A 111152-nucleotide genomic window follows, 5' to 3' on the forward strand; every position below is an offset into this window, starting at 1 on the left:
ACCTCGTCCACCCCCTCCTTCTTAATTCAGATTCAAAGAAAGGATATTTCACTAGCTTTGTGAAATCAAACTTCCTCTCCCCTATTACTTCGAAACCCTTCATAGATTGATGGAACTCTTGGGCTTGGTCATTGATGAAATGGATGGCGTTTTCGGGTGGTTCGGATGCGGCACGAGGACGTTTGGATTTGCTTGTGGATGGCTTGGGGTTTGTGGCTTTCTTTGAGCGAGTGTTTCTTTGGTTGGAGGCCATTTGTGGTTTGGGAAGATGGTGAATGGAAAGTTTTGTGAAGTTTGGGAAAGTTTTGAATGATTGTGGTTTGATGGTGGTTTGGATTGATGAATTTGTGATTGGAATGTTGGTTTGATGATGGTTAAGAAGTGAATAAGATGGTGAAAATGAGGAGAATTTGTGAATGGAAGTTTAGGGAAGTTTTGGTAGAGAAAGGTAGGAAGAATGGAATGAAAATGATGATGAACAGTTAGGTTTTTATAGGCCTGTTTGGGCAAAATCGCGGCACGCCAAAATGCAAGGCGCGGCACGATTTTGCGTTGTAACGGCTAGAAACGGCTAGTTTTGCAACGGTTGGTAAGTAGTGGGTTTACAACGGCTAGTTTTTGCAATGGTTGGGAAGCTTTTAAGCAAAATCGCGCTGCGGCCAAATACAAGGCGCGGCGCGATTTCATTAAAATAGGGGGTTAGGCTATCTGCTCTTGAAAATCGCGCTGCGGCCATATATAGGCGCGGCGCGATTTTGGTCAAACAGGGAGCATTCGTTGCTTCCTCAGGCCAAAAAAAAATTTTGTTTTCTTGAAAAATGCCTGAGTTCCTTGAATTTTTGAAAAACTTTTGAGGAGAGAATCATGCAAGACATCAGTACCTTGCATGATTTTCTTGGCAAGAGGTATCTTTGAACAAATTTTTAAAACTTTCCTGCCTTGTATCAAAAGAAAAGAAAAATATTTTTGTGTTTTTATTTTTGAAAGCAATAAAATCATACCTGAAAAATAAATAGTGGGTTGCCTCCCACTCAGCGCTTCTTTACCGTCACTAGCTTGACTGATGACTATCCCTAAGGATCAGTTGATGTGGCTCCCTCTTCATTGTTTGGGAGTCCTCCTTTACGGTACCGTTTCAGCTTTTGTTCCTTACCCTTGAAAGTTCCTTGTGCACCAGACTTCCTCAGGTCCACAGCTTCATCAATAGGCTTGTTTCTTGCCAACCCTTCGTCACAGTACCTCCTAACTCTTTCTAAAGTATCAGAGAGAGTTGAAAGCATACACCATTGAAAAGCAGCCGGCCCATTACGCATCCCATAGGGAATCCTCTTATAAGACAATTTACCACCTGGACCAGTGGTAGTAGTCTTTATTTCATTGTTACCAGTTGTCAATCCCCCATACTTGTTGTCACGGATGTCTCCTGATGATTGTTGTTTCATCTGTTCTTTGCTTACTTCCAGTTGCTTAACACCCTCTATTATTCCAACATCTTCAATTACTTCTTGTCTGTCTATAGATTCCACACTTTCCACCTCCGTAGATTGAATAGGTTGAGATTCAAGGGATTTATCTTCGACTGTTTCTTCCACAACGTCAATTCGGTAACACTTGGGATTCTCATCTTGGTGCTTCATTGCCTCAAAGATATTGAAGACTACCTGCTCCTTATGGAACCTCAACATTAGCTCTCCACGTTCAACATCAATCAAAGCACGACCAGTTGCAAGGAAAGGTCTTCCTAGAATGAGTGGCATGTCTTCATCTTCAGCCATATCTAGGACCACAAAATCTGCTGGGAACACCAAGTCATTAACCTTGACTAGCACATCTTCAAGCACACCGAAAGGATAAGAGATTGACCGATCAGCTAAAGTAATGGTCATTCTTGTTGGTTTTGGTTCCCCACACTTAAGCTTCTTCATCATTGAAAGAGGCATCAGATTTATACTTGCTCCCAAGTCACATAAAGCTCTTCCAATGTCTACCGGTCCAATTGAACAAGGGATAGTAAAAGCACCAGGATCCTTCAGCTTAGGTGGCAGCTTCTTTTGAAGAATAGCACTACAGTTTTCAGAAAGTGCAATGTTCTCATCATCCTTAGGCTTCCGTCGTTTAGTCAACAAGTCTTTCATGAACTTAGCATACAACGGCATTTGATCAAGAGCTTCGCCGAAAGGAATGTTCACCTGAAGTTGTGAGAAAAGTTGCATGAACTTCTTGAATTGACCTTCATCCTTTTCTTTCTTCTTTGAAAGGTGAGGGTATGGAAGCTTCACATATGATGGAATAACCTGTGGTTTGTCTCCATCTTTCAAAATTTGACTCTTCAACTTCCTCAAGATTGAATCTTCATCAATTAACTTCTCACTTTTTTCTCCCTCTATTTTTTTCTTCCTTTCATTTCCAACTACTCCATTATCATTTTCTTTTTCAACTACACCCTCATCATTTTTTTCAACTACACCGTTCTCCTCCATCTCAACTACTTCATCAACCTTCTTTTGAGCTTTTGGAACTAAAGGTGTCAAAACCTTTTTGCTCCTCAATTCAATAGCATTACAAGACTCATTCTTAGGGTTATCTTTAGTGTTACCTGAGAATCCGCCTTTGTTTTGTTCAGCCAACTGCTTAGCCAATTGCCCCAGTTGAGTTTCAAGCATCTTCCTAGAAGCTTCATTGTTCTTTCTTTCAGCTTCTTGACTCTTCTTCATCTCTTCAAAGTTGCCTTGAGTCATCTTCATGAAGTTCATCATAGTTTCCTCAAGAGCTGATGGCTTCCTTTGTTGTTGTTGAGGAGGAGTGAGCATTTGAGAGTTCAAAGCATTGTTATTTGAGTAGCTTAAATTTGGATGCTTATTGATGCCTGAATTGTAGTATTGATTCTGCCTTTGATAACCTCCCATGAAGTTAGCTTCTTCACTTGATCCTTCTAGAACACACTCACCGTTGGGATGTTCTTCACCACATAAGTCACATTTGATTGCAGCTACTTGTTGTTGCTTATGAGCCAAAGTGAAGCCTTGAAACTCCTTAGTTAGAGCTTCGATTTGTTTGTTCATAGCTGCTTGGTTCGCAAGGATAGCAGTTTGTTCACTCACCCCAAACACTCCTCTTTCTTTCTTTTTAGCTTGATCACGATACTCATTGCCAGCCATGTTTTCAATTAGAGCTTGTACTTCATGATCAGTTTTGCTTTTGAGACTACCTCCCGCGGAAGCATCTAAGAACATTCTAGTGTTTGGAGTCACCCCCTCAGTGAAGATTTGGAGGTATTGTTTCTCGGTGAACTCATGATTTGGGCATCTCTTAAGAAGTAAGTTAAATCGCTCCCAAGCATCATATAATGATTCACCTTCTCCTTGCTTGAAGTTAGAGATCTCCATCTTCTTTTCCCAATATTTAGACATAGGGAAATATTTCTCCAAGAACTTCAGCTCTAACTCTTCCCATGTTTGGACAGTCCCGTTTGGTATTGTCAGCAACCAATCTTTTGCTCTTCCCGTCAAGGTGAAAGGAAACAGCCTTAGCTTCTTTTGTGCTTCAGTCACGGTGGCTGGTTGCACACAAAACTCGCAGGTTTCAGCAAAGCGGCTCAAGTGTTCATGAGGACTCATAGCTTCAGTCCCATCGAATTGCTTGTCCCTCAAACCGTTGAGGACAGTTGTCTTGATGTCGAAAGCTACAGGGTTAGCTGGTTGAAAAGTGTGGGTCAGTTGACCGCGATGAGTGGCTAACCCGTAGTCTCCTAGCTTAGGTCTCGGTGGTACAACTCCTTCTCCTTCCATAGTTGCAGATTTAGGAGAAGAGATTGTTTCAGATTCAGTTGAGAGTGGCTCCGGTATTTGTTCTCGAACACCCGGTGGAACGGACTGAGCTAACCTTTGCGATCGGACAGCTTTCCGAAGTGCTCTAGCAGTCCTTTCAATTTCCGGATCGTATTCTAGGTCGTCTGAGCTCTGTTTACCTCGCATAAACAGCAAAATACCTTAGTAGCACTGCACAACGCAAAGTAATCAAGTGAATATGAAAACAGAAAAGTAAATTGCAAAAACCCTAAATTATAACGTAATTGCCTTGTTGAAATAATTCAACAGTCCCCGGCAACGGCGCCAAAAACTTGATAGGCGTTTGGCAAGTGCACCAAATACTATCGAAGTAGTAAAAATATCGATCCCACGAGGACTGTGTTAATCTCAATTCAGCAATAAGGTTAATATTTAGGATGTGTAAAAGTTATTTTGTTTGCCACTAGGCAGTAGATTTGATTTGCGTAAAAAGTAAATAAACATAAAATAAAGATTTGGTTAGAAAATAAGAGAGAAAGATGAGATCAGATCCGTCGAATCCTCTAAGTTCCCCTAATTGGTCTACTGCACCTATTTGTTATGAATCCTTTTCTAATTTACGATGATTAACAAAATAGCCCTAATCAATCCCTTGAGTTAGGACCCTCTTCTTAAACTACAGCCCCTAATTCCTTAGGTGGTCTAATAATTCTTGAAGGTTTTACCGAACGTTAACCTATTATCACTAACAAACGATTATCTATTCCTAGACTAACCCTGTTTATTAGAACAATTCAATTAGGTATAAGTTGAAAGCCATGGTCAGTGGTCATTCATTCTCACGAAATCAAGTTATATGTGATCAAGATATAAAAAGCATTAAGAACAATTGAATTGAATAAACTAGAATTGAATTCATAAACAAAATAGAGTTTCACAGCAACATGTGTCAATTAGGGTTACAAAGATTCATCTCGGATCTAATCTCTAAGAGATTTAGCTACTCATAATCGAGTTTACAAATAGCATAATCAATGAAATAATTAAAACATACATGAATTGGTAAAAGGATGAAGAAATCGCCCTTCTAGCCGTCTCTGATGTCTCAAAATCGCACTTTGCTCTCCAAAATCGTAACCCCTGTTCTTCAGATTGAGTGCAGTATTTATAGAAGTCATGGGCCTGACCCGTCAAAATCGCGCCGCGCCATGTATATAGGCGTGCCGCGATTTCCCTCAAACAGGGAGGATGTAATTTTGCTTCAAAAATCGCAGCACGGCTTGAAATTGGCGTGGCGCGATTTCCTTCGAACAGACTTCAATATTTAAGCTTTTTGCACTCCAGAACAGTATAAATTGCATCAGAACTCTATCAAAATGTCACAATAAGTCCCTAATATTACGTAATGACAGGATGTCATCAGTTATATTTGTAAAAGCAAATATCTTAATACAACTATATAATACTTTTTTTTACAAAAAAGTATACAATATTACGAGTCATAATTTTTGTCAGAAAAAACTTTATAATTTATACTAAAGTTACTTTAAATTTATATTGATTTATATATTAAAAAACTTAAATATTCACTAACTTTAAATTTTTATGATACATTAAAAAAGTACTTCACACTTGCATCACAAAATTTTATGATACATTAAAAAAGTACTTCGCACTTGCACTCGACGCTAACAGTCCCTATTAAGATTAATGAGGCATTATCGCTTACGATGGAAAAGGATTGTCCTAGGGCAGACCTGGTGCGTGCTGTAAAGTTGATAATTTGGGATGAGGCTCCAATGATGCACCGATGATGTTTTGAGGCAGTTGACCGATCAATGCGTGATATCGTGTCCAAGAATGATCCCCTAAACGAGTTTATACCTTTTGGTGGAATGACACTAGTTTTAGGTGGTGATTTCAGGCAGATATTACCTGGTGTCCGAAAAGGAACGAGGCAGGATATTGTTGATGCCTCAATCAATTCATCAAAGATATGGGTTTATTGTAATGTGTTGAGGCTTACTGTTAATATGAGATTGTGTGCATATTCGGTACCTGCAGAGCAGGAAGAAATTGCTAATTTTGGCAAGTGGATACTCTCAATTGGAGATGGCAACGACGCTTCGGATGAGAATGGTGAAATGAAGGTAGAAATTCCTGAAGATTTGCTCATATCGGACACAACAAATCCGTTTATGTCACTTATAGACTTTGTGTATCCTAATTTGTATGATAACCTTGGTGACCCACTATTTTTCCAAGAAAGGGGAATACTCGCACCAACGCTTGATTCAATTGAGCATGTTAACGAATATATGATGTCACTGATTCCAGGTGAAGAGAAAGAGTATTTAAGCTCTGATTCTGTTTGTCGATCGGATGAAAATTCTGATGTCCAAAGCGAGTGGTTCACAACAAAATTTCTTAATGGTATTAAGAGCTCTGAAATTCCAAATCGCCAGTTGAAACTAAGGGTGGGATGTCCAGTTATGCTGATGAGAAACATCTATCAGGCCAATGGACTATGTAATGGTACGAGGCTGACAGTTACACATCTAGGGAAGAACACGATAGTTGCTACCGTAATTAAAGGAAAAAGTGCAGGTACCAGGGTATTCATTCCCAGGATGAATCTTACTCAGAGTGATCTAGGACTACCCTTCAAATTCAGGCGCATGCAATTTCCATTGACGCTTTGTTTTGCAATGACAATAAATAAAAGTCAGGGTCAATCTTTATCTCAAGTGGGAGTTTATCTTCTTAAGCCCGTGTTCACGCATGGATAACTCTATGTCGCTGTCTCTTGACTTACTTCTAGAAAAAGTCTGAAGCTGCTCATCTTGGATGAAGATAATAATGTTTGCAAGGAGACCACACATGTTGTGTATCGTGAAGTTTTTCGAAAAGTATGATCATTGGTTATGTTTTAGAATTGTTGTTGCTATAATTTAGAAAACTAAAGTTGTATATTGTTTGGAAGTCGTTTTATTTTTAATTTCTTTGTAAGGCGTACTGGTCATTACAGGACATGCAATTTCTATATAAGCAGATCATCCTGCCATTGACTTTTAATTGATGCACTTTTCAGGTATAACAATACGCGGAACCTTTTTTTTTACATCGTTGTTACCCTAAAATACAATATTTACATTAGACCATTGGTGTTGTAAAAAATAAAAGCAAATAACAATCGGCGTTTCTGTAGCCCAAACTATATTTATACACACCCGTAAAAAATTCAACGTTTGCATTCACATACTATGTGTATACATCTGACACTGACTATTATATTATATAAAAAAATTTAACGTTTGCTAAGTTTAAGAATGACTACATCTTAAACTACAAATAATTAGTATAAGTATAACTCCAAATACTTTAATCATTATGTACAATGTTTAGATATTTCAAAATATATACAAAATAAACGAAATTAAGATGATTTTTTTTCAATATCAAATTTAAATTATAACCACACTTATAACTTTAAGATAACATAATATAAAATCTATACATTGATAAAAAAGTTTTTTATTTCCCCGTGCTTGGCACGGGTCACTATACTAGTTCATAACACATTTACCTTCAATTCCTTAATGGTGATCATCATTTACCTTCAATTCCTTTTTCCTCTAAAAAAATAATTCGTTCAATTCCTTCAACATGATAAATGGATGATTTGCGTTTTTAATGCTTTGTTTAATGTTCAATAATCTGCTAGCATTTTTCTCTATATATAGTCGATCCATCTTACATCATTTTCACTTGCTTATTCATTTTGTACAATCTTATTACCTTTAAAAAAATTGCAATGGTATCATACACATGCTCCATTTCCGTTGTTTCTAAATATGAATCAACCATTAACGTTAGAAAAAAATTAATCAACAACATGTTTGACTTCTCTTGCTTGAAACGTAAATTTTATAACATCAAATAAAATGTATAATTAAATTAAATGAAGGATTAAATGATAATGAAAATTCATGAATGAGTTTGAATGAAAAATAACCGTTAAAATAAAGCTTATAAAAAAAATATCCAAATATGAACATTTACATTGGACAAATCCTTTTGCTTAGTAATATTTGATTTTTGGTACATTTTACTTAGTATTTTAATCTCAACAAGAGTGCACCAAATATCCTATTCAAATCTTCTTTCATTTTTAATTTCACTAACAATCACATTTGGATTGAATCCGTGTGAGATGCACCAAAATATAAAGTTTTTTTTTAGTTGTTTTTCTTTAAAAAATTGTAAACAAATAAAAAAAAAAGCTTCATTTTTTTCAATTAAATCTCTAGATTAAATTAGGAAAGTGTCTTAATGATTTTTTTTTTTAAAAACTCGGTATCCGACTCAATGATCGATTAATCCCGGTAACCACTCTCATATCCACTAGAGGGGGCCATTTAAAGGCAAAGCAAACTTTCCACACGCTAGCCTACTCAAATTTGCATAAGTGGATTCGAATTTGATACCTTGACATGATTGCATTTCAAGGTGTAAAGCATACATCACTGGTTCGACAAAATTGTTTAAAATGTTCTTGCTAAATTGTGCCTTGAAGACATAAGTTAAGAAGGTATAATCAAACAAATTAACTTTGTATTGAAAAATAAAATTTCGAACTTTCAAACTAAAAAAAATACACAACTTCCAAGATTTCATTTCTATGTTTAATTTCTTTATTTGTACTATAAGGACATCTCTATCCCTATCTCTATCTCTATTATATACAAATCTCTTCTTAAAAATCAATTGTACACATTGCATCTTCATATTCTAATGACCATTAAAATCTAATTCGCCCCCGTAAAAAATTTACACATGAGATTTATTTGACAAGGCAATGTGTCTATGTAAACATGCATTAATATTTTTTATTAGTTACCTTATTTATAAGCGGAAAGTTGTAAAAGTCATATAATGACAAAAAACTAATTGAATTTTTTTATCACTTATTAATCATGTTTTAAAGACAACCATCAAATTGTCTTCATTGTTTGATTTCTTAACCAATCAAATTTATATGCGGAAAGTTGTAAAAGTCTTATAATGACAAAAAAACTAACTGAATTTTTGATCACTTATTAATCATGTTTCAAAGGCAACCATCAAATTATCATCATTGTTTGATTTCTCAACCAATCAAATGAAGTCATGTACTCTTTGCCTTAATTTTCTACCAATTAGAGTAACTAAATCATCATAAGTTTCAATCATACACGTATTTGTTAACAAGTAAGTCAAATATATATATATATGGTACAACAAATACAACTGTTTTTCCGCTCAACTTTCAACTAGCATGTTGACGTGACATTTTTTCTTGAGCTTTAATTTTTATTTTTTTCGTTTCTCAAATCTAAAACATACCATTGATTTCATTACAAGGACCATTGAATTGCTTCTAAAATGGAAGGGCCATTGAATACAAGTATATGATATAACATAATGAGTATGTGTAACATCCCAATTTGTGTATTAAGAATTTAAAACTTTTTCAACTCAAATGGAGTTTTACTTTAAGATTGCAACTTAAAACTTCATATAAATAACTTTGAATAACTTTATTTATAAGAAAGATTTACAAAATATTTACATTTACATAAAAGACGCCTTTAAAAATACAGCGCGGATAATGAGACCTCAAACTAGACTCTACTGTGATCTGGCCTCTGATCATACTTTGAAAATTACTTATACCTGAAAAATAGAAAGAAACACGGGGTGAGAGTATGAGTATATGTCATTGAAAGGACCTTTGAATTGCTTCTAAATTTGAATTAATTCAAATTATTTCTGGTCAATTTGTTTTGATAAAAGAAAATAGATTCTAAAAATATGTCAGATTATATAGTTGATTTAATTATAATGCTATGAATAGTATCATTTTATTTTTCTACAAAAGAGGCAAGAATTTAATGAAATATCAATTGTCTAATTCAATGTATTTATTGGTTTTCTTTGATTGTGTTTTTCCAATGATGTTAAAGGTTCTTGGTACAAACTCGAATGATGAAGAAAAAAATTAATTTTGTTTTGAGAAAGAAAGAAAAATTAATCTAACAACTAATTACTAAAATTTGCCATTAAAAAAGTCTTTGTTTAATAGGATATCTTTTTTCTTAATTAAATATGATCAATAAAATCTTATGTCTTTCATTTTAAACAGTATTCTAGCCATTTTTTAAATTAAAAATAGAAAATAATTGATATTTTAAGGATCTTTTCTAACAAGTTTTCTTAAGATAAAAATTTATGGAGAAAAAACGTAAAAAAAAACTAGGAGACGTAAACCTAATATGATAAAAAAATTATAGGGACATAAATCGAATCCAAGAAAAGAGTTAACATGAACTAAGTTGTATAATCACAGTAGGTTAAGAACAACCACATTATTTGATACTACATCTTCGTCCAAATCCTTAAGACATCGAATCCAAGAAAAGAGCTAATTAACATGAACTAAGTTGTATAATCACAGTAGGTTAAGAACAACCACATTCAATATGGAACTTTAACTCACATATGATACATTAACATCACTCTATTTAGTGTGATTTAATGGATGAAGGTTTATGTTCATTTCTTTCATGAGAAAGGAGAAGTAAATTAGGAAATGAAATATGATAAAAAAAAAATTGAACATGAGAGAAATGATAATGGATATCTCCACAATCAAAACAATACATCATAGGGTTCAAAGCTATGAGAAAGCCTACAATGAGTTGGATCATTACATTTGTCTAGGAGAAATCCCACAAATGAGATTGACACCACGTCTTCGTTCAAAACCTTAAGACATCAGGTATATTGGACATCTCACTTATATGTTGCTCAATATTTGCTTTTGCGTCTAATGTAAAAGGTTGACTCACACATGTCACATTAACTTCTTCTCTCTAAGTGTGGGAATCTTGATGTCTATGATTTGACGAAATATCCAAATAAGGTTGAAGACACAACCTGTAAAAAGGTGGCACTTTTATAGAGGGACTTTTTTACTCATTTCTTTCATGAATGGAGCATAGGTAAAATAGAAAAAACAGATGAAAAAGAAATTTAAACATGAGAGAAATGATAAAGAAAAATAACGAGTTTTTGATAATTTATGGGTTTGTTGATGGAGTTAGAAATTATTGGGTAATTTTTCTACCTAATATTAGAATCATTAAGAAAATGTCACACAAATTTAAAATGTCTAATATAATAAACATGTATTTTGTCAACTCAGCATAACACATCCACATTTTTTCTTTTGCAGATCCTCCAAAGACCTAAAGTGAAGGAATTTAAAATATTGCTTTCACCAAAAAATAATTCCATGAAAGTGAATGACATCAGAAGTTTAAAATGTAATATAATTTTTTTTAACATAAATGACACCTAAAAATTAACAAAAACAAATCATCGTAATGTTCAGACTAAAAGAAATCACACAAATGAGATTGTCACCGCATTTTTATCCAAAATCTTTAGATGCATGTATATAAGTCATTTCACTTATATGTTATTCATCATCTACTCTTCCATCTATTGTAAAATTTTAACTCATGTTAAACACATTAACATCTCTCTCTCTCTCTCTCTCTCTCTCTCTCTCTCTCTCTCTCTCTCTCTCTCTCTCTCTCTCTCTCTCTCTCTCTCTCTCTCTCTCTCCCCCTCCCTCCCTCCCTCTCCAGTGTGCGACTCTGTGTCCGTGATTATGTGACATACTACATAGTCAAATAAGGTCACACGGAGGCACACCATGGTAAAAAAAAAGGTGAATTGATGTAATTTAATGGATTGGGGTTTATGTTCCTATCTTTCATGAGAATGGAGATAGAAAAATTAGAAAAGAAAGAAGATCATGAAAAATAAATTTGAGATTAAGAGATATGATAGTGCTAAAAAAATAAGAATTGTGTGTTTTGTCCATGAGGTTATAACAAATAGAGTGAGTTTATAGTAATGTTATTGGTTTGTTGAAGGAGTTTGAGATATTTGAGTAATTAATTTACCAAAAAATTAAACTCAATTAAAAATACGCCACAACATTTAAAAATGTCCAATAAACACATATTTTGTCAACTCAGCATAACACATCAACGTTTTTCAATCGTGTAATCCCAACGAAGACCAAAACTGAAGGAAGTTGAAATAATAGAGATTGATTATAAAATACTACACGAAAGCGAACAATATAAAAAACTTCAATTTAATATAAAAATTATACAAACAACGTTGAAAAAACTAACAAAATAATTCATCAAAATGTTTAGAGTTTCAAGGCCTCCTACAATGAGTTAGATCATCACAAAGCACACAACTGAGATTGACACCACGTCATCACCCAAAACCTTAAAGTATTATGTATATTGGACATCTCACTTATATGTTTTTCAAGATCTACTTGCATCTATTGTGGAACTTTAAGTCACAATTGGCACTTTAACATATCTCCCATAAGTGTGAGACTCTTGCGTATGAGTTCTGGTGACATAGCCAAATAAAGTCAACCAGAGACACAACATGGTAAAAAATGTGGGTTGATAGTGGTTTGATGGATATGGAGGTTTATGACCCTCTTTCATAAAAAAGAGAAAGAAAATTAAAAAAAGAAAGAATATAAAAAAGAAATTTAAAGATAATAGAAATGATAAGGGAAAAAAGTAGTGTGTGTTTTGTCCATTGAAGTGTTAGGAATAGAGCGAGTTACTGATAATTTCATGGGATAGTTGAAGGAGTTGAAGATTTATCAGTAATTATTTCACGCATGTAATTTTTTAACTTGACATAACACGTCTACATTTTTCTATTACCAGATTCCACCAAAGACCAAAAGTGAAGGTATTTAAAATAGTAGAAATTGGATAATTTTTTTTTCTTTCATGAAAGTGAACATCTAAAAACTTATATTTAATATAATAAAATTAAACTAATGACAACCAAAAACTAAAGAGGAATGCTAGCAACACTCTCTTTTGAGTACTCTCTTTAGCACTCACTCTTTTATTGGATGAAATAAATGTGTGTCCCACCACTTTATGTGGGTTCCATTTTCAAAGTGTAGGTCCTATATTGATTTCACCCAATAAAAGAGAGAGTGGTAGAGAGAGTGCTTAAAAGAGAGTGTTGCTAGCATCCCTCAAAACTAAAAAAATAGTGCATCATAGTGTTTGGAGTTTTGAGTGAGCTTATAATGGATTGATCATCACATTTGACCAAGAGAAACCCCAAAAATAAGATTGACACCACATCTTCACCAAAAACCTGAAAGACATTATGTATATTGGTCATCACACATTCATGTTTCTCAATATATGCTTTTGCTTTCAATGTAGAAGTTTAACTTACACATGACACATCAACATATCTCTATTATGTGTGAGACAATCCGTATTTCTGATCTGGTGAGAGAGCCAAATAAGATCAGAGGCATACCATGTTAAAAAATGTGGGTTGGTTGTGGTTTTATAGAGAAATGTCTATGTTCCTTTTTTTTTCTTGAGAAAGGAGAAAGTATATTAGAAAAAGAAAGAAGACGAAAAAGGAATTTGAACATGAGGGAAATGAAAAGGGAAACAAGTAAGGAGTGATTGTTTTTCTCTAAGAGTATAAAGTATATAACGAGTTACCGGTAATTCTATACATTTAATGAAGGAGATAAGAATTGATGTATAATGAACATGTATGTATTTTTTATCTCACCAGAACACATCTACATTTTACTATTGTAAGATCTTACCAAAGATCAAAAAGTGAATGAATCGGATATAACAAATGTTGAATAATTTTTTGACATGAAAACTAAAATTTAAGATAAAAAATTAAACAAAACGATATTAAAAAACTAACAAATAAAATTATCACAACGATGGAACTTTTGTGAGAGTCTAAATTGAGTTGTATGATCACATTAGGCTAAGAGCAATCACACGAGTGAGATTAACATCACACCTTCATCCAAAGTCTCAAGGCATTACGACATCGATCATATTAATTTATATGTTGCTCACATCTACTCTTTCATACAATGTGAAATTTTAACTTACACTTAACACATTAACATCTCTCCATTAAGTGTCAGACTCTCCGTGTTCGTGATCCACCACCTTGAACACTCCCGTTCCCCTACAACGTTGAACCAGGATATCATACCACAATTGGACTTTTTGGATGAGTCAACACTAATGTGGATCGACACATCGGAGAAAGGGCAACCACACAGCGAAAATGAGACTACAATTTCATCAAAAAATTTAAGGCTTAAGTATGAGTTTTTCACTCTGTTGATGTTCAACCTGCACTCTTTCATCTAATGTTGAACTTTAACCGACTTTTGCTACATCACAATATTATCTCCCTTAAGTTTGACGAAATTCTAGCCCGTGCTTGGCACGGGTGTCCATGCTAGTATAGTACTAACTGTCAAGTAAGTCTTTGTTTTCTTCTTTCATTTTGTGTGACATGCGGAATGGGAAGTTCCTTTTTTTTTTTCAATAGTGGAGGAAACTATTCAATTTCATAATTAATTAATTCTTTAATTCTTCAAAGATAATTGGAAAGTCAAGTTGTTAATTAATAGTGTAAATTTTTTTTAGATGTACAAATTCAAAGATATATAAATATATAGAAGATAGAGAGATAGATGTGTAACTTGGATCATATCCTTTAACCTTCTCTATATATTGTTTTTAGAGGCACTATTCTTTATTCATCTCAATTTTATCTATCTTTATCTTAATTACACATACACAATGTTTATCTCTATCATTATACTTGGAGTAATATGTTTATTATTATTTTTGTACGAAAAAATGGTAGACACTTGTCTTCACCTTTATAAAAAAATAGTATTATTTATAAATATACCCCTTATTTATATTATCAATTTGTATTAATTAATAGCCAAAAAATAAAGAGTAAAAAAGAGAAGAAAAACTATAACACCAAATTGAAGAGGAATCATCCAATAGTTTCATGGAGAAAGTGACGATAAACAACCATTTTTAATAAGCTTCTTCCTCACCATCAATGATGCAACAAAATAAAAAATAGAAGCATCATTTATCCTAATTCACAAAAAAAATCAAAAATCCACATACACATTAAGGAATAAAAAAATATATAAAAGAAAGTTCGAAAAATAGACTAATAAACATTTGAAGCTTAACTATTTGATCAATCTAAGAGTAACTTGACTCCCTATCAATTATCATATCATAGAAACCAGTTAATAATCAAGAGATAAGAGAAAAATTGTACTTACACTAATGAATAAATCGTCATATAATTAATACCAAGAAATATTGAAAAATGGATTCAAATCCAAATCTAACACCAAAACTCACTGGTTTCTAGCTTTCATCTTTTGCAGCGAATCAAGACTACTACCACCACATAGTATTATTAGAATTGTGAATATTGTTATTTCCTTTCATATTTGAAGCTCTATGTCTCCTCATGTAGCCACCTAAAACTTGTCCTATTGCAAACTCCAATCCACAAATAGAACACTCTTGTTTTAGACTTTGATAATCAAAAGATGAAGAGTAAAAGTGAGTGGAAAAACAACAATACAAAATTGAAGATAAACTATCCAATTGTTACTTGAAAGTGATGATGAACAAAACCCAAAATATGATGCACAAAATCACATATTTATACACAATGTTTTCAATGTAGAAACTAAAAATATTGAGATCATATTAGTGGTTGTATATATAATGAGTGAGTGTATGGTCATAATTAAAAAATGAGTTACGGAATAAAAAAAAAAGCAGTTCAAAGGTTGTGATAGAAATGAATCCATCCATCCATAATCCATAATAAACATGTAAAGAATGTGTGAAGGAGGTATAACGTAAAATGAAACAAAAAGCATACATCAAATTAAAAGTTAATTGTGCCTTGTATTACTTGACCTTGTGTATTCTTTTTAATTGTTGATATCAACTGCTGTATTAATTCATTGTTGGTTTGTTCATGATATGCTATTCATTCATTTCAATCATAATGTATTAATGGAAGCGATATTATAACACTAAAACAGCTACTGGTCAAGTGGTTAAAGTGCTTGGATAGAGGCTATGAGTTGCGAGTTCAACTCCCTGCAGAGACTCTTTTCAGAAAGATTTTTTAAACCTCTCAAAAAAGGCAGATTAGGTTTAGGTTTAGGGTTTCATAATGAGCATGCATTGGGAACCTTAGTATTATATATTAAGATATATAAGAAGATGTATGGGGTCTCAAAATAGGTCAGGGTCAGGGGTAATACAGTAAAAGTTAGCTTAGGTTTTAGGTTAAAATTAGGGCTAAAATAATCACCCGTGTTAACTTTTATATATAAGAAGATTGTATGGGGTCTCAAAATAGGTCAGGGGTAATACAGTAAAAGTTAGTTTATGTTTTAGGTTAAAATTAGGGCTTAAATAATCACCCGGGTTAACTTTTACTAGACCATCGACCCGTGCTCCGCACGGGTCCTACCTACTAAAATATGTACGAACTAGCATGGACACCTGTGCCAAGCACGGGCTAGAATGTCGTTATATTTGATGGAGGGAATATTGTGATGTATCAGGTGTTACTTAAAATTTTAGATGGAGTTTTGGTTGTATCATTATCACTTGTGTGGTTTCTCTTTATCCAAATTGTCGATCTACATCAACGTAGACTCCCACAAAAAGCCCAACGGTGGTATCACATCCGGGTTCGACGTTGTGGGGGATCGAGAGTTGTTCTTGGTGGTGGACTACAGACACAAAGATCCTAACACTTAATGGAGAGATGTTAATGTCTCAAGTGTGAGTTCAAATTCCGTATTGTATGCAAGAGTAGATGTGAGAAACATATAAGTGAAATGACTCATATACATAATGCCTTAAGACTTTGAAAGAAGATAGGATGTGAATCTCACTTCTGTGATTGATCTTAGCTTAATGTGATAATACAATCCATTGTAGGATCCTAGCCTAATGTGATGATTTGTTCCGTTATTTTTTGAGTGTCATTTGTTTAATTTTTCATCTTAAATTTTAGTTTTTGAATGTGATTAGCTTTCATGCATAAAAAAAAAAAACAACCTTTGTCATTTCAAGTTCCTTCACTTATGGTATTTCATGGGATCTTGCAATGGAAAAATGTATATGTATGATGAGTTGACAAAATACATATTCGTTAGACATTTTAAATAGATGTACATATTTTCAATAAATCTAATATCTTGGTAGCATAATTGCCCAGTAATATTCAACTTCTTCAACAAATCCATAAAATCACCAGCAATTCATTATGTTTCCTATGCTCTCATGAATAAAACGCACACTCCTTATTTTTTTTTTCTCTTTTCATTTCTATCAAGTTCAAATTCATTTTTAATCTTCTTTTCTTTTATAATTTGCTTTATCTCTTCTCATGAAAGAAAGAAACAAACACCCCTCTATGAAACTGCCGCCAACCCACTTTTTTTTACCATGTCGTGTCTCTGACCTTATGTGATATCTCACCAGATCACATACATAATAGTCTCACGCTTAAGGGAGAGATGTTTATGTTTCATATGTGAGTTAAACTTGTGTGCAATAATATACATTGAGTAACATATAAGCAAGAAGAACAATATACCTAATGTCTTAAGATTTTACGCAAAGATGTGATGTCCATATCACTTGTGGAGTTTCTCATAGTCAAATGTGATGGTCCAACCCATTGTAGACTCCCTCAGAACTCTAAACATTAAATTATTTTTTATTTTAGTTTTTGAATTTCATTTGTTTAACTTTTTATATCAAGTATAAGTTTTTGGATGTCATTTACTTTCATACAATTTTTTTATCCAATCAATATTATATCAAATACCTCCATATTTGGTCTTTGGGTGAACGAACATGCGAATGGAAAAATACAAATGTGTTATGCTGAATTGAAAAAGTACATGATTATTAAACATTTTATAAAGATGTGGCGTTTTTTTAACCGAGTCTATTTTTTGGTGAAATATTTACTCTTAAATTTCCAACACTTTTTAACTGACCCATAAAATTGTCAGTAACTCACTATATTTTCGATACTTCCATGGACAAAACACGCACTATTTTTTTCCCTTATCATTTCTTTCATGTTCAAATTTATTTTCATATTCTAATTTAATTTTATTGTTGCTAAATTTATTTCTCTGGTTTCATGAAAGATGGGAACACAAACTTCCCTCCGCAAAAACACCATTAATCCATTTTTTTTAACCATGTTGTGCCTTCGCCTAACCTTATTTGACTATCAACAAATTACAGACGCATTGAGTCTCACACTTTAGAGATATATGTTCATGTGTAAATTGTGACTTAAAGTTCCACATTATTGGATGCCAAATTAGACGTTGAGAAACATATAAGTAAGATGACCAATACACCTAATGCCTTAAGGTTTTGGATAATGATGTGATGTCAATCACAATTGTGTGGTTTCACTTAGCCTAATGTGATAGTCCAACCTACTGTAGACACCCTTAGAACTCTCAACATTACAATAAACGGTTTTGTTAGTTTTGGGATGCCAATTATTTAATTTTTATATCAAATTTATGTTTTTGGGTGTTGTTCACTTTCATGCAATATTTTTTAATCAATCTCTAAGATATTAAATTCCTTATCCTTTGATCTTTGGTGGAATTTAACCATAGATAAACACTTAAGTGTTATGCTGAGTTAACAAAATATGTGCTTAGTAAATTCTTTATATGTTGTTGCGTTTTTTTACCCGAATCTAACTTTTTGGTAAATTAGTTTTTTTAACGCAATCTAACTTTTTGGTAAATTAATTACACAAAAATCCTCAACTCCTTCAACAATTTCATAAAATCACTTGCAACTTACTTCGTTCTTTATAACCTCATGAACAAAATACACAATTCTTATTTTTTTTAACCTGTATCAGTTCTCTCAATCTCAAATTTATTTTTCATCTTCTAATTTCTTTGATCTCTTCTCATGAAATAAAGGAACAAAAACACACTTTTAGTAAATTACCATTAATCTACCTTTTTGATCATGTTGTACATCGGTTTGACCTTATTTGGCTATGTCACGTAATTACGGACAAAGAGAATGTCACACTTGAGGGAGATATGTTATCGTGTAAAATAAGAGTTAAAGTTCTACAATGAAAGGAATAGTAGATATTGAATAAGATATAAGTGAGATGACTCACAAACGTGTGCCTAAATAATTTGGGAGAAATTGTGGTGTCGATATCATTTGTCTAGTTTCTTTTAGCCTAATGCAAAGATACAACCCAATGTAGGTTACACTTGCAGTCCCGAAATTATGATGATTTGTTTTGTTAGCTTTTGAATGTCATTTGTTTAATTTTTTTATGTTAAATATTATATTTTGGAAGTCGTTCGCTTTCATGCAATTTTTATTTGTCAAGGCGATAACTTTTTTTTATTTAACCTCTATTATTTTAAGTTCCTTCACTTTTAGTCTTTAGTGGGATATGACAAAGGAAAAACGTTTATGTGTTATGCTGAGTTGAAAAATACATGTTTATTGTACATTTTAAATTGATGTGACATTTATAATGAGTCTAATATTTTTGGTAGAATAATTACTCAATAATATCCAACTCCTTCAACAAACTCATAAAACTACCCACAACTCACTCGTTTTCCTTGTCATTTCTTTCTAGTTCGAATAATTTTTCTAATTTAATTTCTCTCTTCTCATAAAATAAATGAGAAAAAAAAAACACATCTCTATGAAACCACCACCAAGCCACCTTTTTTACCATGTTGTGCCTCTGGCCTTATTTGACTATTTCATCATATCATAGACATAGAGAGTCTCACGTTTAAGGGAGAAATGCTAATTTGTCATGTGTGAGTAAAAATTCTATATTGCCAGCAAGATTTGATATTTATGAACATATAAATGAGATGAGTAATATACATATTGTCTTAAGGTTTTGGATGAAGATGTGGGGTTTCTCATTTTGAAACACAATACCTTGGTATATGTTCCTCATCAATATTATTGGACATCCAACTTTAAATCTTAATTTGTGGTTTGAAATATGCAACTGTTAATATCATTCAAGAACTCAATTGAATACCATTTGCTTTGTAGCTTTTTATTTTGGTCAGATTGACAAACCAAATCAAAGCTAATATTTTCCTTCTCGTTTTCTGGAAACAACGATAGAATAATATTGTTAAAGTACTCAAATGGGTCCAAAGTTTGAGCAAGTATCCCTCGCTCTTGATTTTTTTGGAGATCTATATATTTTCCAAATTATTTGGATAAACAATGTCAATAAGGGAACACAATGAATAAGCTTGATCTAACCCACTTGTTTTGGCCTGGGACTACTTTTAAGGTCTCGTGTTTGATTCTCTCTGCTGCCTTCATATCAATTTTAAGGTCTCGTATTTTCTTTTCAAATCCATGTATCAATGCTTCATTGATTTTCAATGGAATATTGAAGGATGAACCGGTTGTACGAACACCTGGAATTAACATGTAAGCTATGACCCTAGGAAAAAATGGTCAAATTGATAATAGATTAGAGCCTCGTAAGTATGTGGATAGCAGTTCAATTTCTGCCTCATGTGTATGGAAAATATTCGGCTGAGATGAGAGAACTCGTCTTATGTATCCCACAGGTTTTCCAACTAAGATTAGTCGCTGCTAAGCGGTGATGTAAGCTTTATACCAATTTCATGATAACTCGAAAAAATATCAAATATAAAATTAGTTACCAAACTTAATTGATACATTTAATTTGTATATCTAATAAACATTAAAAATCAATATTTATTATTATTAATAATAATAACAATAATATTTAAAAATTGATAATTTCAGCAAGCATTTATTTTGTATTATTTTCGACCAAAAATTTTCATCAATAAGTTAATCGATTGTTAGAGTATCCACAATGGACCTCTCCTTTTGGTTGCTTAAATGAGTCTCTATGTACATGTCACTTGCTCTTGTAATTAATACTTAATAAGATTTAATCTTTCAAACTCTAGGAGTATATATGTTACCAGAATAACTCAAGGACTTTCTCTTAGTTCGTTCCTTTTATTTTTCTTTTGGTTTTCTTTACTTTTTATTTTCTTGTTATTTACTTTTTTCTTGGTTTGGTGTTTGCCCCTCAGCTTTTTGCTTAGCTTTATTGAGAAGGTTTTGGTCCATCCCCCAACTCCTTTTGTTCTTGTTTCCTTTTATTTATGCATTTATAAAGTGATGCAACTGGTTCATAATTGAACCCCATTTAACTAAAAAAATAAAAAATCTCTCAAACTCAACACTTCAAAAAATATTAAATGGGTCTTAGTAATAAATAATTGTTGTGCATTTTATATTAAATGTGTAGTTTTTTAATAAATAATAGTTGTTTTCAATAAGAAGTTATTACTTTCAGTTGCTTTAACATATGCAATATTGCATCTAAAAACCCATAGGTCTAACCACTGTATATGTTCTACACCTAATTTTCTAGTTCTATCTAGTGGAGGTTCGGTTTAAAATTAAGATAAAAAAAATACACATTTGTTGGCTAGTGCCCCTTTTAAAATAGATATATTTTGATTAATGTGTATATACACTCTTTACAACTTTGTTTGTATGAGAGGTAGTACAATACTTATATTATTGAGTAAACGTGTTTTATTCAAAATATTGATTGTTATAATGATTTTTTTAAATTACCATTTACATGCTCTTCAAAGTCAAATGAGGTTTGGGTTTTATCATTTTTTAAAAGTGAAAACGAACCAAACTGAATCGATGGTGTACGGTTTGGTTCGACCAAAACTGCATTTAAATAAAAGAGGAATTCCCTCAAAATAAATAAAAGAGGAATTTTTTTTTCTTCAAATGTTTGTATTTATTTAATACTGAAAATAAAATATATGAAATTCCGTGAGAACACATAATTCAGAAATAAAGTTGCAATAAAAATTTAGATTTTTTTTTTAGCAAAATTCAGAAATAATCATAGTAATAAAATTCAGAAAAACTTTTGCAACGTAAGAATCTAGAATATGTCAAAAAAGAAACTTAAGAATCCAGAAGAGAAGCTGCAACAAAGAAAAATGAAACCCTAATTCAAAATTCTTATAATGTAACACTAATCCAAACAACACAAAGAAGAAAAATAAACAAAAGCCTTAAAAAGACTAAAATACACACTTATTACATATGATTCGTGGTATAAAATAAGTAAATGACAAATTACCAAAAAAACTAAAGTTTGGCCCTGACAATTAATATAGGATGCGCGACCTTGAACTGAATATATAGATAGGAAACTACTTTGTTCTCAATATTATAAAGGTCTCTGCAAAATAATGAACACATTGTAAACAAAACTGATAAAAGAAATTTCAATAATGTTGAGTTTCCTCCCAATTAGAAGAAACACAACCAAACTGGAAGGAATTAAAGTCGATTAAACTGAGATATACTTTAGTTATAAATCCGATAAGTTCTTTGTAAATTTGAGGAACATTGAGTAGCAATATGGTCATCCGCAAACAAATATATGGGAAAATAAATATGTTACATTAATAGCAAAAGAAATTTAATGAATAAGATCATATCGTTATATAATGAAAATAATGTCTCAAATGAAGCATTTTCAAAAATGATATATAGTAGACAATTATTTGAAACAAAATATAAATCATGAGAGAATTGGAACAAAATATAAATCATGAGAGAAGATTCAAGATCCCTTTCGTTTATGCCTTTCTTCAGCTTCAAAATCAATTTCTCAACAAATTATTTGATAACTAACATTCTCCCTCTTATTTTCTCCTGTACAGCTAAAAATCCAACTATTAGCAATAAAATCCTAAACCATGGTCACAAACCATGATGAAGGGGAACAATCTGATGCAATCAACAATAAAATTTGATGAAATTGTAGGAACTAAAGGTGTTCTTGATCTTCTTACCGTTCTCAAAACCATTTTTGAAAAATAGTAATAGTGATGAGAATAGGATGGGAGATAAAGATCTGAGCTATTTTATTTCCTTTTTGTGACAAAAAGAATCATTACCTTTCACTATTTTATTTTGGTTTTAATTTGATTTTAATAGGTGAGAAACAATTCAACGATAGTCTTGAATTAGACCAATTGTCAACATTCTTTTTTAGGACTGTTATAAGTGTTGAATAATTTGAATTTAATTTCATTAATTGGCAGTTGATAGTTTCTTGTTTTATTTTTTTATGGGCAGTTTCTTGTTTGATTTGATATCAGGCAATTAAATTTCTAGATATCATTTTGATCATAATAATAAATCGAATGATTTCTTAAAATAGAGGCAGTATATGGAAGTATGTGTTGAGACTGAAATACCAAGTGCTAAGCATATACCATATAATGGAAATTTGAATTTTTCTAGCATTAATTAGCCTGACATTAATTAGAATGAGACTATAACATGCCACATGTACTTTTGAATGAAAATGGTTTCACTTGTTTATATTGTAGATGTAGATGTAGATTGTAGATGTAGATAAGGATACGGATAGAGATATTGATAGTTTAGCCGAGATTGTTGTCTTTTTTTTAATATAATTTTAAAATAAATAAAAAAATATGGGTATGAAATAAAGGCAAATAAATATTATCGATGTTGATGAGTGACTCAAACAACCATAAGTATGTGTTTTATCATGCAATTTGTCAAAAAATTAACAAAGAAGTTTGAGTATGTGTTGATGGCAGAAATAAATAAATATCGGGAGATAAAAATGGAATGCTTGATTAGGTGATAAAGAGTATTTGATGCATGTGAACTAATTTATCAAATGAAATGAATGGATGAGATTTGATGTTAAAATAATTTATGTGAAATAATATATATCAACGCCATGTTTAGTGAAAATGAGTGATTGACAATAGAAACGAAAAAACTTAATAAATTAAATCAGTTCTTTTGAATAGGAGCAAATGAAAATAATAAAGAAAATAGTGAGGTTTAGATAAAATTCATTAAAAAAAATAACTAAAATAAATTTTCTACATTTTCGCAGGGGTCTGTCTTGTTCTACAACATACATGAATAGTTTGCACCACAAAAATGTAAGATAAAAATATAATATCTTGAGAACTATCAACTAATATGTAACCCAAAAATACTTGAGAATTCTCTGTTTTTTTTAAGGAAGAATTCTCTTTTATATGCACAACTTCAACGTTGGAAGAACAAAACATTGACATGCCTTTCACATATCTCTCATTATTAATAGTTGCAAAAAAAAATAGTTTTGGAATGAAGAAATCTGATTCAAAACGTCTTTCAATTACGTCGCTTCAAATTAATAGAAAAATAATGAAATTCATTAAAACGTGAAGCAAACTTTTTCAAAAGGTGTAAATATATATATGGGGATGAAAACCCTAAAATTAACAGAGCCGACAGCTAAACCTATAAAAGGGAATCAAAATTCGGAAGGAAAAAAAAAGGTGCCTAAATCAATTTGATAATAATGAAATCAATAAAATTGAATTGGTCAGGAGGTAGAAATATTTGCATTTCAAATAAATGATATTATAAACAATTTGTACGAAAGGAAGATGCATATACAAATGATGAAAGACAAATTGACTATATATAGAAAAAAAACTCAAGACTGGCTAACTTAATATGATGATGTGTCGATTACAATTTGATTGGATGATAATTAAGAATTATGTACCAACATGTAATTGGTACATATCTTGTCATGAGCCCTTAGAACTCGAGGGTATCATAGGATGAATATGTGAATTTGAACAAAATACATGGATATATACAACATGTAGTGGAGTAATATCATAAATTGAATCAATTTTTGAAATTAGAGTGATGAAAAAAATATGTTAAGAAGAAAAGTGTTTCACTAAAATAAAAGAGAGATTTTGAGAATAATTTTAAAATTTTAGTATGAATTCTAAATGATGTGAAGATGTTTGAGACGGACAAACAATATTTATAGGAAAAAAGAAGCAAGTAAGTCACATCAATTATGCCATTAATTTAGTAATGAAATTAGTAACACATTAAATAGCAAAAATAATTTGAATAAAATATTCCATTTATTTTTTTGTCATTATAAGCCTTTTAGTCAACTTGCATAATCATGTTAATTACATAAGTCTTGCACAAATCACATAATATGTACCAATTACACAAAACATTAAATGCACCTTTCAATATAAGGATGTCATGTGTACTATCAAAATAAAATAGTGCAAATATATATAATAGAGATAAGTTATATCATAATAAAAAAAAAATATGAAATATTCACATGATAAAAATGTATTACATTAATCATATCATCTTGACATTAATATAGTTTGAAAACCGTACATTTTACATTAGTTATCATACATTACGAAATACTATAAAAACGACATTTGAAGTGACATTAGTATTTTCACATTCATCATTGGTTATCATCAACTTTTTTTTTTTACGTATTCAATCCATCTCTTAAAGTAATTCTTGTTAATAGTCATTACAAATAAAACAAACAAAAATTGACTTCTCTGAAACTTGATCCAAGCCTTACACCAATTCCATATTAGTTTGTGCTTGTGTGGCAAGAGTTTGTAATTCCCCTCATTAAATCCTACCATGACATTCTCTAGCTTATATGTTCCTCCTTCTTCAACCATTCCTTGAATCGTTGGCACCGGGAACTTATGAACAGTGACATGGATCCGTCCTCGCTAAACAAAAAATAACATGTCATTAACATAAACCATAGTATATGTTATCGTAGTGGCAACTTGAAAAAATGATCATTTATTTATACAATCGATTTATATAATATACATTCTCATCAACCAATATCATGTTCATGAAGATGATATCGTCTGGATTTTCCTTATCAGGGATCAGCCATATATGGGCCACACAGACAATCAACTTCAAATCTTTCTTTCCACCTGTCACAGCTGAAATGGGGGTGAAAATGTTTGCCATATTAGCAAGTGCAAGAAAGAGTTATATTTGCTTAAATTTGCTTAAAGTCAAGAATGATTGTATTAGCACAACTAAGTGGTATTTAAATAGGTAATTGACAATTCTCTTCGTTAGTTTCAAATGTGATTAATCATAGTCTTCTATTGGTAATAATTACTATTCAAAAGTTTTTAATTGCCATTAACACTACGTCATAATTACTATTCAAAATCGAATCAACCTTGATACGTGTTATTTTTTGAAATAAGTACGTCACAATTGCTTTTAATAGGTAGTAATTGGTAGAGTGGTTAGTGCATAATGCATAAAAGTAATTAAAAGTAATTCCTATACGAAAATATGCGACTTTCAAGTTTTTAATTGTCATTAACGACGTTTTCAAGCCATTAACTACGTTCTTAATTGCCTTTAACAGTACGTAATAATTACTATTCAAAATTGAATCAACCTTCATACGTGTTAATTTTTGAAATAAGTACGTAGTTAATTGCTTTTAATAGGTAGTAATTGGTAGAGTGATTGGTGCATAATGCATAAAAGCAATTAAAAGTAATTCCAATACAAAAATATGCGACTTAAAAGTTTTTAATTGTCATTAACGACGTTTTCAAGCCATTAGCTACGTTTTTCCTTTAACAGTACATAATAATTACTATTCAAAATCGAATCAACCTTGATACGTGTTAATTTTTGAAATAAGTACGTAGTTAATTGCTTTTAATAGGTAGTAATTGGTAGAGTGATTGGTGCATAATGCATAAAAGCAATTAAAAGTAATTCCTATACAAAAATATGCGACTTAAAAGTTTTTAATTGCCATTAACGACGTTTTCAAGCCATCAACTACGTTCTTAATTGCCATTAATAGTACATAATAATTAATATTCAAAATCGAATCAACCTTGATACGTGTTAATATTTGAAATAAGTAGGTCATAATTGTTTTTAATAGGTAGTAATTGGTAGAGTGATTAGTGCATACTTTAGTGGTAAAATTCGAGGGAAATTTCACCTTGAAACACATATCTTCCTATCACTCTATATCGGATAGCACATTATTGTGTAAAAAATGCATGCGTGAAACATTGAAATGTCAGTACAATAATGTGATAGGAATTAGTGTATGCGTGAAACAGTAAAAAATGTATGCGTGAAACATTTTCAATTGTCACTTTCTAAGGGATGTTTATGTTATTTCTGATTAGCAATTAGTGTAGGGGAATTAGTTATTTCTGATTAGCAATTAGTGTAGGGGAATGTTGATCGACTTGATTATGCTTTAATACGTATTCAATTGCATTAACGAAGTGAGAGAACTTTTTTCAAGTTTGAATAAACGGATGTGATCAAGTGCTTGAACGGATGAGATTACTCGAGCAATTAGTACATGTTTAGGAGGAAAAAAAGCTAGGGAATTAGGGCAAAGTAGGGAGGATTAGGGCAAACATGATAGCCAAGCAAGTCTAGGTTTTATAATAAAGGATATATAAGAAGATGGCCAAGCCCATTTAGTTACACAACCCTAATAAATCAAATGCATGCTTCAAAATGCCATTGCACTCGTGAGAGGCAGCGTGTTCACATCAAATTAGGTTTACAGCGTGCTTACAAAGGTATTCCCCCCTCGTTCTATATGTTTGTTTGTTAGGGTTACATTTCTTGATTCTTAAAAAACAAAAAATTTACACACAATTTGGGGCAGACTAATATTTCTATGTTTTATTTAATAGTTAGTTTTTTCCCTAATCAATTTAATTTCTCAGACAACAATGGTGAGACGCAACAGGCAACTTAAGAACGACAACAAAAATGAAGAGGACTTTATCAGCTATTTATCCGATTGTGTTCTCCTTCACATACTCTCCTTTTTGAATGCCAAAGAGGCAGTTCAAACTTGTATTTTATCCAAAAGATGGATCAATCTCTGGAAGACTCTTCCAACCCTTGCGTTAAGTTGGTCAAACTTTAGAAGCTGCACAAATTTCGATCAATTTCTGTCTCAGATTTTCTCTCTTCGTGATCACTCAACAGCTATTCGTGCTCTCTGTTTGCACTACAATTATTATACAGGGATTAGCCTATACCAAAAGATTATAGAATATGCTTTTTCCCACAATGTCCAACACTTTGAAATTAATTATGTTACTATTCAACACCTTCCATTGTGCTTCTTTTCATCGCACACTTTAACGTCCCTTCATCTTTCTTGTAGTTCGCTTAACATTGCCTCGACACAAATATTTCCAAATTCTCTCAATTTCCCAGCATTAACCACTTTGTCTCTAAAGTACCTTACCTTTCGTAGCAGCACAAGTGATGGTTGTGTCGACCCCTTTTCCGCATTTAACATGTTGAGTACTTTGATCGTTGACCAATGTGCACTTCTGGATGCACAAAACCTTCGCATTTCAAGTACTAAGCTTGTCAACTTAACTATATGTATGCATGATTCTGATTCTACGACCGGTTTCAGAACCTCTTTTGGAATCGAGTTATATGCTCCAACTATTCATACCTTTGATTATAGTGGTGGTGATTATAGTTTAAAACTTTTTGGAAGCAAGAGTCTTCTCTCTTCTATCAAACGTGTAAATATTCATTTAAGGAGTTCTGTGGGATTTTGGAAGAAACCCCCAATTCTAGTCAACTGGCTGGTTGAATTTGCTAATATCGAATCATTGACCATCAATTTAAAACTTCTTACGGTACTTTATATTTTAACATTGCTGCTGCTTTTTAGATTGTATTTATAAATTTTATCAAAAATATGACTTGCAACTAATCCTAATACTTCTTGTTTGCCTATAGGATCTTTTATTATTTCCTGATTTATTGAAGGTTAAGCTCCCTTCTTTGTTGTGTAACTTGAAGTCACTGAAAATAAAAGCATTCCGACCTTCATCGATACCTGCCAAATTGGTGGACTTTTTACTTCAAAACTCACCCTCAGCAAAGGTTGAGTTATTATAAGGTGAAGGGGCATCCAACCACTTTTTAAAGATAGATTGTTTCGTTTAGTAATTTCCTTTTTTCGTCCTTTCTCTATTTCTATTTCACATTATGCGTTTGGTTATAATATCTTACCTTCAATGGATAAATTACAAAACCCTTATTTAGAGAAACAAATGTTGATGTGTGCATTTAGTTTGAGAATTAACTTCTAGCTCACAGAAACAACAAACTTTAATCTTTTTGATTCTCTATGGCCCTTTTCTTTATACCATTCCACAACTATACATGTTTGTTTGTGTAAATTGATTTGACTTCATTGGATATAATAAGATTGTTCTAGAAAATAAATGATACAAATATGAAGAACTAATACCTATCTGTTGAGGAAACAGAGAAACTAGAATGTGCATAATGGTAATGAAATTGATTTTCCAAGAATATGTGTTCATGCATGCTCATGTTATTTTACAGGTTAAGTTGTATATCCAAACAGAGCCACATATGATTGGAAAGATATGATTGCAGAAACAAATTGTTATTTTATATATGATAATTGATCAAGATATGATTGCAGAAGTAAATATGTACAGCATTATTTTTCTTAGTTGGAACTTTTGATGAATTCTTGCTTAGCTAAACAGTTACACTAAATATTTCATTTCAGGTAGCACTTCTGGTGAATTTTGCTAGATCCATGGCTAAGGTTTATGTGGTTCTGTAAAAACTATCTTTCCCTATGCAGAAATTGCTTTTGCACATTTAGCTTTTTTAAAATCATTAATTTTGATGAAAAATAGAGCACAAATACTGCGAAATCTGATACTTTTCTTCCCTGCGAAACTTCAACTTCATGCTGGCCTTCCATGGCAACAAGATTGAATCATGAGCCTCTATGGTATTGTTTGAAGTATGTAATCTATGAGTCCTCTTTAATTATATTCAATATAAGACTTGTGTTTATTCATTGTATATTTTGTTTAATTCTTTTCATTGCTTGATCATGTTGGAAATTGATTTTAAGGAACAATTCACTATCAACACTAAATTTTGTAACCGGAGAACTTGGTGTAGTGTTCTATTAATGTTTTTTTCAAGGCTAAAAATGTTTTTTTAACAAAATAAATTTTCAAAAAATCTAAAACAAACACTACTAAAATAAAAAAAAATGATTTTTTTTCAAAAAAATTCAAAACAAACTGGCCCAAAAGAGACCTTAAGCTAAAAGTAGATTTTGATCTATTTTTTAAACTGCAGTGAACATAGGAACTCGATTGTAATTGTTCAGGACCTCAAATTACCAAATAGGAACATAGAGGGGATTCATACAAATCCTAATCACCATCAACATTCTAAGTCCAATCTTTTTTTTGAAAAATCTATATTGGGCCACTTAAATTGACACCAGAAAGAATCAAATCTGAGACTCGAGGAGTAGGCGAGGAGCACACTCTTAGATCCTAAGTCAATACCAGCAGCAAACCCAAGTGGGAATCTAAATCCAATCTTAATTTACTTTAATTTTCAAAACAACTCTGAATGAATCCCCTCAATCTTATATTTTTAACAAGTATTGATTTATCGCTAAGTAGAAATTAGACAGTCCCATTGGAGACGAACTAATAAGTTTACTACTTTGAAGATGTTTTGGTACACTTGCCAAACGTTCGTCACTTATGTTGTTGACTCAATGATGGACGGTGCACAAAGCATTGGACTTATCTAAGGTTTTTTGTTCCACATGATGTTATGTCGTCTTTGTATGCCACATTTTGTTATGTGGGATTTAGGGCTTGATAAACAGAGTCTAATGCTCAGATTGTCCTTGTTTTGCTTTAAGTACTTGTTACTTGAAACATACATAGATCTACTTGATCTTTTACTCTAAGCCAGAATGTATTTGTTATGATGAGTAGAGAATGCATAAATTGTATTGGTGCATGATTGAAAGTGCATGAATATTCAAACACACACAAAAAAAAATGAATACACCTTATTGTAGTTTCTCTGAGGGATGTAGAGTATGTATATCGATGTTAAAATCGGGATTATGTGTTCCCATCCCGGATACGTGATACGATACGGATACTGTAACACCCACAACATGGCCCAGTAACAGTGTCGGGTAGCCCATAGTGGAAGTCGGCCAAGGCCGGGTAGCCCATAGTGGAAGTCGGCCAAGGCCGGGTAGCCCAGGGAAGTCGGGCTATTACAAGGTACACGTTGATAGGAGGAACCGAATCACATCGGAATGAGAGGGATCCGGAGGCCGTGTAGGTATGGGACTACATGGTTGAAGGAAGGCTTATAAGAATTGTTAGGTACTACCAATATCAACAAGATGCATCTTCTTTTCGGGAGCTCAATCCATAGGAACTCCACAGTTAAGCGTGCTTGGCTTGGAGTAGTACTACGATGGGTGACCTACCGGGAAGTTTCCCGGTAAGCATGTGAGTGAGGACAAAGCATGCTGAAAAGACTCGTGTTGGTTTGTGGGGTTAGTCGGCAGTCCTGTAAGCAGTCTGGGATGTTACACTTGGTATCAGAGCAGACCTCTCCCAGTACGGTGTGGTTCGGGGACGAACCAGGCGGAAGCTGGTGGGCATGTAACACCCACAACATGGCCCAGTAACAGTGCCGGGTAGCCCATAGTGGAAGTCGGCCAAGGCCGGGTAGCCCATAGTGGAAGTCGGCCAAGGCCGGGTAGCCCAGGGAAGTCGGGCTGTTACAAGGCACACGTTGATAGGAGGAACCGAATCACATCGGAATGAGAGGGATCCGGAGGCCGTGTAGGTATGGGACTACATGGTTGAAGGAAGGCTTATAAGAATTGTTAGGTACTACCCATATCAACAAGATACATCTTCTTTTCGGGAACTCAATCCATAGGAACTCCACAGTTAAGCGTGCTTGGCTTGGAGTAGTACTAGGATGGGTGACCTACCGGGAAGTTTCCCGGTAAGCATGTGAGTGAGGACAAAGCATGCTGAAAAGACTCGTGTTGGTTTGTGGGGTTAGTCGGCAGTCCTGTAAGCAGTCTGGGATGTTACAGATACGATACTGCACCGATACGTCGATACGAGAAAATTTCAAAAATCAAGATACGATACGGCTGGGATACGTTAATAAAAAAAATTATATAAGTCGATACGAGAAAATTTCAAAAATCAAGATACGATACAGCTGGGATACGTTAATAAAAAAAATTATATAATTAAATGTACAATATAATTATAACCATTTTTTTAATATGCAAATATATTAACAAACAAAAGAAACCAGTCATAGGCTCGTAACATATCAACATAAATATAAATAATATTGACGATTAAGAGAGTGATGATTAGTCAATTACATACACAATATATCCCAAAAAGAGCACCATAAGTGCTATACTATATCTAAAATTCAAAAATCAAGATACGATACGGCTGGGATATGTTAATAAAAAAAATTATATAATTAAATGTACAATATAATTATAACCATTTTTTTAATATGCAAATATATTAACAAACAAAAGAAACCAGTCATAGGCTCGTAACATATCAACATAAATATAAATAATATTGACGATTAAGAGAGTGATGATTAGTCAATTACATACACAATATATCCCAAAAAGAGCACCATAAGTGCTATACTATATCTAAAAAAAATTGTTAGTGCTATACTATATCGATCCTAAAAAGAAGCGATGTACTCAAGAGTTAAGTTATTTTAGTTAACATTAATTGGGAAGTATTGGGGCAGGTATCAATGCAAGATAATTATCAGATACTTTCCTGATACGTACCGGGAAGTATCGAATAATTATTTTTTAAAAAAATAAAATTTAATCTTCGGATACTCTCTTGATACGGGAAGTATCATGCAGGTATCGGTGCAGGATACGCAAGGGATACGATACGTCATCCATTTTGAAGTATCGGGGCTTCACAGGTTCCCATTGATATCGAGTGTGTTTGTTTATATTAGTAGATTCTTGTGAATAAAACGACAGAAATATACTCTTACATGCCTTTTTTTTTTTTTTTACAAGTTTACTAAATTTTATTAATCCGTGAGTATAATTAAATGTTTTTGGGAATAGAAAAAATTTCCCAACGAAAAAAGTGGAAATAAAGTTTTCATAAAGATGAGAATAAATACATCTGAAAATAGTATAATATTTGTTAACCAGAGCAGAGTTCTTTGCAAGGTCATCTCAAAATGATGTTGATATCAATTCGACATGTCTCATTGCATATAATTCATAGATAAGCTTGCATGGGGTTTCCCATGTTGAGGATTACAACGTAGTGTGGTAGGTCAATATAACTCCTATTACAATGATCCTTTTCTCATTTTTCTTGATCCAACCTTTTTTAGAGTCCATTAAGAATACCTGGTTTTCTAATTCATCATGCCTATTCGTAAGTCGGTGTTCAATCGATGAGAGTTTTATCTTGATTCCGAGTCGTTACAAAAATCTTGGAACATTTGGCTTAAAAATTGGGTTATGTTGTGTGTGATAATTGCATGGGAAGTCCATGTCGACACATGACATTTTTCAAGGATGTCAAGTCTGTAAGTGTTGAAGGCCATGTTATAACCACATGATATGTTTGGTTGGTGAACCTTTGGATAATAGTATCTGAATCTCAAGAATTTCGAAGCTATGGTCCTAGATCCGGCCCCTCTAGTTATTAGTGATGATGGTGTAATCTGTCTCATTAGAGATATAATTAGTCATTAAATTTATTGCTAACATATTAATATAGATAGTCATTAACATATTTATTTTCCTAAAAAAAAAATTAACATATTTATTGTTTTGTTGATGAAAACTGAATTTAGTCGAGGTCGGCTGAGATTCCTCAACTTTAACATTTAGTCCAGCAACTTACAAAACTTGTATACTGGAGAAATTCTTGTGATAGGGTAGACAATTAATTTAATAATGACTAGATTGTTCTGGATAGGATAATGATATATATTTGGCAATTAAATTAACAAGGACCAGATTGTTCTAGATTGTATAATGATAAATATTAGACAATTAAATCAATAAGAACTAGATAATTCGGGATAGTATAATGATAAATATTAGGCATTTAAATTAATAAGGACCAGTTTGTTCTGTATAGTATAACGACAAATATTACCCAAACATTTTACAAAGGACCAGACTATACTGAATCGATGTTATGCAATTAATTAAATAAGGATCATATTGTTTTGGATAATGTAATGATAATTTTATGAATGTGATTGTGTCTGATTTGTGTTTAAGACGGATAATAAAACATAAAGGTAAGAGAATCACACAAGAGAATTATTCTTGTTCACCCAATGTGGGATTTTCCACCATAGTACAACTACCAGAATGTTCTGAGCAACACTATAATTCTTGATCACACTAGATCGGTTTCTTACACTATGTATTATCAACCTCAACAGACTTTACAATTATTTTGCTTTCGCACTAGAAAGGCTCCTACAGATTATATAATATGAACCGGTAAAGCGGGAAATATAGAGGGTGCGCGAGAAGCAAAGAAAGTGTGAAAATAATCTGCCTAAAAATAAATATAAGGCCCAAGCCCACTAATCAGTTACAGAACCCTAATAAACTCAATTGCATGCTTCAAAATACCATCGCAAACGCATTGTCCTCCGACCAATATCATCCTCCCACTCGTGAGAGGCAGGTGCTTGCAAGGTATCCCCTCTTCTTTCTATATGTTTGTTAATTGTTATTGTGTTATATTTCTTCATTCTTAAACTAAAAACTTATCAACCAATTTTGAATACTAATATTTTTTCGTTATTTCGAAGGCAACAATGGAAAGACACAAGAGACAACGTAAGGAAGACAGCCAAGACAAAGACGACCATATCAGTGATTTATCCGATTGCGTTCTCCATCACATACTCTCCTTTTTAAACGCCAAAGAGGCCATTCAAACTTGTATTTTATCTAAAAGATGGATCAATCTCTGGAAGACTCTTCCAACCCATGCGTTAAGTTGCTCAAACTTTAGGACCAAAAGAAGTTTTAAACAATTCCTGTCTCAAATTTTCTCTCTTCGTGATGACTCAACAGCTATCCATGCTTTCTGTTTGCAGAACAATCATTTTTATATGGGGATTAACCTACACCAAAAGATTATAGAATATGTTTTTTCACACAATGTCCAAGAGTTTCAAATCAATTATGCTATTATTCAACACCTTCCACCATGCTTCTTTTCATCTCATACTTTAACCTCCCTTCATCTTTCCAGTTATTCTTTGGTTCGCTCTGGCTCGACACAATTATTTCCAAATTCTCTCAATTTCCCAGCATTAACCACTCTGTCTCTAAGGCACCTTGCCTTTCGTTGCAGCACAAGTGATGAAGATGGTTGAGTCGACCCCTTTTCCACATTTAACATGTTAAATACTTTGATCATTGACCGCTGTGTACTTAGGGGTAATGCGCAAAACCTTCGCATTTCAAGTACCAAGCTTCTCGATTTAACTATATGCATGTATGATAGCAATCCTAGGAACAATTTGAGATCCTCTTTCGGAATCGAGTTATATGCTCCAACTGTCCATACCTTTGATTATAGTGGTGGTGAATATATTCCAAAACTTTTTGGGAGCAAGAGCGTTCTCTCTTCAATCAAACATGTAAATATTCATTTATTGAGTTTTCGAAGGAACAAAGCATCAATTCTACTCAGCTGGCTGGTTGAACTTGCTAATATCGAATCATTGACCGCCAATTCCTCTGCACTTATGGTACTTTATATTTTAACATTAATGCTGCATTTTAGATTGTATTTATAAATTTTATAAAAAATATGACTTACAACTGATCCTAATACTTCTTGTTTGTTTAGGATCTTTTATTGTTTCCTGATTTATTGAAGGTTATGCTCCCTTCCTTGTTGTGTAACTTGAAGTCACTAAAATTAAAATTGGTCCAACCATGGAAACTTGCCAAATTGGTGGACTTTTTGCTTCAAAACTCACCCTCAGCAAAGGTTGAGTTCATCAAGTCATTATAAGGTGAAAGGTGTATCCAACAACTTTTTAAAGATAGTTTTTTTGGTTTAGTAATTTCATTTTTTCATCCTTCTATGTTTCTATTTCCCGCAATGTCTTTAGGTATAATAACTTTAAATGGATAAATTACAAAACCCTTATTAGAGAAACAAATGTGTGTGTGCAGTGTATGCATGTTGATATGTGCATCTTGAATCAACAAGCTTTAATCTTTTTTATTATCTATATGGCCCTTTTGTTTATACAATTCCACAAGATAGAGAGGTAAACTAAACACATCATGTTATAAATCACCTTTTTTCTTTCAATTAGTTCTGGTGTAATTCATACCAACTATACATATTTGTTTGTGTAAATTGAATTTGGCTTCATAGGATATAATACGATTCGTCTCGAAAATAAATGATAGAAATATGAAGGACTAATACCTATATGTGGAAGAAAGCTTTATTTTGCAGAAGTAAATATCTAAAGCTTTATTTTGCTGGTTAGTTGTAACTTTTGATGAATTCTTGTCTAGTTAAACAGTTATACTAAATATTTCAGGGTGCACTTCTGGTGAATTTTGCTAGAGGTCGTCTTTTAAACTACAGAGCCATTTGATCAGATATTGTAGGCGTTACAGAAACATTCCTCTATGCAGAAATTTCTTTTGTATTCCACTTATTCCAGAAATTGCTTTTGTACGTTTTAAGTTTTTGACATCATTGATTTCGATGAAAAATAGAGCAAAAATACTGTGAAATCTGATACTTTTCTTCCCTGGGCTTCCTTTGACATGGATTGAGTTATTGCAAAAAGTTTATGATCATTTTTAGTTGATGATGGTTTTGTATTGAGCATTTTGCTCTTTATCGAAGGTGTCAGGTGCTCGACATCAACGCGACACCAAAACATAATTTCATTTAATTAATTTATTTTCTCAAATTATTATTAGATTTCATAAATTGTCATGAACCGCTTGTTCTTTAATATTGTTTGTGAAAACCAAATAAAAGGAATGATGTTTGTCTTATTAACCAACATGTTCCTAATCAACTTATGGCGTAACAAAATTGAGATGAGGCGTTTGGTTTACTGTGTTCTAAAATTGATCAAGGGTTCTATACTAGCACTCTAAACACCGGTACAAATGGACTCCAAATCATGTTCTTATAAGGTGGGATGATCCAATGTTTTCAGATTTTATGTAAAAACTAGTAATAGACCCGTGCTTCCGCACGGGTCGTATAACATTGCGGTAATTATATAAAAAATAATTATATTGTTAATATTGCCAAATATTTTAAGATATTAAAAATAAATTATCAACATTAATATAATGTTTCTATTGAATATTTTTTCTTATATATAGAAAAATATGTTAAATATTTTAATCTTGTATGTTCTAGATTTCATTTTCTTATGTACGCGAAAACAAACTTTTATATACATATATGAGAAAGTCAATAAAATAATTTTTTAAAACTCATGATTATTTTCAAAATATCAAAATTAATGTAATGTTTCTATTAAATGACTTTTTATTTTATATGCAAAATACCGTTCAATGTTTGCATCGCACCCGTTGCAGATTTTATGCGTTTTATCCGCAGAAACAAATTTTTATGTAAATATATGAGAAAGATGATATTATAAAATTGTGGAAACTCATTATTATTGCCAAAATATAAACATTAATATAGTGTCTCTATTAAATAACTTTTTATTTTATATGCAAAACACCATTCAATGTTTACATTGCACCCATTGTAGATTTTATGTGCTTATATATGCATAAATAAATTGTTTATGTATATACATGAGAAAATCGATACGATAAAATTTTGGAAACTCATGATTATTTTCAAATAATTAGCATCAATATTGTGTTTTTATTAAATAATTTTTTATTTTATATGCAAAACATTGTTCAATGTTTGCACCGCACTCGTTGCAGATTTTATGTGGTTTATATGCAGAAACAAATTTTTATGTAAATATATGAGAAAGTTGATATGATAAAATTTTGGAAACTCAATAATATTGTCAAAATATAAACATTGATAATGTTTCTATTGAATAACTTTTTATTTTATATGCAAAACATCATTCAATATTTTATGTACATATATGCAAAACATCGTTCAATATAAGCATAAATAAAATTTTATGTACATATATGTGAAAATCGATATGATAAAATTTTGGAAACCCGCTTATTTTCAAAATATCATCAATGTAATGTTTCTATTAAATAACTTTTTATTTTATATTTAAAACACCATTAAATATTTGCACCGCACTTGTTGAAGATTTTATATGCTTATAAATGCAAAAGAAATTTTTTATTTAACGATAGGTGATAGTCAATAAGATAAAATTTGGAAAACTTGTGACTATTTTCAAAATATCAACATCACTGTAATGTTTCCCTAAAATACAATTAAATATTTACAATGCACTCATTGTAGAATTTATATGTTTATATCTCCAAAATAAAATTTTATGTATACCGATATGAGAAAGTTGATATGCTTAAATTTTGAAAACTAATGATTATTTAAAAAATATTAACATTAATATAGTATTTATTTTGAAAAAATTTTATATGCAAATTAGTAAAATTAAGGATTAAAAGAGATGAGAATAAACTATTTTCGTATATTTATGTTGTACTACACTGTTTTTTCTTATTATTTAATAGCAAAATTGACCACGAAACACACTAAATTTGTGATATTAGAAGTCTAACCGAGAATTTTTTTGGGCAATTTATTTAAAAATTAGAGAATCAAATTATAAGGAGAAGAAAGAAGGAACAAATTGACTTTTTTGTTTGCAAAATATAGGGAATTAGTTGTAAGCTTCGTATTGATAAACCAAAAAAATTATATATATATATATATATATATATATATATGACAATTGAACGCATAAAATTAAGAAGATTATGAGTTTAATCGATGATAATTATGAAATTATACTGGAGTAAGATTTTGTTATTTTCGTATATTAGTAGTAGTAGTAGTAGGAGATTAGCAGTAGAAGTAGATATTTAAATTTGTTGTGTGGACTTGTAAAGATACTTGTTCGTAATTATCATGATAGTATATTGGCTTTTAAAAAGGGCAATTATGAAATTTTGTTGTATTTCTATTTTTATATATTGTTTTTTTAAATAATGTTTTATATATTGTTGGTAGATCAAAAAAATATTTTAAAATTAAAACTATTCCAAAGACTTATTAATTTTGATAAAAAAATAAATATCGGTGGAAATTTATTAGATCCACCTATATCATGTGGAAGTGCAAATTAGCTACAATTCTTTTTGTATAGAAAATATTGGCTATACCTTATTTTTTTTATTGAAAACCTTAGTTTTTTATTGAAAACTTTTTTTTAATGGGGTGGCATGCCTTTTCATTCGTGGAAATTTATTTACACCTTTTTTCTTTAATTGAAAACCTTAGGTTTTTATTGAAACATTTTTTATTACGTGGCAACTAATTTTAAGGATGTTAGTTACTTTAAAAAAAAAATCGTTACAGCCCTTTTTCTTGGTGGAAATTTATTTACACATTTTTTTTTTGATTTTGAAAAACTTTGGATAAAGCCTGTAATTAGTTATAATTTACTTCATAGTTATCATAAAATTTGTTACAAAACATTATCTGCAATGATTTATTTAAAAAACAAATAAATTAAATTTTGCGAAATGACTGTTATGCACATAAAATTAAGGAGATTATGATTTTTAATAAGGACGATTATGAAATTTTGATGTACTTCGATTTTTATATATTTTTAAATGCGGTCAAAGCTTAAGTATTGACCCGGCTGATTTTAAAACCTGCAAGGTCACTGGTTTTTACTAGGTTTAGCTAGTTCGCACTAATTTGATAGCATAGACGATTTATTATGCAACTCGAACGGGTGACTTAATGTAAATTATTGTTAAGATCAAAACGATGATGTGGCAGAAAGACTAAATTGAAAGCTTTTGTGTGTGAGCAAAATAACTTAAAGGATCAATCTGTTACAAACCTCAAACTTAAAGAACTTATGTGTGACCAAAATAACTTAAAGACCAATCTGTTACAAACCTCAAACTTAAAGGACCTCCGGTAAATGTTATTAAATTTGAATTTTAGTGTAAATTATTGTTAAGATTAGAAGTGCACCTCTCATAATCTAAATTTGCATTTTATGAAAAATATTATGAGAAGGCATGCCCACTTGGTAAATGTTTAATTTAATTGATTATTAAGAAACATGAGAATTCAATGTTATATGGTAATATTTTAGAAATATAGTTTCCTAGAATATTTATTAACATTTTTGCTTTTCGTAGATTCATTTCACATAAAATAATCTTATTTGAGGCATGTCACACATTGAATACCTTTAATTGAAGATACAAAATTTCGTTTGTCTCGTTGAAAAAGAATTAGATTCCATTTAAAATTGATTTTTTTTTTCCAATTCCAGTGTGAAGAATAATCTTTTTAACAAGGATTATAGAATGACTTACAAGGAATATTTTCGATACAAAAAAAATTATACTAGTTCATCTCATAAAACGAGAGTAGTCTAGTCTCATTACACTTCTAAGGGATTTTCACTGCAATCACAAAGATTACAATTTACAAATGCTCAAGCACACAAGCAAGTTGTCAAGCACACACACGAGACTTCTATTGCTCAATCACACAAGAAAGAAACTTTCTCTGCTCAATCACAACTAAAAGAGGCTTCTACAGTCTAACTTAATCAAATAAAAGATTGTTTGAGTTTTCAAATCAGAGGTGTAATCAATGCAATTCATTTCAAACTCTAGGACTAAAGAATTTCTAAATTACGAAAGTTCCGAAGATATTCTCTAAGTGTTTGTGCGTTATTGATTTTGACAGAGTAATGAAAATTGTAAATATTCAGAGTATTATATATTTCTTCAAGTCTTCAACTCCTTATATAGAAGAAGAACTGAGAGACAAAAAAAAAAAGAACCGAGAGACGTTGGAGAGTGTCAGCGCATTAAATTGAGTCCTTGAGAAGCTTGATCCAAGACGTTGGAATGTTACTTGATTTGGATAATGTCGTTCAGTAGTCATTCGAAATTCTTTTGCTTTAGTTGAAATTATACGTATCATTCCCTTTTTCCTTGAATTCCTTTGATTGTTTCTGCACTTGGTCAGAAGAAAACAAACTGTACTATTAGAGTCTAATAGCGTCCTTCCTTTAGAAGACTACAAAATCAGTTAGAGTCTTTTGATGTTGACGTGTCCTTAAGAGTCCGAGTACCTCAAGATGCTTTTGACCTTCAAATCAGTCTGATCTAAATCATCAGCTTCTCATAAGTCGCACATGCTCTTGTAGATGTCCATAATCTTGTTTTCTTAGAACCAAAACTTGATTTAGCAGTTTAAATTTAATTATATGGTCTTGCACACTTGAAAATACATTAACATATCGAATTGTTCTTTTATACTTTGTTATCATCAAAACTTCAGAAGCATTATATAAAACTTATTTTGGTGCAGATGCTACTGTAGGCTATAGCTAACCAAAGAGCTAAGGAAGCAAACCAAAAAGTTGTTGAGGCTTATCAACGTACCAAATAGCCAGAGAACAAATTCCATACTGAAATGGAAGAATTTAGGCAACGGATGGCAGCATTAGAGAATCAATTAGGTGATGGTTCTTGCAGTCTGATTCAACCTCGTCATACTCCTGAACATCCACATTATGATGTTGCACTCGATGATCAATCAGAGGATGACCTCACCTAATGATTATCGATGTTGTATTTTTTGTTGGATTTAACAAAATTGTTTTTTTTTGGATGACCTCACCTAGTCTCTTGAATTACCGTCACCTTATATCTTGGCTTTAGGATTATTTTTAGTTTCTACTAATTTTATATTTAAGACTTCACCAAGCTTTTTTAGAAGACCTCACCTAGTTCTCTTTGAACTTGTGACACATTATGTTTTGGCTTTAGGATTACATTTAGTTTCTACTAAATTTATGGTTAAGACTTCATTATATTTAGGCTAAATACCTCATTTGATTCTTTAAGTTTGACAAAAATATTAGGTTAGTCGTTTAAGTTTTTTAAGTTTGAAAAAGTTCCTTTAAAGTTTTTTAATTTTAAGTTTCGAATAGGTCCTTTAAGCACCTTTTAGAAGTTTTTTAAGTTTTTAAATTTTAAATAGGTTCCTTAAAAGGGTAACGGTGCATTAAATTAGCAACTGAAAAGAGGTATTTGGCCTTACATTTATGGTTTTTTTTATTATTGGATGCCTCAATTTCAAGTCCTTTTTTAATTTCTATAATATTATATTTTTAAACTTGACAAAATTTAGTTTTTAAAATTTTCATCTTAGCATTCATAGTTAATGACGTCAAGTTTAGCCCAACTTTTAGCGTCCATTTTTAAAGATGCTAAGTAGCGTCTGCATTACATACACTTTTAATATGTATTTAGCTTCAATTTTAGCGTCCATTTTGTAGATGATATTTTAGCATCAGTTGGAAGCTAGTGTTTAGCATCCAAGCTTTTATCGTTGTCAATTTTCTGGACTCTATAGCTAAAAGATTGTTAGCATCTACAGTTTGCCTTTTAGCATCTATTTTTCTGCTGACTCTAAAACACCCTTTTTTTGTAGTGAATTAATTTTATAAGGATTGTATCGTTATAGATAATGTAATGACAATATTAAAAACATGATTGTTTGTGATTTGTGTTTAAGACACATAATAAAAAATAAGGGTAAGAGAATCACACAAGATAATCACCTTGGTCACCTGGATAGTCCAGTTCTTACACTTCGTGTGAGATTTTCCAAGATTGTATTTAGCTACCAAAACGTTCGCAACACCATTCTTTTTTACCGCACTATATCAGTTTCTTACACTTTGTATTATCAAACTCAACAGAATTTACAATTCACTTGCTTCCGCACTAGAAAAACTGATATGTATTATATAATATGAATATGATAAAGTGGGAAATATAAAGGGAAAAAGAAAGTACAGTGGAAAAATCCCTCAAAAAAAAAAGTACAGTGGAAAAAGAAATTCTAAAAAAAAATATCTAAATTATTTAATTTTATATGTACAAGGCCCAAACCCACTAACATTGATTAGTATACAGAACCCTAATAAATTCATACGCTGCTTCAAAATGCCATTGCAATTTGCAAACGCGAGAGGCAGATGCTCACAACATCATTTTAGGCTTACATCGTGCTTGCAAGGTAACCCTCTCTTCTCTCTATTTTTTTATATTTTCTTGGACAATTCATGTTTTGTTTCTTTCTGAGACAGACAACAATGGTGGAGACACGAAGCCATAGTAAGAGGGGACGTAAGGAAAAAGACAGGATCAGCGACTTGTCAGATTGTGTTCTCCTTCACATACTCTCCTTTTTGAACGCCAAACAAGCCGTTCAAACTTGTATTTTATCAAAAAGATGGATCAATCTCTGGAAGACTCTTTCCACCCTTACACTAAGTTCTACAGACTTTAAGACCTGCACAAGTTTCGATCAATTTCTATCTCAGATTTTCTCTCTTCCTGATCCTTCAACAGCTATCAGTGCTCTCTGTTTGCACTACAGTCATTTTATGGGGATTAGCCTATACCAAAAGATTATAGAATATGCTTTTTCACACAATGTCCAACACTTCCGAATCAATTATGCTATTATTCAACACCTTCCACCATGCTTCTTTTCATCTCATACTTTAACGTCCCTTCATCTTTCAACTAATTATTTGTTTCACTCTGACTCTGACTTGATACAAATATTTCCAAATTCTCTGAAATTCCCAGCATTAACGACTTTGTCTCTAAAGTACCTTGGCTTTCGTCGCAGCACAAGTGATGGTTGTGTCGACCCCTTTTCCGCATTTAACATGTTGAATACTTTGATCATTGACAGTTGTGCACTTCTGGATGCACAAAACCTTCGCATTTCAAGTACCAAACTTGTCAATTTAACTATATACATAAATGATTATCATGCTTCGTCCAATTTCAGAACCTCTTTCGGAATTGAGTTATATGCTCCAACTGTTCATACCTTTGTTTATAGTGGCAGTGATTATATTCCAAAACTTTTTGGAAGCAAGAGTGTTCTCTCTTCTATCAAACATGTAAACATTCATTTATTAAGTTTTCTAATGATCAAACCATCAATTCTATTCAGTTGGCTGGTTGAACTTGCTAATATCTAATGATCAAACCGTTAATGCTGCTTTTTAGTTTGTATTTATAAATTTTATTAAAAATATGACTTGCAACTGATCCTAATACTTTCTTGTTTGCTTAAAATCTTTCCTTATTTCGAGATTTATTGAAGGTTAAGCTCCCTTGTTGTATAATTTGAAGTCACTAAAAATAAAAGTGTTCCAACCTTCAAATATACCTGCCGAAACAGTGGACTTTTTTCTTCAAAACTCACCATCGGCAAAGGTTGACTTCATCAAGCCGTGATAAGGTGAAGGGTACATCCAACAACTCTTTAAAGATAGATTTTTTGGTTTAGTAATTTCAATGGATAAATTACACAACCCTTACTTAGATAAACAAATGTGTGTGTGTGTGTGTGCAGTGTATGCATGTCGATGTATGCATCTTTAATCGCACGCACAAACTTCTAGCTCATAGAATGTTCGCAGTTGATATAAACTTTACTAGTTGCTTACTTGTGAAAAAAGGCTGATTGTATATCTTCAATCTTTTGACAAGAAAGCTTTAATCTTTTTGCTTCTTTTTGGACCTTTTCTTTATACAATTCTAATTATTCTTTCATACCATTCCACATGATAGAGAGGTATAGTAACACTTGATCTTTTTCCATATTACTTCCTTCTGGTTTAATTCATACTACCTATACATCAAGATAAATTTTCTATTTGTTTGTGTAAATTAAATTTAGAAAAACCCTTATATGATGAGCTAAATAATTGAAGTGAGAGAAGATTGGAATAGACAACTAATACCTATATATATGTTGAGAGAACTGAAAAACTAGAATGTGCATAATGGTAATAAAATTGATTTTCCATGAATGTGTGTGTGTGTTTGCATCTTGAGTCACATGTATGAGTAGTTTGAATTAACTTATAACTCGTAGAAATCCACTTGGGTTGGTACGGTAGTGTTGGCTTGGGACCATGGTGCCAATTTCGATGGACCATTATGGCTTCTTGAAAAGAAGCATATAGCTCGTAGCTGCTTCAAAACTTTAGAACAAATTTACTTCCTAACTTGTGAAAAAGCTTCTAGCTCATTGAAAATCTATGCATCTTGAATAACATGATAAAGTATTTGTGCAGAAAATAAATCATATTCATATGTGCTAAATTTACCCAAATGTAAAACAACATTGCATTTTAATAATTGACTTATTTGTTTTAATCTTCTGGCACAATCACTTGTTGGGAGAGCTTAGGATAACAACTTATGACATGCTCATATGATATTTTCAGCTTATTTCCATTAACTCTTCAAGATAGTTTATGAAAAGAAAACTATATATAAATTAAAGAAGGGAAATGTTAACCAATGCCCCCGAGGCACTGGTTAAGGGAGCAAATATAGTAATTTTTTCATTGAAAGTTGTGTAATCAATGCAATAAAAACTTAAAAAGTGTCTTTTTTGACTTACAATTTCTTCTTTTGGCTTCTTTAACCAGTGCCCCGGGGGCACTGGTTAACATGACCCATTAAAGAAAAATGAGCGACGAGTGATTCAACATGTATTAAAAACCTAAAGAATTGCTAGATATGACGAAAATCACTTCAAAACGTATAGTTCTTCATCTTCATATCTGTAAACATTAAAGTGTGAGTAAAGATAGATATATAGAGCAGACAACTATCCAAACTATCCCTTATAAGTGATCCACATTTTATTATGTTGAACAAGTTGTTAAAGATAGATATATTTTTCACTCCTAGATGTAATGCAGAACCCAAAAAGTAACAAAAGAAATGTTAACTAAAAGCATTGTTCAATTGTTTTCCAATATTAGCACCCGTTACAAATGTATCCAAGGACATTGTAATCTTTATTTTTTTTTAGGCAACAAAGATACCATAATAGAGAATGTAATCAACTAATTTTTTATCTCAATACTTCTCTAAGATTGGAACTATAAACAGTGACGGATCCGGGAATTTTGGAAAGTAGGGGCACCACGTATATATAAATTTGAAACATTAAATAAACATATATATATATATATATATATATATATATATATATATATTATATTTCATTTTTAATAGCATAAATATACATCATAAAGTGTGGGAACTGAGCGGACGAGAGAGAGAGAAGACAGAAGAGGTTTTTGGATTTGTTTTGTTTTGTGTGTTTGTATAAAGTGTGGGTGTGGGTCTCACTTCTCTCTACCCTCACGTTTCCACTCCTTTCTTTTATTTAATTATACTATTTTTTTAATTGGAAATGGTTGTGTATGTGATGTTGTGTTAAAGTGTGTGTTTATGTTGTAACCAAAAAAAAAAGTGTGTGTTTATGTGTGGGTCAATAGAAAAGTGTTGTGTATTTTTGTGTGGGTCATTTAGTCAACATTTCAACTATAACTATATATTACTATATTACTACAACCAAAAAAAAAATTCTCAAAATTTAGCGCAGGCACAAGCCTACACACTCTTGTGCTTGCATCCGTCCCTGACTATAAACCATGACAAGTTTTTCTCAATCCAGTCAAATCATTGACAAACAAAAGGGAAAATAAGGTCCAAACAAGAAATTCATAAACTACTCTGTGTACAATAATCATGTTACTCAACTAGAGAATAATCCACCTCATAGTGTAGATGTTTAAAGCACCAATCCAAGAAGTAGGGTCATCCTATAGGAGGAGATTGAAGTCTATCATGGCTAATGTAATCAGGAAGTTCATTGTCAGTCCTTAAACACACTATGCATTCTCCGGATGAAAGATTGATGACATGCAAAGAGATGCTTTCATAACCCCACCTTCTCGGGTTATACTCAATGCATAGAAATATTCCCCTGAAGCATAAAATAATGCAATGTCACCCAAAATTTTCAGCTTAACAAAATTCTTGGTGGAGAAGTCTATATTGTACACATTCAATATTTCCCCGGACGTAACATGAATCACTAGAAGTTTTCCATCACAACTAACCAGCCTTAGACGTGAGTAAGAAGTTACACCGGGAGTATTCTTCAGTTCTAAAAATTTTATACTTGCAGAATTCAAGCTGAGTACACCTATGTTGGCATTGTTAGTAGCAACATATATAGTATTATGCAAAACAACAAAGTCAACAACCTTCCATGGATTTCCCTTTATCGAATAAGTATAACCCAACCAAAATTTCGTGATTGATAGACATGCAAACTTCTAAACCTATTACATAAAGCCACTAAGACAAATTCCTCTGAGCCTTTTCCAAAAGCAATTAAGACATGGTAAGAAAAATAAGAATAACTGACTTTAAAGGTTGATGAATAAATTTCCATCTTTTTTCTTGTAAATTGATTTATTAGGAGAAATGAATTATTGGCCGTTGTCATGATCAAATATCTGCTAGAACATTCTGAATAGGCTAATTGCTTGAAGTGGTCAATCACCTTTGAGTGACAAATTTTGTGGTTAGTTATGTTGATGAAGGAAAAAAAATTCTTACTATTAAGAGTCCCACATCGGTTAGGAGATGGCCTGACAATGTGTTTATAAGTGGGGGCAATCTTCCCCTCATAAGCCAGTTTTTGTAGGATTGTGTTAGGCCCAACCATGATTTCTAAGATGGTATCAGAGCCTCCTCCACGATCCGTTGGGCCACCTGCTATCAGGTTTCAGTTATCGGGCCACCTACCATTTATGTCCACGCTTCAGATGTCTAGTCATGAGCGTGAGGGGGTGTGTTAAGAGTCCCACATCGGTTAGGAGATGGCCTGACAATGTGTTTATAAGTGGGGAGCAATTCTCACATCACAAGCCGGTTTTGTGGGGTTGTGTTAGGCCCAACCATGATTTCTAAGACTTGCCATGGCGCAAGACTTTTGAACAAGTAAAGTTTATGAAATTCCCTCAAGTTTATGAAATTCCCTCAAATTCTTGCACACACAAGCAAATTAGAAGATGTCATCAAAATCAAGCTAGCTCTCTGAAAATGTTATCAAATAAATTCCAAGGAACTTCACAGTTCTTCATTTCTTTCCCTTTGTATCATAACAATAACAATGTCAGATGATTTATAAACATTTCATATGCTTTTAACATGTGAGGAGATAAAGAAAGATATATTTCACCAAATAAAAATAAAGACCAACATTTAATACAATCATGTAACTTATTTATTTAATTTTTTTTAATTTTATGAGTAGTTTACTTTCCCATAGCGATCATTGAAACAATGGATATTTATTTTCATTCTCTCATGGAAATTAACAGATACTATCAATGAGCTTCCAAAGCTCAGGAACTTTGAAATATATGGATCCAAGAGCTGATTATGTGAAGACATCCAAGTATGACTGTACTCCTTAAAAACCTTTAGAAATAAACCTTATGCTGTAATTGCTTGATTTAGGGGATGCCAGATAGGCCACTGGCATGGCATGTGGCTCCAAAGACAAGTGAGAAGCAAAGGGAAAGATATTGTTGTATGTAGCAGAAATGTTTATACTATAGAAAGATAACATTTTTTGGTTGAAAGGAGATTTGGCTCTATTTTCTCTAAATCAAGACAATTCTTAGTAGTGAAAATTAGTTTCCCATGGACATAAAGTGCATGAACCCCTAGTCCCTATTTTAATACTCCAAGGCTTTGTTTGCGAGTTTTGAGGGGAAGGAAAGGAAAGGCTAAGGAGGGCAAGGGAAGGAAAGGGAGGGAAGAGAGAAAGGGGCTTATGTGATAATTTTACTATTTTACCATTTTTTCTCTTAAAATCAATACATTATGTTATACTTGGTAATTTATCTTGTAAATTATAATTGGAATTTTGAATTATTATGAGGAAAAAATTGTCAATTTGTATGTTTAACCCCCCAAAACCCCCCCAATTTGGGGAAACTTTAAAATTGGACAAATGAAACCCTTCAAAACCCCCCAAAACATTTCCATTATTTTTTTTTAAAACTCCCAAACAAGGGTTTACCTCTCCACAAGCCTTTCCTTTCCCTCCCCTCCCCTCCAAAACCCAACTCGCAAACAAAGCCCAAAGATATAGATAAACTCCATCAGTTTCTTACATGAAAAATTTCTATCAACAATTTAGTTCTTATGTTATTAGAACAGAAGCCCTGTGCAAAAGAAAATAAATACGAAAAAGGCAAATAAAGAACACAAGATATTTGCTGCCGGAGTTTGGACAATTATGCATATGTTTCTGACTGCATAGTGGCTGCAGTACCTTTCTAATATTCAAGCTTGGGTTTACCAGTTACAACTTGCGGTCCACTTATGGGTAGACTATGAACCATACCCAACAAATGCAAACTGTCAACTCAATCCCTTAAGGCTTTGTTTGCGAGTTTTAAGGGGAAGGAAAGGAAAGGCTAAGGAGGGGAAGGAAAGGAAAGGGAGGGAAGGGAGAAAGGAGGGAAAACCTTCCCCTTGTTTGGGAGTTAAAAAACCAACAAGGAAAGGAAATGGAGGGCTTATGTTATAATTTTACTATTTTACCCTTTTTTCTCTTAAAAAAACAATAGATTGTGTTATACTTTGTAATTTATCTTGAAATTTATTCAAAGCAACTTATCTCATAAAAAGTAAATTATTACGATCTATTTTTAAAAAACAGCTTATTTATAAAAAAAAAAAAAAAAGCTTATTACGATCTCTTTTTTAAAAAACAGCTTATTCAAAACAACTTATTAATACAAAACAACTTATTATGATATCTTTTTCAAAAAACAACTTATTTGTCCAAAACAACTTATTACGATCTCTTTTCAATAAACAACTTATTCAAAACAACTTATTTATGCAAAACAACTTATTACGACCTCTTTTTCAAAAACAAATTATTCAAAACAACTTATTTATCCAAAACATGTTATTACGATCTCTTTTTTTAAAAACAACTTATTTAAAACAGCTTATTTAAACAAATCAGCTTAATACGATCTGTTTTTCAAAAACAACTTATTCAAAACAGCTTATTTATACAAATATGCATAGTATGATCTCTTTTTCAAAAACAACTTATTCAAAACAGCTTATTTATCCAAAACAGCTTACTACAACCTCTTTTCAAAAAACAGCTTATTCAAAACAGCTTATTTATGCAAAACAGCTTATTACCACGTCTTTATCAAAAACAGCTTATTTATCCAAAACAGTTTATTACAACCTCTTATCAAAAAACAACTTATTCAAAATAACTTATTTATGCAAAACAGCTTATTACGATCTCTTTTTCAAAAACAATTTATTCAAAACAGCTTATTTATACAAAACAGCTTATTACAACATCTTTTCAAAAAAACAGCTTATTTATGCAAAACAACTTATTACCACGTCTTTATCAAAAACAACTTATTCAAAACAACTTATTTATCAAAACAGCTTATTACAACATCTTTTCAAAAAAACAGCTTATTTATGCAAAACAACTTATTACCACGTCTTTATCAAAAACAACTTATTCAAAACAACTTATTTATCAAAATCAGTTTATTACAACCTCTTTTCAAAAAACAGCTTATTCAAAACAACTTATTTATACAAAACAGCTTATTACGATCCCTTTTTCAAAAACAATTTATTCAAAACAGCTTATTTATACAAAACAGCTTATTACCACGTCTTTTTCAAAAAACAACTTATTCAAAACAGCTTATTTATCAAAATCAGTTTATTACAACCTCTTTTCAAAAAACAGCTTATTCAAAACAACTTATTTATACAAAACAGCTTATTACGATCTCTTTTTCAAAAACAATTTCTTCAAAACAGCTTATTTATACAAAACATCTTAATACGACCTCTTTTTCAAAAACAGTTTATTGAAACACAACTTATTCATCCAATAAGCTGCTTTGCATAAATAAGTTATTTTGAATAAGTTGTTTTTGAAAAAGAGATTGTAATAAGCTGTTTTGGATGAATAAGCTGTTTTTGAAAAAGAGGTCGTCATAAGCTGTTTTGGATGAATAAGCTGTTTTGAACAAGCTGATTTTGAAAGAGGTCGTTAAAAGTTGATTTGCATAAATAAGCGGTTTTGAATAAGCTATTTTTTTGAAAAGAGATCGTATTAAGCTAATTTGCATAAATAAGTTTTTTGGAATAAGTTGTTTTTGAAAAATAGATCGTATTAAGCTGTTTTGTTTAAATAAGCTGTTTTGAATAAGTTGTTTTTGAGAAAGAGATTATAATAAGCTGTTTTGGATGAATAAGCTGTTTTCAATAAGTTGTTTTTGAAAAAAAGGTCGTAATAAGCTGTTTTTGATGAATAAGCTGTTTTGAATAAGCTGATTTTGAAAAAGAGGTCGTTAAAAGCTGATTTGCATAAATAAGCTGTTTTGAATAAGTTGTTTTTGAAAAAGACGTGGTAATAAGATATTTTGCATAAATAAGCTGTTTTGAATAAGCTGTTTTTTGAAAAGAGGTCGTAATAAGTTGTTGTGGATAAATAAGCTGTTTTGAATAAGTTGTTTTTGAAAAAGAGATTGTAATAAGCTGTTTTAGATGAATAAGCTGATTTTGAAAAAGAGGTCGTTAAAAGCTGATTTGCATAAATAAGCTATTTTGAATAAGCTGTTTTTTGAAAAGAGGTTGTAATAAGCTGTTTTTGTTGAATAAGCTGTTTTATATAAGCTGTTTTTTGAAAAGAGGTCGTAATAAGTTGTTTTGGATAAATAAGCTGTTTTGAATAAGTTGTTTTTGAAAAAGAGATTGTAATAAGCTGTTTTGGATGAATAAGCTGTTTTCAATAAGTCGTTTTTGAGAAAGAGGTCTTAATAAGCTGTTTTTGATAAGCTGATTTTGAAAACGAGGTCGTTAAAAGCTAATTTGCATAAATAAGTTTGTTTTTGAAAAGATGTTGTAATAAGTTGTTTTTGATAAATAAGCTGTTTAGAAAAAGTTGTTTTGAAAAGAGATCGTAATTATTAGGTTATATCTAAAATTGTCAATTTGAATTATTATGAGGGCAAAATTGTCAATTTGTATGCTTAACCCCCCAAAACCCCCCAATTTGGGGGGACTTTAAAATTGAACAATTGAAGCCCTTCTAAACCCCCCAAAACCTTTCCCTTGTTTTTTAAAACTCGCAAACAAGGGTTTACCTCTCCATAAGTCTTTCCTTCCCCTCTCTTCCCCTCCAAAACCCAACTCGCAAACAAAACCTAAGAGTGCAAAACACCACAAATGAGTCCCTAAATTAGAATTCTTTTACAATCAATTATCTCAATACAACAAAGATGGACCAATTTAAAGAAACTTTTTATAACCAGATAACTAATTTTATGGTAGATTATAGCAAAATACTACATAAAAAAAAATGTATAAATTATCAATGTATGTCAAGAACTAACCGGTGTCAATTTGAAGTGGAAGTGTTATTCGATATTTCTTTGTCAAGAAGTCGTTGAACTCCAAAATTAAATTTGTATGCCCTTGAAACAGCTCATTTAATTTGCTCTTGCAGCGACAACATTTCTATCAATTCCAGCAGCCAAGAAATCCTTAACAATTTCTAAAAACTCGTCATACTTTTCCCTATCCTTATCTTGAAACTCATCTTTTACTGTCTTGAGAAACTCTGATGCATCTTTTGTTAAAAAGGATTCATACTTTTCTCTATTGTCATCTTGAAATTCATCTATTATTGTGATTAATGCTAATGCATTCTCAAAGGAGTTCATCATCTTGAAGGGAATACTTATTATCAACAAAATAAAGCAAACTAAATATAATTCAGTACAAAACAAATTGATAAAATGAAGATTTGAGTGAAGCGAAGCTTGTGTCAAGTGTTAAACCTTAAACCCTAAGGATATGTTTGCAAATTGGATTTTGGAGGGTTTAGTGGGGAAGGTCTTTGGAGGGCTAAACCATAAACAACTTGATATCATATACTCACATATTTTTAAAAAAGTTAAATATATATAAAAATATAAGATTAGTCCTCCAATGTTTTTCCTTCAAAACTCTCTAAAATCTAACCCACAAATAAACCCTAAATAAATAAGAGGGACAAAAACCCTAATCCATCACCCATTGAGAACTAATAAGTTTTACCTTATTCGTTCTTTTTAACGTCGAGGTTCACAAAATGAAGCACCTGTAGCGTCGGTCACATGGAGAGAAACAAAGGAGGAGAAAACGTAAGAGCGTGAGAAGTTTGGCTTTTGCAAAGTTGTGTTTTCCTACAGTTCCTGAAGTTTACTCACAAAGTTCCCCTTCTTTATTTTTTTGTTGGAAATATGTATTCTCTTTCTCTCGTACCAAAAAACACATGACTGCACCTAACTCAGTTAGGCTAACTGTAGGGAATTCAACTGCAATGAATCCAAATTCGGCTTTTATAGCAGTGTTGTACAAGCTCTGAGGTGCGTAAGATTAATACTTTTTTTTTCTTTTTACTCTGTAATTTGAGATTCTTTCTAATTGTTTACTCTGTAATTTGAGATTCTTTCTATTTTTTACACTCTAATATACATGATGTCCAAAAAAAAAAAAAAACAATCTGGAAGTTGAATTTTTTCGCAGGCAGATTTAGAACTTTAAATTACGGTTTTCAACAACAACAAAAAAAAAAGATATTTTCCACAAAAGAATGATTAATTATCAACAAAATCACAAGGAAATCACAAGAAGAAAATAAAAGGAAATGTTAAATTTTATGCTTTCAAACCAAAACAAAACCACAAAAGATGGTACAGTGGTTTTAACAATATCAGCATCCATTTCAAAACTATTTGTCTCAATAGTTCTCTAATATTGAAACCATACACCTTGACATGTTTTTTTAGTCTAGTCAAATTATTGGAAAACAAAAGGGAAACATAAAAAACATGATCCAAACTTAAATATCACAAGCTACATTGTGTACAATAACCATGTTACTCATTTGGAGAAAAATCCACCTCATATCGTTGATGTCTAAAGCACCAATCCAGCAAGTAGGCATTCTCCTTTGGAGGAACTCCAGTTCTATCATGCTTAATGTATTTTGGCAGTCTGTTATCATCCCCTAAACACACTTTACATGTTGTGGATGAAAGATTGATGGCATGCAAAGAGTTGCTTTCAAAACCCCACCTCCTCAGGTTGCTCAATGCATAGAAGTATTCCCCCGAAGCATAAAATAAGGCAATGTCACCCAAAGTTTCCAGCTTGACATAATTCATGGTTGAGAAGTCTACCTTGTAAACATTCAATATTTCCTCGGACTCAATATGAACCACTAAAAGTTGTCCATCACAGCAAACTAACCTTAGGTGTGAAGTAGATGTTACATCGGGCATACTCTTCATTTCTAAAAAATTTATATTTGAGGAATTCAAGTCGAGTACACCTATGATGGCCTCGTTGGTGACAACATATATAGTATTATGCAACACAACAAAGTCAACAACCTTCCATGGATTTCCCACTGTTAAATATGTAACCCAACCCAAATTTCGAGACTGATAGACATACAAACTGCCAGAACTTTTACATGAAGCGACTAAGACAAATTCCTCCGAGCCTTTGCCAAAAGCAAGTAAGACATGGTAAGCAAAATATGTAGAATTGACTTTAAAGGTTGATGTATTGATTACCTTCTTTCTTCTTGTAAATGGATTTAATAGCAGAAAAGAATTATTGTCCCCTTTCATGATCAAATATCCGCTAGAACATCCAAAATAGGCTAAGTACCAGAATTGATTGATGGTCTTCGAGTGATAAACTTTTCGGTCAGCTATGCTGATGAAGGAAAAGAATTTCTTATCATGGTAAGACTTTTTAATAACTAATGGTTCTTGGGATGCCAAGAATTTTTTCCAGTAAGTTTTATGAAACTCCCTCCAATTCTTGCACACGCAAGAAAATTGAAAGAGGTCATCGAAATCTAGATCTCTGGAAATGACATCAAGAATATCCCAGGAAAATGGACAATTATCTTCTATGTTATTCATGGCTTCCCCTGTGTATCACAACAATGACAAGGTTAGGTGATTTAAAAACATATGCTTTTTTCATATTTCCAAAATATATGTTTTTTTATTTCTCATCTTGTATACTGTCATTAAAAATAGGCTTAAATATGAAAATAGCCCCTGCAAATACTCCCTCCGTTCCTTTTTAAGTGTCTCTTTTGGAGAAATTTTTTGTTCCTATTTAACTGTCACTTTCAAAGTTATCATTAAATGTTGTTTTACCAATATTATCCTTTGTTATTTATTGCGGAGAGATAAATATATGAAATGAGAGATGTTAAATTAATAAGGTCATTATAGTAAAAGTATGACTTATTGCATCAAAAGTAGAAACAATTATCACTACTAGAAAAACACGATTTAGGGACGGATTTTAGGGAGGGAAAACAATCCCTCACTAATAGTGACGGATTTAGGGACGGATTTCCGTAATTTCCACGAAAGTTGAGCTGCCAAACATTAGCAACGGAATTGTCTAGATATCCGTCACAAAAAGTCCCTCACTAAACTTCCGTGACTAAATCCCTCACTAAATTCTTTAGCTGAATGTTTGTGACGGAATTTGACATGGATTTTATCCCTATCTAATGTATCCCTCACTAAAATCCTCACTAATATCAATTGCATATCTCTATCTAATGTATCCCTCACTAAAAACCTCACTAAATTCATTAGCCAAAACTGAATTACTTCCCCCTCATTTATTTTCACGTTTTGGTTTCCCTCCTCTCATACCAAAATATTCCCCCTCTTTTTTTTGGCTCACAAACCTCAAAATAATTATCCCCAAAATTTTCCATTAAAAAAAAAAATTATCCCCCAAATTTTATACTCACAAACCCAAATATTCATCTTCAAAACTTCTCACTCCTAAAAATTCAAGATGAACCCAAACCCTAAAATAAAATTAACCCAAAATTTTCCCCAAACTCTCAATCACTCTCTCAATCGCAAGCTTCTCATCTTTAAAACATATCGGTCCTTCACAATCACTCTCTCAATCGCAAGCTTCTCATTCACTCTCTCGGAATCGCAAGCTTCTCACTGAACAACTCTTTCCTTCTTAGTCCCTGAATCGCTCTCTCAACCTCTCTCATCTTCTCAGTTGGAACCCTTCTTTCCTTCTCAGTTGGAATCGCAAGCTCTTCTCAGTTGGAATCGGTCAGTTTCAGATTTCTTCTTTGTTAATTGAAATTTCTTCCCATTCTTTACTAATTTATGTGTTTAATTTGTAGATTCTTCTTAATTTGAAGCTGAATTTCTCCTAAAATCTGAAGCTGAATTTGAACCCAAATTTACGGTGCTCATGCTCTCACAGCACAGATCTTCACTGAATCTCACTCCCAAAATCGAATCTTCTTCCTTCTCCCAAAATCCTTTGTCAAATCTTCAGTGAATCTCAGACTGACGGTAACATCTCTCTCAATCTCAGAATTTATTTATTATTTATTTTATTTTTAATAGTTTTTTTATAGTTTTTCTCTTTAGTGAAGTTGATGTTGGTGATACTTGTATTTCTGATGTTGTTTTAATTTATATATTTATTGTTATTTTCATCATGACCTTACTTGAAGTGGCACTTGGATTTTGGGTTCGAAATTTGTTGTTATGTGATATGGTGTTGATACAATTTAGAGCAGGGTGCTGTACATGATCTAGGCAATTTAATTTGAAGAAATCGTCAAATTTGTACTTGGTTAAGCTTTTATGACTTACCTGATTTTCTGTTTTTCTATTTTATGACTTACCTGATCTGTTTTATGACTTACCTGATTTTTCTCTGCCTGATCTAGACAATTTAATTTGAAGAAATCGTCAAATTTTTTGTTATGGTGTTGTACCTGATTTTCTGTTTGCATATATATATATATATATATATATATATATATATATATATATATATATATGGCATATATGATGACTACAATACCAATTTATTAGTGAAGAAAACATTTGTTAGTGAAGATGATGTTCTTCAAGGCATAGATCATTTTTCTTCGTTATAATGTAAATAAGCATCCATTTGTTGACAGGACAAAATTGGTGCATGGTTTACTTTCTGGGAAATACTCTGTTCCGGCATTCAAGGTATGTATGTCTCCATAGCGTAGTAAATTCATCTGAAAATTTATATTGTGCCTTTGCAAAATTTAATGTACTTCATGCTTCTGCATATATTTATTCTCTAATTTCCCTTATGACAGTCATTACGAAAAATGAATCACTCAAATGTCGTGAAGCTGAAGGAAGTTATTCGAGAAAGTGACATTCTGTACCTTGTTTTTGAGTACATGGTGAGCGACTGGATTTTATGGCATACTGGTGGCTGTTTTGAAGTCTAATACTAACTGTTTTAGGTCAATTTTGGATATGCAGGAATACAATCTCTACCAACTTATGAAAAAAAGGGAAAAGCTGTTTTCTGATGATGAAGTTAGAAATTTGTGTAGGGCACCGTGTGATGTATATTAATGACATGTATTAATGACCCATGGTCAGGTATCGTGCTCCTAAAGTCCTGCTTCAGTCCTCCCTTTATAGTTCCAAAGTTGGTAAGTGTCTGATAATGAATAATTGCACATAAAAAATTATGATCTTGATTATCGCATTGCTTATAGTGATGATGAGTACCATACTAAAAAGAAAATTTGGCTACATCAACTACGACTGCTGTAAGATTTCTGCCTCTTTGATGACTGTTGAATTTGTATATATTGATTAAGCTGATCTGGAAGAAACGTGTTTCTTATGCATTTTATTTGCCCAACTTATAGGGCTATTATGAAGTAGGAAAATTGCATGTATTACACTTGAATAAATGCTTTTTACCTTATTGAGAAAATGAATTGACCCCTCTTAATCATCTTTCGATGAAACGAGGCTGCTGTGTTTTTTCTGCTGCTGGTGTGAGTGTTTTCTCTGTGCAGGGAGGTGCTGACAGCATTTGGGGCCTGTTTTCCATGACTGTTTTTTAAGCCTAGTGGACTGTGTGTTGGACTGTGTGTGTTGTGTGTGTTTTTGTGCTGTTTTTAGGACATTGAGGTGTTTGAATAGCAGCAGTTTCAGACCTGTTATTTATCATTCAAATTTTACATGATATGGAGGATATTGCTGTAAGTTATTACTTCATGACCTTATTGAACTTGATGAATATTTAGTCTATTTTTAAAGTAGTTGAACTATGATATGGAGGTTCTGCACTGATGCTAATTGTTAAGAACTGATACTATTTTTAATTGTTTTAATAGTTCTGCACTGAAATAATTGTTCACTGATGCTATTTTTATGGAGGTTATGCACTAGTGCTAATTGTTAAGCACATATTAAGAAATAATATAAATGTACCTATGACTTAGACAGAGCACTACCATTTCAATTTTTTTCTTTTTCTTCCATACCAATCCTAACTCCACTTGATTATTTTTTTGACATAAAGAACTACATATGAAACCATGTCCATATTTAAGAAGCAGATTGAGAAAAATAATGAATTGTCTTGACAGGAAGATATATTAGAATGTTAGTTTGTTTGATGCTTCTAGAAAACTGATATAGGCAAGCAGTGAACACATCATAAGTTTTTAGGACAGCATACCGGGTAAAAATCAACAACATTGTTTTTAGATAAGGTTTTAGGCAAACATTTCATATAGTTATCAGGTGACAAAGTACTGTGTTTAAGACCAGGGGAGAATAGTTATCAAAATATTTCATATACTTACTTCGAATTATTCATGTATTGAAGGCTCATGAGGAGTTGATTTGTGCATCGCAGGAAGATTCACGTTTTCTTAGGGAGCAAATGACTAAATTGATGGAAATGGTTTCTCAAGGTCATCTACATCCACCTCCACCTCCATCTACTTGATATATAGATATATAATATGTATAATATATGGTTATTTTGATAGCTTGGTTGCAAACTTAGTTAATGTGCTACTTCTAGTATCGTTAAAAATGTTTAGCGTTTATTATGAAACTGATTTTTGAGAGTTTCCTTGTGACTCTATGTATTTTGAGAGTTGAACAATGGTTGTAAACTTATTGAGATTTTCCTTATGACTTTTATGGTGATGAATGTATGTGTTGGGTATGAAGACAATTTATCAAGTGTTTTTTGTTGTATATTTATAATGTCCAACAAGTTCAATATGGTTTAATATAGTAAATGCATATACAATATTAATATAATTAATTAATGAAATATGGTTTGAAATGGAACATTTATATTTTGATGTAAATTTCTCTTTGAATTAGTGAGGGAATTCAATTTCCTCACAATTTGTGCCTTCAAAATTTGAAAGGGAAAACCAATCCGTCATTAATTAGTGACGGAAATAATGGTAAAAAATGATGGAATAGTCCCTCACTATTAGAGAGGGAACAAGAATCCCTCACTAATTACTGACGGATTTGTCCAATTTTTAGGATATTTCTGGTTCATATTTAGTGACGGATTTAAATAATTAGTGAGGGATTGTATCCGTGTCAATTAGGGACGGAAACCAAAATCCCTCACTAATATTTAGCAAGGCCAATATTCTTAAGGGATTACCGGTCGTCACTAAATCCGTCCCTAAATTAGCTTGTGAGGGAATTATGGCAGTTTAGTGACGGATTTCTACCCTCTCTAAAATTGATTTTTCTAGTAGTGTATTGATTGTCTTGGTTTGTGTAAAATGTCAAAAAGTGACAATTAAAAAGGAACGGAGGTAGTATCTGACATTTTGGTTTTAGTCCCTGTAAAAATATTTTTTTTGGTTTTAGTCCCTGCAAATATACAAAATTTGGTTTTGGTCCTTGGTATTTTGTTTTAGTCCTTGTAAAATTGATTCATATTGGATTTGGTCCTTATAATATATAGAATATTTGATTTTAGTCCCTCAAAACAAGGACTAAAATGAATATTATAGGGACCAATTTCAATATGAAATGATTTTACAAGGATTAAAACAAAATACGAAGGACCAAAACCAATTATTCTATATTTGCATGGCCTAAAACCAAAAAAATATTTTTACAGGGACTAAAACCAAAACACCAGATATTTGCAGGGATCATTTCCATATTTAAGCCTTAAAAATAATAAGATAAAGAAATATTTATTTCCCATTATATTCCCAAACAAAAATGGTGACCAACATTTTAATGTGAATAGTTTATTATCCCATTTTCGGGATCATGCCAATGTATAGCAATTGAAACATTAGATAGCAATTTTCATCCTCAGAGGGAAATTAACATTCTAACTGATAGCAAAAATTATTAATTAATATTCTATCAAGAATGAGTCGTCTTCTTACCTTCCGAATAGGTGGAAAGAAAAAAAAATTATCGTGTCTAAACACGTGACCTAATGCGAATGTTCATACACTTTCAATAGCAATATAGGATAAAAATAAATAGCATATGAGTATGAGCTGGATGAGAAGTGTGCTGAGTTGGAAAACAATAGAAGAGGGAATCCAAAGGATGAGACTAACAATGATAATTTCTAATTTAATTCCAAAGTTTCAGAGGAAACTATCAAGACAGTTTTTATCAGTAAACCTTAGTTAGAACAATAAAATGCATGAACCCCTAATCATTTTTTTAGTACTCCAAAGATATACCTTCCATATCTTTGTTACATCAACTAAAAAACACACAGTGGATGCTTTCTATTATTTGATTTCTTGCTTAGAGTTACAGATTACAAGATAAATGAATGAGAAGTATTCTGAGTTGGAAACAAGATAAAATAGAGAATCCTATGGTTGAACAATGTCATATGATAATTTCTTCTTGAAGTACTTTTATTTTTTTCGATTGAATGTTTACAAAATATTTTCTGGATGCAAAGAGCTTCTGCTATATTTTCTTTTAATCAAGACAGTTTTTACAAGTAAACATTAGTTTCCTATAGACATAAAATGCATGAACTCCAAACCCCTACTTTTAATTCTCCAAAGATATAACATCAACTTGTAAAAAAGAAAACAAATACAAAAACGCAAACAAAGAACACCCGAGATTCGATCACAAAGTTTGGCCAATCGTGTACCTTTCTATTATTAAATTTCAATCTTAGGGTTAAAGATTACGATTTTTGTTTAAATACTATAGCCAATTTACAAGATTTCCCCTAAACCTTGAGGGACCCTACCAACTTATCGTTAAACTATGAGCCATACTCAACAAATGCAAAGTGTAACAAACTTAATCCCTTAATCTTACACTCACTTCTCTCAATACAATAACGATGGACCAATTTATTGACACTTTATATAGCTATATAGCTAAGGTTATGATAGATTACAGCAAAAAGCGGCATAAATAAAAAGATATATATATATAAATATATAAAATAATCAACACATGTCAAGTAGAATAATGGTAGGCTACTAACCAGTGTCCAGCTGAACTGAAGGTGTGATTCGATATTTCTTTAGCACTTTGATATTTGTCTTTGTCATTCGACCATCTTGTTCTTCATCATCGTCATCACGATCCAATGGAAGTTTGATTTCATATTTAGTTGGCAAGAAGGTGTTGAATCTCAAAATTAAATCTTCATGGCCGTCCAACAACTCGTACACTCTTAATTTGACAACCCTAGCATCAATTCTTTCAGCCTTGTAATCCTTCATAATTTGTAGAAAAGATTCATATTTTTCCCTTTTCTCATATCCAAACTTACATTTTAATGCTGAGATTAACCCTAATGCATCGTCAAGGGAGAGATTCTTCATCTTGAAAGGTATTATGAATAAGAAAATAAGAAAAATTCAGTTTAATTCAAAACAAACTGAAAAATAAAATACATGAAAGAAGATTACAGTGAAGGAAGAGAAGGAGGAGCATACCGTTGTATCTGCGGCGACAGAGCTGAAGTGAGGGTTTCGAAGTTTAATTAACTTGAGTCGGGTTCATCACCGAGCCGGCCCAACAAATCTATAGGCCTTAAAAGAAATTTGGAAAAGAGGCCCTTTAAAATTAACAACTAAATTAGAGACTTTTTCAAGATAATTTGTTTTTTATAATTTTAAACACAAAAATAAATATTAAATACTTTCGAAAGATTGATTAATTTTTTTATCAGACAAAGTTTAGGTGAGTTGAGCTCCGGGCACATCGGCAAGGTTCAGTGAGAGCAGTTAAAGATATATTTACCTATTACCCACCAAAGAGGTCATGACGCAACGAACAACATTGTGGTTTAGTCAACTCCAGCCAACAGTCATTGACATCATTTACGACTTAATTAATTTTTTGTAAACTAATTAGTAGCAAATTTAATGAGTAAAATTTATACCATGTGGTCCACAATTCCTAGCATAACTAACAAAATTGTCGAAGTTAATAGGTCAGACGAACTAATTAAGTAGGGTTAAACTTCCATTCCTCTACTTGTGTGTAGATTTCTAATTGTTATTGGCATTTCGTCTATTTAAAATAGTTTATATCATGTGACCTAAAGAAAAGTGAAGCTCTAGGAGGCTGACTCACCACTCCCTATTAAATATTACACCAAAGAAGTCATCATCAATTTTTGATGTTCTTATTTTGTAATCAACTTGATTACAAAATCACATGTATGAAACCACATATTTCATTATTTGTACCCAAAAAACCAACTTGATTATTTTTGTATTGTGGAAATAATCAATTTGATTATAAATGCGCAATAATAAGCAATCAAGTATGACAAATAAACAGTGGCTTCTTCTGTATGAATGTTTTTTCTTTATTTTGTTTAATAAAAAGAACAAGTTAAGAAATGGAAGAGGAAGTTAAGAAAAGGTAAAATCAAATCACTCCTTTTTGCATGCAGTAACAAAGTGATGCATGACTTGTAGTATAAACAATACACGTGTTTTGTATTTCGAGAAACAATATACAGATCGAGTTAAAAAAATTATATAGACATAGAGAGATAGAGAAATAATATACAAAATCATATTTTGTTTTTTCTTTGGTAACTGAAAAAATAATCATATATTTTGACCTCAAATATAAATGAAGTTCAACTAACTAACATATTTATTAATTTTATTATTTCGAAGATAGTACTCTTTTTTTGCCAGGTTTATTTGGGTATCTTGAAGAATTTGTTGTGATTTATCATCTATCTGATCTCCATACACTCACGCTTTTAGAGGAAATTACAAAAACGAATGATAAAACTCTTTATTATTGTAAGAGATATGAGTGATAAGAGTCATATCAATTACTCTTTACATGACTCTTATTTATAGGACTATGCACTAGTTAGTTATTAACTAACTAACCATTAACCATAGTTGGGTTAACACCTTAACTAACTAAACTAACCCATACTAACTAACTAAGTAACATTAGAATATGAATTATACTTCAACACTACATACGATGAAAATTAATCACAACTAAACTTGTAAATAGAGTAAAAGTTTAGGTCTTTTATGCATCTGATTTGCCTGTCTTGTGTTTGGACATCATGGAAGGAAAAATAGCATAGTTTTCGAAGCTCAGCTGCCTCAATTGTTAGATAAAAGTTGTAATGGTTCCTAAAATTGATAATGGAATAAAATGATAATTGTGAAATGAAAGGTTAAATTGATAGATTAGAACTCAATTAAAATTGATGTTCTTAGTACATAAAATAGAGAAAGAAAGAGATAGAAAAAATTACTCTACTAGAGAGTACCAAAGGGAGAGAGGAGATACTTTCATCATTTTTCTTCATACCCACTAGTGATCCTCATTTTCCTATTTATACACAACCCAAGCTTAGGATCAATAGCCATGTGTCTATTTACCTCAACCAATTATAATATGCCAAGTGTAATTCCTTATATTCCACTTTGAATCATAACATTACTCCCCCCATTTAAATCAACCTTGTCCTCAAGGCTGTAGAAAAGAACATTTTCCAACTGGTCCTGGATCCCACTGTTTGAATGAAAAAGATCCTATGCCTATAGACATATCAAATCTTCCACATGAACTCCATTGTTTCATAATTATGGTCGAACCAGTAACAAGGTTCCAGAATGTATCAATACCCCATGAATAACTTCTTGTAACTAATCGACCCATACCATTCCCAATCTCATATGCTTTGTCTATTAGTTTGACTCTGGTGTAGTAATAAAAAATCAAATAACGTGAAGGGACAATTGCAACCAACCCCTTCCTGTTATGTTTATTCTTGTACCAAGCTACTCCAAATGCAAAATAAACAATAAGACTCAACCTCACATATAACTTGCTGAAAATATCAATGAACTTGCACTGCTCCTTCAACTTAACTTTCATAATCAAAGCCACAATGTCATTATAAACTAAATGACCAGGGACAAAATCACTTGTTGCGGCGTTACTCAGAAAATTGATAATCTTCTTGGCCAGAGAATTAAGTGCAAGGCAGTATGGTGCAGAAAGAAAATTAAGAAGTATAGGCAACCTGTCTAAGATTTCATAGAATGACTCCAATGAGTTGCTTGGACCAACACCCATGACAGCATGCTCTACACCAACAATAGCAAAGCTCTTGAGGATTTCAAGTAAACCTTCCCAATGGACAAAAGAATATCCACCTTTTGAAAATGAAATTAGAGCTACACTGACAATTGGTGAGAGATAAAACCTGAAGATGCCAACTACATTGCACACAACAAATCTCCAATTGCGACAGATAGCATTCAAATTCACCACTTTATGACAGAGGTGCGGGGTCATCGGAGGTGGTGGTGCCGCAGTAATGTTCCCTGTCACCATGAGTAAGAGAAACGAAAATAAACAAGCTTGTTCTTGCAGATGCTGCACAAGTATTGATGTCCGGATGACAACTTCGTCAGGTGGTTCCGGTGGCGGTGGAGTATTTGCCACAATGTAATCAAGCCCAAGATAGGTTGAGATGATCGAACTCAGAATTGAATTATGCAGTAACACATGTGTATTTAAAGGAGCTTGAAGCTTCTCAACTAATGGGATTGGAATTTGAAGAGAACCCTTGGCATGTGAAAACGAGGCCGTGTGCATGAACTTCAAATCAAGGCATACACGGTGATTGTCACAGTGAATATTGGGTGAGCAGAATACAAAGAGTGTACAATTGCCAATCTTAAGACCTAGCAGATCCATAACCACAAAGAGGTAGGAAGCTAAATTAGCTGAACAAACGCGAGCACAACTCTTAATTAAACTAGACCATATCACAACATCTGCTTAGCTCTCAAATAGTTTGGAGGCATGAATAACACTTCCATGTATTGCAGCAGCAAGAACAAAAAAAATTCTTCCAATAACAAAGTTAAACTCATAGCCAATAATGATTATCACTTTAAGAGACACAAGCCAAATTATCACATACTTTTTTAGTAAAGTATCAAGAGGTACTGTGAAATAGGACCCAACAACAGTGTGAACACAATTGTCACCAAATTGAAAAAAATAATTCATGTAAGGACCCATTTTGAAATGTAAGAGCTCATTTTTAACTGAAAAATAGCATGTTCCTGGAAGAACCATTTCATCAAACACGTAGCAGTTGGTGAATAAGGTCCTGATGTGGAGGCATTCAATTGATTTCCTTGTTCCATAACCAAAAACCATATCATCACGAAGCACTGAAATTGCAGTATAACAAGGAACCAACACCAGCAAAAAATTTGGAAAATCAATTCTAGCTTCACTAGTTAAGTTGTTTTGGTACCTTGGTAGAATTGTCATAAGAGTGGTGGGGTATTCTAACATTCCAATCTCACTGAGGGGTATTTCAACAAACATGAAATGGACGCCCGATACCGACATCGTTGTGATGAATTTCACCGTTATATTTCCGGTGTCCGGCGGTTCAAGAAGTGGTGGGGGCATGGAGAAGTTCTGTATCACTTGAAATTCCACGGGAATCTTGTGGCAGTTTCGATACGGAGGTTTGGGTGGTGGCGTGAACTCTTTGGTAGTCTGTGACTCTTGAATGCCGAAATTTCCTCCAGGATCAAACGAAGGAACCATGTGTTGTTGCGGTGTTGTGGATGTAGTGTTCACGGTCGTCTTCATCGACAATGGTACCGCAAGTGCTGAAGCAAAGGTCACCAACATGAATTCTAGGGAAGATGAAAATTGGTTGAAATCACGAATTTCTTCTTCCGCTACAGTTGATTGCTCATCAATACTACCACCTTGCGCTAATGGTTGAGATTGAAATTCCAGTTGCTCTTCATCTTCTGGGAACGACTCAACAATGGGAATTTGTTCAACGGATTCTTCATCGACCACCAACTGAGCTTGTACCTGATCAACGAAAATCGTAGTGTCGGCGATAGTTGATGATTCCAAAGCACATTTGCTGAGATCGTTAACTGTTATTGTTGAATCCACAGCCACAGATACACTTGGCGACATCAATAGTGACGATCCATGACCCGCCTCCTCTTCGTCGTCCGGTACCGGTAAAATGACACGCCATTCAGGTTTGAATTTCCAAAGAAAAACAAAGGTGAATTCATCCCAATTCATCCATAGGTGGCGTGGATACCATCGGAGCCACCAAGTGAGAGCGGGGCCTTTCATCGCATTTGCGGCCACCCCCATCTTTTGCGTCTCTGGTATGTTCCAATGCTTGAAGTATTTTTCGGTGCAAGGCACCCACCAATATGCATCAAGTTCACAATCAAACACAGGAATCACCATATTTGAAGTTGGTTTAGCGGGTGAGAGATCGAAGATGAAAGCACCAATGTAATGGTTCCTAAAATTGATAATGGAATAAAATGATAATTGTGAAATGAAAGGTTAAATTGATAGATTAGAACTCAATTAAAATTGATGTTCTTAGTACATAAAATAGAGAAAGAAAGAGATAGAAGAAATTACTCTACTAGAGAGTACCAAAGGGAGAGAGGAGATACTTTCATCATTTTTCTTCATACCCACTAGTGATCCTCATTTTCCTATTTATACACAACCCAAGCTTAGGATCAATAGCCATGCGTCCATTTACCTCAACCAATTATAATATGCCAAGTGTAATTCCTTATATTTCACTTTGAATTATAACAAAAGTCAGCTACAATCTTATCGATGGTTGAAGATAAAGAATCTTATTTTGATTTTGATTATCATGTTTTGTGGTTTAATCCCCTATTGTGTATGGGATTCACTATGTATGGGCTTAATCCCCTTTGAAATCTTTGTAGAGACTATGTAATTAACTTTTAACGTTCTTCCTAGCATAACTTGTGCAAGGCAAAACATTTAGTTATTTTAATATATTCCATTTTAGCTTGTTCTAAAAAGAGTAAAAGTTTATTCGTGTGGCTAATTCCCAATGTTGTATATATTACACCCACAATTCTTTAGGAGCAGTGTTACATGTAAATTTTCAATAACAGTTTTAAATTAAAGAAAGATGAATACATTCGATCCCAATGTTGTATATATTACACCCACAATTCTTTAGGAGCAGTGTTACATGTAAATTTTCAATAACAGTTTTAAATTAAAGAAAGATGAATACATTCGATCTAATGTATAACCAAAAACATTTTTAGTTAACCATGGGTAAGCCAAAACATTGCACCTGCATCAGCCATGAGCAATGATAATTGATAAGCACAACATTTTAGGTAATAAGTTGATTATATTAATAACAAAATGTAGCAAAACTTTACATAGGATAGGGTTAACTAAAAACATGTATAACTTCGCTGATATAACAAAACAAGATTATATATAATCATCCGATCTAAACTTTACGTAGGATATGGTTAAGTACATCTAATTCTAACAAAAGAGAGAATTAGTTACACAAACTAACCTTACAATACATAAGGATAAGAGAAGAGATTGATTCTTGAAGTGGATTCCTCAAAGGTCCTTCAAGCTTGCACTCTCTCCCATGGTCGCTCTCCCTTTCCGGTTCTGAATTTAGAAAAAGTGATGTGAATCCCATAAAAATGGCAGTTGTTGTCCTATTTATAGTGGTTGAATCAGCGACAATTTTCTAATCGGATTGCAACTAGCTTATTGAATTAATTTTTCTTCAGGGTTAAACCTTTGCAAGCTATCATATATTGTCTATCAAGCCGCCTTAAATTCGCTTTGCTGATCTACCCGATTTTTCGTTCAACTTATATGACTTGGTCTCTTTTGGCTCGCTTAGCAAATCAATTAGATACTAAAGGTAGCACGCAACCTCTAGTAGTTTTGTTATTCCACCAAGAAATATTTCTCAGATAACTTTTGTTGCTTTGTTCTTGATGTTTTATCTTAATTAACCTATGAAAGCAAGCACAAATGCAACGATTATCACTCTCATGTATCAAACCCTAATACTTAAAATATAAAACAAAGTGGAGAAAATCGCATGTTTCCATCGATTTAAGTTAATGAGTGCCATGAAACATATATTAAAAGTTACGTAAATTTAACTCGTATCAAATATTAGTGGCAGTAGATGAAAGTTCTTATATTATTTATTGTACTATTTTATTTTATTTTTGATTTCATACTTAAAGGAATATTTATAAGTAAGTGCTTCTAATATAATAGTGAACCGGATCAGTTTTTCCCCATAGGATGATGATTAACTACTGCCACTAATAATGCAGGAAAAAACATAGTAACAAAAAGATCATTATGAAGTGTAAAAAGTCCTGAAACTTTGAAATGAACATTTTACATCAGATTGACCACAGTAAATGTGTAAAAAGTCCTGAAAAATTACATTTTACCCTTTTGGATTGATCAATTCGGAGGTTTTAAAGTTCTGAAAATTTTGAAGTTTAGTATATGATGTTAAATTTACCACTTCAAAGTTGAAACTCACAAATCAAAATGGACCTTAAACATCACAAATATCAGACATAATAATTTGGTTTTTTGTTGTACCAAAAAAAAAAAAAATAATTTGGTTTTTTGTTAGTTGAACTGTAACTTATGATTAATACTTTTTTATTTTAAATAGTCTAACGACGAAACTCTCACACAAATTATTTTACATGTCAAGTTCTTCAAAAAAAATTTACATCTAAAATTAATTAAAACACTCAATCAAGTGTAAAAAATTTACACGGTCGATATATATATATATATAAAAATTAAAATTAAACAAAATCAAAATTTCAAAACATTGTCTTCATTCAATTTTTTAATCATAGAAACTGAGAAGCCAACAATCTGACAAATTTCATGAAGAAAAAATTGAAAAAATAATGCAAATAATCCGCAAGAAAATCACGGAAGACCCGCAGAAATACCTGCATAATTTTCCAAGGATTTCTTAGCCAGTTAAGATACGTAAGGATATATAACTGTTTACAAACAATGTCCGTATGTAAATCCGCAGGAAAAGTGGTAGTTACCTTAGGATTTTTCTGCCACCACATGATCAGCAGGAAATTACCATTTAATAGCATTATACGCAGCAAAATCCTCGGGTATTCCTGCAGATATTATTTCTAAGGAAACTCCACAAGAAATGTGTAAAATTAACTATTAGAGTTATTTGATATTTATCAACCATATACTAATTTAACAACCATATACTAATTGAAATTACAGCATTTACAATTTCTTAGGCCAAACCCTAGGAGCGCGGTGACAATAATAAATCAGGTAGGAGATTTTGTCAAAAAAAATTAGGTAGGAGATAATTTCTTAATTCATATTTCAAATTAGTGTTTTAAATCATCGATTGCATTTTTATTTCATTGGTTTATGAACTTGATCTTGTTGTCGAGTTATAGAGTGTGAAAACAGGAAAAGTGGTAGTTCTTAGGATTTGCCTGCCATAGTAGCATTATCCACTGCAAAATCCTTAGGTATTCCTACGCATATTCGTTCTCAAGAAACTCCGCATGAAATGCGCAGAATTCTCGTAGTGAATGTTCTCATAATCTTCCGAATTTTGTGATCTCGAAGAGGGATAAAATTGTAATATTGGAAGATTTTAAGAACGTAGGAGAAGATAAATTTTCTTTTGAATATTGTCGTTAACGAAATATAAGTTTGGACCAAACTTATATTTTCTACTTAAATTTTCTTTTGAATATTGTCAAACTGTTTGATATCCTATTCAAAATGTCCTCATGAGTTTAACTCAGTTGGTATGGACAATGCATAATATATGCAAAGGTACGGGATTCGAACCCCAGCCCCAGCAAAAAAAAAAATTCCTTGTCAAAATGAAAGTCTCAAAATAATATAATTTTTGCTTGTTATTTGTTTTTCTTAAATAAAATAGAAATGGAATTATCATGAAAAGTTTACTCTATATGGTTTAAACTATGTATATAACAATGTGATTTACTAATATAATTGAAACGATTTGTATTTTATGAACTTCTACTTGTCACAGATAACAGTGGAGCTTCTATTTCCCCTTCCACAATGACTTCCTAATATTTGCGTGGTTTATAGAAAAGATGGAGGGGGAAAGTAGTTCCCTTCCATCAATACAAAATATAATAAAAAACAAACTTCTAAAAAAATTATAGTACAACTTATCCAAACAAGTTTATTTAGTCAAATTATTGGAAAATAAAAGGGAAACATGGGAACAAGGTCCAAACACAAATAGTAAGTTACACAATGTACATTAAGCATGCTACTAATTAAACTAGAAAATAATCCACCTCATAGTGTAGATGTTTAAAACACCAATCCAACAAGTATGGTCTTTTTCTAGCATAGATTCGATGTCGATCTTGCCGAATGTATTTTGGCAGTTTGTTGACATCCCCCAAACATACTATGCATTTGATAGATGAAAGATTCATGGCATACAGAGAGTTGCTTTCAAAACTCCACCTTTCAGGGTTTATCAATGCATAGAAGTATTCACTAGAAGCATATAATAATGCAATGTCACCCAAACTTTCCAACTTGACAAAATTCTTGATTGAGAAGTCAATCTTGTACACATTATTTAATATTTCTTGAGATGTAATATGAATCACTAAAAGTTGTCCATCACAACTAATCATCCTTATGCGTGAGGAAGAACTAACATTGGGAGTACTCTTAAGTTCTAAAAATATTATATTTGCATAATTCAAGGATCGAGTACACCTATGTTGACCTTGTCGGTGACGACGTAAATAGTATTATGAAAAACAACAAAGTCAACAACCTTCCATGGATTTCCCTTTGTTGAATAGGTAGCCCAACCAAAATTTCGAGATTGGTAGACATGCAAACTGCCAGAACTTTTACATAAAGCCACTAAGACAAACTCCTCTGAGCCTTTGCCAAAAGCAAGTAAGACATGGTAAGCAAAAGTAGAAAACTTTACTTTAAAGGATGACGTATTGATTTCCATCTTTCTTCTTGTAAATAGATTCATTAGCATAAATGAATTATTTTGCGTTGTCATGATCAAATATCCACTAGAAGACCCACAATAGGCTAAGTGCCAAAAGTGATTGATCACCTTTGAGTGATAAACTTTTCGGTCAGGTAAGCTGATGAAGGAAAAAGATTTCTCATAATGGGAAGACTTTTGAACAAGTAATGGTTCTTCAGATGCCAAGAAATTTCTCCAATAAATTTTATGAAATTCCCTCCAATTCTTGCACACACCAGCAAATTCAAAGAGGTCGTCAAAATCTAGTTTTCTAGAAATGATATCAAGCAAATCCCAAGGAACTAAAAAATCATCTGCTACCTTCTTCTTTTTGGACCCTACGTATCACAACAATGACAATGTAAAGTGATATTTATAAGCATAAACTTTTTTTCATTTTTCTGAAAGATATGTTGTTTTATCGTTCATCTTATATTATCATAGAAAACAAGGAGATAAAAAATATTTATTTCCACATTATTTACGGACAAAAATGGAGATCCACATAAAATACAATTATGTACTATCCTCTTTTTTTAATGTCAGTAGTTTATTTTTCCATTTAAGTGATCATGCCCCTTATAGCAAATGAACAATAGATATCCATTTTAATGCCTCTAATGGAAATTAACATTCTACTAGAAACCATTTTAATGCCTCTAATGGAAATTAACATTCTACTAGAAATAAAGCTTCCTGATATGAGACAGCAACATAAAAGATGACAATGTTATTATTACATGATAATACTAATAAGGAAAGCTTAGACTCCAAGCAACATAGCTTAGCTTATTTTCTCTTTCTATATGTTGATGCATTCCCACTGTAAGCTATTGTGCATGCTCAGCTACCTACAAATAAGCTTGTAACCATTGAACTATTATGCAATAACAAACTATTTTCACATTTCATAATAGTTATGATTCAAAATGTCATATTTGAAAATACACTTGGCATAATATAATTGGTTTTGGCAAATGGACATGCGGCTAACGATCCTAAAATCTGTAAGCTTGGAATGTGCATAAATAGGAAAATGATGATCGACAATGAGTTTGAAGAAAATTGATGAAGTCTCTCCTCTTTCCCTTTTGCAATTATCCATTTGTTGCATTGTCAATTGTGGGAACTCTGACAGACAATTGGATTATTGATTAGGATATATTATATTATTTAATTTAGAGTTATTCTATTTGGTTTCCTATTATTAATAAGATTAGGATAATAGAATTATAAATTTCAAACTCTTAGAATTTTAGGATTTAATTACACCCCTTAGCGTTATGATTTGGGATAAAATTATCAAATGATTACTATTACAAAACCTGAAAGTTTTAGGAACATCTTTGTCAAGAATGAGTCTTCTTCTTGCTTTCACTTTAGACTCTATCAAGAACGACTCACCTTCTTGCTTTCACAATTTAGTTCTTCAATTATTTAAGCTTAGACTTACATATTAAATTAGTTTCTATCAGTTTGTTACATGAAATATTTCTATCATCAATTTAGTTCTTCAACAATGCTATTAGAACAACAGATCTAGTAAAAAAAACTACAAAAATGCAAACAAAGAACAAACAAGATTTGATCACGGAGTTTGCCAATTATTCCTTAGTCTCTGACTGCATAGTGAATGAAGTATCTTTCTATTATTCAAGCTTAGAGTTACAAATTACAACTTGTGTTTAAATATTACAGTCCAGCTTACTAGAGTACCCGTGTAAACCTTGAGTGACCTATCTGCTTATCAATAAACAATGAACCAAACCCAGCAAATGCGAAATGTCGCAATTGATATCTTTTATCGTACAAAATACCATCAAATTAGTCCCTAAATTAATACTAGTACACTCAATATAAATAAATAAGTTTATCGCAGAATATAGGCATAGCACAAAACTGCATAAATAAATATATTAAAATTTATCAAGATATGTCGAGTACTAACCAGTGTCAAGCTGAGGTCGAAGTGTGTTTCCATATGTCTTAGGCAAGAAGATGTTGAATCCCAAAATTAAATCTGTATGCCCTTTAAACAAATCCTTACTCTTTCCGCAACACCACTTGTATCAATTCTACAAGCCTTGAAATCCTTCATAAGTTTTAAAAACTCTGCATACTTTTTTCTATTCTTACCTCGATACGTATCTTTTACTTTCTTGAGAAACGATAATGCATCTTTTTTCTCTAATCACGACTATCGTCATTATCATGATCCAATGGAAGTTTGATTTCATATTCAGTTGCACGAAGGTGTTGAATCTCAAAATTAAATCTTCATGGCCTTTAAACAACTCATACACTCTTAATTTGACAACCCTAGTATCAATATTTTCAGCCTTGAAATCCAATACAATTTGTATAAAAGATTCATACTTTTCCATAATCTTTTGTTTTACTGCTGCGAGTAACGCTAATGCATCACCACGGGTGCGCTTCTTCATCATGCAGGGAATTATTATTAAGAAAATAAGAATAATTCAGTTTAATTCAAAGGAAAACTGAAAAATAAAATACATAATACATGAAAAGAAGAGTACAGTGAAGGAAGAGAATGAAGCAAATACCATTGTATTTATGGCTTCAGAACTGAAGTTAGGTTTCAAAATTTAATTAACAACAAACTTTGTGTTATAAATATTAATAGTGGATGTCCAAATAACAAATGGGTTAATGGGCTATACTACTAGATCATTGGGCTTAGTCCATAAACTATTCTATTTTCCTATAAAAAGAGCTCATCTGTAACATTCTCAACCACACCAGAGAATAATAATACTTCTCTCTATTCTATCTTCTTCTCCTTCTCTCTATTATTGTTTCTATTTACTTGTTTTATAACACGTTATACTCTAATCAATTAAGAAGATGAATAGTTCTTCTTAATCTATTATAATAAGTTGTAATTTGGTATCGATGATTATAGGTTATTGTTGCAATTCCATCAATTTGGAATCAATGCCTTATAGATACATATTATTGTTATTATACAAATTATATACTATTTTGTTTGTTTTTAATTAAACATTCATGCATCCATGAAGGATTGCATAAAAGATTGATCACATCTATAATATAGTTTCCGAAGAACTATATTCAGAAAGGAACGCATCCTTGAAGGATTGTTTAAAAACTCAAATTATTTTCCAATGAATTCTTGATGAATTCAAAGGTTTTGCATCCCTGAAGGATTTCTTAAAAACTCAAATTGTTTTCCAATGAATTCCTGATGAATTCAAAGGTGTTGCATCCCTGAAGGATTGCTTAAAAACACAATTTTTTTTACTGAATTCAACAAAGATGCATCCCTGAAGGATTGTACAGATGAATTAATTAGAATTATTATATTTTTGATCAAGATTTAATTTATTATATAGTTCTGGAAGAACTCACAAAGAAGTCAATAAGTATTTTAATATCACTAAAGGATTGCAAAAGTAGCACAATTTACATTATTTTTATCGTAAATTTGCTATGTTTTAGTATGATCATCTTTAGTGTTGATTTTAATTGTTGTGATGAATAATACCTTAATGTGCAAGAGTAGTAACAATTTTTTTCTTTAATGTAAATTTTATTGTATTTTAATATTGTAATCAATAGTATTTTAGTATGCATGAATAATTACCATATTAAACGTTATGTCATTATGGTTGCATTAAATCATTATTATGTGAATTGTTTTGTATTACTGTTATTATTTATTCTGTATACATTTTTGAAGAATTCAAAAGTGTTAATCTCTAAAAGATTGTTAGAGAATTGATTTTATTGTTTAAATATATTGCTTAGTTCTTGAAGAACTTAAATACTCGGTTTTATTTCCTACGAATTCATGAAGAATTCGGTAATGATACATCCTAGAAGGATCCTACAATTAACTGATTGGATCGGTTATATAGTTCTTGAAGAACTTAAAAACCAAATTTTATATGAATTTCAAAAGAATTCAAAAGTCTAGAGTTTATTCTCTATGAGTTTCAGAAGAACTCAAAAGTCTCAAATTTTGTTTAAATCTGTTGGCTAATTCCTGAAAATTTAAAAAACCAAATTTTATTCTCAATGAATTTTTGAAAAATTCAATATTGATGCCTCCTATTAAGGATTACTTGAAGAATAATTTTCAAAGATCATTGGTTATGAACATCTGTGATATAGTTCTTGAAGAACTAAAATAAACATATTATTGAAAGCATCCCTGAAGGACTACATAAGGAATGAATTATCTCAATCATTGTTCATGAAGATTTGTGGCATAGTTCCTGAAGAACTAATGCTTTAATAAACACCCTTATGGGCAGTAAAAAACGGTGATTTTTCTTGGTCACCGTTTATGTAAATTTGATGTTAAGTTCTTGAAGAACTACACATTTAAATCATAACAGAACATAAATTTATAAGATCTATTTTATCATGAAAAAAAAGGAGGAAAATATGAGACAATAGATGTTTTTATACCACTCGAATATGCTCCTGAAGTAGCAAAATGAGTGAATATCTTGAAGAATATTTTTGAAAGGTTACTCACATTTGTAATTGAATAATGAATGGTTTTTGATCAAAATAGTGAAAAGTCACATTGAACGTCATTCCCAAGTGAATTGTTCATACTATTTGTTTTATATAACTAATATCATGGTTATGGTAATTGATTTAGTAAAGATTAGTATTGATATGATACATGCCAAGGTCATACAATTCCTTTAGTATGAACTTAGATTAGATAGAAAATTACTTTTTGATCAAAGATTTTCTTGATACGATCATATTTCTATTATATGGATTGAATATGGCAAAGATTGTTTTCTTATTGCATGATCAAAGTTTGGTTATAATTTTCTTCTTTCTTATTGCATAAGACTTCTAGATGGCTTGAATTACAAGGTAAGAACAAATTCTTCTCTACATAATTCTTGAAAATATCTTCTATTAATTAACGTTATCTTATTTACTTCTAAATCCTTCAAGATTATTATCTCATAAACATTACATGTATATATATATATATATATATATATATATATATATATATATATATATTCTTAGGAAATAAATTTATTTTATCTTGATCTCACAAGTAATTTACTTTGTGAAGATATCAAACTTTGGAAATATATCTTATTGACAATTTTTTTTGCGTAATTATTCACCTGAAAATTACATATGATTTATAAAGTTTTATTTCTTGGATAAATTTTGAATTTAGCTCTTTTTATATCTATGGTAATACAAGAGATGAATCAAGACTTTAACATATCTATTATATAGTTTCATTTGGATACATTATGGATAAGAACAAATGAAACACATATTATTGTAAACCAGAAGTTTACAAATCATCTTTCAAATGATAATTCTTAAAAATATATAACGATCCCTGAAGGATCGCTCAAAATGATTTTTCTTGATCATTTGTCATATATCCCGAATAACTACAAAGATTACTCAAAGCTCCTAAAGAGCTAATGTATTATCGTAAACCAGAAGTTTACATATTATATTAAGTTTGTCGTTGGCTATACCGGTTGGGTTATCCCAGATTCATTTTGATGCAAAAATAGTTAAATTTTAATGGATTTGTGTTGAATAGCCAAAAGATTCTTCAATCAAATAATTTTTGTGTCTTAACTTTTTTTTCCAAAGGAAATAGAAAATTTGAGGATTTTAGTCTCTCAATATATGTAAATGTGTATAAGTTGATATTTGTGAATAAATACACCGAAAATATGGATCAACTAAATTACATGTGTGGTTATTGTTAACTCACAAACCTGAAGTTTGTGAGATTATTCGACCAACAATGTATGATTATTGTTAACTTACAAACCAAAAGTATGTGAGATTATTTTGTCAACAAATTTGACAATGAGTTTATTTTCTGAACTTTTCAGAAAGCGTTTGATAAGTATCATTTGTCAATTAAAATTGATATTGAAAAATTGCTAGCATATGCTCATAAAAAAAATGGACTTGAAGATCCATTCTTTAGACGTCTAAAGTTAATTGTATGTTTGATACTTATGAAACCATACAGTATAAACTCTATTTTGGGAATCAACAATCTTTTATGTTGATATATTGATTTGCATCAAGCCAACTTATTACTATATGTAAGTCCTCCCTCTAATTCATCATTGGTTTTAGGTAAACAATCTAATATTTCTCATCTTAGTAAATTTTTGGATGTGTTGTGTATATCACAATTGCTCCAATATAATACACTAGGATAAATCTTGAAAGAATATTGGGAAAACATTTTTGATATGAATCTCCATCTATCATAAGTTTTATTAAGTCAACTTGTTTACAACCCAGTAGGTTGATTATCGATTGATGGGTTAGTTTTCCCAATACTAGGGGGAGATGATAAGCAGCTAAAAAATGTGAACCTGAAGTTCAAATAATTATTTGAAAGGAAATATTATTGTCTCATCATGATCCTCAAGATATAACTCATATGCAAAGTTAAACAAATTGAATATCAGCTGCTAATGCTCCAAACGAAATAGATATCCCTGTAGGATATTCTAATATTGCAAATGAGTCTCAACTATGCTTGAAGCATGGTAGACCAATCGTATCCAAATATATATAAAATAAAAAAAAACCTCGAATAAGAAAAGGAGCTTAAAGGAAAGATAACCCAAACGAGGATATAGAAACTCTAAAAGAGTGTTCTGACATAATTGATATTTCAGTTCCAGAAGAAACTGATCAGGTACCTGAAATTCCCGAAAATGAAGAGATCTCAGTAAATTATGTCACTACTGAAATCCAATGGAACCGACATGAAATCAACGTTGATGATATTTTTGCAAACAACATAGCGCTGAATGTGATACATGATAACGAGGATCAAGAACCAAGGTCTATTAAAGAATGTAGATAAAGCGAAAATTGGCCAAAATGGAAAGGTTCAATTGAAGCAGAATTAAACTCTCTTAATAAGAGAAAGGTATTGGACCTGTTGTCTGAACACCTAAAGGCATGAAGCAAGTTGGATATAAATGGGTGTTTGTGCGAAAACGCAATGAGAATGGTGAAGTTGCAAGATACAAAGCAAGGCTTGTTGCTCAAGGTTTTTTCCAAAGACCCGAAATTGATTTTGATGAGACATACTCACCTGTAGTTGATGTAAGTTGATGCAACTACTTTTAGATACCTAATTAGCCTTATAGCTCATGAAGGGCTCAATTTGCACATGTTGGATGTCGTTACAGCCTACTTGTATGGCTCACTTGATAGTGACATTGACATGAAACTCCCTGAAGGATTTAATTTGCCTGAAGCAAATAGTTCAAGAACTCAGGAAGACTATTCCATAAAATTAAATAAGTCTCTATATGGACTAAAACAATCAGGACGCATGTGGTACAATCGCCTCAGTGAATATTTGTTGAGGGAAGGATATAAAAATGACTCCATTTGTCCATGTACTGTTATGAAAAGATCTGTAAAAGAATTTGCTATAATTTTTGTCTATGTTAATGACATAAACATTATCGGAACTCCTGAAGAGCTTCCATAAGCCATAGATTGCTTAAAGAAAGAGTTCGAGATGAAAGACTTAGGAAAGACAAAGTTTTGTCTTGGATTACAAATTGAGCACGTAAAAGGTGGGATTCTTGTGCATCAAGAAGCTTACATAGCAAAAGTTTTAAAGCGTTTCTACATGGACAAATCTTATCCATTGTCTACTCCAATGGTTGTTAGATCCTTGGATGTGGAGAATGATCCTTTCAGACCTCGAGAAGAAGGTGAAGAACTACTTGGTCCTGAAGTATCATATCTCAGTGCAATAGGAGCATTGATGTATATACACGTCCTGATATATCATTTTTTGTCAATCTATTATCAAGATATAGTTCTTCACCCACGCGAAGACATTGGAACGGGGTCAAGCATGTACTTCGTTACCTTAGAGGTACAATGGATATGGGATTGTTTTATCCCAAAGTACCCAAATTAGAATTAATTGGTTATGTAGATGCATGTTATTTGTCAGATCCTCATCATGGTAGATCATAAACAAATTACTTGTTTAGAAGTGGAGATACAACCATTTCATGGAGATCTGTAAAGTAGATCATAACAGCAACATCATCAAATCATGCAGAACTTTTAGCATTTCACGAGGCAAGCAGAGAATGAGTTTGATTAAGGTCATTGATTCAACATATGCAAAATAATTGTGGTTTATCTTCTGGAAGAATGGATGCAACAATCATTTATGAAGATAATACATCATGTATTCCTCAGTTGAAAGAAGGATACATTAAAGGAGACCGAACAAAACATATTTCTCCCAAATTCTTTTTCACCCGTGATCTTCAGAAGAATGGTGATATCAGCATTCAACAAGTTTGTTCGTGTGATAAAATTGCAGATGTTTTTACAAAGTCACTCCCAAGTAAAGTTTTTGAGAAACTTGTATTAAGAATTGGTCTTCTCCGTCTAAGAGATATTTGTCTTCATGAGGGGGAGAAATAAATTTGTTCTGCACTCTTTTTTCCTTCACCGAGGTTTTGTCCTATTGGGTTTTCCTGGTAAGGTTTTTAACGAGGCAGTTCACACTCAAAAGGATATTGTACTCTTTTTCCTTCACTATAATTTTTTTCCCACTGGGTTTTATTTTAGTAAGGTTTTAATGAGGCATATCCTCGATGGACATCCAAGGGGGAGTGTTATAAATATTAATAGTGGATGTCCAAATAACAAATGGGTTAATGGGCTATACTACTAGATCATTGTGCTTAGTCCATAAGCTATTCTATTTTCCCATAAATAGAGCTCATTTGTAACATTCTCAACCACACCAGAGAATAATAATACTTCTCTCTATTCTATCTTCTTCTCTTTCTCTCTATTATTGTTTCTATTTACTTGTTTTATAACACTTTGACGCTTTTTTATGCTAATTAGTTTTTTATAATATTAATTAATACTTAATTGAAAACTATGTGATCTAAAAATATATATCTCTCTCTTCCCTTTTTTAAACCCTAGTCGTCGTCCGCGTGAGCTTAGCTCAGTTGGTATGCACAATGCATAATATATGGAAGGTCCGGGGTTCGAACCCCGGCCACCACCAAAAAATAAAAACCTAGCCGTCACAATTTTTTCTACTTCTAGATATATCAAAGAGGGGTGACTTAGGTTCATTATTAACAGAAAATCACTCATCCGAATTGTTTTTCTTTCTAATTTAATTAAATAAGTGATTTTCACATTTTTTTAGTTTTTTTCGCTTGTTTTTGGGACATTGTCGTCTAGCACGACTTGGTTTATTTTGAATTTTCGTCTTTGTGCACTGTGTTCTTTATTTCTCTTCTTAATGTGTTGTTTATTTGATTTGAAAGATTAGCTTTTATCAATTGCAGATTCAATCAATGATGTTTGCGTCGTCAACTTTGTAGATCCGAAAACATGAAAATTTTGGTAGCTTGAATATAGTCATATATGTAGACATATGTACTCTGCCGTTTTATACCATGACATGGATGCTATGAGTGTTTTTAGCAGATTAATCTTTTTGGTTTTAGCGACTTTGAATTTGTATTGTATCGATATACTTTTTTTTTTGGTACTTTAACAATTTGAGTTAATGAATATCATTTACTTTTGTTAAAAAAATTAATATTTAAATCCCCTAAAAAAATATTATAAATTAAATTAAATAGTAAATTTAATGCCTAAAGTAATGCGAAGTTCAAGACAGCTTCCTCGGTTGCCACCCCTTTTGGACAAAGCCCCACTTGTCAGGGTTAAGATCATTTCCATTTGGCAAAATAAATGGAGTTTGCAATTTGAAGAGAGATAGATATAAAAAAAATAGATGGTGGATCCTATCATTAAATGGGTCCCACCATTATTATTTATATTTTACTTTTTTCAAGATTTTATGTATCTTTATCTATCCAAATGGAAGAAATGGAGAAAGACATAAATGGAGAGGATCTTAACTCCATTTGGCATTAATTAAGATCCTCTCCATTTGCTAAAACTACATGGATAATATCATTTGGTGAGAGATAGATACAAAAAAACCATGTAGTGGGTCCTACAACTAAATGGGTCCACTACTATTAATTATTTTCAAACTTCTTTATGTCTTTATCTCTCCAAATAGAAGAAATTAATAGACTAATAAATAGAGAGGATCTTGACTTGCTTGCCACCCCTTTGGACTAGCCATGTTCATAACAGCACGCCTATCAGAATATTTACAGTTCCTATGAAAAAAGTCATCATGTTGGCAAATGATATTAGGGTCTTAAACTATTTACCAACTCAACCCACCTTAATTGATTAATTTACTTACATGTATAAAAAAATCTCAACTTTTTATAGAAACTAGCAATAGACTTGTGCTTCGCACGGGCTGATCGTTCAAACGTGGGTTACGCGTCAAAGCGCAATTGCAATGTTTTTTGAGGGGTTGTCAAAGCACATTTACAATATTATTTGCATTGAGAAATAAAAGATATATAATGATGAAATAGTTTTTTAAAATGAAAAAAATAGTTAAATAGTTCTTATTAAATTTATTTTTGAAGAGTAAAATTTATTAATAATCAAATCTTTGCACAATTTATTAATAATCAAATCTTTGCACAAGACGAACAGAAATTGACAACACAAAAACTGCATATCAAAAGACGCCATATATAGGCGGAACACCTAAAAGAAAATACATACACACCATACATCATAAACACCAATAAAGACACAACTTCACTTAAGGTTGTCACCAACACACACCAATAAAAAACAAAACTTCCAAACCCAAAGCTAAAACAAAAACCTAGATAAACCCCCACATACCAGCAGCACAAAATAATAACCAGTGATCGGCGCATCAGACTCTCGAATCAAATCATTAAGGCACCCCTCTACTCTCGAACCGCTGGGGAAGACACCTTAATCTACCCAAAAACTTGAAACTAGAGACTAACTTCCTACCTCAAAGCAAAAGCGAGTGGCCCACCATTATCGACATGACAAATTCCTAAGTCAGTGAAAAGGTGGAGTAGTGGCGCAAACCGAACAAGCATAAAAACAAACCAAAGTCGAACCAGCCAAATCAAACCACAAACCAACAAGAAAACAGATCGTGGAAACAAGAAATCGGACATATAAACCACGAAAATGTTGAAAAAAGAAGCCAACGGCAGCATAACTCCCCGCATTACCACTGCTCCAACATCACTATAAACACCACCACCACTCCAACATCAACAACCAAAACCTCTCCCTGCACAAAGGAGAAATAATAACTATGTTGTGTGGGTTTTTTTTGCCCATGTTTCTAAAAACCCACACAACATAGAGTTGTCCTTTGAAAATGTATAACTCCTTTTTATACTTCTGGAAGTATAACTCCTTTGAAACATGGGCAATGGTAATGCAGTGATACTTCCAGACAACTCTATGTTGTGGGTTTTTAGAAACATGGGCAGAAAAAGGCCCCCTTTAATCAAATAAAAAATGTGAGAAATAACAATATTCTAACAAAATCAAATTAAAGTAGAATTTAAGAACCTATCACCGTTAGTAATAAAAAAGAGAGCTTATTTTTCAATTTTGAAGCAATGAAGCTAAATTTATGGTGGCAACAATTCAATATGTTCAACATGTGGTTGAAGATAAGTATATTTCTAATTCCTTTGAACCAATTAAAGTAAAATCTTAAATGAAATGCAGAAGGAGAAAAAATAGGAAATGTTAAACTTTATGCTTCCAAAACAAAACACAACCACAGAAGATGGTTCAGTCGTTTAACGATATCAGCATCCATTTCACAACTATTTATCTCAATAGTTCCCTAATGTTGAAACCATACACCATGACATGTTTTATTCAGTCTAGTCAAATTATTGGAAAACAAAAGGGAAACATAAAAAACATGGTCCAAACACAAATATCACAAGCTACAATGTGTACAATAACCAGATTACTCAACTGGAGAAAGATCCACCTCATAGTGTAGATGTCTAAAGCACCAATCCAGCAAGTAGGCGTTTTCCTTTGGAGGAACTCGAGTTCTATCATGCTTAATGTATTTTGGCAGTTCGTTATCATCCCCTAAACACACTTTACATGTTGTGGATGAAAGATTGATGGCATACAAAGAGTTGCTTTCAAAACCCCACCTTCTCGGGTTGCTCAATGCATAGAAGTATTCCCCCGAAGCATAAAATAATGCAATGTCACCCAAAGTTTCCATCTTGACAAAATTCATGGTTGAGAAGTCTATCTTGTAAACATTCAATATTTCCTCGGAAGCAATATGAATCACTAAAAGTTGTCCATCACAACTAACCATCCTGAGGAGTGAGGTAGATGTTACATCGGGTGTACTCTTCAGTTCTAAAAATTTTATATCTGTGGAATTCAAGTCAAGTACACCTATGTTGGCCTTGTCGGTGACAACGTATATAGTATGATGCAAAACAACAAAGTCAACAACCTTCCATGGACTTTCCATTGTTGAATATGTAACCCAGCCCAAATTTCCAGACTGATAGACATACAAACTACCAGAACTTTTACATGAAGCGACTAAGACAAATTCCTCTGAGCCTTTGCCAAAAGCAAGCAAGACATGGTAAGCAAAATAAGAAGAATTGACTTTAAAGGTTGATGTATTGATTACCTTCTTTCTTCTTGTAAATGGATTCAATAGAAGAAAAGAATTATTGTCCCCTGTCATGATCAAATATCCGCTAGAACAGCCAGAATAAGCAACGTGCCAGAATTGATTGATCGCCTTGGAGTGATAAACTTTTCGGTCAGCTATGCTGATGAAGGAAAAGGATTTCTTATCATTGGAAGACTTTTGAATAAGTAATGGTTCTTGGAATGCCAAGAACTTTTTCCAATAAGTTTTATGAAATTCCCTCCAATTCTTGCACACACCAGCGAATTGAAAGAGGTCATCGAAATCTAGATCTCTGGAAATGAGATCAAGCATATCCCAAGAAATTTTACAACCATCTTGTATGTTATTCATTGCTTCCCCTGTGTATCACAACAATGACAATATTAGGTGGTTTAAAAACATATGCTTTTTTCATATTTCCGAAAGATATGTTTTTTTTTTTTTTGTTCATCTTATATACTATGAGAAGATAAAGAAACATTAGATAGCCATTTTCACCCTCACATGGAAATTAACATTCTAACAGAAAGCATAAAATATTAATTAACATACTATCAAGAACGACTCGTCTTCCCTTCAGAATAGGTCGAAAAAAATGTTTTCTATCGCGTCTAAACATGTGACCTAATGTGAGTGTTCATAACGCTTTCAATAGCAATATTGGTGGATGCTAGGCCAACAACTCATATTTATACGAGAAAGAGACAACAAGGGACATAGTGAGTATGAGTTGGATGAGAAGTATGCTGAGTTGGAAACAATAAAAGAGGGAATCCTAAGGATGAGACTAACTATGATAATTTCTACTTTTAATTCCAAAGTTTCACAGGAAACTATCAAGACAGTTCTTATCAGGATACATTAGTTTCCCATGGACATAAAATACATGAACTATTTCCATTCTATCGTAAATTTAGCTCTTCAACAATGTTGTTAGAACAAAAGCCATGTTCAGAAGAAAAGAAATATGAAAACACAAACTAAAAAACACACAGAGTGGATGCTTTCTTTTATTTGATTTCAAGCTTAGACTTACAGATTACAACTTGTTTTTATTCTAGAGACAGCAAGGGAGAAATTGGAGATATGAGTGTCAAATGAATCCTAAGGTTGATACATGTCATATGATAATTTCTTCGATTGCAGGTTTACAAAATATTGTCTGGATGCAAGGAGCTTCTGCTATATTTTCTTTTAATCAAGACAGTTTTTACAAGTGAACATTAGGTTCCTATAGACATAAAATGCATGAACTGCAAACCCCTACTTTTAATTCTCCAAAGATATAGCCTTCATCTGTTTGATACATGAAAATATTTCTATTCTATGATCAACTTGTACAAAAGAAAATATTTCCCCTAAACCTTGAAGGACCCTACCAACTTATCGTTAAACTTAATCCCTTAATCTTACACTCACTTCTCTCAATACAATAACGATGGACCAATTTATTGAATCTTTATAGCAAAAAACTGCATAAATAAAAATAAATATATAAATAATGGTAGGCTACTAACCGGTGTCAAGCTGAACTGGAGGTGTGATTCGATATTTCTTTGGCAAGAAGGCGTTGAATCCCAAAATTAAATCCGTATGCCCTTGAAGCAGATCATTCCCTCTTGCCGCAGCAACACTTATATCAATTCTTCCAGCCTTGAAATCCTTAACAATTTTTAAAAACTCATTATACTTTTCCTCATTCTTACCATGAAACACATCTTTTACTTTCTCGAGAAATGCAAATGCATCTTTTGTCTCTAACATATGACCTTGTAGTTCGTCATCATCGTCGTCACGATCCAATGGAAGTTTGATTTCATATTCAGTTGGCAAGAAGATGTTGAATTTCGAAATTAAATCTTCATGGCCGTCCAACAACTCGTACACTCTTAATTTGACATCCCTAGCATCAATTCTTTCAGCCTTGAAATCCTTCATAATTTGTAGAAAAGATCCATATTTTTCCCTTTTCTCAAATCCAAACCTACGTTTAACTGCTGCGAGTAACGATAATGCATCACCAACTGAGAGCTTCTTCATCTTGAAGGGAGTTCTTATTAAGAAAATAAGAAAAAAATTAGTTTAATTCAAAACAAACTGAAAAATAAAATACATGAAAACAAGTTATAGTGAAGGAAGAGAAGGAGAAGCATACCGTTGTATCTGCGGCGACAGAGCTGAAATGAGGGTTTCGAAGTTTAATAGACTTGAGTCGGGTTCATCACCGAGCCGGCCCAACAAATCTAGGGGCCTTAAACAAAATTTGGAAATGAGGCCCTTTAAAGATCAACAACAAAATTAGAGACTTTTTCAAGATAATTTGTTTTTTATAATATTAAACACAAAAATAAATAATAAATACTATCAAAAGATTGATTAATTTTTTTATAAGAAAAAGTTTAGGTGAGTTGAGCTCCGGCACACATGAGGGCAAAGTTCAGTGAGAGCATTAAAAGAGATATTTACATATCATCTACCAAAGATGTCATGACACAACAGAGTTGAACCCACGACAATGTGGTTTAGCCAACTTCAGCCAACCGTCATTGACATTATTTACGGCTTCATTAATTTTTTAGTAAACTAATTAATAGTAAAAATTAATTAGTAAAATTTATACCATGTGGTCCACAAATTCTAGCATAACTAACAAAAATGTTGAAATTCATAGGTCAGACGCACTAAGTAGGGTTCAAACTTCCGCTCCTCTACTTGTGTGTGTAGGGTTTCCAATTGTTATTGGCATTTCGTCTATTAAAAAAAGTTTATACCGTGTGACCTAAAGAAATGTAAAGCTCAAGGAGGTTGCCTTACCACTAATACAAATTAAATTATACACCAAAGAAGTTAGAAGTTAAACCACGTCTATGATATACTACATACCATCTGAACCCACTTTAATTGACTAATTTTCTTATTTTGTAATCAAATCAATTTCATTATTTGTTCCCAAAAAATTAACTTGATTATTTTTTATTACGGAAATAATCAATTTGATTATAAATGCACCAAAATTATAAGCAATCAAACACAGACAAAAATATTGTACTAAAACAATACGAACAATATTGAAAAATTTGAGGAAAAACAACGAACCTGTATGACAAATAAACAGTGGCTTCTTCTTCTTCATTTGGTCGAGCAAAGCACCAAGTGTCTTTTGCGTTGTCCGTGATTCTAGTTTCTTCTGTATGAATGTTTTTTCTTTATTTTGTTTAATAAAAAGAACAAAGAAATGGAAGAGGAAGATTAACGAAAGGTAAAGTCATTTCACTCCTTTTTGCATGCAGTAACAAAGTGATGATAGTTATGACTTGTAGCATAAACAATACACGTGTTTTGATTTTCAAGAAATAATATACAAATCGAGTTAAAAAATATATAGCGAGAGAAATATTATACAAAATCATATTTTGTTTTTTCTTTGCTAATTGACAAAGGAATCATATTTTTTTTCCCGTTAACCCTTCGATTTCTTCAAAAAAGAGTTTTGATAGTCGACAAGTTCTTTTTTTTTTTTTATCAAGGCTATGAAAATAAAATGCAAATCAGGATTAAGGCCTGAACCTGTTTACACAAGAGAGAGAAAGGAAGATAGTCGACAAGTTCGATTTCTATATAGAATAGTTCGATCTGCAACATAACAATAAAAGACAAGGTGTGTTCAAGATGATTGTTTTGAGTTAGATCATGCTGTCTTGCCAACTGAGATATTTATATCGCCAAGGCACCAAGATCTAGCTCATAGGAAACCTCTTGGTATTCAATTAGAGAGCAACATTTTTGACAACATGCTAAAGATCTTCATCATGTCATTAAATAGAGATCAATCTATTTAAAACAGCATGAGAAAGATCCTCGACACAATGACAAAAAATTTCATGGTTTCTTTGGTGTGTTTGTTTGTATTTTTGACAGCATGTTGAAGATCTTCATCATGCGGTCAAATAGAAAGCTATCTATTTGCGACCACGTGAGAAAAATCCTCAGCTTAATGACAAAATTTTGATGGTTTTCTTTGGTGTGTTTGTGTGTTTAGCTGGAAATGAAAATGAAAACCATAAATACTTATTTATAGAGGTCTCTGGACGTTGTGGACCACAGAAAAATGTTGGTGCATTGTAGTCCATACAAAAGAATCCTATGTTGAGGGATTTCGGATAACATAATCTGAATTGCACTTACACCCTATAAAATTGAGTTGAATTCGGATTATTTTAGCGTTTAAATGAACATCTTTGAGTACATAAAGTAAGACATAATGAAAATTTAGATAATATATATTATTTAAAACATAATAAAACATCTTAGTTGAAGAACATATAACTAAAACGTAATTAAATAAAACATAAAACACGTAATTAAAAATAACATAAAACACGTAATTAAATAATACATAACACATCATCACGGATCATCTAAACTAATGTCTTCGTGTGGTGGGTTCATTAGTGCCCTGATCTCTTCGTAGTTCCTTGACCGGATCAAACTTTATCGAATATGTTCAACATATCTGACAAACGAAGCGTCCAACTCGAACGGCCCTCTAGTACTGAACTGGCCAAAGATGGAGAACATGGTTCTGACATGGTCGTCGTTCATGAGCTTCATCCAGATTAACCGCACACTCCAGGCTGAGTCGGTCGAAGGACTTCGATACTCAATAACATTCAATCCTTGTGTGCATCTGTAGTTGAGTTCAAGGTTTATTTGATTCAGCTAACTCTTCAACCTGAAAAGGGTGACATCAGTGGGGATCCTGAACAGATGAGGTGGTTTCCCCCCGTTGTAGTAAACTGCACCTAGATTGGTGTTCGGATCAAAGACAGAGTTTTCCATGGTTTTTATTTTGTGTGGTTTCTGGATATGAAAACAGGGACACCTATTTATAGAGGTCCCTGGGCATCCTCGACCACAGAAACTGTTAGTGCAATGTGGACCACATGAAAAAAAAAATCATGTTTCGGATTGTATAATCTAAAATGTCCCTCACCCCACAGAAGGTGCGCAGCTTCCTTCAGTTGATTATATAATTCGGACTCTGCTAGTTTTTTGGACGGTGGTCTGCACCATAAGAAACACGTTTTCAATGGTTTTTACCAGCATTAATGGCTGGTAAAACTCCTTTGAACACGTTTTTTGACCAAAATAATGGGGAGGGGAGTTACAATCTAGGCAAAAAAAAATCCTATAAATAGCCTCCAAAACCTTCACATTTCTCACACCATTTCTCAAACTCTCTCCTCCTCTTCCTTCCATGCACAATGTGTTTCCATCGTTAGCCTTTCATAAAAAGAGGCTACTTTCGAAACTCAGGGATTATATGAATGGTCAATGGGGAAGGCAACGCGCTGCAAAGAAGCACAGTCTGTCTAGGTGCAAGGTTGGTTTGTTTGGCTGCAAGGTTGACCATCAAGGGTCTCTTTCACCCTGAAAACAAACCTTACCCCAGTAGCGCCCCCCACCCCCCCCCCCCCCAGGCTGAGTCGGTCGAAGGACGTCGATACTCAATAACATTCAATCCCTGTGTGCATCTGTAGTTGAGTTCAAGGTTTATTTGATTCAGCTAACTCTTCAACCTGAAAAGGGTGACATCAGTGGGGATCCTGAACAGATGAGGTGGTTTCCCCCCGTTGTAGTAAACTGCACCTAGATTGGTGTTCGGATCAAAGACAGAGTTTTCCATGGTTTTTATTTTGTGTGGTTTCTGGATATGAAAACAGGGACACCTATTTATAGAGGTCCCTGGGCATCCTCGACCACAGAAACTGTTAGTGCAATGTGGACCACATGAAAAAAAAAAAATCATGTTTCGGATTGTATAATCTAAAATGTCCCTCACCCCACAGAAGGTGCGCAGCTTCCTTCAGTTGATTATATAATTCGGACTCTGCTAGTTTTTTGGACGGTGGTCTGCACCATAAGAAACACGTTTTCAATGGTTTTTACCAGCATTAATGGCTGGTAAAACTCCTTTGAACACGTTTTTTGACCAAAATAATGGGGAGGGGAGTTACAATCTAGGCAAAAAAAAATCCTATAAATAGCCTCCAAAACCTTCACATTTCTCACACCATTTCTCAAACTCTCTCCTCCTCTTCCTTCCATGCACAATGTGTTTCCATCGTTAGCCTTTCATAAAAAGAGGCTACTTTCGAAACTCAGGGATTATATGAATGGTCAATGGGGAAGGCAACGCGCTGCAAAGAAGCACAGTCTGTCTAGGTGCAAGGTTGGTTTGTTTGGCTGCAAGGTTGACCATCAAGGGTCTCTTTCACCCTGAAAACAAACCTTACCCCAGTAGCGCCCCCCACCCCCCCACCCCTCCCCCCCACCACCACCAACCTTCTTGGGGTAAAACTAAGTCTGCAGATTTAATTTTACCGCAAGGAGGTAGGTTTTCTGGTGTTTTTTTTTTTACCAGATTTAGTGTTACCTCATTGTAAATGTATGAATAATTATATTAATAAAATGAATTTTGTGTATTATTTTTGTTCATATATTTGTGTTTTTATTTGCATTTATTTTATGAATTTAGCATCTAAATACTATAAAATAAAGCAAAGTGTGTGAAATTCTGGTAAAAGAGTTTTCTGGATTATATAATTCGGATATTTCTGGGAAATTAAGTATCTGTTTTTTGTAAATTTACAGGGCGCGCGAGAACTTAAGAGGGCGGGAAAAGTAATAGTCTTTATTTATTTATCTACAAATTGCAAAATCAAACTCCACGCAAAGGAGATTATTTCCATTCGATGAAATTATGCCTAATAGATACACATATGCCCCTCCAAGATAACATTCTTATCAGCAACATTGAAAAAATTGATGTATGAAACTCATATGCATATATATTATTTAAACTTGCTTCTTCAATTCACAACTGTGCACTTTTAAACTTATCAACTAAGAAGCCTCTTAAGGATGTAACACGAATCATACATTGATATGTCAAGTTCATTTATTGAAGGGAAACATTTTCAAGGCAACAAGTACCTTATGGCTTACCTTTTTTTGTGTATAAAAGAGGGCAAAGTCAAAGTAAAATAGGAAACTAGAAAATCAATAGGACGTTACTAGGCATGCAAACCCCAAAAATTTCATAAAACAAAAAACTCATCAGAAAGAGTTTTCAAAACATGAAAATCCATATAATCTATTGAAATGTTGAAATTAGCAAAGACAATCCGCAACTTCTTTTTTTTTTTTTTTAATTAAACCATTTTTTAAAAGATCGTAAGGTGATTTTTTTTTTCTGCTTCTTACATATGAAACTCAAGGGAACACCAAGCTTAATTGACTATAATCTTAAACATCATTAACTGTGATCAATTTTAAATCAATAATTTACAGCAATTGATACATCGTATATTTGCAAATGAAGGAAATCCGAATAGCATTCATTCGTTTTTATCACCTTTGTGATTGATTATTTCTTGATTAGTGATACGAACTAGACATGTTTACATTCAAACAAACAAAAAAACTATAACTGCTTTGCTCTCACTCTCTGCTTGTTATTTGTTTTTATTTATTTAGCCAACAATTTAGGCTTGATAATGATGAGTCCTCGTGGTAAGACCTTATGTTGCACCTTAACCAATCATGCCTATGTTAACCTTGCTATGCATAGTCGGTCCCAAACCTAGATGAAAGGAGAAAGTTGTATCAGGTCGTCGACAACCAACATAAAACTTTATCAAATCTTTATGACATGGATCGCCACTTAGTGTGGGTTGTTGTAGTTCTAGTGAGTATTGATTACTTAAATTTATATACTAATATAGGCGAGTTCCGGTTTTCCCCCCTGTAAAAAAGATTCTTTCGATTCCAACCCTGAAATATGAAGATTCCGTCGAAAACACCCCTGGTCAAATCTGGCACACGCCAGGTGCTGATGTGGCGTGCCACGTCACCTTTTTTGATGACGTGGCACGCTGACTGTATAATTATTTTTATTTTTTATTTTTTTAATAGGGACACGTGGCATTTCCTATTTTTTAATAAAAAAATATTTTTTTAATAAAAAAAAATATTTTTTTAATAATTAAAAAAATATTTTTTTTTTAGTTTTTTTTAAAAATTTTTAAAAAAAAAATAAAAAAAACGAAAAAAATTCTGGAAAAAAATAAAAAAATACAGAATTTTTTTTAAAAAAATTGGAAAAATTAATAAAAATGAAAACAAAAATCTGGAAAATTTTAAAAATAAAAAGTAAAATCTGGAAAAATTAACAAAATGAAAACATTATGGAAAAAATTAATAAATTTTGAAAAATTCATATTTCCAGATTTTTTCAATACCGGAAAAATGAAAAAAAAATCATATTTTTTTTCGGAAAGTACTTGTCATTCAACCGTATAACATGATTTATATACCGGTGTCAATCAATATACATTGTATCTTGTTATTCGGACATGGTTTTTATAAATATGATTAATCTTCAAATTTTAGAAAATGATGAATCTTGAAATTTTTGAAAAAAGATTAATCATATTTACAAAAACTAAATTTTCGAAAAAAAAAGATAAAAAAATATGAATTTTCGAAAAAAATATTTAAATAGTAGAAGTTCAAATAGTAAAACAAATATAAATTATGTTTGACTCAAATACCATTGAAACTAGTAGACACTAACATAAAAAATGTTTTGAGCAGTTTGTATGTTTTTCGAAAAAAATATGAATTATGTTTGACTCAATTACCATATTTTTTTTTATCTTTTTTTTTTCGAAAATTTAGTTTTTGTAAATATGATTAATCTTTTTTCAAAAATTTCAAGATTGGTCATTTTCAAAAATTTGAAGATTATTCATATTTATAAAAACCATGTCCGAATAACAGGATACAATGTATATTGATTGACACCGGTATATAAATCATGTTATACGGTTGAATGACAAGTACTTTCCGAAAAAAAATATGATTTTTTTTTCATTTTTCCGGTATTGAAAAAATCTGGAAATATGAATTTTTCAAAATTTATTAATTTTTTCCATAATGTTATCATTTTTTTAATTTTTCCAGATTTTACTTTTTATTTTTAAAATTTTCCAGATTTTTGTTTTCATTTTTATTAATTTTTCCAATTTTTTTAAAAAAATTTCGGTATTTTTTTATTTTTTTCCAGAATTTTTTTTCATTTTTTTTATTTGTTAAGAATTTTTTTCGTTTTTTTTATTTTTTTTAAAAAAAACTTAAAAAAAATATTTTTTTAATTATTAAAAAAATATTTTTTTTATTAAAAAATAGGAAATGCCACGTGTCCCTATTAAAAAAATAAAAAAAAATTAAACAGTCAGCGTGCCACGTCATCAAAAAAGGTGACGTGGCGCGCCACATCAGCACCTGGCGTGTGCCAGATTTGACCAGGGGTGTTTTCGACGGAATCTTCATATTTCAGGGTTGGAATCGAAAGAATCTTTTTTACAGGGGGGAAAACCGGAACTCGCCTATATTACAGGGGGGTAAAAATGTATTAACCCTTTTTAAATTAAAAAATAAAACTATTTTGGTGTCAAAAAATAGTCACTTTAGACATGAATTTATGTTACATAACTTACATTTATGAAAATTGCTCTTCTCCCATTCAAAATTGTTCATTCCCTTAATTCAACGTGTGTTAACTCACGCTCGGCATTTTTCAATGTGAGTTAACTCACGCTAGCACTTTTAAGATCGGTTGAACATGCTTAAAAAGTTATTGAACCGATCTTAAAAGTGTCCGCGTGAGTTAACTCACTAAAAAAAGTCGAGTGTGAGTTAACTCACGCTGAATTAAGGGAATGAGCAAAAACGAAAGGGAGAAGAGCAATTTTCTACATTCATATGCATAACAAATCATCGATTTGTAAAAAATAACAGGCGTTTTTTTCATTAATGATTGAGATTACTCATTTTACACTCTAAAATGAACATATCACTTTAGAGTTGTTAGACCATATGCCAACAATATACTTGAATTTTAACCGTACTTCTGAATTATACCTCTATCTCTATGAACCTGTTTATCAGAAGAGTTTGAACAATCCCTGTTTTTAATTGTTACATAGTCTACTGCATTTTTTTGTCACAGCATACTTTACAACATAAGGTACAAGAATCTCACCTTATAAACAGGAACAAGTCTTCGATAATTATATGTACAATTTGTGCCACTAAAGAACATGTGCATAACTGATCATTATGACCATGTTACTATATTTGTCAAACATCTCTTACCTTCAACCTTAGTTCTGAGTGTGAAAGGAGTGGCTTTTTTGGACTTAAAGGTACACTGGAGAATTTTTGAACTAGAATTCTGAACAATGGTAAAAACACTATGTATAGTGCTCCAAGAATGAAAGGTGATGCAGCAAGCCACCCATATAACTGCAAAAGTTTGATAAATTAATAAATAAATAATTTTAAAATTTGATCATTGCACAAACTTTTGAAAGAAAATCAAGCACAAATCCTGCATTGCAAAAGGCAAATTGATCGTAAGTTCGTAATATAAAGGTATTTTTGTGGAATAGAAACATCAAGCAAGCTCGTGAACCAGAAAATCAAATACTTTAGGATATGGTTAAAGCATAAATAGGACAATCAGGGAATACCACAGGAAAACAGATTGCGTGCATTCATTAAGTGGCAAAATCTCGGTCCTATATGATGGTTTACCATTAGAAAAGACTCAAGTCCTACATAGATTAGATATAGCACCTAACAGGGAGTTTATAAAGCTCTGGTACTCCTCAGTCCTCACCGTACAAGTTAGTTTTGTGCAGTTATCTGTTGCGTTAGGCCTAAAATCCAAATGGAGTCATAAACTATCTTAAATCAGTTGTCGGATCATCCACCATATTATCCACACACCATGTCCAATAGTGTTAGGCATGAGAGGATATACTAGGAAAAATCCAAGTCATAAACAATGCCTATTACAAAGCTTGGCACTCACCACCTTACACATCGGTTAAATGGGGTTGAATTAGGCCTAAAATCTAATGGATTAGGATCGGGTTCAATAAAACTACCACGCAGTTTTCGATCTCAATTGTCTGATCTCAAATGAACAGCATATAACATTTGAAGTTAATTTTGTTATTGTTCAATCTAAACCGTCTGATCTCAGATTAATGGTTTGGGATCGTTTGATGCAAACTGCGTGGAATTGCTGCAGGCAATCTGGGTCCAAGACCTAATATTTGCTATTAGAATTTTAATAGGAATCCAAACAACCACCTACGCTCTACGATATAAAATATGCGATTATTTAATGCAAAAAAGGTTGAAATGATCAAAAGTTCAACTTCAACCTATGTAAAATGCGCATTTGGTAAAATGAGAAGTAAATTGATTGTGTTTTATGTAAACATCTACAAAGAACTAACCGTCCTTTCAAAATAAATCAACAGGAAAATATTATGGTATAGTGGCACCTACCGCATGGACAACGCTTAATATGACCTCGTGTGAAGCTTGACCAGTAAGAACTTTCTTTAAAGCATCAGATGTTAAAGGGAAATGAGGCCCGCCAGACATAAATTCACCGAAGCGTAGAAACGGAACAATCAGACTGAAATTCCAAATAATTAAACTATCAATATCAATTTTTCTCACGAGAATAGTTCTAACATCATAGAAATGCATCAATTATGAAACACAACAAACATTGCCATGAGAACAAGGGAAAGAACCTATATGTCCAAGACGTGGCATATCAATGAGTCAATGGCACTAAAAGACACAGAGATGTAAAATTGTGGTTTCAGTATTAACACGATTTACCATATATAATGTAAACTCAAAACTCCTAGGATTTAACAACAACAATCAAACCATCTTCACTAGGCAGGAATGATTACACAGATCAATGAACGCCATAGTTCTCTATCAAAAAAAAAAATAACAATAATCTAAGAGTAAGATCATTTTACTGAGTTTTTCGAGTTTTCTTAGATTTTCCTAATTGGACTGTCTTCCATTTGTTCTACTTATCGGCGGAGCCTCTATTCATCCTCCTTGGATGCAATTAAATTAGAAATTGTTTGTTTTCCACGAGAAACTAAGAACCCATCCTCCTAACAAAATGGATCGTAAAGAAGTTTTTTAAAATATAACTGCATAAATTATTTTGATTGTAACATGGTCAACAAAATACAAACATTACGATTCACAAAGAGAATGGAAAGTATATTCAAAGATAGCTCTGATTTCTGAATGCATATTACCTCAACTCTATTGGCGTCGCCATAAAGTTCGTGAGCATCATAGTTGGAGCATGACAATATGATCCAAGCAATGCAATAGCCATTCCGCAGAGGAATACAGTGACACCTATTTGCAAAACATTAGCCTCATATTTAACATATTGCAGACGAACCGACATATTTCACATCCATATATGCTTTCTCGGATCCTCTACAGCAGGCCGCACTTACTTTCTTTCACTTAATCCAACAGCTGTGCAGTGTGCTGCACCATGCAGCTGCTGTAGAGGATCCGTACACAGTTACAACTCTTTTTTTTTTGTTCGACAGCTACAACTCTTGAGTTGATGAAAATACATAATCTGTGAAATTATAAGAACTACACACACACAGAAATTTTTCTTAGCTGTGGTTGGCTACATGAATCATACAATGTCATAACTGGCCCTGTTTGGACAAACAGCTTAACATGATAAGTGCTTATGTATAAGCTTACATAAGTTATTTCTATAGAAATTAGAAAATGATAAAATAAAGTTAAATTGTTTTTGTTCATGCTATAAGTGGGTTTCATAAGCTATCTTGGAGAACTCATGAAATTAAGCTTAAAAAGGCTTATGAAATGTCATAAGCTGTTTTCATAAATTCTCTCAAACAGTCTCACAGAACTTATGCTAGTAGATAAGCTCAAATAAGTCAATCCAAACAGGCCCAATGTCCAATCATATAAAGAAAAAAAAAAACAAACTGGTTAATGATTATGCTAAATGGCTGCAAATACTAAACAAGACATGGTTGTGGGGTTCTGCATTCCTACATAAATGACGGTATAGTTCAAGGTGGGTTAATTGGTAATTACAACATACCACATATAGGAAATACTCCCAATGTAATGCCAAGAGCAGCAGAGAAAGCCAACTGATTTGGTTCAGCTCCTCTGAAAAAACATAGCAAAATAATTGAATTACAGTTATCTTTAGGACAAAGATTTCCAAAAGAAAAACGTCACAACTTATGTTCCATAAAGACATTTCATATCTAACTTTTCAATGTAAAGACATAATAATTACATGATATCAAGCATAAATAAGAGGTCATATACAATAATTTATTATTTTAGCATATATATCCAGGAAATTATGGGCACAATTGTTTCAGCTTATTCTTAAAAAAAATTACTTTTTCTAACAAAAAAATCACTTTTAGAAGTTCTAACAGGATTAAAGAAACTGATTTTGAGTGAATTGATTTTGTAAAATTGATTCTAGCTAAAATTAAGTTGAAGCTAAAGTGATTTATGTTTGGACTTTGGATACATTTATGTAAAAGTGAGCTAAACGATTAATTTGAGTGCAAAAATCAATTTTAGAATTTAAAGCTACAATTTCTAGCTTCAGTAGAATCAATTTTGAATGTAAAACCAATTCTTCTCTAGCCGAACAAAACATATCAAAATCAATTCTGCACCTCCAGAATCAATTTTGGTTAATCCAAAAGTGGGACCAAACATACACTTTTACAAACACAAAATTGCTTCTACTTTTCTTTAAAAAAAAAAAAAAAAATCCCTTTTTGATACCAAAATCACTTTTTTCAAAGAAATATCAAAATCACTTTTTTTTGTTATAATTTCTAACAAACAGCCCCTATACCTCATAATCAAAGTCAGTTTTAAAGGATAATTGAAATGATAAACAACCTTCAACAAGTGATAGAATCCATAAACAGATCACATATAACCAATCATTACAGAAATAAAATTCAAATAATTCAGTGATTCATTATAACAACAAACAAATAGTGGATCACAGCTGAAAAAAGTGAAGAATTTGAAGAGTACCTGTGAAGAATGGAAACAAGAGGATCACTGATTTTCTTCTGGAACCAATTGGTAATTGCCATCTTCCCATTCGCCATCTTCGTTCAAAGTTTCGAAATTTAGCTTGAAAATTGAAAAGGGTTCAAAATTTATCACAGTTTGAAAATTTAGGTTAAAAATTGAAAAACAAAATTGAAATGAAATGCTTCTAAGCAACAGAATCTGAGTTTTTCTCTCACCACAAGAAACCCCCAACTCCAAACCAAAACACATATAATTATTATTTATTTATTTTTTTAAGAATTATATTATATTTTTGTTTTTATGATATAGTACTCCCTCCGTTTCAAAATGAGTGTCGTTTTAGGTGTTTACACACATATTAAGAAATGCAATGATTAAAAGAAAGAAAATAGTTATTTTACCAAATTATCCTTATTAACTATTGGTTAGTTTTAAAAGTAATATTTTGGAAGTAGTGTGCAGAGTATTAATTGAAGGGTACAATTGAAAAGAAAAAGTTATTATTGCATTGGAAACTGAAAGCGACACTCATTTTGAAACAAATTTTTTTGGCTAAAGCGACACTCATTTTGAAACGGAGGGAGTATAAGATAAGACATATCTATATTTTCCTTTCAAAAAAAATGACATATCTATATTTTTTTTGTCAAAAAAGTATATTTGATATTGTGTTTAAATAGAAAAAAAAATACTAATATCAATGTGTTGTATAATTTATTATAGATTAGTTGCTTTTTTTCAAGAAATCAAAATATTATAAATTAATTGTTATTTAATTATAGACTAAAATTATTTTGGGTTGATCCTTTGTTTTTCATGAAAAAATGATTCTTTTAATTTGGGATATGACTAAAAGATAAGTAAAATTTGATAACAAAAGTTTTAATCTAAGAATCAAATTTTAATTCTCTCAAATGATTTATTCTCGAGTTCATTAATAATTTATACTCGATCCCTCTTGGTTAGTATACTCACCTTTATAGAAGAGTAGTGATATTTGACCAACCATTTTTGACAACTATCATGACAACTTCCTTTTCCTCTCTTTCTATTGGTCAAAAACAATTGAAAGAGAAAAAGAAAGGGAGAGAATAAAAACCATAATGTGAGTATGAAAGAGAGAGTTGTCAAAAAGTTGTCACAAAATGGTTGTACAAATATCATTTCTCTTATAGAATAGTTTTTAAAATAGTTACATGACACAATTTGATTATATATATGTTTAAAAAGTTTTACATCCTCTATGATTGAATACTAATTAAATCATTTTTATTATTTTTTTACATAATGTTTTTTGAGGGGTTTACATTATATTTTTATTATTATAGTGTAAGATAAGACATGTTTATATTTTATATCGAAAAAAAACCCTAAATACCAGTATATTGAATAAATAATCAACTATAGTCTATAGAAATGGTACAGAGAATCAATCTTTCATGGATTAAGAAATTGGGTGATGGGTGTTGCAATTGCAAAGTGTTGATGGATTGTAGACAAAAACAGTAAGGTTTATTAAAGTTTTAAAGAATTCTATCTTAACTTACCCAACAAAAAATTAATCCTATAAAGTAAATTTATAGGTAAAATATAAATTAGTTTGCAGATATCATTTTCAAATTTACTCATAGGACAAATTTTAATTTTTTTAGGGGAAATTTTATTTATTTATTTATTTATTAAGTAAATTATCCATAGTATTTTTTTTTTTTTTGAAGGACTTTTCCATAGTATTTAAAAGTCTAAAAAGATAAACTCATATCTTTGTCTCTTCATCTATTTGGGAAAAGGGAATTATGTGTTGTACTACTGCGATCTTAGAGTGCTCCACGTGCATCCTATTTGGACACATCACTAGTCCAAAAATAAGATGTTAATTATCGTTTAATACTAGGAAAATTATTTGTGTCTTAGGAAAATTATTTTTAGACACAAACACTGTCTAGTGTCTACAATTAAATACTAAAGGGATAATATGGTCATTATACATTCACAATCAATTTTGATTCAATGTATTCAAACAATATCAACTCAAATGAATCACTTTTAATTAAGCGTATCCAAACACAATCAATTCATATCTAACTCACTTTTAACCAAAATCAATTCTCTTAAACTCAATTCTATCAAAATCAATTATCCCCGCCGTCATACAAGACACACACCTACCTGTAGTTTCATGTAGATAGTGCTTTAATCAATAAATAGCATCAAAATCTAAAACCAAAAATAAGTTTGCGATAACTAGAACACATTAACTCAATAAATATCCCAAAGCAAGGATCCTTGATAACCAATTGAAGGTAACCTAGATAGTTTGGATATTCTTGATGTTGGAATATTTTATTATTTATTATATTCCAATAATATTATGTGGGCAAATATCGTAACAATAATTATATTAGCTATTTATCATTTGTGGGCCTTAGTTGATTAGTGATCAAATTAAGTAATAAGGCTATTAGATTTCTAATTGGATAATTAAATAAATATTTAATTAGTTGATATGGACTCAATGAGTGGATGTCTGGATGGCCCATTAACGGAATAATGGGAAACCCTAATGGCCATCCAATATAAAAGAGGCTATGGTCCCCAATATACCGTACATGGCAAACTCTCTCTTCTCCCCATCTGAAGAGAACTTGAGGCATAAAGGTATCGGTTGAGGAAGAACCAAATCAGCCGCCGTTAACCGTGTTGATGTTGATGTTTGTTTCAGATCACCTCATCTCTTTATCGTTGTTGTCGAGAGGGTTGCTGCCATCAAAGCTTCAATCCAGGTATTCCTAATACCCTAATTCTTAATATTCTTGATAAATCAAACATGTCGTAGATCCGATCATAATCATGTTCAATGTTTTGTTTGCTTCCGCTATTGATTCATAATTGTTGAACATGTTTTATGAAATTTGTTTTTATCTAAGACCTAAATTTCCAACAAGTGGTATCAGAGCGGTCTTCATGTTTGATTTATTGGGATTTAATTGACTTTTGTGTTTCTTCTCAATATTCGTATGAACCCTAATTCATGAAATATGAGATATTATGTTTTTCTTGCGGTTTTGAATGCTACGGTGTGCTAATTCTTTTGGCCGAATTTGTGTGTGACTTGATCGACACTTTACGTAACTGTATTTTACGTTCATAAAATTTGTGAGAGAATTCGACTTTTTCTCTTCTCCATAATATTCGATTTCCTTTACTTTATGCAACAGTTTTTTTTTTTGTCTAGAGTATCATGCGCAAATTAATTTCGATTTGTGCTGCGTATAGGCATATGGTAAAAATCTTTGATCGGAAAGGAAATTGACTTGTTTTGTTTGATTCAAAGTGGATAAATTTTCTGAATTTAGTTTAAGAATATTGTTGTTTGTCTGCTTAATTTTATGAATCCGTCTTTCGTGTGTCGGTTTTTTGGTTATTTTTTTTGCTAACTTTGTCTTGGCTTTCACGTTAATTGATTTCATGTAAATTAAGATAACTCAAGTAGGAAATTTGATTTGTGTCGGTCATATTACTTTGATCAAATGCTATAAGTATTACTGCCAAAGGGAACCATTACTATTGAGCCAATTAATTAATTGACAGTCTTTGTTGATTCGAGTTTTGTTGATTCGAGTTTATTTCCTAGCTTTTCTAGTTTTTTTTTATTTTTTTTTGTTGTGGAAAAAATTGCAACCTGTAATGTTCTTGCAACTTTGGTCTTATTTAATTTGCATCTAAAGAATTATTGGTACTTTTACTTCCACATTTGAAGGCTTTTGGAAATAAGGATAGCAAAGGAAATATGAATACATAATGGTTTGTTGTTCGCTGATCATTGGGTCATTGGTTTTGTGATTCACAACTTATTTTTTACTGAAAGTTTATTTTGAGATATTAGGCAATTCTTGATATATATTAGGTCATCACACATCATTTGTGGAATTTTGATGTCTCTTTTGAATAGTTTTTAATAACACATCTCAAAATATTTTTTGAACTAATTTGGTAGCACAGAAAGTAAGGATTGAATTCTTTAATTTTGAAAATATTGATTCTAATTTTGTTTGTTTATTTATAAACATATAAAGTTTGTTTCCTTACTTAGGAAGTAATTGAGTCTAGAGTTATTCATTATTTTATTTAAAGAATCAATTGGTATATGTGAATCAATTGTAGCATGAATATTTTTGTATATATAAGATTCAATTTCTTTTGGTTTGAAATTGAATATTTTTCTTATAGCATGATTATGATGTTAGTGTTTATTGTTATTAAGTTTTCTACAATAATATTTTGTCTTATCATGCATTTTAAATATATTTCATGCTATGTTTGTTGTTACTTTTACGCAATATATGTAAATATATTGTCATACACACATTGGTGTGATTTATGACTTACATCTTCTTTCAAATTCGTGAGATTGTCTTCACACTTAAGTATTGTCATAGATACATTGGTGTGATTTATGACTTTCATCTTCTTTCAAATTCGTGAATTTGTCTTCACACTTAAGGGTTGTCGAGTGACCTTATGGTTACTTAGCAACATAATGAACTAATTCAGCCTACATTATGTCGGTAGTGCCTTGTAAATTTAAGACATTTCCCATTTGCATTGTAAAATTAAGACCATTCCTATTTAAATTCATTTATTGAATTGTCTAGTAATTCTGGTTGTTTTGGTTGAAACAACAAGTTGCAAAAGTAACCTCTATTGCGTAGATTTGATTCAATTGGAATTACAAAAGATGTAGTATGGAATTGTTCATGCGAGCTGTTTTAGTCGGCCAAAAGGAAGGCACAGCTTGGCCGGATAATTACATACATGCGATGGTAAATATGCGGTAATTATTAAGTTTTTCCATGTGGATAATGAGGATGTCAAAAGACACCCATTATTTGACCGGACTTCTTAAGTTTTATCCATGTGGATAATGAGGATGTCAAAAGGCACCCATTATCTGACAGGACTTATTACCATATTTGATCATTGCATTGAGATTACCGTTTGCAGTTAATTCTTAGCAGTCAAAAGATTGTGTTTTAATGGTGCTTTGGTATCTTGTTTTTGGTCTTTTAATTTACAACTTGTGATGTTAAATATGTGGTAATTCTTTAATTTTCCATGTGGGTAATGAGGATGTCAAAAGACACTCATTATCTGACAGGACTTATTACCAATATTTGAACATCACATTGAGAGTACCGCTTGCAATTAATTCTTAGCAATCCAAATATTGTGTTTTAATGGTGCTTTGGTATCTTGTTTTTGGTCTTTTAATTTACAACTTGTGATGTTAAATATGTGGTAATTCTTTAATTTTCCATGTGGGTAATGAGGATGTCAAAAGACACTCATTATCTGACAGGACTTATTACCAATATTTGAACATCACATTGAGAGTACCGCTTGCAATTAATTCTTAGCAATCCAAATATTGTGTTTTAATGGTGCGCTTGGTATCTTATTAGGGTCTTTTATTTACAAATAAAGAAGCACGTTTCTTTAATATTTTACTGACATGTGTGATGATGCTGTGTTAGTGTAAACTTATTTAAATATTTAAGAGTTTACATTCACATATATTATGATAAACATATGACAATTATAAGAATTTATTCTTTGTTAAAGTAAATTGTCATTGTTTGATCATTCCTGTAAAATACCACTAGCAATTGATATTATTGTTTAAAGACTTGATATTGATGGTGCATTAGGTATTTTGGTGAGTACTTTTGCTACTCTTGTTTTCTTTAAGCTTATATAGTTTAATGTATCTGTTAATTTAAGTTAAATTTTTTAAATCTTAAAAGTTCTAACTTTTAGGAATTAAAGAATAATATTAACATTATCCTTGGATCTAGACCTTAGATAAGGGTGGTGAAACTCACATTCTCTCACAAATTAAGTATCTAATGTGAGAATCAAGTTTGACAAGTGAGTATACACCAACTCTCATATAGGTCATATGTGATCATAAAGCTGAAATATCATATAGATTAGAGGTGTTATTTAAGATGACAAAATTTTTGTCATATTTTCTTTGCTTAAACTAAGGTGCTTTTAAAGCAATATAGAGAAAGACAAGCTCTCATTGGAGAGTGGGTATTTCATGAAGATTATTAGGCAAAGAAAATGTAAGAAGCACATTATGTAAATATTTAATCTTGCTAAGACACTATAATTTCGACTATCTATGACTTGTTCGAAAATTCAGTAATTTCGACTATCATATGACTTGTTCGAGAATTCAGTATTTAGTATTCTCTTTGCACAATTAAGTTTATAACTATTTCAGTTAGAAATGATCATTTAAATGATCAATTCATAAAGTGTGCAAATAAGGAATAGTTGAAGCAAGAGAAAATAAAATAGTGCTCATTCAGAAAATACCTCAAAAAAAAGATAAGGGCAAATAAAGAAAAGTAGTCTTGACTGACTTATGTCTGATGATGTTGAAAGATATATCAATTTAGAATGGACAAAGTCGATAAAGATTGCTTTATTCATTTTTTGAACTATTTTTTTTTTTTTTTTGATTGTCATTAATGGATTATTTTTGTATTTAAAAGACTATTTGGTGAATCATTGCTTGGATTTATTTTTTTTGTTTTAATTTCTCTCTTTGAATGAATCAAGATATTTTAAGTTTTTATTTTATGATGATTCAATGTGTCTTTTAAGTTCAATTATTAGAGCCAATTCAGTTATGACTTGTGACATTCTATATTGTTTAAGGTTTTAAATACTATAAGTTTTCGTCCCACAAATTAAGAAAATTTTGAGACATAAATTGTTAAGTTTTCTTGAGGATATTGAGTTTGGGGGAGAGATATGGTAATAGAACAAAATTAAATGAGGAAGAATTAGTTCTAAACTAATTCATATAGTTACTATTATTATTATAGTATATTTGGATCTTCATGAGGACATTATTGTTCTTCCTCTCAATCAAGTTAAGAAACTATTTCATATAGATCAAACTCAACACCCTCAAGAACTAGGGATTCTAGTGTCATTAAGAATTGACTGAAAAGAGAAATTCTATTTAGTATATTTGAAAGACTCTATTAAGACAGTCATGATACTAGTTTGCTTATTATAATTATGGAGCCGCATAAGATGGATTTAAATATAGTGTTTCTTAATGGTGACATTAATGATACAATATGGTGCAGCCGAATAAAACTTTTGTGTCAATTGATACAGAGTAAATGGTTTGCAAAGTCATGATCCACTTATATGTTAAGAAATTTGTCTCTTTAGTGTTACCACAAATTCTCATAAAGTAATTTTCTCATTTGGTTTTGAGATAATATTATGGAGAATTGTGGATTTAGCAAGTTCAGTGGGAGTAAGTTTATATTCCTAGTTTAATATGTCAATTTTATTTTATTTGGTCAACTATGATATATGTTTGTTATGTGAAACCAAGGAAATCTCTAACAAAAGTTAGTGATGAAAGATCCTGGGGACACCTCTTTTGTATTAGGCATTTCAATACTTAGAGATTCTTCTCAAGGTATTATTCGGATATCACAAAAGAGTTATATCGATAAAGTTGAAAATGAAATGACATAATTTTTGGATGACCTCAATCACCGAGAGAGACTTTTCAGTCTCAAATATTGCCCATTAGGAAGTATATGAATTCAGAAATTTAAGTATTTTCCTAAGCTTTGCCTATAGGATTCTTATATATGATTTTATTATACGCATTTGGAAATAGCGGATATAATAAGATTGTTTGGCAGATACTTGAGCAATTCAAAGTTTGAATTGTTAAAAAGGCAACCATAAGGATTATTAAAGAGAACAAGAGAGCTTATGCTCACATTAGAAATCTGACAATTTGGAGATCATTAGTATGTCAGACTCTGGCTTTTGGATGTCTGTATATATAATACACATCCTGATTCAGGAAATTACTGTAAGTATTTATGTCACTTGGTTGCATTTTGTTAAAGGTATTGAAAGACCACTCAAGTTATATAATGACATAATTCAGTCTTATAGTTATTCAACAACCTTTATAAAGTTTATTGCCTTATAGATTATTGTTGTTGAATGATAGAACATGCATGTAGAGACAAACTTTATGCTAGCTATACCACTAATCAAAGACATGACACCTAAGGTCTTTTCATATGGTTGTTGTCATTAAGGATGTCTTAGATTAGTGGGAGTCTCCTTTATTTTATGTTCTATACTTTTGTTTTTTGGTATTGATACAGACTTTATGCTATGATTTTCTGCAGAAGTAAAGTTCATGAGGTTATGTTTATTATAACCATTACTGTATCATTTTGTGCAAATATTAAATTTGCAAACTTCAGTTTGATCTCACTAAAGTTTTCAGTTGGATCAGTTGGAAATAGGCATGATTTAGAGATCACATTACATGAAATTTCCATGCCACTCATCCATATCAATCTATGTCATCAAGTGCATTGATATGGTGGTCGTCGGGGTTCCGTTACGTTATATGCCAGTGACGACAGCCGCGGTGGTCCCATTATTAATGTATGAGGTGGACCAGATTGTAAGATTGAAATCTAAAGATAAATAGCATTCGGATGCGCGCCTAAAGAATTCTGATATAATTATTAAGATATGTAGCCCAAGTGGGAGATTGTTGGAATATTTTATTATTTATTATATTCCAATAATATTATGTGGGCAAATATCGTAACAATAATTATATTAGCTATTTATCATTTGTGGGCCTTAGTTGATTAGTGATCAAATTAAGTAATAAGGCTATTAGATTTCTAATTGGATAATTAAATAAATATTTAATTAGTTGATATGGACTCAATGAGTGGATGTCTGGATGGCCCATTAACGGAATAATGGGAAACCCTAATGGCCATCCAATATAAAAGAGGCTATGGTCCCCAATATACCGTACATGGCAAACTCTCTCTTCTCCCCATCTGAAGAGAACTTGAGGCATAAAGGTATCGGTTGAGGAAGAACCAAATCAGCCGCCGTTAACCGTGTTGATGTTGATGTTTGTTTCAGATCACCTCATCTCTTTATCGTTGTTGTCGAGAGGGTTGCTGCCATCAAAGCTTCAATCCAGGTATTCCTAATACCCTAATTCTTAATATTCTTGATAAATCAAACATGTCGTAGATCCGATCATAATCATGTTCAATGTTTTGTTTGCTTCCGCTATTGATTCATAATTGTTGAACATGTTTTATGAAATTTGTTTTTATCTAAGACCTAAATTTCCAACACTTGAAACAAAAATTTGTCTGGTAATAATGCCATCAACATGCTCACACAATAGTGTTTGCATGGATTTTGCATCATCAACAGTCGAGGCATTTACCTTTTTTCTCATCAAGAGCAAAACATAGATGCACTTTCCATCAATCAATGGGTGGTAGACACCAACAACATCAATACCATGTATCCTCAACAATTTTGAACTAGCCCCTGTAGAAGGATCCCTCATAAGTGATGGAACAAATTTGAGAATGCTTGGTGAATAAGAAAAGTGAAACTACATGAATGTCAGTGAAAAAAGAGAGTTTTCTTTGAAGCTTATTGATTATAAATAAGGGAATGAATATACAATTATAAATAAGGGAATGAATATACAAATTGTGTGTTTGGTTTCCCATTTGCAACACACGAAAGTACATTTGCACGTTTTTCGATGCCTTTTCCCGTGGTTTTTTGCAGTGATTTTCATCAAACACATTTTTGCAACCGTTGTACCAAACATACACAAAGTCTTTATGTTAACATCTATACACACTCGAATGTAACTAATTGCTAAAGAGAAATGATATTTGTACAACCATTTTCTTACAACTTTTTGACAAATTTCTCTCTCATACTCACATTATATTCATATTCTCTCTCTTCCTTTTTCTCTCTCTATTGTTTTGGACCAATGAGAAGAGAGAAAATGAAAGTTGTCAACAAAGTTGTCACAAATGGTTGTACATATATCACTACTCTTTGCTAAAAACACTCAAAGCTTAACAAACTCTTAACTACGACTTCTAACTTCCTAGTATGCCAAGTAGATTATTTTCCACACAAGCAACCTAGCAAACTATGAATTATACAATCTTAAAACTCCTTTCTAATTCATATTTGCTAGTTTCCTCATTCCCATAAGCTCCTTCAAGCCATCAAACCTTGCTTTCTTCAATGGTTTGGTTAGGAGATCTGCAAGTTGCAACTCTGACTTGCAATACTCAATCTCTCATCTGTCTTTATTCACTTGATCTCTCAAAAAGTGATATTTCATCTCAATATTATCTCTCCTACCATAACTCATAGGATGATTAGCTAGGTCAATTGTTGATTTGTTATCAACAAGTAGCATAATCTTCTCAGTTTCAGTAACCTTAAGCTCTTCAAGCAGCATTAATTTCTATCATAATGCTTGACAGGCTACATAAGAATCTACCACATACTCAGCACGTTATAAAGAGGTTACAACACAAAGTAATTAATAAAGGGCATGTTAACACTATTGATTCTACCCATTTAGTTTGGCCTGGTGGTATTGGTATGGGACCTGAGAGTGTGCTCCTTCTCGAGGTCTCAGCAATTCTCTTCGGTATCAATTTGAGTGGGCTAATTTAAATTCTTAAAAAAAAAAAACACTATATTGATTCTATTTTATTCTTATTTCCTAAGAAAACATTTATATAATTACTATTTTAATAAAATCATCAACAATATATCAGTGATCTTATGATCTATGTGTACAATGTAGCATCTACAAGCTCATCATTTGTATTTTTGCTTAGCTTTGCTCTAGTTTCCATTCGAGTGATTGCAGGATTGAAGTTATTCTTTTTTGTTGTTTTTTTATTTCCAAATTGTTGTATTTGGATTTCCAAATTCTATTATCTACTGTAGTTGTTACTAGGTTGAGTCACGATCAGGTCGCTCTATTTAAGACGTTTCGTGGCACTGCCCAAAATTGTGCAAGACAGACTATCAACCACGCCGCCACTAGGATAAAACAAGCCCAACTACAACTGTTCGATTAACGACTGCACTGTAGAAAACCGTTCAAAAATTACACCTCCAATATGGTTCCAAGACCATTCTTTTAATACTAAAACCACTTTAATATGGTATTGTTACCACTCTATTATGGTGCTGAGACCACTCACATATGGTGTTATCACCATTATAATTATTAACTTCTCCAACAATGATACTATGATCACTCAAATATGGTTTTACACTATTCTAACATCCAACTTCTTCAAGGATCGAAGAAGAATATATTTTAAGATCATTCATAATTTTGAAGGGGCATTATACCGAAAAATGGACTATGATCTTAAATTATTATTTATTCCCAAAGACAAAAAATATCGAAGGGACTATGAACTTAAGACCATTCTTAATTCTGAAGGGACATTAAACCGAAAAGGCATTATGGTCTTAAGAACACTCTTAATTCCGAAAGGACGGAAAAAAGGAGATGAAGAGAAGAAAGACTCGTCAACACAAGTCGAGAAAGGGAGAAGAGAGAAAGAGTTTCCAACAACTCAATGAAACTCTTTGGTGTCATTTTTGAACTAGGTGAGCTCTCCTTTTATAAGGAGAGTTTGTAACTAATTTGGAGAAACTTAAGAATTAAGTAAACTTAAAAATTAAGCAACCCATAGATCAACTCAAGTAACAAACTAATCGGATAAGTTCAAAAAGAAACAAACCCACAAGATTAACTGAAACAAACTAATGAAGGAAAGATAGTAAATTCAGTTGGATTCTCAATCTTATCACAACAAACATAATCTAAAATTATGGGAAGTGATATCCATGAATAAAGAATAATAATAATTATTATTTTCATCATTATCATGTATTTAAAATTAAATATACCACTATTTAAACACGTGTTCTATTTTATGTGGGACCCCATACTCTATTTTTTCAATTCACACAACACCTGATCAAAGTTTAATTACTTGGTGTTTAATCTTCCAATCTTCCAATTTCTTTCCATCTTCACACCAATGTTCCAACATTTTTTTAATCTTTTGAAAATGTCCTGAGCAGTAAAAATTAATATCATCACCTACCTTCTTCCTTCGTTCAATGTTTTCTAAGCGAGAAAGTGAGCAAATTGAACGTAAGGTGGTGAATAAATGCTTGCTTACGAAAGGAGATGCTGAATTATTCTTTTTTATATGTTTCTTTGTCCCACATTGACAAACCCTAATAGTATGATAAGTTTTATAAACTTCAAAATTCTTTCTACTGCTAAGGGATGTTGAACAGAATAATTAATAGAAAGGGCTATTATATTATTATATTATTATTATATTAATTTGAATTTGAAAGAGCTCTATAATTTGAAAGAGCTCTATAATAATTAATAATTCTGTATATTTAGACTTGTAATTGAACACTCACAATATCTAGACTTGTATATTTAGACTTGTAACCTGATGAATCTAACTCATAACATTAATTCAAATTGCACCGAGGGATTCAAACTCAGTTTCTGAGAGTTACAAGGCTTAAATGTCTTATTGATACTAACGATCGTGTCTGTTCGTTCTTTTTACTACTAATGCATTTAAATTACGAAAAATAATTTTTTAAAAACTTTTATTTTGATTAAAATTATTTTAATTTATATAGTATAGATTCTTAGTTAAAATCATATTTAGAGAGTTAAATCAAATTAATCAATGCATCTGGAACTACTTGTTACAGTTTTGTTACTGGATTAAAACTCTATCATGTATATAAGATTTTTAGCCGAAATAATTAAGGATCATTTTCATTTGAATATGTAAATATCTTTAATATTTAATATGTATCTTTTATATTTGGTAATGTCTTGAGAGTCAAGTTATTAACTACTTGGTAGTTAAGACTCTTCTTGTACATACATGTTCATGCAACGAAATAAGCAAAGTAAATATCATCTCACATACTAAATATAAACGATATTTACCTATTCAAATAATTTTCTTGAAATGTTATCAAAGAATCCTAGTTCTGCAATTCTACATATGTTATGAGTTAGATTCATCAGGTTGCGTATAAGAAGTGTGTCTTCTTGTAATAGGGATATGTGTAAACTTTAATATTGTTACTGTGTTTGTATTTAACACAGATGTTTGGTTCTGAGTACGTCTCAGTGCATGTCAGAAAGAGCAACCATGCAGCTTTTAATTTGTTCAAAGAGACATTGGGATACAAGATTCATGGATTGGAGGCAAAGTTTTATGCTG

General features: G+C 31.9%; 8 protein-coding genes, 2 long non-coding RNA genes and 2 pseudogenes across 12 annotated transcripts; 5 read left to right on the forward strand and 7 right to left on the reverse strand.

Annotated features, from left to right (window-relative positions):
• Window positions 1–14739: 14739 nt before the first annotated feature.
• On the reverse strand, window positions 14740–15672 carry LOC146934970 (uncharacterized). The gene is made up of 2 exons (XR_015033059.1): window positions 15137–15672; window positions 14740–14857 (listed from the first exon to the last, which is right to left on the reverse strand). It is a non-coding gene; the product is annotated as an uncharacterized LOC146934970 (long non-coding RNA).
• Window positions 15673–27537: 11865 nt separating this feature from the next.
• Window positions 27538–28747, forward strand: LOC146934971 (F-box/LRR-repeat protein 13-like). The gene is made up of 2 exons (XM_085757579.1): window positions 27538–28482; window positions 28586–28747. Exons 1-2 carry the CDS (start codon window positions 27547–27549, stop codon window positions 28745–28747), a joined length of 1098 nt encoding a protein of 365 aa, XP_085613705.1. The 5' UTR covers window positions 27538–27546.
• Window positions 28748–35107: 6360 nt separating this feature from the next.
• Window positions 35108–35766, forward strand: LOC146934972 (uncharacterized). Its single transcript, XM_085757568.1, has 2 exons — window positions 35108–35497; window positions 35599–35766. Exons 1-2 carry the CDS (start codon window positions 35144–35146, stop codon window positions 35764–35766), a joined length of 522 nt encoding a protein of 173 aa, XP_085613694.1. The 5' UTR covers window positions 35108–35143.
• A 7318-nt stretch (window positions 35767–43084) lies between these two features.
• LOC146934973 (F-box/LRR-repeat protein At3g26922-like) lies at window positions 43085–44249 on the forward strand. Its single transcript, XM_085757569.1, is given in 4 exon segments — window positions 43085–43984; window positions 44051–44099; window positions 44102–44125; window positions 44128–44249. Coding segments are annotated over 4 exon segments (1095 nt in total).
• Window positions 44250–46571: 2322 nt separating this feature from the next.
• LOC146934974 (uncharacterized) lies at window positions 46572–52636 on the reverse strand (annotated as a pseudogene).
• Window positions 52637–53586: 950 nt separating this feature from the next.
• LOC146934975 (uncharacterized) lies at window positions 53587–61773 on the reverse strand. Its single transcript, XM_085750204.1, has 2 exons — window positions 61302–61773; window positions 53587–54900 (listed from the first exon to the last, which is right to left on the reverse strand). Exons 1-2 carry the CDS (start codon window positions 61642–61644, stop codon window positions 53834–53836), a joined length of 1410 nt encoding a protein of 469 aa, XP_085606330.1. The 5' UTR covers window positions 61645–61773; the 3' UTR covers window positions 53587–53833.
• Window positions 55277–59023, forward strand: LOC146934976 (uncharacterized). The gene is made up of 6 exons (XR_015030085.1): window positions 55277–56074; window positions 56149–56323; window positions 56947–57001; window positions 57118–57207; window positions 57290–58026; window positions 58689–59023. It is a non-coding gene; the product is annotated as an uncharacterized LOC146934976 (long non-coding RNA).
• Window positions 61774–63478: 1705 nt separating the features above from the next.
• On the reverse strand, window positions 63479–67830 carry LOC146934977 (uncharacterized). 3 transcript variants are annotated; one of them, XM_085750199.1, is made up of 3 exons: window positions 67698–67819; window positions 65592–66629; window positions 63479–65007 (listed from the first exon to the last, which is right to left on the reverse strand). In XM_085750199.1, the coding sequence occupies exons 2-3, from the start codon at window positions 66569–66571 to the stop codon at window positions 65001–65003; spliced, it is 987 nt and encodes a 328-aa protein (XP_085606325.1). In that variant the 5' UTR covers window positions 66572–66629; window positions 67698–67819; the 3' UTR covers window positions 63479–65000. The 3 variants fall into 3 exon arrangements, with proteins under 3 accessions (XP_085606325.1, XP_085606323.1, XP_085606324.1); XM_085750197.1 differs by having other exon boundaries at window positions 63479–66629; window positions 67698–67830; XM_085750198.1 differs by lacking the exon at window positions 67698–67819 and having other exon boundaries at window positions 65592–65729.
• A 2664-nt stretch (window positions 67831–70494) lies between these two features.
• On the reverse strand, window positions 70495–73669 carry LOC146934978 (uncharacterized; annotated as a pseudogene).
• Window positions 73670–78783: 5114 nt separating this feature from the next.
• On the forward strand, window positions 78784–79715 carry LOC146934979 (uncharacterized). The gene is made up of 2 exons (XM_085757570.1): window positions 78784–79149; window positions 79485–79715. The coding sequence occupies exons 1-2, from the start codon at window positions 78784–78786 to the stop codon at window positions 79713–79715; spliced, it is 597 nt and encodes a 198-aa protein (XP_085613696.1).
• A 3225-nt stretch (window positions 79716–82940) lies between these two features.
• LOC146934980 (uncharacterized) lies at window positions 82941–87119 on the reverse strand. The gene is made up of 4 exons (XM_085750205.1): window positions 86983–87119; window positions 86042–86163; window positions 85404–85939; window positions 82941–84245 (listed from the first exon to the last, which is right to left on the reverse strand). The coding sequence occupies exons 3-4, from the start codon at window positions 85924–85926 to the stop codon at window positions 83179–83181; spliced, it is 1590 nt and encodes a 529-aa protein (XP_085606331.1). The 5' UTR covers window positions 85927–85939; window positions 86042–86163; window positions 86983–87119; the 3' UTR covers window positions 82941–83178.
• A 6721-nt stretch (window positions 87120–93840) lies between these two features.
• Window positions 93841–98141, reverse strand: LOC146934981 (uncharacterized). Its single transcript, XM_085750206.1, has 5 exons — window positions 97921–98141; window positions 96947–97017; window positions 96102–96207; window positions 95314–95446; window positions 93841–94257 (listed from the first exon to the last, which is right to left on the reverse strand). The coding sequence occupies exons 1-5, from the start codon at window positions 97995–97997 to the stop codon at window positions 94093–94095; spliced, it is 552 nt and encodes a 183-aa protein (XP_085606332.1). The 5' UTR covers window positions 97998–98141; the 3' UTR covers window positions 93841–94092.
• Between the last annotated feature and the right edge of the window lie 13011 nt (window positions 98142–111152).

Source organism: Medicago sativa, chromosome 3 (assembly GCF_051527215.1).
Source record: "Medicago sativa cultivar Bolivia chromosome 3, Bolivia_mono, whole genome shotgun sequence".
NCBI lineage: Eukaryota > Viridiplantae > Streptophyta > Magnoliopsida > Fabales > Fabaceae > Medicago > Medicago sativa.

Excerpts from the sequence above, each read along its gene's own strand:
- LOC146934975 (XM_085750204.1), bottom strand. The coding sequence starts at position 61,644 with ATGAAGAATCTCTCCCTTGACGATGCATTAGGGTTAATCTCAGCATTA. Across the intron at positions 54,901-61,301 it reads TTCAGTTCAGCTGGACACTG|GGGAAGCCATGAATAACATA; the intron begins GTTAGTAGCCTA and ends TGTGATACACAG.
- LOC146934971 (XM_085757579.1), top strand. The coding sequence starts at position 27,547 with ATGGTGAGACGCAACAGGCAACTTAAGAACGACAACAAAAATGAAGAG. Across the intron at positions 28,483-28,585 it reads TCAATTTAAAACTTCTTACG|GATCTTTTATTATTTCCTGA; the intron begins GTACTTTATATT and ends GTTTGCCTATAG.
- LOC146934981 (XM_085750206.1), bottom strand. The coding sequence starts at position 97,997 with ATGGCGAATGGGAAGATGGCAATTACCAATTGGTTCCAGAAGAAAATC. Across the intron at positions 96,208-96,946 it reads GGGAGTATTTCCTATATGTG|GTGTCACTGTATTCCTCTGC; the intron begins GTATGTTGTAAT and ends TTTTGCAAATAG. Across the intron at positions 94,258-95,313 it reads TATTAAGCGTTGTCCATGCG|TTATATGGGTGGCTTGCTGC; the intron begins GTAGGTGCCACT and ends AAACTTTTGCAG.
- LOC146934980 (XM_085750205.1), bottom strand. The coding sequence starts at position 85,926 with ATGAAGAAGCTCTCAGTTGGTGATGCATTATCGTTACTCGCAGCAGTT. Across the intron at positions 84,246-85,403 it reads TCCAGTTCAGCTTGACACCG|GGGAAGCAATGAATAACATA; the intron begins GTTAGTAGCCTA and ends TGTGATACACAG.
- LOC146934972 (XM_085757568.1), top strand. The coding sequence starts at position 35,144 with ATGTTAAATACTTTGATCATTGACCGCTGTGTACTTAGGGGTAATGCG. Across the intron at positions 35,498-35,598 it reads CCAATTCCTCTGCACTTATG|GATCTTTTATTGTTTCCTGA; the intron begins GTACTTTATATT and ends TTGTTTGTTTAG.
- LOC146934979 (XM_085757570.1), top strand. The coding sequence starts at position 78,784 with ATGAAAGACTTAGGAAAGACAAAGTTTTGTCTTGGATTACAAATTGAG. Across the intron at positions 79,150-79,484 it reads TGTACTTCGTTACCTTAGAG|TTGAAAGAAGGATACATTAA; the intron begins GTACAATGGATA and ends TGTATTCCTCAG.
- LOC146934977 (XM_085750197.1), bottom strand. The coding sequence starts at position 66,571 with ATGGTGATTCCTGTGTTTGATTGTGAACTTGATGCATATTGGTGGGTG.